Raw genomic sequence first — 121420 nt, 5'->3', positions numbered from 1 at the left:
ATCTAGAAAAGCTTTCTAATCCTGTTTAAGAAATGTCGCCTCGATACGTTAATTTTGTATATATTATAAGCATTTAATTTATATATACGTAATTTATAATAAGTATGATAGTATTAGAGTTGACGTCTATTTTGTATTTTCTTGAAAAAAGAGATATCGTTTCCGGCAACGTGAGGAGTTGTCAAGTCATCCGTTCCACAGTGGCAAGAAGCTTTTATTAAGAGGCAAGTTCAATTCCTCTTTGGGAGGCATGGGACCAGCTGCGCTGAACTTCCGCGACATTATATTATCACTTTTATAAGGCAGCATTAATAGTTTTATTTCATGAAAACAAAGAATTTACGTTTAATAAATTAGTTTAGGAGATAAGGTAATATATAAATTTTTTAGAGATTTATTCCTCTAGAAGTCATGGAATAAGAAATTAGATTAAGTCAAAGCCTCAAACTCTCAAAATCTCAAAGTTAGTAAAGTAGGGAAGAGGTTATCTTCTCTCAGGACCCGTAGAAATTTTGACTATTTCAACCTCTTCGCTTTTTCTTCGTAAAATAAATTTAATCATTCCATCGAGGGGGGAAAAAAAATCAGCTGCTTTGAAATCGGCCAAAAAACAAATCGATTGCTTTGAAATTCGCAAATTACATAGTGGTTGCTGCGAAATCTCCAAAGCAATGGTTGACGAACTCAATTATTTTTATATATTTTGGTATCTTTTATATGAGTTTTGTCAGCTTAATTGGTCCCTTTTTGCCTTAATTGATTTATTTTATTTTATTTTGAATTATTATTTTATAGGGGCAAAATTGTCATATTTTGATTTAATTGTGACTAATTGATTTTTGAGGACAATTAATGCTACCTTATCCTTGAATTTTGCTTGCAGGTTCTTGGAAGATTTAAAAATTAAAAAAAAAAAGGAAAAGAAAAGAAAAATAAAATAATAATAATAATAATAATAATAATAATAATAATAATAATAGGTGGGGCAAAACGTTGCGTTTTGCCCCACCCTAATAATTCAATATTCATCATCTTCTCCGGGAGGCGGGGGGACGCAAGGAATAGAGCACACACACGCCACCGAGCAAGCGGGCTGGAGGACACAGGAGCTGAGGTGCGGCGGACAGAACGAGCAGACGCACCATGCCGAGGAAGCACTATTCATCATCTTCATTGGCAGCGTGAAACAGAGGAGACGGCACAATCACAACCTCCAGCATTCTCTCCGTTCGCTGCTCACCTTCTTTGCGTCTTCTCATTGGTGGCAGAGAGAAGACGGCGTGGTGAAACAAAGGAGACGGCCGTGCGAACAGAGTGACAGCAGCGTGAACAGAGTCGACGGTTCTCTTCACTCCTCCTTCAATATCCTTCATGGCTGGATACGGTGGATTGCTGGTGGCAGCGAATTTGATGGCAAACCGTGGCTAATTCATAATTCTCTAATTCAACAATAATGGCAGGAGCTTGAATCATCAAAGGGGAGTTTTAGTTGCTTTAATTTCCTATTCAATAATTGTTTAACAATTTCTAGGTCTTAGGATAGTTTTTCTGATTATTGGGATAATTGTATTGCTTAATCTGACTATATTTGGGGATTATTGTGACTGGATTATTGTTTAGCATTTGACATTGGGCTGTTTATAGCTTTGATTTCAATTATAATGTTGTGGTTATGACATTTATATTGATTTTGGAGTTAATATATTGTGATTTTCTAAGGTGGCTTAGAATTTTGGATCATATAGTCTCTTACTAGCTTTAATTTTGTTATTTTGGATTTAAGAGTTCTAATTAAGCATTAGTTTTTAGCATCCTTAATCCCATTTTACTATTCTGGTTGCAGTTAGTAAGTTGGGATTTTAGGAAAATATTTTGTGGCAACTCGAGGTGGCTCGGTTGTTGGATCAAAAGCTTAATTATAATTCTTAATTCATTGTTTTTAACTCCCACATCTTTTAGAGTGATGATTGCCTGCGTTGTTGAATTGGAGGATTGATTATTATCATTGTTACTTGTGTGTCTCATTTTCATTTCTTTAATCTTCATTCATTTTAATCATTTTTACATAAAAACAAGTATTTTAATTTCAATTTAATTCAAGGCATTTAGTTAGCAATTTTTCAAAATCAAATAAAAAATCCTTTTTATAATTTAGGTTACTTGCATTTATTTATTAGGGTTTAATTTCGTTTTCGGCTCCTCAAAGTGAAACGACCTGGGTTGTGCACTATATTGCATTAATTCGGTTAATTTTTGGAGTAACCCCAAAGCGACAATTAAGGGAAGTTCAACTTCAATGGTATTCATCCTTCATTTTGATTTAATTTTTTAGTATCCGGATTAAATTTTATTTCTTTCTAAACTGTAATATTTTTGTATAAAACTAAAATATATATTAAAATACAATCTTTATTTTAGAATATTTCTGTATAGAAAACTAAAATAAACGTTTTTATATCATTACTTAGCCACATCCATGTTTGAAGCTAGCATAGTAGATGTAAGGGATCTTTGGATAAAAACCAAACTACGGTTTTAAAAATAATTTTACAGAGTTCAAGATGAAAATATGAGAAGTTTTATCTCAACTTGCTTGAAAGTATTTTAAAATGCTTTTAAAAAGAACTGTTAGGACCAAACACACATAATCAAAGATGGAAGTCTTTCTTTGACTAAACACAGAGAAGACTTATGCACCTAAAAGATTTATGTTCCCAGCTTTTGAAAAAGAGAAGCAGCTTCAGACTTCAGGAACCCAAACTATCTTCTTATTTTTTGTTATTTTCTTGCCACTTCGATAGCACTTTGTGAGATGGCTAACTCAAATTACCATTTCTTTGGCGATCAGTGCGTTCCCATGACATTGTTTGTAGTTTTGTTGTTAATAGGTCGGATTGGAGCTGGTGATGAAGCAGGTTCACTAATCCTGGAAGGGAAGAAATTGATAGTTGGTGTTCCTAAGAGATGTGACTTAACAAATATTTCGTGGATTTAAAACTGGATTCTACAAATAAGAGTCAGGTGGAGAAGGCTCAGGGCTATTCCATTGAGATTTTCAATGCTGCCATAGCCTCCCTTCAGAATATTTCCGTCGAGTATATGGCCTTCCCAGACGAAGATGGAAGTTGCGTTGAGGATTACGACGCACTCCTCGACCAGCTCTCTAAACGAAAGGTTAGAGACTATTCAGCCTTGTATAAATCTTTATTTTAATGTTGATTTGACCAAGATCTCTTCTGAAGTTTAATGAAATGAAAATGGAGAAGGAAAAAGGTAGACCCTAGTCCTGCCGATTTGGATTGAATTTACAGAGGTTTTAAACAGCAGTAAGTTCATGCACAAGGTTTGCGGAGACAACGTGTCCATGTTGTTCAGATTTTACTAATCATTCTATTTGGTGCCATAACAAGAGCTTGATACGCAGTGATGATAGCTTGAATATCTGACCTTTTCCTTTTGTAATAATCAGTACGGTGCTGTGGTGGGAGATGTGACAATTATGGCAAATCGTTCCAACTATGTGGATTTTACCTTGCCGTATACCCAATCTGATGTGAAAATGCTTGTGAAGCTTCGACATGATCCACGCTTGAATATGTGGATCTTTATTCGACCTTTTAGTTGGGATCTGTGGCTGTCCATCGCCATCGTCTGTGTTTTCGTCGGAGGTATCATACTATTCATGGAAAGGAATGTTAAGGAAGATTCAGGACTTGAAAATTCGCCATTTAAGAAGCAACTAAGTGGGGTTTCTATTCTATGGTTTCCTGTAGTACAAGCAGTTCTTCCTGAAAGTGAGTTTTCGTTTCATCGCCATCATATTTAACATAATTTGTTCCTAAAAAATTTGTTTACTCCATATTTTTACTGTATTGTTTTGGATTTAAATTTCTATATGCAGAAGAATCATTGGCCAAGAACTGCTCTAGGTTTGTGCTTGTGTTGTGGTTGATATTAGCATTTGTGCTAATGCAAAGCTACACAGCATGCTTGTCATCAATCTTGACAGTACATCAGCTGCAACCTCGTTACCTAAGTGAGTATGATGTTATTAATGAGCCCAACATTAACATTGGATATTATGGGGGCTCTGCCGTCAAAGGCTTGTTGCTGGAGAGATTAAAAGTTCACAAGTCAAGGGTGAAGAAATATTCCACCATGGAACAATATAAGGAGTTCTTAGATAAAGGAAGCCGTAAAGGTGGTGTTGATGCTATTTTTTATGAAGTTCCCTACATCAAAGTGTTCCTCAAAGAATACGGTTCTAATTATGCCATGATTGAAACTAGGCACCGCACTGATGGATTTGGTTTCGTGAGTTTCCATCTCTTATTCATTAGATTTTGTTTTTGTTATCAAGAGTGTTGTAACATATCTATCGATTTTTTCAGGCATTCCCCAAAGGCTCCACATTAACTTCACACTTTTCCAGAGCCATATTGAATGTGCGCGAGAGTCCAGAAATGGATGAAATTGAGCATAAATATTTTGGAAGCAGTAACAACGATGAAGGCCAAAGCCCATCTAATTCATCGTTAGATGATGCAAGTTCAAGCAGCCTCACTACTTATAGCTTTGCAGGTTTGTTCATGTTAATTGGAGTTTTTTCACTGTCAGCTTTGATAGTCTCTGAAAGTCGTATTTGGCAAAAACCTATTATAGCAGCAAAAATGTATATCCAAAGATTCTTGAGTCGGAGGTTCACAAGAACCAATCCATTAGAGGAAGGTTCTACGACAAGAAGAAATAATGTTGATAGAGAAGAAAATATATCAGAAGACAGAGCAGATGACCAAGGAAAACTGTCTATAGCATCTCTTACATGTGGGGATACCCAAACATTGCCTGTGTAACTGTAAAGTATACAGTGATGGTAGATTATCTCAGCAGTCAAGATTTTACAGTGAAGTAGTCAATTAAGTGGGAATGTTCAAATTATGTTTTTGGAGCTTATTGTGCCTATGAAATCCATATGTATAATTTTCTCTCGGAGTAATATAATTTTGGGTTCCTCAAATTTTAAATCATAAATTTTGATCCATCAAGTTTCTTTTCATTTAACTATTGATCTTTATAATTCAATAAAAACTTGGTCTATTTTGTCTTTTAAAGGATGAAAATGTATGATTTGGAACTTGATAGGCCAAAACTAAAATGAGAGCAAACTTTAAGGGTAAAAATTTTATTAACCCTTTTTCCCCCTTTTTTGGAGTTTTTCTCAAGGCTTGAGTTTGAGTTATTTCCCTTACTTTTTTTTATATTAGAAGTAATATACATACGGTGGATAAAAAATTCTAAGTTTGGGGGCAATATTATATATACTTAATTCTTATTATTTTTTTATGTTAACATTTTTTGATGGTGAAACATTCAGGTTGGAAGATTGAAAATATATTTTATAAAATTAAAAAATAAAATAAAATAATTGAGTAGAAGTTTTTCGCGGAAAATTTTATTGATAAGAAGGGGTTTAAATCAGAATATGTTAGCACTCTATATATTCAAAATTTGTAGAGCCTCGGTACTCTTTTTGTATGAAAATTAATTGGGTAATTCTCATCAATAAAATTTTTAATTAAAAACTCTTTTCCAGTTCTTCCAAGATAAATTCTTATACAAAATTAAAGGAGTAAATATGCATTTTCATCCATGTCATACGCCTATGTATGCGTGTGACAGACTTTTTAGAAAATATAACCGTTAACTGCACCCTTTGACGGGTATTGAATGACCCGCTCTCTGTGACTTGTACAATTTTGACTATTTTCTTCTGCTTTCACATCTACGAAATTATTCTAACATTCGACATGATTAAATTAAATTATTTGGATCGAAATCTCTCAAAGTAGAATATTAATGCATTTCAATATTTTATTTTTAAGTAGAACTTTTTATTGCTTTATAACATGTACATTTTAATATTATATAATAGGCAAGTTGCTCTTTGGAAAGCTTGGGACCAGCTGCAGCACTTCCTTGAAATTATTAATTTTTGACGGACTTTGGTGACCTTGACGAATCAAGGGCCCTGACTAACAACCATTATTCATAACTCAAAAGGGAAGCTTTATTTCATGGAAACAAAGGCGGATTCATGTTTAATAAGGGCCTTTGTGTAATTTAAAGATACAAGAGAAATCATACACCACTCTTGCCTTAAGTGTCTTACAGATAATTAAATTAATGATTTTTTTTTTAAATTTTATCCCCATTAAATATAACAAAAAATAGGTGACAAAATATACGATCACCTGTAAGCCGCGTGTATGACTTTGATATATCTTCCTATCTAGTATTCCTAAAGTAAAAGTCAAATCTGAAAGTTTCTTTACTATTTAATATGCAGAACTAATTGGCTACTAACAATTGCTCTAGGATATCAACAACAACCAAAAAGCTCTAGGTTCGTATTGCTTAATTATGTGAATGATACTAGCTTTTGTGCTAATGCAAATTTACAAAGCATCCTTGTCATCCGGCGTATTTGATAATATACGAGTTGCAACTAATTACCCTAGTGAGAATGACATTACAAGAGATTCTAACATCAATATATTTTGGAAGTAGCGATGAAGATGAAGTCCTAGAACAAAATAAGGGGTCTGGGTCTAAGAATACGAGTACTCGTCTCACCGCGATGCATAATTTTGGAGGTCTGTTCATTATTTGGAGAAAACCGATGATGTTGGCAAAAACTCGCAGCAAAACATTGGTGGTTCGATATTCTGAGAAAGCAAGTCAATTAAGGGAGGGTACGTTAACTCATCAATGAAGAAAGATAAAACAAACAACCAACAAACAGATGAAGTGCATGACGTGGAAGATGTACGCTAGATCTCTCTATCTCACCAAAATAGCTTAACCCATTTATTTAGACTCATATGAAGCTTATATGTTTCTAAGTTAAACCACTTTCTAATCATTCAGTATGTAACTTCATTGTCTATTCTAATATATTCTTTCGGGTTTGTGGAGATGCGTAATGATTGAGTCGCTGCTTTTATTTACAACTTCAATCAAAAGAGTATATTGTTGATGTTATATATTCTGGACCCTATCGAATGTGGAGACAGAGAAGGAGATCCAGTTTCTTCAAATAAACACACTCTCTCAAATTCGAATATTAATAAATTTCAATATTTTAGATTTAACCATAAATTTTAATTTTATTGTATTATAATACTTACATTTTAATATTGTATAATTTTATATCCATTTAATTTAAAATATTGAAATTTTATTAAAATTTGTACCTTAGATCTTTGTTTTTCAAAAGTAAATTTTACTTTTGAAAAACAAAGATCTAAGGTACAAATTTACTCGGAAGATTTCGCCCAGGTTTAAAGCTAAGTCTAAAGTCATGGATTCAAATGTTTTGACTCTTTTTAATTCTCTTCCCTATAGGCTATATATAGACCAAGGAACAAAAAACCGGACCGGAGACTAAACCGGTCGAGACAGTGGGTCAAGGGTCACTAGTCGGACCGGGATCGAACCGGGATTGGACCGGTCATATTAAAATAATATAATTTAATTCATAACATTAAAATAGAATAAAATTCATAAATAATAATTAGTTGAAAAAAGATAAAAAATTACAAAAGTAGTTTAAATATTTCATTGTACCAAGCAAACATTAATAAACTACATATCTTCATCGCTATGGAAAATCAAAATCATCATTAAAGTCATTGGCAATGGCATGGACCAAGACATCAACAGTTGGACAAGGAACACTAGGAGTGACAACATCATCATGCAAAGGTGGAGGATCAGCAATATCCATATCTTCATCACCTATGTAAGACAATAAGCAATATTAATGATTATGCAAATAATTATATTCATCTAAGAATAGAGTGTTAATTATATATATAAATCTTCATTATCCCTCTCAAGAGTTGTTGAATTTGCAATGCTTTCATTGTTAATGACACTTTCAAGTGTAGCCACATCTCTATCATCAAACTCTGGAGTGGGATCTTCTTCAGTCACCCAAAAGTCCACCATGTCAATATTTTCATAGTCAATTGGATCATAACTTTTCTTCTTCTTCAATGTACTCCTTTAATGACAAATAAAACTTCAGTTAAACATAAATCAATTAAAATAAAAGACTAAAAGTATTCATTATTTTCAAGATTACTTATGCTTCAACCGCAGATTGTAGTTTGTGAACACCAAATCATTCAACCTCTTATGTTCCAATCTGTTTCTTCTTTTTGTATGAATTCTTTCAAACAAACTCCAATTCCTCTCACAACCAGAAGAAGCAGAAGTTTGACTAAGAATACGCATTGCAACACGCTGCAATTCTGGAACTGAACAACCATAATATGTCCACCATTCATCTACATAATAAAATACATTTCGTATACAATAGTATAAGAATTAGTAAATAACTATGAATATACTATAAAGTATTAACACTTACAAGGGTCTAATTTTTGTGCAGCTTTTTGACATGAGGGTCTACTAAAAGATTCCTTGCCTTCACGATAAGTAGTTGCTTGTTTCATTACCAGAAAACCATCAACATCTTCATCTGAGTAAGACTCCACATCAATCAACGCCATCATTAACTTTGACTTACTAGGACAGTCTGGATCATATATGATTGTAGAATTCAACAAATATGATGTTGCATGAAGATTAGTCTTCAAATGCCTGTCCCATCGAGCTTGAATGATGCTTGTGTAGGGCTTATACAACTCCTTGTTCCTTTTAAACATCTCTTTAATCGCCACTTTTGCCCTTCGCATGCCTTCATAAACATAAGGCAATGAAGGCTTCTCATCTGAATCCACAATTCTCAACAACTTTATGAGAGGCGACACAATCTTCACAACTTGATAACAATCATTCCAAAACCGATTATCTAATATGAGGGCACTAAAATTTTTTCCTGCCTCAGTCCTGGATAATTTGTGATCCACAAAATGCTTATCAACAACTAGAGCTTGCAAGTTATTTTTGTGCATATATATACTATGCAACGTAATAAATGTAGTAGCAAATCTTGTGGCACCAGGACGTACAATTTCTTTCCAACTCGATCTTTTCCTCAACCATGATAGGAAAACCATATGGTTGTATGCAAAAATTGTTATCTTTGAGGCTTTTGAAGCAAGGTCTGACACATGAGGCATGCTGGAAAAGTCTTTCAATACAAGATTCAAACAATGAGCAGCACAAGGCGACCAATAAATATTTTTATACTTTTCCTTAATCAGCCTACCACATGCTACATAATTGGCTGCATTGTCAGTCACTACATGGACAATGTTCTTAGGACCAACCCACTCAATGACTTCACAGAATAGAGTAAATAGAGTTTTGGCATCTTTGACTAAATCTGATGTATCAACAGACTTCACAAACACCATACCATGTGTAGAATACACCAAAAAGTTTATCAAAGTCCGTTATCTAATGTCAGTCCATCCATCAGCCATGAGTGTGCAACCATTGTTTTTCCATTTAGCTCGATGGCTCTCAATGAGTAACTGACATTCTTTTCTCCAATCACTCAATAAATTAGTTTTGAAATCATAAGCACTAGGAGCTTTAAACCCAGGCCCAATTGAAGCAATACCATCCACAGCTTTTTGAAATAAAGGGCAATCAAATGCCTTGAATGGAATACAGTTTACAATGGCCCATTCAGCAATCAACATTTTCACATTGTGTTTTGCTTCTTTAGTTGCTAATGCACTTTTAATGCCTGGTTGGGAATCAGAAGCTGTCCTAGGAGCAAAGTAATTGTCCAAACTCCCAGGAGCTCTCCTCTTCGTCCCACTACTCATAGTAATTGGAGAATCAACATGGGTTTCTTCTAGGTCCTCTTCTATGTTTTCAACAGCCTTTTTCTTTGAACATTCTTTCAAAGACTCTATCATTCTATGACGCACATCATGTGAAACTTTTTTGCATGAAGCTATTTGACCAGTAACACCAGCAAGATGTTGTTTCATTCTGTTTATCCCACCTCCTCTATAATTATTACCACAAAAAAGATATGTATATGTAGTTTGTGTCCCCTCTTTTTTGTAGGCAACATGTGCCCATGCAGGATCAGATTTACCACGCAATGAAGAAGTCGGGGTGGGAGAAGAGGTTTCAGTATTAGGAGTGGAAGATTGAGTGACATTTTCATTTCCAGAACTTTGATTGTTTGGAATATCCATAACTGCTATTAAATAACAAATCAAAAATTAATAAAAATGATCAAACACAAACAATAGAGCCACAAGCTTCAGCCTTTCAGGAACCACTTCAAAACACAAATTTGGAATATGCAATGAAAGGCAGAACTAGAATTAGGAACACAAGTACACAACATCAATATTCAGTGAAAGGCAGAACCAGAATATCAGCCAACACAACATCAATATTCGGTGAAAGGCACAACCAGAATTAGGAACATTCAGTGAAAGGTAGAACTAGAATTGTCAAATACAAACTACTGGTCGTCTGGTCCACAACCACAACATCAATATCAGCCAACATGCCAAAATATTTCCAATCATCATAAAGAATCATATTAATCCATAGAATGGTAGAAGCAAAACTACTGGTCGGTCCACAACATTAAGATCAGCCAACATGCCAAAATACTTCTAACATTGTTTATTTGTTCTAATTTCACTTCTGTTCAGCATAGCAATTAGTGAATAAAATCAATTAATGAATAGTTAAGTACCGGTATTCAATAAATTAGCGGCAAATCAGCGGCGCAGAGCAACCTGTGACCACCAAACTCAACGAGCAGAGGCGCAGAGCAACCCACCAGCACCGCTTCTCCACTCTCCACGGCAAATCAGCGGCGCAGGGACACCGGTCGACCACTCAATGAGCAAAAAATGCCGAATACGGACATCGATTGACCACCAAACTCAACGAGCAGAGCAAACCCACCGGCACTGCTTCTCCACTCTCCAGGACAAATTAGCGACGCAGGGACACCAGTCGACCACTGAACCAAACTCAACGAAGAAGGAAATGCCGAATACGGACACCAGACCACCGCGCCTCCACCTCCACCACAAGTCGACGGCGCTGTCTCCACTCTCCACGGCACCGCTGTCTCCACTCTCCACGGCAAGTCGACGGCGCTGCAAGGGAGAACGGCCGGACGCTCAAACTCAGTTACTTAGCGAAATGAAGGACGATGGGAATGGGGGAAGGGATCTGCGATGTGCGATCTGCTCATCTGCCAAGCCAGGACGAAGGAGGGAATGGGGGAACCGGGCATTCGACCGATCGGTCGAGTGTAGGATCGAACGACAGCGTCCCAAAATTTTTTTTTAATATGATATGACGTTCGTTTTGGGCAGTTTGAGGAGAAAAATATATAACTGGTCAACCCCCCAAACCGGGCGGTTGACCGGTTTATTACTAGTTCACTTGGTGACCAGTTTTCTTGTTAAACCAGACCGGACTTTGGACCGGTTTTCCGGTTGAACCGGCCGGTCCGGTCCGGTTTTTTTTTCATTGATATAGACATATAGTAAAAGATGTCAATTTTTTTTAAATAATTTTTACTACACAATTAAAACTCAAACTAATCAGTCATCATGCATGCGCGTGCATTAATTAGATGAAACAAGCCATTATATTAGATTAAGCTCTTCATGTTAAAAGTACTCCTTCTAGTCTTCATTATAAACTTCAAGTAACTAATTTACAGATAACTTTGACAAAAAAAAAACTAATTTACGGATAAAAATAATTAGTTTAAAACAGTAAACGGGTTAGAAATAGATTTTTGTTTTCAAATATATTCTTATAATAAATGAGAAAAAGAATAAAAAAAACATGTGGGAAAATGCGATAAAAGAGAAATAAGTAAGGATAATACTGAAAAAATATATTAAATGTTAAGACAAAAACAAATTAAAACTCATAAAATAAACCACATGTCTTTTCAAATTTAAAACTTATAAATAAATACAGGGAAAGTAATTAACTAAACGGGGGCTAGAAATAGAATCATTTGGTGGCGTCTTTGTCCTTTGGTCAAAATAGGAATTCAGTCCTTTCCAACGATCGGTGTATGTTGAACTGGTCAAAGGTCGTTCGGTAGGATTCAGATTCGAGGATCTGTTCAAAGATCCCCCCATCCACGTACTACTGCATCATATTCTTGGTTTGAGAGTCCAAGAGAGCCCCCCCGCTTCACTCAGGACAAATTCACTCGAAGACTACAACGAAGTTGCTGAGAAATCTCCTAAAATGAATGGTCTAGATGAATTTGCAAACATGCAACTCCACGTCTAGTTTAGACTATTCCGATTAAAATTAAATTAATTAAATTAAATTATGTGCATTTATTTTTGAAATACTGCCTTTTAATTATTATTTTTAAAATAGAAATAAATTCAAAACTTAAGGATTTTATTTTGCCAACGAAAACTTAATAAGAATTTTAAATAATATAAATTCGTTGTCAAAAAAATATAAATTCAATTTACTATTCAAATTAACTTTTTATTTACAAAATAATTATTTCATGCCGTATTTTAAAACGATGGCGAAAACTATTCAAAGAGGAAATATCTGGTCTTTCTGAAAATTTCCCAGTTACATCCTTCCGTGTATGCTAGCGAAACGAGACAGGTGGACTGGAACATTCGAGGCTTGAATCAATCAAAGCAAGCTTAGGCTTTCTTTCAGACCAAGTCTCTCTAGTGAATAATCACCGACATACCGTTAAGTTCATACGCACATTCATTAGGGACAAAAGCATATAAATAAAACGAAGGTGGCACCCATTAAGAACTCAGAACTGACTAGCACTAGCTTCTTCATTTTTCTTCAGTATCCTGCCGCACATATACAGCACTTTTATGAGATGGCGAACCCAAATTACAATCGCTATGGCTTCCTCATGATGATTTCTTGTGTTGTGTTGCTAATAGCTCCGACTGGTGCTGGAGATGATGATGGAGGGAAGAAGTTGATAATTGGACTTCCTTATTATAAATCAGGTTTCGCCCAGTTTGTGGATGTACAAATCGATCCTACTAATAACAATAATCAGGTCGTCCAGGCTAGCGGCTATTCTATTGCCGTCTTCAATGCTACAATAGCCTACCTTACGCGTTTACATCACGGTATTTCTTTCGAGTTTAGAGCTTTCGTAAACAACAATGGAAGCAGTGCTGGGTATTATGACGCACTTGTCTCCCAAATTTCTGCAGAAAAGGTGAGATGTTATTCAAACTTGCAGAATGTCAATGTTCTTCACTATTTGCTGGTGTTCTCAATTTATATCCTTCATTCTATTTAGTGTCATAACCATGAATGCACACACAGACATTAACGGCTATCTTTTTTCCAATGAATAGTATGACGCTGTGGTGGGAGACGTGACGATTTTGGAAAATCGGTTTAACCATGCAGATTTCACGTTGCCATATACACAATCTAATGTGAAGATGCTTGTGAAAATCCGGCATGATCCACGGTTGAACATGTGGATTTTGTACGACCGTTTAATTGGAGTCTTTGGTTGTCTATTGCTATCTTCTCTGTTTTTATAGGAGGTATCATAATATTCATGGAACGTAATGTCAGAAGAGATTCGACACTTGAAAATTCATCATGCAGGAAAAAATTCAGTGGGGTTTCTATCCTGTGGCTTCCTGTTGTGCAAGCAGTTTTTCCCGAAAGTGAGTATTAAACCTTGTTCTCTCTCTCTCTCTATATATATATATATATGCGCATATATAGGTTTGTGTCCTCGATGTTATTCGTTTAATTACTATTTAGTCTTCAAAATTTTCATTTGTTTACTATTTGCAGGAGAATCACTGGCCAAAAATTGCTCTAGGTTTGTGCTGGTGATGTGGTTGATATTGGTATTTGTGCTCATGCAAAGCTACACAGCATGCTTATCATCTATCTTAACGGTACATCAATTACAACCTCGATACCTTAGTGAGAATGATGTTGCAGAAGATTCCAACATTAATGTTGGATACCACAGTGGCTCATTTGTGAGGGACTTATTGGTTGATAACTTGATGATCAATAGTTCAAGGGTGAAGAACTACTCCTCCATTAAAGACTATAAGGAAGCCTTAGACAAAGGAAGCCATAATGGTGGTGTCGATGCCATTTTTGATGAAGCTCCCTACTTTAAGGCCTTCCTCAAACAGTATGGCTCCAATTATGCCGTGGTTTCAACTAAGCACCATGCTGCTGGATTTGGTTTTGTGAGTTTCCATCTCCATTTTCTTGCTTCTCTTGTTGTCTCATTTATATTTAAGGTTACTGTCTCTGACATGTCTCTGTTGAATCATTTGAATGATTTTTCAGGCATTTCGTAAGGGCTCCAACTTAACCTCGCACTTTTCGAAAGCCATATTAAATATTAGGGAGAGTAATGAAATGGACGGCATTGAGGAGAGATATTTTGGAAGCAGCGATGACGATGGAAACAAAGATCAATCAAATTCATCATCAAATGCGAGTCCCAGTCTTACTGCTTATAGTTTTGCAGGTTTGTTTATGGTAATTGGAACATTTTCATTGTTGGCTTTAGCAGTCTCTGAAAATCATATATGGCGAAAACCTGTTATGCTCGCAAAGACTTATAGCCAACAATTTTTGAGTCCGAATTCAACAAGAATTAATCCATTAGAGGAAACTTCTACCAGAAATGTTGACAACGAATGTTCTGCAGACACAAAAAATATTGGATCTGCAGAAAATGAAGCAGATAATAAAACATTGCCTGTGTAAGTGTGTTTGTATAGAGTGATGGCAGGCCATTTTTGCGGTGCCCGTTCGTTAGTTAGGTTGTAGTATTCATGTTTGTTGTTAAGAGTTAACAAGGCCTATCATACCATGTGTAGATTCTTTTTTTCTCTCCTTTTCTTGTGACTAATTTGCATTACTTTATTGTGGAGAAAAATATTACATCTGTACACAGCAAAGTATATAATGGATTTAATAATAGAAAAGAACATATCTACTCTTCTGATTCTAAATGTAAGTTACACTATAAAATGGGTCCTAAAGAGTTAAAAAAGAGTTTAGACTGTTTCTGCAAACTTGAAAATTAACCGTATCTACTCATGACACAAATCGATCAGCAGCACATAAAGAGAGTCAATGAATTATTACTTTGCTCAAGATAAAGTGCGGAGCGAGTTTTTGAAATTAGATGGAATCTCCCATTTGTGCTAACTAGCTGCCATCAAGTGAAAACCTATATCAATATGAGAAAACCTAAAATCATTATTGTTAAGGAAAATTGAAAATCTTGAACAGATCAGTTGAACATATTTTTATTATTTTGCTTTTCTTTTACTGATAATAAACTAATTTTCAAAGGGACGCAAACGTTTTCCCTTCACTTTCCCTGTATTATTTTCCAACCAAATATGCCTTGGCCTTTACGTCTTCAATCTGGTAACTTCAGCTCAGGCCAAGATAAAAAAAGTCTCGTTACTGCCACAACAAGTTAATGTTCGCCGCAAAAAGTCAAGCTTAATTTTGTCTTTTGTCCGCGGAAACAGATGACCACGTTAACAAGACAAGCTATAAATATCACTTGCGTCATTTGTTGTTATATTTATCATGCTATGTACTAAATCCCCACAAAAGTCTCATAAATTAAAGCCATAAAGGGCCCTCCGAGGAAATTGTATGCCAACATCACCATCGATCGAAATTTCAAGGAAATTAACCACCCATCTCAAACTTCCTCTCTTTTCATACTCCCCTCCAGAAAAAAAAAAAATAAAAAAATCTGCAGCTGAATGATACCAAGTGAAGATATGAGTAATCCGGGTGAATGGACCAAGTGACTTGATTTAATTCCTGAACCATGTTCTGTATTTATAGGCTAAAAGTGACAAAGTGTTAACAATACTACAGCTATGATTAAGTTCCAGGGCAAATCGTTATGAGGTCCCGAGAAATAACTGCAATTACTAAAATGTCTCAATGATAAGTAAGCATTATAGATATTGTTATCATTTCTTATACTAAAATTTATCATTTAATTTATTTATTGTAAGTATGCTGATTTTTCCTAACGTGAGACCATACATAACTATAACTGACTTGTGGCGTATCCTAACAGGGCATTTCAAGCCCACAACTGGTTTCTATTTAGTTTGTTGTTTCTGTATTGGGCTTCGGCCCGTCTAAACCAAAACCAAAAAGGGGAAAAAAGGAAAAAGAGAGCATAGTTTGATTACCGAACTATATAAGCCTCATCTTATATGGCGTTTTGTTAATTTGTTTTGGACTAAGCAAAATGTGACTGTTCATAAAGGTTGTATAAACAATCCAGAACAAGTCATTTAAAATTTCCAAGACTATTTTCAATACCTAATAAAAATTTATAATTAGAAATATCTTTCAAGTAATTCTGAAGCTCCTCCTTCAACTCCTATCTCTTTTCTACCTAAACTCCGACTGCATTCAGAACATTCGCAGATTTGCATAGCACTGGACAATATTCATGTGCAAGGTTAAGATTCAAAGACATGCCTCTTGTATTACCACAATTTTTCTTGGTTGTAAAGAAATATAGACTTTCAGATAGGTGAAACTTCAATCTTTATATCCTTTTCTGTTTTGCCTTTCTTGTTTGAAACTAATGTTGCATTGGGTTACTCAAGTTGAGCCAACTTTTTCAACATTCTTGAATCATATCAATGTCATCACATGCCAGAAGAATTTGCCCAATGATCCTTTTGTCCATTCAAATTTCAATATTGGCACGTTACAAAAAGATGTTTTCACTGCTTTACTCTTTTTCTAGCTGCTACTCTTTTAAAACTGATATTGTGTTAACTTTTCATTCCCTTGTTTCTGTTATTCCAACTTTAGTTGTATAATTTTCTACTTTTTATAAAATTCATCTTTTTTATCAGAATTTTTTTCCCGGATATCCACAGATCTCAGGCCACGTAGGTATGCTTGGCTGAAAACATTTTGATAGAGATAAAAAAAAAATCAGTATAACATATATATGATACAATCATTTTAGCCGAGCCAACTCACACATCCAAACTATTCCTCTCTTCTTTAATTGTTCACAACAACGGCGACAGCTTATACTAGAGAACTTCTGGCTCACGTATGGGGAGTGCTGCAAGATTATTTGATGACAATGATAGACTTGAGTTTCAAGTTTCAAAATTTCCACCACGCTCATTGTTTCATATATACTTTCATCATCCCTTCTCTCTCTCTTCATTTCCTCTTTTTACTTTCTTGAGGCATGTCCGCTGTTTCTTTATTTCTCTTGTTTCTGTCTGCCTCGTTGAGCGGGTCGCTGCCAATGGTAGCTCCACTTTTGCCAAAATAAAAAGAAGCCTAATTACAGGTTTAAGGAAGAAATTTTCTGGGATGCCTTTATGACCTTGGGTGAGATTGCTAAAAATATGTCTTAAAAGCGCTCAACATAACAATGACCTAGTATTAATTGCTTGATTTGAACGGAAAAATTCAAGGAATAAGAAGAGGATGAGACGAGAGGTTTCAAAGGTGGGGTTTTTGTTCATTCTTCCTCATTTTTCAAGGTCTGCTCGCTGCTCACTCTCTTTCATCCCCACCTTCATGTTGTTTTCCATTTTTATTTTTCGCTGTTTTTCTCACCGTCTTCTTCTTCATTACAAAGTTTTTGGAGAAGTTACCCGTTCGGAACCCAACGAGGCAACGACTTTAGGTGAGTCCAGCTTCTTATGGCATTAATGATTATAGGCAGGCTTTTAATAGATTAGGTTCGTATTTATCTTTTCCCTCGCAGTCTATTCCTATCTATAAGTGGCTTGTATTCTAAGCCCACAGATCAATAAATGTATTAATTTTTTTTTTCATATTTGTCCTTATTCAAGAAAGGGTACTAAAGATATATTTTATAGTTTTTCTCACTTATTTACTTTATCTCTCTTTGTATTTATTAAATCAGTAAGAGTAAAATTGGAGAAAGCTCATTAATTATGCTCTACAAGCAACTTATATTTAAAAACAAATTTTTTTCTATACAAGTGACATGTAAATAGAAATTGAGTAGTATTTAGTTGCTTATAGAATCCAATCACCATGATTACAATAAAGATAATTTTTAACCTTTATCTAAAGAAAAGGTTATTCTCCCTTTGTCAACATGTCTATGCTAGGTTGACAGATACATTTATGTTCTATTAACAAACCGTCTATTTACTCAGTTAAATTTCTTGACTAGCACATTTTTATCAATAGTTCACAGATTAATTTAACTATCTCAAGTTTAAACTAATCAAACAATCAATCCTAATGATGGCCAGTCACAAGGAAGCATTAAGCACAAGGTAAAAACAACTGAATATTATCATTAATACTCAAGAGATAGTAAATCCAAGTCTCAATCCATATAATAGATCAAAATAACCTTAGAAAAACTGATTTAGCTATACATGTTTAGTAAGAAGTCACAACTATAAGAATAGCTATTAGCCATTACAGAAACAAGAAGGGAAGAAGAAGGAAACCCAGAAAAATCGAGTAAAAATCTTCAAATCTCTTCTAGCTTCGAGCCCAAAGATTTCAAGCCTCTAAAGCTTTAAACCCTAGCATAGCAAGCCTCTAAAATTGCCCCAGAGCCGAAGTGTGTATGGCAAAACCGAGTCTCCCCCTGTATATGCCCTAATTTTTAATTTACATCATAAAACGCACAGCTGCGAGGGGTCAGGCGCCGCGACGTATGTTGTCATCCACCGTGGCGGATTACATAGAATGGCTTTCCTGGAAGTAGCTTTGGCACTGAGGCGTGTGTGATCATAGGCCACGGCGGATTACACCGAACAGGGGCTCCTTTGGGATAGCTTGGGCACCGCGGTGAATATGGTTAGGAGCCGTGGTGTCTCACACAGAAGTGCACTCCTTCCTCTCTATTAAAGCTATTGTGGCATTTGTTCCCATGCGCCGCGGTGATTGGTCTCTTTTTAGCCTCTCCACTTCTGGTCTCCATTCCTTACTCGCTTCAGGCTTTTTCCTACAAAATTGACTTCCAAACCAAACAAAAGAGCACTAAAACAAGTTGAATGAATAGGAATTTTGAGAGGTTATTAGAGGTTTCCAAGAACTAATTGATTCATCAGAGGAAGGTTCTAGAGGAAGAAGAAGAAATTGGATCAGATGGCAGAGCAGATAACCAAGGAAAACTCTCTCTATGACATCTCTTTCTTTCTGGTTTTTAGGGTCAAGTCTCTAAGACAGCTCTTACATGTGCAGATACTCAAACATTGCCTTAAATGAGGGTCAAAAAATCATATAAAAGTCTTTTCAAAAAAATGTCTAAAAATCTCTTCTTTTATGCATTTATCTAATTATCACTCTTCCGATTCTAAATATAAAACCCATTTTATAATGTAATTTATGCTACAAAATGGGTTTTATATATTGGACAGTTGCTCGAAATATTTTCATGCATGTTATGGCGTTTTGCTTCCCGTCTCTTTGGACGTTAGTAGGAGGACGGGTCAAAGGTAGTTAATGAACACTTTGAACTGGGTCGACTTTAAGATGGCCTCTCGGCCACTCGGGTCAAATTATCTCGCGGATGGCTATAACGAAGTTGCTGAGAAATTAATTTTCCTAATTAAAATAATCAATGGTAAGCATCGTTCATCTAGAACTTGCAAACATGCGAGTCCACATCTAGTTTAGACTATTTTTTATTAAGTTTAAATTATTTAAATTTTATATCACACTTTAAAAAAGCATAATGAAATGCTGTCATTTAATTACTATTCCTTAAATTTTTATTTAACATAGAAATAAAAGCTCAACTATTAAATACTAAAAACTTGAATAACATAAATTAAGTTGTTATTTACGAAATAATTATATTATGCCGCATGTTTTCATCATTAAAACGATTGCGAGAAGTATTCAAAGACGAAGTATTTGGTCTTTCTCAAAATTTCTAGGTTCAACCTTCAATGGATTCTTCAGCGAACGCGCGAGACAGCTGGCTGGACCGGAACATTTCATCAGGCTTGAATCAATCAAAGCATGCTTATGCTTTCTTTCTGCAGGCTGACATCATTTAGTTAGTTCATAGGCACGTTCATTAGCTAAAATAACTGTATAAATAAAGCTAAGGTGGCAGCAATCAAGAACCAGCTCGAAACTAACTAGCTAGTTTCTTAATTATTTCTTCACTTTTCCTACCGCATGTATATCAGATGGCGAACCCAAATTACTATTGCTACGGCTTCCTCATTATGATTTCTCCGGTTGTGTTGTTAATTGCTCCGATTGGTGCTGGAGATGATGATGGAGGGTCACTCCTGGGAGGGAAGAAGTTGATCATTGGACTTCCTTATGAACCAGGCCACACCCAGTTTGTGAATGTTGTGCAAATCGATCCTACTAATAACAATCAGGTCATCCATGTAAGGGGCTATTCTATTGACGTCTTCAATGATGCAATAGCGTACCTGCGTCTACATCACAATGTTTCTTTCGAGTTTAGAGCTTTCGCAGACCCCAGTGGAGGAAGCAGTGCTGGGTATTATGACGCCTTCGTCTCCCAACTTTCTGAAAAGGTTAGATGCTTTGTACACACACACACATCATCATCATCATCATTATCGAGATCTCAGTGTGTTGTTGCTGAAATAGAGAGAAAAGTACGTCCGACGTCTCTATGAACATGGGTTTCATAGGGATCGGGTTCATCCTCTCTCTCCATGTCAGCACCACTACAATTTAAGAGTTCTACTTCCATGGTTCATGTTGGTTTCACCTTACGTATATTGAGCTGACTAAAAAAAAAAAAAATCCAGAGGCGTGTCCGTTCCTCTAAGCACCAAATTAAACATAATTTTAAAGCACGATTAAAATTAAACTTGACACCAAGCTTATTAATCCAACCTAACTTTGTGTACATCCAAACAGCTCAAATATTTATGATGGTGTTGGTTAATATTTTTGCTCGACACCAACTTAATTGCTTTGCAAGTTTTATCTTACCCTTGTTTGGCTTGGAATCGCGTTTTTCTCCAATCAGGAAGTCATGGTCGGTTATATGAATGCGTTCTTCACTGTTTGCATGGCATTCTGAATTTATTCTTCATTCTATTTGGTGCCATATAACCATCAAAACGCACAACGACATTAACTTCAACATCTTCATTTCCCTTTTCCGTTAATTAATAGTATGACGCTGTGGTGGGAGACGTGACGATTTTGGCAAGTCGGTCGAACTATGCAGATTTTACGTTACCATATAAACTAGCTAATGTGCAGATGCTTGTGAAAATCCATGATCCACGGTTGAATATGTGGAGTTTTGTACGACCGTTTAGTTGGAATCTTTGGTTGTCTATCGCTATGTTCTCTGCTTTTATAGGAGCTATCATACTATTCATGGAACGTAATGTCAGAAAAGATTCAACACTTGAAAATTCATCATGGAGGAAACGATGCATTACAGGGGGTTCTGTCCTGTGGCTTCCTGCTGTGCAAGCAGTTTTTCCAAAAAGTGAGTATTAAACCCTGCTCTCTGTCCCTCTCAATATATATACATATGGTCTCAATATATATACATATGGTTGTGTCCTCGATGTAATTTGTTTAATTGTATTATTAGCTTTCTTTTCTCCCTGAAGTAACGCTTTGATCATTTCCTCTTTCAGAGACATACATAAACATTTTAGTTTTCAGAGAAAGGATATATATATATATATATATATATAATAAAATCTATAATATGGGTTATTGGCCAGAAAAGCCTGGTAAATTTTTATATACAGGAAGTAGTAATACTCTACAAATTCTATACATTAGGTTATTCTCATCAATAAAATTTTTAATGGGAAACTTTACATATCTCCAATTTTTCTTATTACTTACAGCCATAAAAATGCATGAGAAAATGTAATTAGTTATAAGAATGAAAAGAGAAATCTATATAATTTCAACAAAATTAAGAAACGTCTATATGATTTATCTAAAAGAGTTATTTATTACTTATATTTTTATGTTCAATTATCAAATTTGCATTTGTTTACTACTTGCAGGAGAATCATTGACCAAAACTTCTTCTAGGTTTGTGCTGATGATGTGGTTGATACTGGTATTTGTGCTCATGCAAAGCTACACAGCATGCTTATCATCGATCTTAATAGTGCATGAGTTACAACCTCAGTACCTTAGTGAGAACGATGTTATAAAGGATAGCAACATTAATGTTGGATACAAAAGTGGCTCATTTGTGGGAGACTTGTTGGTCAATAAATTGACAATGGGTGATGAGTCAAGGGTGAAGAATTACTATGGCATTGAAGAATATAAGGAGGCTTTAGACAAAGGAAGCCATAATGATGGAGTCGATGCTATTTTTGATGAGTCTCCCTACTTTAAGACCTTCCTCCACCGGTATGGCTCCAAGAATTATGCCGTGGTTGGAACTAGTCTCCATTATGGTGGATTTGGTTTTGTGAGTTTCTATCTCTATTTTTTGGTTTGTTTATACACTTAATTTTTTTATATTTGTATTTTTTAAAACTTAGAGTTGAAAGTTTGTTTTGAAGGTTTCTATATTTTACCTTTAAAAAAAAAGAAATTATTTTTTAAAATATAACATTTAAAACAAATCCAAATCATTTATGCTTTCTAAATTCAGATATATTGACAATATAATACATAGCTAGCGTTGTTGTTGTAACAGCAGCAGGGTAAGTGTGCTTCTCTTGTCGTCTCATTTATATTTAAGGCTGCCATTTGTGACATGTCTCCGTTGAATCATTTGAATGATTTTTCAGGCATTTCGTAAGGGCTCCAACTTAACCGCATACTTTTCTGAAGCCATATTAAATATCACCGAGAGTAATGTAATAATGAAAAGGATTGAGGAGACATATTTTGGAGACAGCGATGATGATGATGGAAAAGAAGACCTATATAATTCACCCTCACATGACGTTAGTCCCAGTCTTACTGCTTACAGCTTTGCAGGTTTGTTCGTGGTGATTGGGATTCTTTCACTGTTGGCTTTGCTAGTCTCTGAAATGCTCGCAAAGGTTGATAGCCAACGATTACTGAGTCCGAGTTCTGCAAGATTAAGTCCATTAGAGGAAGGTTCTGAAACAAGAAATAATGTTGACGAAGAATGTTCTGCAGACACACAAAATATCGGATCAGAAAATGGAGGAGATAATAAAACATTGCCTGTGTAAATGTGTGCGCGTGCGCGCGCAGTGATGGCAGATATTAGTTTTAGGCTGTAAAAAGTAACGTTCGAGTTTTTTATTAGAGTTGAGGTCTATGATACCATGTCTGGATTCTTTTTTTTTCTTGTGAGTTATTTGCATTATTTTCTTGGCGAAAACAGTTACAATGGCTTTAATAATTATTCAAGTAGGAAAGGAAAATATGTTATACCTTCAGTCCTTAACATAAGAATTAGTTTGATTTTCAATTTAGTCCTAAATATAATACATTAATCCACTTTCTCTCTCATATTTATTTAATATCTATGTATTACAAATAACTAACTCAACAAACTTTTTTAATTTACTCAAATTAATCAATTAACTCTTACATTCCTCTAGTCCTAAATATAAGACCCTTGTATACACTATACAAGGGTCTTATATTTAGACTTGGAGGAGTATTAAGTATAAGGGTAATATTATCAAAGGAATCTTCCACTTGCGCTGACTAGCTACCATCAAGTGAACACCTAAATGGACGTGCATTTGCTGTAAATATGATAAGTCACAGGAAAAATCCCGCTTACTGTATTTATAGGCTAAAAGTTACACATTGTTCCCGACACTACAGTGATTAAGTCATGGGAAAAACCCCCGAACTCCTATGAAAATAATACTCTATAATTACCAAAAAGTTTGATCACAAGTGAGTGAAACCGATGTTGCTGTTATTTCATGCACTGGAAATTAATTTTACGACGCATTTTAAAAGTACATTCTTTTCGGGGGATGTGTTGTGATTTTTTTAAGTTATAGGACATGTTTGGATCAACGTTTTCAACGGAAAACGTGCATTGGAATGGGGCAAACTAACATTACTAGCAGATAAATGTTCAAACTAATATTTGGATGAGCATTTTTGCAAATGAACTTTTGGGTAAAAGGATGCCTAACGCTGAAGCTAATTTTTTGAGCTTTTGCCGTCACAAACGTGGAGAGAGAAAAGATGGTAATGGAAAAAGACAAAATTACCCCTAACAAACCCAATAATTTGATACTTCATATTTTTAATATAAGAATTAGATAACTAATTTGAATATATTAATAAAATTAAATAAGTTACTTATTTATAATAAATTGATGTTATCTTGTCTAAAATATTTTTATTAATCATGTGTATTAAAACTACCCATTAATAAAAATTTCTTAATATGTATAATCATTACAGAGATTACTTGAGAACAAAATAAATCAATATTTTATAATTTCACAAATAAACTATTTTTATTTTATCATAATAGTTTTAGGTATTTTTTTTAACAATTATCATATTAAAAACATAAAATATCAAACATTACTATTCAATAAAGTCCATGCCCTTTTTAGTCATTTTACAACTAAACTCACTTTTCTATTAATCATCCAAACAACTTTTAACCTTTTCAACTGACTTTTTAAAAGCATCTATCCAAACATACCTTAACTGACTTTTACTTTAACTTCAGTTACAAAAATCAGTTGGGTTAGAAGTTAGTTTTACTCAACGATAATCCAAACATACCCATAACCATCACGTGAGCCCAACTGATACAAAGTTGTAACTGACACGTGGCTTATCCTAACAGGACGTTACAAGCCGACGCGTACGTGTTTATGTTTAGCTTGTTGTTTTTGCATTGGGCTTCGGCCCCATCTAAACCAAAACAAAAAATTTGATTATTGCTGTCAAACTCATCATGAGTTGACTTTTCAAGTGTAGTGGCGTCATGCTTTCACTTTATAAAATTGTCTTAAATTGCTCTTAAATTTGCATTAACAGCAAATTCAGTTAAATTCATGAGCCCACTCACTGAGATTATGATTTTTATGTTTTTAGTTTACAAAATTGTGACAACTTGCTCTTAAACTCATATTAAATTTTTGAATTTAGTTATGTTTAATAACTTTATATATAAATTTAAAAAAAATTTGTTGAATATGATAAGTTATGAACATTGATAAATTAATTTTAATTATTTAGATTCAAAATATATTTAAATCTTATTTTCTTATTTTTTTATATTTTAGTTATTTAATTATATACTTTTAATACCTATTTATTAATAAAAGTAAAAAATAAACTCTTAATTATTTGACAACTTGGCGTCATTACAGATGGCTGGCGTTTTGTTTTGGATATTCTCAGATCTCTGGCCACGCACGCATGCTTCGCTGAGAACATTTTGATGAAGATTTAAAAAAGAAAATCAATAGAACATGTCTATAACAGAATCATTTTAGCCGAGCCAACTTCGCAGATCGAAACTGTTCCTCTCTCTCTCTGTTTTCTTTTTCCCCCATTCACATGCACCCTCGTTCTTCATGACAATGTTTTTGGAATAGTTACCCGTTTGGAACCCAACGGCTTAATTTGGATTAATCATGATTCTAGAAATTGGAATATTGGATGATGTGCTTTCGCTGCCCCAAAAAAAAAAAAAACAAAAACAAAGTCGCCGTACGACTTGCCCACCGTGCACTGAATGGTGACATTTGCTGTTTCCGTTTCGGTTGCGGTCCAAGGTTAGGTATGAGGGAATCTTCTTTGTGGGACCTTGGAAATTTTGACTACTAATTTCTCCCTTATCGTTTTTGTCTCCTAAAATCAATTTAATCGGTTACTACGTCAAGTAATTAATGTAAGAATAAATTTAATTTTTAATTAGATCCTAAATATAATATTCTAATTTATTTTGTCTCTCATATTTATCTAATTTTTTTAAAATAGTTATTATAGAGTAGCACATGTTAAAGATTCTATCAATGATAGTTTTAGCTAATATACATGATTAGTAAATGTATTATAGAAAAATAACACCTATTTATTACAAATAACTAACTTAATAAATTTTTTTAATCTACTCAAATTAGTTAACTAACTAGTTTTTATATCAAGGATGAAAGATAGTACTTTGAAATTATGAAAATAAGCACATTTTCTGTTAAAGAATAGTAGCTAAGTACATAAAATCTCTTTCTTTGTTTTCTTTTTCCCCCCTTAAAAAAAAGGTCAAAGTTTTTCTCGAAATATTCGAGTTTCGTGGCTAATTTTGCCCTGTGTATGGTTCAGGGAAAGCAGTTGGATTGGAAAATTAAGACTTAATATCAATTACATGCATCTAGCTCAGGCTTGAGGCCAAGTCTCAAGCCATGGACTCAAATTAAAGCTCACGTAATTCATAAATTGACATCATCTTATGAAGCTTACATCGCAAATGCAATGATCCTGATATGATTACAAATGACTTTTCTAGACATATGTAATCCCCTCATCTGAATTTCTTCGAAATTATTAATTTACGTGCACAGCCTACTCACACTAATCTGTACTATAAATAGAGGCAGCTTCCCGCTTCAGGCTTCAGGAACCCAAACTACCTTGCTTCTCATTTTCTTTATTTTCTTGCCACTTCAACGGCACTTTGTGAGATGGCAAACCCAAACTACCATTTCTTTGGCGACCAGTGCGTTACCATGACATTTTTTGCAGTTTTGCTTTTAATAGCTCAGACTGGAGCTGGTGATGAAGCTGGTTCACTAATCCTGGAAGGGAAGAAGCAGTTGATAGTTGGTGTTCCTAAGAAATGCGGCTTAATAGATTTCGTGGACTTAAAACTGGATTCCAGAAATAAGAATCTGGTGGAGAAGGCTCAGGGCTATTCCATTGAGGTTTTCAATGCTACAATAGCCCTCCTTCAGAATATTTCCGTCAAGTATATGGCCTTCGCAAACGAAGATGGAAGTTGTGTTGAGGATTACAACGCACTCCTCGATCAGATCTCCAAAGGAAAGGTTAGAGACTATTCAATCTTGTATATGCGTCTTCCTTGTAAGGTTGATTTGATCGAGATCTCCTCAAGCATACTGTTATTCAAGTGAAAATAGAGAAGATAAAAGATAGATATATACTAATTCAAACGGAATAGTTCATTTTTATCTCCAATAATTCAAAAGCGGGACATGCACACTTGATGTTCGTTAAACCTGCAGAAAGAGCATATTCGTGTTCTTCTTTATTTCCATGTTGTTGAGATTTTATTCATATATAGTTCTATTTGGTGCCATAACCAAAACTCGAAACACACAGTGATGATAACTCGAATTAATGTCTAACTTTTCCCTTTTTCTTCAACAATGATCAGTACGGTGCTGTGGTGGGAGATGTGACAATTGTGGCAAATCGTTCCAATTATGTCGATTTTACTTTACCCTATACACAATCTGATGTGAAGATCCTTGTTAAGGTTCGACATGATCCACGGTTAGATATGTGGATTTTTGTACGACCTTTTAGTTGGGATCTGTGGTTGTCGATCGCCGTCGTCTGTGTTTTCATAGGAGGTATCATACTATTCATGGAACGGAATGTTAAGCAGGATTCAGGACATGAAAATTCGCCGTTGAAAAAGCAACTTAGTGGCGTTTCTATTCTATGGTTTCCCATAGTCCAAGCAATTCTTCCGGAAAGTGAGTTTGGAACCTTGCTATATATCCTAATTTTACCGTCGTTTCATCGCCATCCTATTTGGTATAATTTTTCTTTAAAAAGTTGTTTATCACATATTTTTACCGCATCGTACAGTTTTGAATGTAAATTTCTATATTATATGCAGAGGAATCATTGGCCAAGAATTGCTCTAGGTTTGTACTCGTGCTATGGTTAATATTAGCATTTGTGCTAATGCAAAGTTACACGGCATGCTTATCATCAATCTTGACAGTACATCAGCTGCAACCTCGTTACCCTAATGAGTACGACGTTCTTAATGACCCCAACATTAACATTGGGTACCAGGGTGGCTCATTCATTAAAGGCTTGTTGCTTGAGAGATTAAAAGTTCCCAAGTCAAGGGTGAAGAACTGTTCAACTATTGAACAATACAAGGAGGCCTTAGATAAAGGAAGCCGTGAAGATGGTGTAGATGCTATTTTTGACGAAGTTCCCTACATTAAGGTGTTCCTCAAAAAATATGGTTCTAACTATGCCATGATTGAAACTAGGCACCGCACTGATGGATTTGCTTTTGTGAGTTTCCATCTCTTAATTATTTATTCTTTATATTTTTGTTTTTGTTATCAAGAGTGGTGTTGTAACATGCATTTGGGTCGATTTTTTAGGCATTCCCCCTAGGCTCCACCTTAACTTCACACTTTTCCAGAGCCATATTGAATATGCGCGAGAGTCCAAAAATGGATGAGATTGAGCATAAATATTTTGGAAGCAGTAACGACGATGAAGGCCAAAGCCGATCCAATCCGTCGTTAGATGATGATGCAAGTCCAAGCAGCCTCACTACTTATAGCTTTGCAGGTTTGTTCATGCTAATCGGAGTTTTTTCGCTGTTAGCTTTGATAGTCTCTGAAAATCGCATTTGGCGAAAACCTATCATGGGAGCAAAAATGTACATCCAACCACTCTTGAGTCGGAGGTTTACAAGAACTAATCCATTAGAGGAAGGTTCTACAAGAAGAAGAAATAATATTATTGATGGGGTGGAAGAAAATATTGGATCAGACGACAGAGCAAATAACCAGGAAAGCTCTCTATGACATCTATACATGTGTGGATGCTTAACAAAATAATGGCCTATGTAAAGTATATAATGATGGCACATCATCTCCATTTATAGTTTAGAGTTTATGGGCAAGTAGTCAATTAATTAAGTTGTAATCATGCCCATGAAAACCATGTATAGTTTTTTTCTCCCTTTTGTTTGAGTTTTTCTCCAGACTTAGGTTTGAGTTATTCATCAACTTACTTTTTTTAAATTAAAATTAATCATATATGGTGTATCCAAAACTTCCAAGTTGTAGGGGCAATATTATATTTTATATACACACACACTTATAATTGTTCTTTAGGAAGATGACAAAAAAAATCCATTGAATTTCAAAAAGATAAATAGGTCATCATGACTATTCTTCTAATGATTTTGACATGTCAAAATTTATTGAAATTACCTATTTATCATTTTAAAATTAAATATTTTTTTGTCATTTTCTCTTGTTTTCTACTATTTTGATTTTTGAAAACCAAATAATTTTACTATCCTTAAATCAGGATCATAGATCTAAAAGTATTTTTGAAACAATGTCCAAAAATCTTTTCTTTCATGCATGTATCTTATGATTATATTCGATAGTTGCTCCATTTTTGTTTCAAAATTCAAATTAAGATATAGGATAGGCATTTACCCACTACAAATCACTTATTTTTAAAATTTAAGAAAACCTAATCTAAATGAAGTATTAATTTGAATTACTGTACTTTTTCTCTTGTCTCTCTATTCTTATCTTTCTTTTCTCACTCCCCTGTATGTCCTGTGCCAGTAGCATAAGGACTTTAATTCATTATTGATATAGAAGAAAATATGTATAGAAAGGATTTGGCTTGTTATATTATATTGTTTCTGTTCAAACTTAAGTTTAAAGCAATTATTGATTTTAGTCAAAGATGAACGCACACCGACTTTTGGAAATTAAATTCCCCTCTAGAATGTATTTTTGGCCCGATATTAACTTAGCCATAGACCACGGAAACTTGCCCCACACACGGTCAGAGGAATCTCTAGCTAACTAACTCCCAAAGACATCTATAATCAAAGAGAAAATATAATTTCTGATCGCTGTAGAGATTTATTCATCTATGCAAAACACGCGTGGGTTAAGAAATACTCCTTCGATTCTTAATATAAGATCTAATTATTAAGTTAATTTTAATCCTAAATATAAAACATGTATCTCATATTTATCAATTTTTTCTAAATTGTCCTCATAGATACTCCTTCGATCATAATTAAACAAGTGAGGAAGCGAAGATATTAAGAAAGATGATTATTGTATTTTAGGAAAAACATGTCATTTTTTATAATTAACTAACTTACCTAAATTTTTTAATATAATCAAATTAGTGAAATAGGTTCTATATTAAAGACTGGAGGAGTATAATTCATTTATTAGAATTATTTTGAGTTAACGTATTTTCTCTATAATCATTTCACTAATTAAAAATAATAAATATGAAGATATATATATATAAATAGTACGTGATGTTGCTTTGAACTTTTAAAAAGATAGATAAATAAGAACCAGTTTTTTTAAAAAAACTAAATATATATAGGAGAAAAAAAGAAGGGAGCAATTGATTGCATCAGCAATTAACCATTTAATTAAAGAAACCATTCGTGAACTAATTGATCTTTGTCATTTCAATTTCCCGAAATTAAAGTAGTAATTGCAAGACGACCTACGTAAAATTTAACAGAACAGATTATATTTATAAGAAATTAAGCCAATTAATGAATGATAACTGGCTTGTTACAGCATCAGCTCATGTTTTTAATAATACTGAACCATTCCTCCTTTAGGGTTTTCGGGTTTTGATGAATCTGGAGTGCCTTGATCTAGCAAGTGCAAATTCTTGTTCCCTCCAGAAAGTCAATGACGGAGAATATATCTCATCGTCTTTTGTTTGCGGGGATACAGGGCCCACGTTATCAAGTGAAGACATCTTCGTAAGTTGTAAGTTGTAAAACATCATATGTATGTGAATAAAGGTTAACTTAACTTTTAATTTAGTTTTAAATATAAGAATCTAATCTATTTTATTTTTTATATGCATCTATTTTTTCCAAGATAATTCTTATAGTAGTTGTGTACTTATATATGTTAAAGGTTCAATCAAATGGTAATTCTAACTAATACATATGATTAGCAATGATAGTTTAGAGAAAATAACTCCTAATTATTACAAATAATTAACTCAAAAAATTTTTAATCTATTCGAATTAGTCAACTAGTTCTTATATTAAAGATAGGTGATAATATATACTACTATTTCATGGAAATTAGCATATCAAGACAAATCTATAAAGGACACGTCACTTTATTAGCATCTATACACCGAGGAAACTGAAGGCCACTCTCCTGTTCATGTCCGTTTGACTTGGAGAATTCAATGTCAACACCATCTGAATTTCGAGGAAAGCGCTTATGATAATTAACTAAGGGTGTGTTTGGATGAAACCAAACCGTGGTTTGGAAAAGTGATTCTGGAGAATAGATTTTGGAAAGAATAAAATTTTATGAAAAAGTGATTTTGAAAAGTGAGAGTGTTTGGATAGTTGTTATCAGAAGCACTTTTTATATATACAAATTACTAAAAAAAAGACATAAGTTAATATGATAATTATAGAAAAATAGATTTTATGATATATTTTAATTTGAAGGAATAAAATTGTTAATAATATATTTTTTATTAACATAATTAATAATACATAAGATAATATAATTAATAAATAATTAATATGTATATATATTTATAAAATATAAGATTAAATATGTTTATAAAAAAATAACAAGATACATATCCTACAGGCTCTCACACTCTCCCTTTTTTCCTCCAAAAGCAAAAAAATTTTGTTTTTTCCAAAACCATGGTTTTGGCCCAAAACCATGGTTTGTACAAATTGGGTGGGTGTTTGGGTGACTTATCACCCAAACCATGGTTTGGGTCCCTAAACCATGGTTTGGGGTGTCACCCAAACGGTGCCTAATACTACGTGATTGATATAAGAACTATTTAATTAATTTAAAAAAATTAGAAAAAGTTAATTATAGTATATGTTACATGATTTTTTAAAAAAATTTATTTATATCATTAGATTATATATTAATTTACAAGCGAAGCAAATTAGCTTAGAAAATAACGATAAATATAAATACTTTAAAATAATTTAATAATTTTTTTAATTTTTTCTAATTAGTCAAATGGATATATTAAGGACGAAAGATAGTAATTAGTAGATGTTATGTACTTGAATCGATATAATTCTGAGGTTCATCTACATGCACTAAGGAGTAAGAACTCTTTTCGATTACCTTTCCTTCTACTATATGTGATTTGGGATTTTTCATTGGCTTTGATGTGTTCTTTTCCCCCCATCCATACGAGTAGCTAAATCTCCCCGTTATTATTCGAAGTTGCCATATAATCTATCTGGAATTGATTATATATTAAACTCTTCAATTAATGACATAATTAGTATATATGGCACACACGTCCCAACAAACAGAACCAGTTCCAATACTCATCACTTTGATAAGCACTTTAAGTTTATCACGTCTGAACTGTCTATATTTGATTTAACCAGGTCATATTTAAAATATTTAATTAATTATTTTTAGATAAAAAACTATCTTTTGAAAGAATGACTGTTATCACTATTTTAAATTCTATATATATTAAAATAACTATTTTGAATAAATAAATATAAAAAAAATTAAATCTGAATTATCTAAATAAGATATAAATGATCTAAATTTAATAAGTTTAAATTGTTTATTAAAATAATGAGTAATGAAACTGGTTCCCCAACTATAACACTTAGCAGGCCAGCACTAAATGGCGTTATTGTGCCCTTTAAAATTTGAGGATGATTAGTTGTGTCAAGGCCTGTGCTGGACTAAATAATTTTTATAAATTTATCTTGGGCCAGGCCTACTTGTCGGAGGATGTTTTTTTTTAAAACAAGCGAAAGAGTCAAGTCAGAGTGTCAGACCAAGCTGCGATGATATCAAGCGAGTTTACATCTCAATCTGACTTGCTTTATATTTTTAAAATTTTGATGAACATTAATCTATTTCATAGAACTATTTTTCTTATTATATCTCAAGCAATATGTCGATTTTATTGTTATAATTAATTTTGAATTTATTTACTAACTGATATTATATAGAAATAATTATGACAGAAATTTTTTTTAATTAGATAATATGTATTCATAATTTTGTACGTTACTTTCAGATATAAATTTCAAAGCAGTGTATTTCATATAAACATATGATATTAATCTCGTGAATTTTTTTCTTCTTAAACTTCTACAATTTCTTTTCCTTTACCAAGCCTAGGTTTGAAATTTCGACCCATAGAGTGTTTCAATTCCAACCAGACATAGATGATGCCTGCCTCGGTTTCTTCTTTGAATACCTATTTTCTAGGAACGTAAGGTCCCCCCCCCCCCAAAAAAAAGGGTATTGGAGTTTTTTTAACTAGGAAAATTACATGGTCGCATTTAAATTTTTAAATAAAATTCAGACTTGGGGGGGGGGGTTGACAGGAATAGTTGATTAAATTTTTTCAGACCAAGTCAAGGAGCGGCTATGAGTACTTCCCATAATTGCAATGAAGCTTCCATTGATAGCAATATGATATGCTTCCCACAGTTGGAGGGCGGCCTTAATTCATTCCCAAATCAAGAACTAGCTTGACGTATTTAATCAAATTTTAATATGATTCTTGCTTATTTTCACCCTTATTGATGAGAAGGAACAGTGCAACTCCGATCCTTTTTATGTGGACTAAAATATGCTCATCAATTTTTTATATTCTCAAAGTCTCCTTATTCATACTTTGAAAAAACTCTCGCTCAAAAAATTGGACCTCATAGACCTCTTGTTATTATGCTTTGTGTGTGTATTATTTTGATATCGATATGTTCTTCTTTATATATAAATGTTTATGATTCCAATAATATATTTTAGCCACAGAGGTTGATTATGAAACATATCGATAAAAATAATTAAGAATATACTACCTCCAGACATATAAAAAAATCAGAAGAGATGTGAGAATTCTAGAACCACACAGAGAAAGAGAGAGAGAGGATCTGCATTCATATATATAATTATATGATATATATTTATATTTATATCTATATATGTTGTGGACTATATAAGTAACGGCAACCACACAAACTCAAACCAGGCATCATCTAGTAATTTCTTCATTATATATCCTGCCACATAGATAGAGATGACAAATTTCTATAATGGCTTCCTTCTAATAATTGCTTGTGTTGCTTTGTTAACAGCTCAGATTGGAGCAGACGATGATGTTGCAGGTTCACTACTGGGAGGCAAGAAATTAATAATTGGAGTTCCTAAGAAAACAGGCTTCACCCAGTTTGTGAATTTACAACTCAATTCAACTAGTAAGAATCAGACCGTCAAGGCTACGGGCTATTCCATTGACGTCTTCCGTGCCGTAATAGCTTACCTTAAGCGTTTAGATTACAATATTTCTTTTGAGTTTAGAGCTTTTGTAGACGAAGATGGAAACAGTGCTGGGGATTACAACGCACTCGTCTATCAGATATTTGAAGGCAAGGTTAGAAACTAGATACATACAATCTTATCTTCACACACACACGTGTGTTTGTGTGTGCCTATATATATTATATGATTTGATAATTTGGATCCTCTCAAACAACCGCTGAAATCAAGAGAGAACCAGCATAGACAAAGCAAAGATCGATCTCCCACCTGGATCTATTCTATTCATGTGAGGTTCACAAAAGGTGGATGGAGCTCACTATTCATTATTTCATCAACCAAGCAATATTTTGCAAGAAATGTTTACTCTTTCAAACGTTCTGCTTCCACATAAACTTGGTCATCAGGCCTAATATCAAAATTGTGTGGGTCTACACTCACATATCGGTGAGAGGATTGTCTCTGCTGCGTCTTGCAAAATCCTCTGCTGAAATATCTTATAGTGAAAAACGAAAGAAAAGGAAAGAATTAGACGTGATTTAATATTTTATTGTTTTCTAAAATATTATTCTATTCTTTTGATGATCAGTCAATAAGACATTCTGATGTGCGATTAATGATGATGTAATGGATAATTTTGGTCGACTACAAAACTTTCTCCGTTTGTTTGACCTTATTGCCCCTGTCTGTTTTTCAGAATTACCTTTTCCTCCCCAGCATGATGTAGATAGAATGAAGAGGACATGAAAAAGTCTTGGCCCTCGCTCCATGTCGATCGAAAAGATTTTTACAGAAACAGCGTTTTAATGTTCTGAATCTACTCTTAATTAGATTTGTAGCCATAGAAAATGCTTTATACGCACCAAGACATTGTTTAACAAGAACATCTGATGAAACAGTATGATGCTGTGGTGGGAGATGTGGCCATTGTGGCAAATCGGTCAAATTATGTAGATTTTACTTTACCATATGCGCCGTCTGATGTGAAGATGCTCGTGAAGGTTCGTCATGATCCACGGTTGAACATGTGGATTTTTGTACAACCTTTTACTTGGGATCTGTGGTTGTCCATAGTCATCTTCAGTATTTTAATAGGAGGGATCCTACTATTTATGGAACGTACTATTGAGGAAGATTCAACACCAGAAAATTCACCATGTAGGAAACAACTCAGCAAATTTTCTATCCTGTGGCTTCCTGTGATGCAAGCATTTCTTCCTGAAAGTGAGTATTTAAACCTTGCTATATACTGTTCATGTTATTTTTTTCACCAATGTATTTGTTTACAAGATAACTCCATAATTATCTTTTCTTCTTAATTGGATTGAATGATTATATTATGAAAAAAAAAGGTTAATTGCTTAAGCAGTTGCTAAGATAAGCTTCTTTTTTCTTTCCTGTTTGAGTATTTGAGTCAAACTTCAAGATGTTGACTTTAGAAATAAGAGAGAGGCAGAAATTTAAATGATTGATAATGGGTTGTAAGAATATTATATATGTTGAATTTTCTCGGAATCACACCAAATTCTTATGTATTTTTAAGATTTTAATTTTTTTTTAATTTTCAAGACCTATATAGATATGTTTTATTGGGGAAGAAAAAAAGAGAGGGGGGCAAGAATTGTCGTAAATCTGAATTTGAATTTATATGCTACTTGCAGGAGAATCATTGGTCAAGAATTGTTCTAGGTTTGTGCTGGTGATGTGGTTAATTCTAGTATTTGTACTAATGCAAAGTTACACGGCATGCTTATCATCAATATTGACTGTACATCAGCTGCAACCTCGATACATAAGTGAGCACGATGTTATAAATGACCCCAACATCAATATTGGATACCACTGTGACTCATTCATTGGGGGTTTGTTGGTTGATCACTTAAAGATTAATCGGTCAAGGGTGAAGAAGTACCCTGACATTAAAGAATATAAGGAAGCTTTAGACAAACGAAGTAATCAAGGTGGTGTCGATGCTATTTTTGATCAAGTTTCTCACATTAAGGTCTTCCTCAATCGATATGGTTCCAATTATGCAATGGTTGAAACTTGGCATCGTACTGATGGATTTGCCTTCGTGAGTTTCCATCTCTATTATTCCTTTAACTTGTAGACATAGATTCCTTTGTCCTAATTAACTTGTCGATTTAAATGTTTCCGCAGGCATTTCCCATGGGCTCCAACCTAACCTTGTACTTTTCTAGAGCCATATTAAATGTGAGTGAGAGTAAGGAAATGGATGACATTGAGAAGAAGTATTTTGGAAGCAGGGACAATAATGAAGGTCAAGGCCTATTGAATTCATCATCAGATATTGATGCAAGTTCAAGCCTCACCACTTATAGCTTTGCGGGTTTGTTTATACTAATTGGAATTCTATCACTGTTAGCTTTAGCAGTCTCAGAAAGCCATATATGGCGAAGACCTGTTATGCTAGCAAAAACATATAGCCGACAATTCTTGAGTCGTAGTTTCAGAAGAACTAATCCATTAGAGGAAGGTTCTACAACAAGAGGAAATGTTGATGAAGAAGGTTTTACAACCAGGGAATTGTAATCATAACATTGGATTAAAAGATGGAGCAAGCAACCACGAAGAAATCTTAAAGACATCTCTTTCATGTGTTGATACTGAAAAATTACCTGCGTAGGTAAGCACATGGTGATGGAAAATTATCCCCACATGCAGTTTAGAGCTAATCATTATTTAATGTATAAAAGGATGAACTTTCAGTTATGACTAGTATATTTATCTCAGATTTCATGCACGGACCATTGGCCCACAATTCGAGTTTTTTCCCTTTTGGAGCATATTTGGTTAAAAAAAAACTCGCATGACTCTTTCCTTTTCTGAGTCATTTACTTTGTTTTATTGAAAACAATAACACACGAAGAGCAAGCAAGAGCACAATAGCTCTAATGATTCAAGTTGAAGAAAAGATTTATAACAAATGATAATAATGAGATAGGGTATGGATAGTATCAAGGCTATCTGCAACTTGAAAATTGCTTATATTGAAATTAAACACTTAGCATTACGTAAAGACAGTTTTAGAAATTAAATGTCACTTTAGGAACAGACTTTATTTGCCCGGTATCACATTGAAACATTACAAAGAGCAAATGAAGAAAAACATAGAAGGATGGAACTGCAGCTGTCTGGCAATTTATTGATCGACCAAACTATTCATTCGTTGACCCAGCAACCAGCTATACTAGCTACCTTCTCGTACTGAACTGTGTTTTCTTTTTCTTTTTGTTTTTTTTTAATACCCGGCAACTAGTTATACTAGGCTAATATAGTATTTAATGTGTTTTGTTGGGAGGTTACAAAAATACCCTTAATCTATATTCTGTTTTTTTTTTTTAAAAAAAAAAACCCACATCAGGTCGCTCGCACCAGTAATTGGGCATCGGTGGTGAGCTTGATGCTGTCAACCGGAGCACCCCCGATCAAATAAATGCTTTGTTAAGAGGAGATAGTACTAAGTCATTGATGGTTCTTGGGTATATAATGCAAAATGTTATATATAATAGTCTGAGTTTTCAAGCCAAATTTGAGTTAACTTGTCATTTCAATAGCACTTGCTTATTAATATTTCAACGAAAACTTGTTAAAAAGGCCTTCTAGATGTTCAGTCATGTTGATTCTCTTACAACATGAAGTGGAGTTATTAACACCTCAATTGATTGAACTTGTCAATTTAAAATGGCCTGGCCACTTATCAGCATGTCTAATATACGCAGAAGGAGACTTGTTAGAAGATTATTTTTGGAACTTTTGCTTGTTAGTTACTACCTCTTGTCCTTAATATAAAACATCATTTGACTTTTATTTTGGTCCTAATTATAAGATCCCAATCCACTTTGTCTCTTATATTTATTTTTTTCTCAAGGTAGTCCTTCGAATAATAATAGTTCTAGCCAATATACTTGATTAGCAAAGATATTTTTAAAAAGAAAAGACATGTTCATTACAAATAACTAACTTAATTTATTTTTTAATCTCTTTAAATTAGTCAACTAGCTGTTATAATTAGGACCGCAGGTAATAGTATGTAAGGGTTAGTTGCAAGTTGGGATGTATGAAAATTCATTGGAGAATTAAACGAAATTGCTATTTTGATAATTTTTATTTGACAATTTACTAAATTGAAAACTCACTCACAAGGCTCACATTTTGCATATTTTTCTCAATTTTTTTGATAAATTTTTTTTTTGTAATTTACAAGGGTTAAATGTGTATTATCAATCACTTAAAAAAATGATAGCCATAATAATGAAAACTTATTTTTATTCATTTAAAAACAGATCGAAAGTAGTTGGAATTCAGACATCAATTTAAGGTCGCGTTCAATTTGGGATAAAAAAAGTCAAATTATTAGAGAGAGAGAGTGTGAGAGAGAGAGAGAGAGAGAGAGAGGAGAGAAAAGTCAATTAAATTTGTTTAAAGGTGAAGTCAAGCTATGGATTACGCTTTCCATAATTTACATGAAGCTTCCAATGATATGTGTGTGTGTGTGTGTGGCATGGTCAAACTATAGGACGGGAGGAGTATATGTTACCGAATCCGGTTCCCTAATCATGACCTAGTCAAACTGCCTCTCATCATATAGCATATCCTATTCTTTTCCGGTTTTCCCTTTGTTCTGTCCGGCTTTATTGCTAAGTTTACTTAATTTCACTGGAAAAACAATATATACTACTTCCGGTCCTAATTATAAGATTTTGTTTGTAAGTTGTAAATAAGATATTATAATTAGGACTGGAGAGAGTATTTATTAAATTAAGAGTTAAATTACTATTTTATTTTCAACAACTAAAGCATATTCCTTCCGTGATGGACAATAATTAGCTTCATACAATTTCTCTTCAATTCATAAGAACAACATATATTCTACTTCTAATTATAATAAATGAAAATATCAACGTGCTGATGATATTCGTGTGTGTATATATGGCTTGACTCTACATATGTGTGTGTGTGTGTGTGAAAGTCGCTGCACATTCTCAAACTAGCCAGCTTTTAATTTCTTCATATATATTCTTGCCACATATATGGCACTATAATGAGATGGCAAGCCCAAATTACCGTTGCTATGGCAGCCTTATAACGATTTCTTGTGTTTTGTTGTTAATAGCTGAGACTGGAGCAGGCGACGGTAAAGCTGGTTCACTCCTAGGAGGGAAGAAGCTAATAATTGGACTTCCTAAGAAAACTGGCTTCACCCAATTTGTGGATGTTCAACTCAATTCAAGCAATAAGAATCAGATCGTCAAGGTTACGGGCTATTCCATTGACGTCTTCCATGCTGCCATAACTTACCTTAAGAGTCTACATTACAATTTTTCTTTCGAGTTTAGAGCTTTTGCAGACGAAGATGGAAACAGTGCTGGGACTTATGATGCACTCGTCTATCAGATTTTCGAAGGAAAGGTCAGACTTACGATCTTCTTTTGAATATATTTACTGTTCATATATATGATCAGGCTCCGCTCAACTGTTCCACTGCTGAAAACGAGACCAGCAAGACAAAGAAAAGATCCGTCCCTCACCTGTTTTCTATTCATATGTGGAGCTAACCATTTCTTTCAGCAGTGACATAATTTCCAGATATGTTTCACTTGTTCAAACGATCTGCTCAATAAACTTATTGGTTAGGCCTAATCATATTTTTTTTTTGTGTGTGTAAATCAACCTTGCAAAGTTCCCTCTTCATTCCACCCCCGGTTTCTCTGCAAAATCTTACTGCGAAATATAAGACGCTTATGCAACAAGCCCACGTTAAGTCAACGCTTATCGGACTTAGAAGAAAAGGTAATTCAAGAAAACGCGCATTGTCAGCTATTGCACGCGCTAGCAAAATCGGCTGCTCAAATATTTTTTAATGATAAAAAAAAAATTAAAAGGGGAAAGATTCATGGATGCGATATAATATTTTATTCTTTTGATGAATTACACTTTGATCTACGGTTGATGATTATTGATGCAATCAATATTTTTGCTGAATTTCTCTAACTTGCTCTGTTTGTTTTACCTTGGATTGCCCTCGTATATGTTTCTAGAATTGCCTTTTCTTCACCAAAACGATACACCGACCAAATCAAAAGGACACCGCGACGGAGTCTGAGCCCTCTTCCATGTCGGTTTAGGAAGAGAGTTTACCGAAAGTTTTCAGGACTTACAGAAGCAGCATATATATCCGTGTTCTGAATTTCATTCTATTTTGGAGCCATAACAAATACCTTGCGCACATAAACATAATCATTAGATAACTTGAACATCTGACCCTTTTTTTTTCTTTCCTTTTTTAATGAATAGTACGATGCTGTGGTGGGAGATGTGTCGATTTTGGCATATCGATCAAACTATGTTGATTTTACATTACCATATGCGCCGTCTGATGTGAAGATGCTCGTGAAGGTTCGCCATGATCCACGGTTGAATATGTGGATTTTTGTGCGACCTTTTAGTTGGGATCTATGGTTGTCTATTGCCATCTTCAGTATTTTTATAGGGAGTATCATATTGTTAATGGAACGTACTGACAAGAAAGATTCAGCATTTGAAAATCCACCATACAGGAAACAACTCAGTGGGGTTTCTATCCTGTGGCTTCCAGTAGAACAAGCAGTTCTTCCTGAAAGTAAACGCCCTATTAACTTTGCTATATAGGCCCATATTATTAGATTGTGTAATCTATCTATCTATATATTATTTGAATTTTATAGGAAGATACACTATTAGTAAGTTATGAACTCTTGCAAAGTTGGGTTCCTCTCAATTTTAGTTTATGTGCTATCTGCAGGAGAAGCATTGGTCAAGAATTGCTCTAAGTTTGTGTTGGTGATGTGGTTGATACTCGCATTTGTGCTGATGCAAAGTTACACAGCAAACTTGTCATCAATATTGACAGTACATCAGCTACAACCTCGTTATCTTACTGAGCATGATGTTATAACAGATCCAAACATTAATGTTGGATACCACCGTGACTCATTCATCAGGGGTTTATTGATCGATGGCTTGAAGATTGATAGGTCAAGGGTGAAGAACTACCCTGACATTAAAGAATATAAGGATGCTTTGGACAAAGGAAGCCATAAAGGTGGCGTCGATGCTATTTTTGATCATATTTCCCACGTTAAGATCTTCCTCAAGCAGTATGGATCCAATTATGCCATGGTCGATACTAAACATCGCATTGCTGGATTTGCTTTTGTGAGTTTCCATCTCTTTTACATTCCTTTATAGGACTTAGATTCCTTTTGTCCATTTTAAATCTAGTTTGTTAAATGGTAAAAAAACCGGCTGTATAGGGTTACTTACCATAGAGCGTTCGTCTTTCTCTAGCTGTACATATTGTAGTTTAGAATAATTTTAAGCAAACTGTTTTTAATTTGTCTGTCTAATTGTTGCTTTACATTACTTCTCAGGCATTCCCCAAAGGCTCCAACTTAACCTCGTACTTTTCTAGAGCCATATTAAATGTGAGAGAGAGTGAAGAGATGGACAAGATTGAGGAAAAATATTTTGGAAGCAATCACAAGGACAATAATGAAGGCCAAGGCTTAGCTACTTCATCATCATCAGACGATGCAAGGTCTAACCTTACCACCTATAGCTTTGCAGGTCTGTTCATGGTAATTGGAATTCTTTCACTTTTAGCTTTGGCAGTTTCTGAAAGTCATGTTTGGCAAAAACCTGTTATGCTCGCAAGAACCTATAGCCGACAATTGCTGATAAGTTGGAGTTTTGCAAGAACAAGAAGAAATGCTGATGGGGAAGGTTTTGCAACGAGAAAATAATCAAAATGTTGGATTGCGAGTGGAGCATCTATAGCCATGGAGAAATCTCAAAAGACATCTCTGTCCTACATAAATATTGAAGCATTTATTGGTGATGTGGCAAATTATCCCCACATTTTAAAACCAATCATGTGATGTTTCATATTAAATTCTATATCAAAATTAAGCATAGTCCGCTATTCAATTAGACTATAAAATGTAAAATTCAAGTTTTTTTTTTAGCTCATTAGGGAAAATAGGGGAGCCCACATCGTAGTTGATATGCACGTGGAGCATATTATGATGAGATTATTTTTACGGGCTTTTTTTTTTTTTAAAAAAAATAACCACCTGTGTAGCTTTCCATGAATGCAAATACTCTAATGGTAATTTTTGGGGTCTAAGAAACTCTCTCTGACCGAACGGCAGAAAAAGAGCCAAGGACATATAGGACCACAGCGCAAACAATGAATTGGGCCGTTTTGTCTAATTCAGCCCAATTCAAGGGCCTACGAATAGAAATTTCTTTTTTTTTCTTTCTCCAATGCCAAATAGGAAAAAGAATACTTCTTCCGTTCATCACATATTCACATGTACAATTTAACGCCCATGGAGGGTATTAACGAGAAGAGGTAATAATATAAAAGCATATTAGCTTAAAAAATAAGTAAAATATGTCCCCAATTGTTAATTGTTAATATAAGATTTAATTAACTAATTTTAGTAAATTAAAAATATTAGTTAAATTAGTTAATATGATATGTTTTTCTAAAACACTTTAAACATCTATTTTAATTCCTTTCCTCCCCTCTTATTTGATTATTATTATGAGGATATCAATAGGGTTAATTTAAGAAAAAATTGATAAATATATGCAACAGATCTTCTTTATATAACCAATATTAACTTTCTAATTAGGTTCTACATTAATGACCGGAAGAGTATTTTCCTAGATATATTATTCTAGTTAATTTTAAAAAAATGAAAAGACCATATTATCCCACCCTCTGCCACAGTTCTACACCATTCCTCCCCTGTTCTCCCATTGCTCATCAGCGACCCATGACCAACCCAAATTTTACTGCAGGCGATATCATCAGAAAAATGAAACAATCTCAGTCCAGAAATCCATAAATCGAACAGATACATCAACAGGGGGAAAAAGGAAATAAAGGCAGAATGGAACAACCAATCTAGATCTAGAAGATAGAAAAAATACCAAATTCTTATCGAAAAATAATCACTAATCAGAAAAAAAATCTTTTTTCTCAACATTCACAGGCCGATCGAAGAACAATCCTGGCATCTTCTTCTTCCAGTCAACATCATATATCGTCGAACAAACCCGAACTTAAGCTATCACTTTAGTATATATTTACTTGTTAATGAGTGGACCTGAATATGCAGAAGACGGATTTGTTAAAACTAGAACTGAACTGATCATCTTTGTAACTTTTGCTTGTTAATTTCCAAGGGTTTGAGGCGAATTGGGACCTTTCAAATTCAATAGAAAACCTAAGTGAACTTGCTATTCCGATCATGTTTACCTGTCAATGTATTAAATTGAACTTGTTCTTCACAAAGCTCACACTTTTGCATGTTGAACTACAGATTCTCGTTTATAAATTGACAAGTTGCTTTCCTAGAAGAGTAAATCTATATATTATCAATCATTTTCAAAATGATATCAATATTAATGAAAAATTATTTTTATTGATTTTTTTTTGTAAAAAGATAATTTATTAAAAACTAAATAAAACGATATACTGTCATCTGGATCCCATTACATAATAAGATCAAATGAAAACACAAAATCATATTGATTTAAAAATAATACGAAATAGAACGTTGGAACTTGGAATTCAGTCATCAAGTTGCGTTCAATTTGGGAAAATCGGATTACTTTAGAGAGAGAGAGATAGTGAGGAGAGGAAAGTCAATTAAGTTTGTTTGAATGTGAAGTCAAGCTAAGGATTACGATTTCCATAATTTACACGAAGCTTCCATTGAATAAATAGCAATCATATAAATATATATTTATATGTTTTACCGAACTTGATGGGCGGGCCTTCCCAAATCAAGAACTTGACTTATTCTAATTGTCTCTCGACATTTAGTATATCCTGTTATTCCTTTGTTTTGTTCGGCTTTATAGCATGTGTTCAATTAATTTCATTGCAACTCCCTCCTATTTCTCATAATATACAAATAACTGAATAATGTGGTCTAAAAATAAATTTTTTTTAATATTAATTAAAATAATAAATATATAAATTTTTTTTTCCGTATATACTCTTATTCATGGGAAGCAAGTGAGAGAGAAATAGTGAGAACAAAATGAAAGAAAACGTATGAAAAAAAAAGATAATATAATTAATTAGAAATAAAATTGATAAAAATGTATTTAATGTTCATGCAAATCAAAATGGATCTTATAAAAATGACAGGATTAATTCAAAATTTTGGATCTTATGAAAACACAAGCAGTATATACTTAGCTTATTAAATTAAGAGATAAATTACTATTACTATTTTTTTTGGTTATCAATTACTATTACTATTAAAAGAACTGTGTAGAATAATGTTGAACCAACTTGCATAGCTTAGTAGACTTGGTCCTAGCCATCCCATCAAATCTCAGACCCAAGCTTAGATGTGGGTGTCTCTATATTATTTTATATTATTTAAATTTTTAATTAACAATAATTTTATTTTATTTTTGATATATTATACGTAATAAATTGAATTGATTATTATCGTAAAGATTATTAAGAATTTAATATTTCTCTTCAATTCATAAGAACAACTTATATATATATATATATATATATATCTATATACTACTTCCAATTAAAATAAATGAAAATGTCAACGAGCTGATAATATTCATACACAGGTGCACTGTACTATATAAATGAAGGCAGCTGCATGCACATTCTCAAACGAGTTAGCTTTTAATTTCTTCATTTGCTTGCCACATATATAGCACTGTTGTTAGATGGCAAGGCCAAATTACTATCACTATGGCAACCTTATAACGATTTCTTGTGTTGTGTTGTTAATAGCTGAGATTGTAGCAGGCGACGGTGAAGCTGGCTCACTCCTAGGAGGGAAGAAGTTAATAATTGGACTTCCTAAGAAAACTGGCTTCACCCAGTTTGTGGATGTACAACTCAATTCAAGTAATAATAATCAGATCGTCAAGATTACGGGCTATTCCATTGACGTCTTCCATGCGGCCATAACTTACCTTAAGAGTTTGCATTACAATATTTCTTTCGAGTTTAGGGCTTTCGTAGACGAAGATGGAAACAGTGCAGGGGATTACAACGCACTCGTCTATCAGATTTTTGAAGGAAAGGTTAGACACTATACGATGTTCTTTTGAATATATACTATTGCTCACATATACTAAGGGTCCTCTCAATTATATTGTACTACTGCTGAAAAGATCTGGCTCTCACATCTTTTCTGTTCATGAGGTTCACAATATGTTCCAGGATCTGTTTCACTTGTTCAAACGATGTGCTCCCAGCTAAATTAATTAAACTTACTTGGTTAGGCCTAATCATATGCGTGCGTGTGTAAATCAACGTACAAAATTTTTTATAGGAGTTTCACCTCCATTCTACCCCGTTTTCTCCGCAAAATCTTACTGCGCAATATAAGATCCTTTTGCAACTAGCTAGCCCAAGTCAAGTCAACGCTTATCCGACCTCATAAGAAAAGTTAATCCTGGAAAACATGCATTGTCAGCTGGTGTTGGAAAAATCAGTTGGTAGCTTGCCAAAAAAAACAAAAGAATAATAGGTTGGTCAAATATTTATTTTAATTGAAAAAAATCTAAAGGAGAAAAGAATGATGATTACACTATGATGTACGACTAATGATTGAAGATTGATGATATTAATATTTTTGCATGGCCACTCCACCTTGGTCAGTCCCTTTTACCTCAAATTGCCCTTGTATATGTTTCTAGAATTACCTTTTGTTCACCAAAACCAAAATGATGCACTGATCAAATTAAAAGGACATGCATGAAAAAGTCTGGGCGGCCCTCTCTCTTCCATGTCAGTTTAGTAAGAGAATCTACCGAAAGTTTTTTAGACTTGCGGAAACAGGATAAATATATATATTCTGAATTTATTCTTCATTGTATTTGCTGCTATAACAAATACCTTACGCATCTGATAAACACAATCATTAATTAATTTGAACATCCCACTTTTTTCCTTTTTTATAAACAGTACGATGCTGTGGTGGGAGATGTGTCGATTTTGGCACATCGATCAAACTATGTTGATTTCACAGTACCGTATGAACCGTCTGATATCAAGATGCTTGTGAAGGTTCGCCACGATCCACGGTTGAATATGTGGATTTTTGTGCGACCTTTTAGGTGGGATCTATGGTTGTCTATTGCTATCTTCAGTACTTTTATAGGAGGTATCATATTGTTAATGGAACGTACTGTCAAGGAAGATTCAGCATTTGAAGATTCACCATATCGGAAACAACTCAGCGGGGTTTCTGTTTTATGGCTTCCAGTAGAACAAGCAGTTCTGCCTGAAAGTGAGTGCCCCATTAACCTAATTTAATGACCAGAGGGAGTTTAATTTGAATTTTACAGAAGATTAGCAATATTTTGTTTGTGTAATCGATATATTTATATATATATTATTTGAACTCTAGAGGAAGATACACTAGTAATAAGCTATGTAGCCTATTATCTAATTATCTAGTTTACCTAAAAGTGGGATTCCTCTCACTTTCAGTTTGTATACTATCTGCAGAAGTATTGGTTAAGAATTGCTCTAAGTTTGTGCTGGTGATGTGGTTGATACTCGCATTTGTGTTGATGCAAAGTTACACTGCAAGCTTGTCATCAATGTTGACAGTACATCAGTTACAACCTCGTTACCTTAGTGAGTATGACGTTATAACAGACCCAAACATTAATGTTGGACACCACTGTAACTCATTCATCGGAGGTTTATTGATCGATGGCTTGAAGATTGATAGGTCGAGGGTGAAGAACTACCCTGACATTAAAGAATATAAGGAGGCTTTGGACAAAGGAAGCCTTAAAGGTGGCGTTGATGCAATTTTGGATCATATTTCCCACGTTAAGGTCTTCCTCAAGCAGTATGGTTCCGATTATGCCATGGTCGATACCAGACATCGCATTGGTGGATTTGCTTTTGTGAGTTTCCATCTCTATTCCTTTATTGTACATAGATTCCTTTTGTCCATTTTAGATCTAGTTAGATGGTCCAAAAACTTACTATTTCTTCCATGCTAAATATAGTAGTTGTCGTTTAAATGTAAAATTTTAATCCATTTTATATCTTATATTTACCATTTTTTCCCTAAAACTAATTTATCAAACTTATAATTTGATATATACTCTAATGCTACGTAGGGTATTTTAGGAAGATCATATCATATTTGTCAGAATTAAGTAATTTATTTAGTTTCTTTAATCCACCTAAATTAATTAACTCTTATATTAAAAATCAAAAGATCATATGATATCAACAATATAATATATCAGTGTTGCCATTGCAAATGAGGTGTTCATGCATCTTCCTCTTGTACACATTAGGATAATTTTGAGTAAACTGTTTTTAATGTGTCTGCCTAGATGTTTTAATTTACATTACATTTCAGGCATTTCCCAAGGGCTCCAACTTAACCTCGTACTTTTCTAGAGCTATATTAAATGTGAGAGAGAGTGGAGAAGTGGACAAGATTGAGGAAAAATATTTTGGAAGCAATCATGAGAACTATGAAGGCCAAGGCTTATCTACTTCATCATCGGACAATGCAAGTTCCAACCTTACCACTTATAGCTTTGCAGGTTTGTTCATGGTAATTGGAATTCTTTCGCTTTTAGCTTTGGCAGTCTCTGAAAGTCATATTTGGCAAAAACCTGTTATCCTAGCAAGGACATATAGCCGACAATTGCTGATGAGTTGGAGCTTTACAAGAACTAGTTCATTAAAGGGAGGTTCTACATCAAGAAGAACTATTGATGGAGAAGGTTTTACAATGAGAGAAAACAATCAAAATATTGGATTGCAAGCTGATCATATAAAACCTTGCCAACTTTTTGATGTTTAGAAAGGCCAAATATTTATAGGTCTTAAGTTGTAATATGATTTATTTCAAATCTTCATCCGAATTAAGGATGGCCCGCAACTGATCAATGAAATTCTAAAATGTAATAGGCCATAAATATGAACAGACAGCTCATGAATTTATATAAATTATATTTATATTTTTATTATATTATATTACTTGATTATAAATATATTACATGTATAATTTACATGTATAATATTAATGTATTTTTTTAAATAGTGTATATTATTGTTTGATAGGCTTCCTAACAGGATTGACTTAACTTAATCCTGGTGGGTCAAACCAAGTTGTAGACCTGACATCATATTTCAATCCCCATCAATTGTATTAATTTCACGTGATTAACAACTGGAATATAATTAACAAACAATGGGAAATGTGGTTTTTGACGGAAAACGAAGATATATTTATTATAAATAATTAACTTAACTAATTTTTTAATTTTCATAAATTAGTTATATAATTCTTATATTAAGCACTAGAGGTAGTATCTCCTTAAATCTGTATTATTCAGTAGATTAACCAATTATAACTTTTAATGATATTCAAATGATAGTCTGACAAACTCAATTATTTTTATATATTTTGATATCTTTTATATGGGTTTTGTCAACTTAATTGGTCCCTTTTTGCCGTAATTGATTTAATTTATTTTATTTTGAATTATTATTTTATAGGGGCAAAATTGTCATATTTTGGTTTAATTATGACTAATTGATTTTTGAGGACAATTAATGCTACCTTATCCTTGAATTTTGCTTGCAGGTTCTTGGAAGATTCAAAAATATAAAAAGAAAAAAAATAAAGAAAAGAAAAAGAAAAAGGAAAGAAAAATAAAAAATAAAAAAATAATAATAATTAGGGGGGGCAAAACGTTGCATTTTGCCCCAACCTAATAATCATCAGCTGGCCGAACACACACACGCGCGACGCCGAACGAAGAGGAAGCTGGAGCTGCGGGAAGAAAAGAGAACAGAGGAGGAGCTGGACGGCGCACACGGACCTGGAACGAACAGAGAGGTCCTTCCATCGGTCCAGTCCATCATCACCGGCGGCTTCATCTTCTTCTCCTCCTGGGCACGGCCGGAGAAAGGACCAGAGAACACGCCGCAGAGCAAGACGCGAAACGGAAGAGCAGAGCACGCCGAACAGGAGATAGAACGAAAACAGAGCAGAGCAAGTTTTGGGCCGAACGAAGACACAAGCACGAACACGGAACAAAACCGGAGAGCAAGCTGGACGCGGGGAAGCTGAACACCAGAACACCAGCGAGCACGAGTCGACGGCGCCTGCGTTCTTCCATGGCTGACCGCAAAAGAGGATTGATTATGACAATTTTTATGGCAAACCGTGGCTAATTCCTAATTCTCTAATTCAACAATAATGGCAGGAGCTTGGATCATCAAGGGGGAGTTTTAGTTGCTTTAATTTCCTACCCAATAATTGTTTAACAATTCCTAGGTCTTAGGATAGTTTTTCTAATTATTGAGATAATTGTATTGCTTAATCTGATTATATTTGAGGATTATTGTGACTGGATTATTGTTTAGCATTTGACATTGGGCTGTTTATAGCTTTGATTTCAATTATGATGTTGTGGTTATGACATTTGTATTGATTTTGGAGTTAATATATTGTGATTTTCTAAGGTGGCTTAGAATCTTGGATCATATTGTCTTTTGCTAGCTTTAAGTCTATTGTTGTGAATTTAAGAATTTAATTGAGCATTGGTCTTTAGTATCCTTAATTTCATTTTACTATTCTGGTTGCAGTTAGTAATTTGAATTTTAGGAAAATATTTTGTGGCAACTCGAGGTGGCTCGGTTGTTGGATTAAAAGCTTAATTATAATTCTTAATTCATTGTTTTTAACTCCCACATCTTTTAGAGTGATGATTGCCTACATTGTTGAATTAGAGGATTGATTATCATCAGTGTTATTTGTTTGTCTCATTTTCATTTCTTTTATCTTCAGTTATTTCAATCATCTTTTATATAAAAGAAAATAAAAAAAGTATTTTAATTTCAATTTGATTCGTAGCATTTAATTAGTAGTTTTTTCAAAAATCAAAAATCTCTTTTTATAGTTTAGGTTACTTGCATTTATTTACTAGGGTTTAATTTCGTTTTCGGCTCCTCAAAGTGAAACGACCCGAGTTTTGCACTATACTGCATTAATTCGGTTAATTTTTGGAGTAACCCCAAAGCGACAATTAAGGGAAGTTCAACTTCAAGTGGCGCCGTTGCCGGGGAGCCAAGAAATTGGTTCCCTAGTAATTAAGTGTCAAGTAGCCTTGATTGGGGTTCATTTGTTGAGCCTTTTTAGTTTTCATTTTTGTTAGTTTTTTTTTAGTAGTTTGCATTTGTTTTTTTGTTTTTTGTTTTTCATGGCTTGGTTTAATAGCAATCATAATCTACTCTCACATTCTCAATTTTTTGCAGGAAATAATACGTGGAATGAAGCACCTTCTAATTCAACATATTCTCAAGAGATTGACGAGTTGTTACAACAGTTGGACTCCTTCCAAGCTCAACTAGAGTCTCAAACGCCTAATCACATCTATGCTCATGACACCTCTTGGATGAACCATCCTCTACATCAATCACCTAACCCATCACTCCCACCTCACCAACCATACTCTAATTATATATCTCCACCGTATACATACCACCAAGAACCATCTCCTTTTCCATATGAATACTACCACCAACCCTTGTCCCAATCCATATACCAATCCCTTCCCCAATCTTATGAACATGAATTCAATGAACTTGACCCATTTCTTACTATTCCTAAGAAGGAACAGATACAATTTTTAAGAGAAGCTTACGACCGCTTAAATTCATACTACCATAGATTACTTGAAGAGGAAGAGATATCTGGGATCTCTAAGGAATTAGAGGAAGAGCTAGAAGAATGTCAAAGTGCATTAGGAAAGTTCTTGAGTGATACAGCGCGAATTGAGTATGAGGTTGGGAAAGATGAATCAAAGTGTCTAGATTCACTCATGCAAGAAGCTGAGAGGAAGCAAGAACATCTACAAACTCACAAGGACTCGTGCCCTACATCAGGTAATATTGCTCCTGTTCTTGAGGAGATTGACCCTTGTACTAGAACTACTATTCCTGTTGAAGTTATTGATAATGTGAGTGATGATGAGGTGGATGAGGAAATCATAGTTGAATCCCCTCAAATGCTTAACAATAAAAATTCTCACTTGAACACTTCTAATAGTAGTTGTTTAGTTGATGATATTGCTTACACTGTCACTGCTTCTTTGTATGAAGAACATGCTTCTCTTTCTAGTGCTAGATTAGATGGTGCAATTGATTCTGATTTGAACGAACCTCTATCTTGTTCTTGTAATGCCCACACTATATGCATGGAGTGCATTGATAACAAGTATGATATACTTGTTGGGTTGCAAAAGCATAACTTTAGTAAACTGTGTGCATCGCCTTCTAGTACTAAAAGTGCTGACAATATAAAGCATGATATTGATGTGAGTTGCTTAGATGTTAATCCTGTGGAGAAATGCGAATTTGAACATAGCCTTGGAATTATCTTTCTGAAAATTCCTTTGAGTTCGTAGCTTCTAGTGTTGTTGAGAAAGACTATGAAATTTTGACTGACAAAATTATGCATGTAGATGAGTCTTTTCAACAAATTTTGTCTTGTGACTTACCTCCTGACTTAGCTAGCTGTGTCAATAGTAGTATTCTGTATGAATCTTCTTCTGCGTCCACCCTTTTACCTCCCACCTCTTGTGAATGTGATAGTGATGTGCTGTACTCCAATAACTGTCAGTTGGATTCTTCAGTTTCCACGTCACATGAACTTAAGTGTTTTGAAACTTTAAATGATTGTTTGACTCCTACTGATGGGAGTATCATTGACTTTCTTGGATGCTGTAGCTACTTGAAGAGCCTGGATCATAAAATGTCTTTACTTTATTTGAAATCTCTTGAAGTCTCTATTGCTAGATTTGGTACTGCTGCTGGCTTGTTTTCTGTGCAGGCACATAATTGGAAGGGATCTCCTCAACACCAAACCCCACCATATGCTCTTGGACCTCTTTCAATTGACCCTGAGCCACCACCAAGAAAATGCAATCATCAAGAGCAATCCTTTTTGCTAAACTTTATGTTTCTCATTATTGATGAGAATTTCTCTTTTAAGAGTCTAAGGCGCTTTAAACACAAGGTTGTCTCTTTCCTCACTTATTCTCTCTTAACTTTGCATCGATTAACTGTGCTTAACTGAATTATTGAAGAGGATAAGTGTGGGGGAGTTAGTCTAGTAGAAAAATAACTTTGTTTTTGTTTACTCCCTTATTGATCCTCTTTTTCTCTTGTCATTACCTTGTCCTTGGATTTTGCATTGAGGACAATGCAAAATTTAAGGGTGGGGGAGGGATTGTTGTTGAGCTTTCTCTTGAAAAAAAAAAAAAAATTTGCCTTTGGATTTGCACCTGTTTCCTAAGTATTGCTGCTATAATTGCTCTCTTCTCTGTCTTATTGGTTGATTTCTGAATTGCATCGCATGATTTGAGAGTGATTCTTGCTTGGGAATTTTGCTCCTAGTTTCTATGTCCTCTTGCTTTCATTCGCCTCAGTGTTTTGCACTGCTGTATGGGCGAGTTGCTGTTCTCTCTGTTGCTGACTTGACTTTTGTAATCCTTGGGCATCTCTTTTAAAATTCTTTTGCACAATGCTTGTGAATATTGCACGGCTGAGTTTGATTGCATTTGATTTGAGTGATTTTGTTCTTAGTTGATTAGCATAGTAGAATACTTTTGGTGCAGTGTTATTAACCTTGTTTCATAGCTTGATCCTTAAGGAGGAAACATCTTGGAGAAAGCCTTGATGGAAGGATTATTGAGCCATATATTTTCTCATCTTGTGTGACTTTTACCTAGTTTTGGTTAACCTCTAGAACTTGTCTAGATTCTTTTTCAAAGCTGCATTAATACCTAGGTTTGTGAAGATGATAGGGGCATTCATTTCTAAACCTTTACCCAAACACAAACCACTTCATTTAACCTTTGTTCACCTCTTTGAGCCTTCACTTTCATTCCATTTTTTTTTTTAAGCAAGTGTCTTGCATGAGTTACATTTGGTTTTTCATTTTGAAAAGTACATCATTAAAGTCTATATCTTTGCCTTCTTGGGTTTGGATGCCAAACAAAAAAAAAGAAAAAAAAAAGGAAATAGAAAAAGGCAAGAAAGAGAAGAAAATGTTTAGAAAAAGCCAAAGAAAGAAAGTTATAAAAAAAAAAAAAGGAGAGAAAATAAGTTGCAACAAAAGAATACATTTGAAATAAGGCATTCCATGGTGGTTTGAAGAGCAATGATTTCTGTCTCAAAAGTTTAAAATTTGCACTTTGGTGTTCTTTTATGATTGTACTTAAGCTCACTTTGAGTTGATACTTTATTACTCATGCATTTTATTTGCTAGTTCATTTCATTCATTTGACCTTGCTTTCCAACATTACAACCCTTTAAGTCCCCTTGATCATGAGTCTAAGGTATGTTAGTAGTGGAGATATTAGAATCTCTACAAGCTTATGGTAGGTGCTAATCTAGGTGGATTGAGTGAAATTTTTCCCATTTGAGAGATGAGTGAAACACTTGTACCATATGTGAGCTCTATTATGTTTCTCTTCTTTTATCCTGCTATGTTTCTTGTGTTAATTTCTTTGCACTGAAGTATTCTATGATTGTTGATTAATTAAGAATAAAGATTGCTTGAGTTAATTGCACATCCATACTTAGTCTATCTTATGGTTGCTTGCATTGAGTCTCTCTATTAGATTCTTCTTTAATGATATTTTGCCCAGGAGTGCAAAAGGCTAAGTGTGGGGGAGTTGACAAACTCAATTATTTTTATATATTTTGATATCTTTTATATGGGTTTTGTCAACTTAATTGGTCCCTTTTTGCCGTAATTGATTTAATTTATTTTATTTTGAATTATTATTTTATAGGGGCAAAATTGTCATTTTGGTTTAATTATGACTAATTGATTTTTGAGGACAATTAATGCTACCTTATCCTTGAATTTTGCTTGCAGGTTCTTGGAAGATTCAAAAATATAAAAAGAAAAAAAATAAAGAAAAGAAAAGAAAAAGGAAAGAAAAATAAAAAATAAAAAAATAATAATAATTAGGGGGGGCAAAACGTTGCGTTTTGCCCCAACCTAATAATCATCAGCTGGCCGAACACACACACGCGCGACGCCGAACGAAGAGGAAGCTGGAGCTGCGGGAAAAAGAGAACAGAGGAGGAGCTGGACGGCGCACACGGACCTGGAACGAACAGAGAGGTCCTTCCATCGGTCAGTCCATCATCACCGACGGCTTCATCTTCTTCTCCTCCTGGGCACGGCCGAGAAAAGGACCAGAGAACACGCCGCAGAGCAAGACGCGAAACGGAAGAGCAGAGCACGCCGAACAGGAGATAGAACGAAAACAGAGCAGAGCAAGTTTTGGGCCGAACGAAGACACAAGCACGAACACGGAACAAAACCGGAGAGCAAGCTGGACGCGGGGAAGCTGAACACCAGAACACCAGCGAGCACGAGTCGACGGCGCCTGCGTTCTTCCATGGCTGACCGCAAAAGAGGATTGATTATGACAATTTTTATGGCAAACCGTGGCTAATTCCTAATTCTCTAATTCAACAATAATGGCAGGAGCTTGGATCATCAAGGGGGAGTTTTAGTTGCTTTAATTTCCTACCCAATAATTGTTTAACAATTCCTAGGTCTTAGGATAGTTTTTCTAATTATTGAGATAATTGTATTGCTTAATCTGATTATATTTGAGGATTATTGTGACTGGATTATTGTTTAGCATTTGACATTGGGCTGTTTATAGCTTTGATTTCAATTATGATGTTGTGGTTATGACATTTGTATTGATTTTGGAGTTAATATATTGTGATTTTCTAAGGTGGCTTAGAATCTTGGATCATATTGTCTTTTGCTAGCTTTAAGTCTATTGTTGTGAATTTAAGAATTTAATTGAGCATTGGTCTTTAGTATCCTTAATTTCATTTTACTATTCTGGTTGCAGTTAGTAATTTGAATTTTAGGAAAATATTTTGTGGCAACTCGAGGTGGCTCGGTGTTGGATTAAAAGCTTAATTATAATTCTTAATTCATTGTTTTTAACTCCCACATCTTTTAGAGTGATGATTGCCTACATTGTTGAATTAGGAGGATTTTCATCATTTCAATTTGTGTCAGTATTTTCATATCTTTTGTCTCTCTCTTTTACAGTAAAAAAGAAAAAAAAAAGTATTTTAATTTCAATTGATTCGTAGCATTTAATTAGTAGTTTTTCAAAAATCAAAAATCTCTTTTATAGTTTAGGTTACTTGCATTATTTACTAGGGTTTAATTTCGTTTTCGGCTCCTCAAAGTGAAACGACCCGAGTTTTGCACTATACTGCATTAATTCGGTTAATTTTTGGAGTAACCCCAAAGCGACAATTAAGGGAAGTTCAACTTCATAGTCTTATAGTAATGGGTAGATGACACCTCTTATTTCATTCTTATTACTAATATTTTGGCCAAAAGGGGAAAAATGAATTAGCGTGCTAATAAATTGTAAAGTATTCAAAAATTTCATGAGGGTCAATTATCAAGTTTTAAATTCCAAAAAAAAAAGTATTCACGCAACTTAAAATTGAGGAAGATTGCGCGCAATTCCGCCAATCTATTTTTCTCCCTTCAAAATATCATAGTTGTATGTGCTGACCAAGTCTCAGCTAAAATTTGGGCATTTTGACTCTGTAGTTAGTCTTCACATTAGTTTGTATAAAGAATGATTCAAGTCGATGTTCAACCATAGAAATTAAATTATAAAGAAAAGATAGATGACCGACATCAATAATAATATTGATTGAAAAAGAAAAATTAAAGGTCCTTCATGACAGCTAGTGCAAAATACATGATTTAAAAAGGTTGATAATAACAAACTAACTAACATTAATTAGTTCTAGTAGAGGAAATTTAACCACTTAAATATGAGGTTTTGAGTTCGTGTATGTCTCTATGTGAATGCAAAGTTTAATAAAGTATGGAAAGAGATAAACATAATCATATATAAAAATGAGGTAGCTCTACTAAAATGGATTTCATCATTTAATTAATTAATTTTTACAAATATCATGTATTAATAAATAGGTATTGTTGCAGAATTCATATTTAAATATGATTATTGATTAAGTCCTTGCATAAATCTTGTTATTTATGAGATTCAAACTTCTAATTAACCTTTTATGTCATGTATCTATCTATTAGAGGTCTTTGGAAAGTTACGTTTTTGTTGAATCATTTCAGAAATTGACATGTAAATATAGTAGCACTACAAAAACGATTATTTTTATTGATTTTTCTTGGGGAAAAATATATGTGTGTGTGTGTGTGTATATATATCAACAATATCTTTGCATATATGCAACTAGACCAGTCCAAGGCGGGAGATAATTAATCATTAATCTGCACCTTCGAGGGTTTCTGGGTGGCCTACTCTCTAGACAATTAGATTTTCTTTTCTTCTTTTTTTGTATATAATAATTTTCTTAACTTAGATTTTCTTCTCCGTATATAATAATTTTCGCAGACCTTTTGATTTGAGGGTTAGCTTCAAGCCTAAGCTACCTGTGGAAATTGAATCAAGTCTTCAATGTTCCAACACTCTGACTGAAAAACACAGGAAGGCACGGCATTAAATTTTTTTCTACAAAAACTTAATCTTATATAATTTTCTGTTTAGTGTCAAAGAAATTTGCTTAGGTCAAGGATCAAGGGAAGGTTTTTTTCCTTGTATGAAGCTTCCTTGAAAAGAAACTGATACTGACATGATTCATATAAATAGCAAACACGTCATTCTCACTAGGACCAAATATATCTGCGACTTGAGTATTAACAACTCAGAGAAATAAGTCTTCTTTTAAGCTACGTCAAAAAAGTATCGATATTCATCATAGATTATAAATATTTTTCTATTTTCAAATTAAAGTCTTGAGTCTTAATTAGCTCATTCTATCTCTCGGATTTTCTTTACTCTTTTGACCAATTCTCTTAAAATCTTTTACAAAGAAGTAAGACAAATAACAATATACTCATGATATCACTAACATATAATGAGTCAATACAATTATTTTTTTAAATCCAATAGTGTATTCTTAAAAATTAATTAAATATATATTAATTTAATCACATATTCTTCATTTATTTAATTAGTCATATAAATCTAATTTACATAGTTGAAATTTCTATTTTTATTTAAAAATGTAACACAATAAATATAACTTTCAATTAATAATTTTGAAGATCGATTTTAATTAAAAAATAATTAATCACTAATTAATTCAACTCTATTTACCCAGAAAGAATTTATTTTTATTGATTTAAAAACAAAGCGAACTTGGACGTACGGTTATGAAACATTCAGTGAAAGAATGGTTACGCATGCTTCCTAGCTAATTTCCGTAACTGCGTTGGCCAAAAAAAAAAATCCCGGTAATTGCAATGAAGCTTCCACTGAAATAGGAATAAATATTAAATGATAATAATATATATTCACTTCACAGTCTTTATAATCTAATTTTCAATTAACTACTTCATGTAAATTAAGAAAATTGAAATGAGTTATATTCTTGTAAATTTTTTTGCCATTCTCAATACTTTTTTCAGTTGGACACTGAAAATACGAAACATGAGTATTGAAAAAATTAGCTGAAAAATTTTAATTCCATATTTTTAGTATTTATGGTTGCTGCAACAATTAACCATAGAAATGGGGGGGGGATTAGGAAAAAAGAATCCTATTTTATGGGCGAGGAGGACTTAATAATTGGTAGCTTCTAGGTTCTCCTCACCGATAAATTTTTCAATGAGGAATTTTCCTAAAAATTGACTTGAAAAATACGAGTGAGAATAAGGATATAAATAATATGATTTGGACCGCCTAAATCCATCATAGAAAAGAATGAATGCAGTTTCTGTTCATTCAGGTGATGTGTGTGTGTGTGTGCGTGTGCGCACTATATAAATGAAGTTAATTACCCGCATGAACTCAAACTAGCCAGCTTTTAATTTCATCTTATATTGCCACTTTATAGATATATGGCAGCCCCAAATAACTATTATTACGGCTACCTTCTAATAATTACCTGTGTTGTGTTGTTAACAGCTCAGGTTAGAGCAGGCGATGATGATAAGGCCGCGGGTTCACTCCTAGGAGGAAAGAAGTTGATAATAGGTGTTCCCAAGAAACCAGCCAGCGGCTTCGTCCAATTTGTGGATTTACAACTCAATTCAAGTAATAAGAATCAGGTCGTCAAGGCTACGGGCTTTTCCATTGACGTCTTCGAAGCTGTAATAGCTTACCTTAAGAGTTTGCATTACAATATTTCTTTCGAGTTTAGAGCTTTTGTAGGCGCACATGGAAACAGTGCTGGAAATTACGACGCACTCGTCTATCAGATTTTTGAAGGAAAGGTTAGAAACCATTGCAGTTAGAATCCCACGATTCACGATTTGAATCTTGTAATTCGAGACAAAATAGACAATAAAAGATACAAATATCCTATTGTATCTTTTTGTGGCCTAAATCATGCGATTCACATTAGAATCGTGTGATTCACACCAAAATCATGTGATTCAAGCAGTGTTGGTCGCGCTGGATCTGACTCAACACGTTAAAAAAACTTTTTTCATGTTTATTTTTTCTGATTTTTTTGTTATTTATAAGAGGCAATCTGTTGTATAAATACTCCCTAATGCACTCATACTTTCAGCTTATCAAAGTATCAATCAAGACCCTTATTTTTTTATTCCCCAATTGATTTTGGAGACTATTTGTTATTGAAATTTGATATGTATTGGCTTTTTTAAGTTTTTGTGAGGTGTATAGAACCTAATATCTATAAACTTTTAATGTTCTCTTCTATAAAATTACCTATATGTCATCTTTAATAATTGTTCATGAATTTTACGATTCTTGATAAGTTTTAATTCAAGATTCAAAAAATAGACTTTCGGATTCACAATTCGTATCCCCATTTGATAACCTTGTTAGAAACTATATAGGATCTTCTCTTCATATATATTACTGCTCATGTGAAGACGAGAGACCAGCAAGGCAAAGAAATGACTGGTCTCTCACTTCCATTCTATAAAACATTAGTTGACTTGAATATCTGATGAACAGTATGATGCTGTGGTGGGAGATGTGGCGATTGTGGCAAATCGATCAAAGTACGTAGATTTTACATTACCATATAGACCGGCTGATATGAGGATGCTCGTGAAGATTCGTCGTGATCCACGGTTCAGTATGTGGATTTTTGTGCAACCTTTTACTTGGGATCTGTGGTTGTCCGTAGCCATCTTTAGTATTTTTATAGGAGGTGTCATAGTCTTCATGGAACGTCCAGTCGATGAAGATTCACCCTGCTGGAAACAACTCTGCAAGTTTGCTGTCCTGTGGCTTCCTGTAATGCAGGCAGTTCTTCCTGAAAGTGAGCATCTTTAAGTTAATCCTTGCAATAAAGTGCCTTTTGCCCAAAAAGCACAAGAAACTGTGCCTAATTATTCTCAATTTTATATTTCTTAACTATTTGCAGGAAAATCAGTGGCCAAAGCAGGCTCTAGGTTTGTGTTGGTGTTATGGCTGATACTAGCATTTGTGCTGATGCAAAGTTACACAGCATGCCTATCATCGATTTTGACAGTACATCAGTTACAACCTAGTTATCCTGGCGAGAATGACGTTATAAATGATCCCAACATTAACATTGGATATCCTGGTGTCTCATTCTTGAGGGGCTTATTCGTCCATCACTTGAAGATTGATAGTTCGAGGTTGAAGAAGTACTCCAGTATTAACGAGTACAAGGAGGCTTTGGACAAAGGAAGCCGTAAAGGGGGTGTGGATGCTATTTTTAATGAAATTTCCTACCTTAAGATCTTCCTCAGCCAATATGGTTATTCTAATTATGCCTTGGTCCAAACCAGGCACCGCAATGATGGATATGGTTTTGTAAGTACTTCCCTCTCTATTTTCTAATCGGATTTAGAGACTTCCTATTGTTGAAGGATAACATATATAAGAATGTACCCCAGTAAATTAGTAGTTGATATGTTTTAATCTCACATCTTATAGAGTATTTAAATAATTTGAATCCTGCCAGTTAAATCTAACCAATCTAAATTTACTGATGCAACAACATTATGTTGTTGTTGATTCGTGTGCTTCCTTTTGTCTTATTGATTAATAGGTTGCAATTTTGTTTTTAACATGTGTTCACACATTGGCATATATGATTTTTCAGGCATTCCCAAAAGGCTCCAACTTAACCTCGTGCTTTTCTAGAGCCATACTAAATGTGAGAGAGAGTGAAGAAATGGACAGGATTGAGCAGGAATATTTTGGAAGCAATGATATCCGCAAGGAAGGCAAAGAAGACATAACCAATAATGCATCAGCAAACAATGCAAGTCCTAGCCTTACCGCTTATAGTTTTGCAGGTCTATTCATGGTAATTGGAGTGCTTTCGGTCTTAGCTTTACTAGTTTCTGAAAGTCATGTTTGGCAAAAACCAATTATACTAGCAAAAACATACAGCGAACAATTCTTGATGATGAGTCAGAATTTTAGTTAAAAACTAAAGAAGCTTGTTTAATATAGAATGTAATAAAATAACCTATAGGAAGATAGAGCAAATAAAAATGGAAAAATAAAATATCTTTTATGAGATCACTTTCTTGCATGAATACTTGGTCATTATATCGCCTAGGGAAGTGTATTGTTGTGATGGAATTTACAGACTCTTGTTGTAGTTGTAAATCTGTTTTTTTTTCCTCATCCAAGGTTCTTTTTTTTTTCCTTTTTTAACTTTGCAGTTCATCCTATCATTTTGATATTACCCTTTCTAGAAGATGGTTTTAAAAATCCTTTTAGATGATGTGCATATTTATTTCTGAAATTTACATTTTATTAACCCCGGGCCATACACATACGCACAAGCTAACACATAAAGGCCTAATAGCGCATCAATAGACTGGCCAGCCCCATGACAAAAAAACTGGCCAGCCCAATACTATTCTCCAACGCAAAATCGGCCAAGTTTCTAGATTTATGGGGAATGTCCCTCGATTTTTCCGCGTTTAATTTGGTGTCAAACTTTTCCCTTTGTCAGGCCAATAAAAAGAGTCAAACTTTTCCCTTTGATGACGCTTTAGAAAAGATACCATCTATAATTACTTTCCTTTGCATGATTCGTGAAGAAATTGCGAAATTAATTTGTAAGGATACGTAGAGAAACTTAGTCAAAGGGGAAAATGTCCATGTTGTCATATTTTTGTTCGGGAGTTTAATGATTACAAACGTTTAAAAAAATTACCGGCAAAAAAAAATTTGAAAAAATTAACGGTAATGTCTCCCCCCCCCCCCCCCACCCAAAAAAATTTTTGGAAATCAAATCTGAAGTTGGACCCTTTGTGAAAATTCTGCCAGAGGATAACTAATTCGACTATAAATTAATATATCTCATTAAAACATTTCATGTGTTTTAGAAAATAAAATAAGAGGCTTAATTAAGTTTTGATGGGGTTTTGATAGGTTCAAATATGCTGCTTTGGTCTGTTTTAAATGTCCAGTGGGTCAGTCAAGATACTATTGTCGAATGATCAGATTGTGTCCACGTCTATAAATTGCTGAAATTTATTCAGTTAAATTACACAAAATTTCTTCCACAAAAAAAAAATCACCCTAAATTATTTTGACTTGTGTGCAAATGGCTCACGTAATCTTTAAAATCTGAGGATAATTTTTTTTCAAAATTTAGTGATTTTTAACTCTTAAATTGTAATGTTATCTCAACAAAATCTCCTTTATCAATAAAATAAATTCATAAAGTCATTATATAGTGTTTCTTTTAGAGTGTTTTTTTGCAGTATGTTTTTTACACTTTTATATTACATAATTGACCTTTCTACATAATACTCCCTCCGACCCTTATTATAAGCTTCAAATAACTAATTTGTAAATAACAAATAATTAGTTAAAAGTAATAAATATGTTAAGAATATACCTTTGTTTTCAAATTTATTCTTATAATAAATGAGAAAACAAATGAAAGAGAATGTATGAAAAAATATGATACTACTTCTTGTCTTAATTATAAAAACTAGTCGATTAATTTGAAGAGATTAAGGAAATAAGTTAAGTTAGTTATTTGTAATAAATAAGTGTTGTCTTTCCTAAAATATCCTTACTAATCAAATGTATTGGTTAAAACTACCATTATTAGAAGAATCATCTTAGAAAAAAATGTATAAATATGAGAGATAAAGTGGATTGTGATCTTATACTTAGGACTAAAATAAAAGTCAAATGAGATTTTATATTAAGGATCAGAGGTAGTAAGAGAGAGTATGTCAAAGGAGAAAGAATAAATAATTAAGGACAAAAGTGAAAAAATACATTAAATATTAAGACAAATTCAAATTAAAACTTATAAAATACCACACAATTCTTCAAATTTAAAACTTATAAATAAGACTAGATGAAATATTTTTTTAAGAATATTTTGATCTTTAAAAGCCCAACAAAAGGTAAATATTATAACATAAAAAAATTCATACTCAAAATTATACTCGTCCAATCCTAAATATAAGACCCGTTTTATAGTGTAATTTATGCTATAAAGTAGATCTTATATTTAGAACCAGAAGAGCATTAAAAAAAGAAAAAAGAAAAAAGATGTCCCCCGACCATGACGGTCTCCGAACCGGACGGGGCGGACGTAAACAATATATCTCAAACTTTTGTTATTGTAGGGATAACCACTTTTGACTTTTGCTTATACTCCTCCGATCCTAATTATAAGACCCAATTGACTTATTTGAGGAGATTAGGTAAGTTAAGTTGATTATTTATAATAAATAAGTGTTGTTATTCCTAAAATATCCTTGCTAATTAAGTATATTGGCTAAAACTATCATTATTAGAAGAATTATCTTTGAAAAAAATGCATAAATATAAAAGATAAAATGGATTGGGTCTTATAATTAGGACCAAATAAAAAGTCAAATTGGGTCTTATAATAAGGACCGGAGGAGTACCTTCAACTAAGCCCCGTACATTTTAGGTATAGATAACATCCTATAATGTTTACTAACATATATTCTATAAAAGAAAAACTAATAAAAAGTAAGAAAATTATTTGCACAAATCCAAACTTGTATAAAGATTGGGGGTCGTTCATTATCAAGTTTTAAATGACAATTAAATTATTTACATAATTCAAAATCTGGGAAGATTACGTGTAACTCCACGAATCTATTTAATTTTAATCAAAATAATATCATAGTTGAACTTAATGAAATTTAAATGTGCAGAGAAAGTCTCAACCAAAACTTGAGCGCGGGGTCGACTCTATAGACGCTAATCTTCACATTAGTCTACAAAGAATGATTCAAGTCTATATTCAACCATAGAATGAATATTGAATATAGTTAACAGTCATCGGTAACGAACATATATTGATTTTTCTTTTTTCTTTTTAATCCTTTCATGCGATAATCAACACATCACATAGCTAGAAGTCTAGAACTCCATTTTTTTAATTTAAGAGTTGAGTTTATATTATTGAAATCATTTCCAAAACTGATTTTTATGTACTAACTAAAGATTACTTTTATAATGGGCTAATATAATTTTTTATCACTCAAATTTGTTCTCATTTTAGTTTTGGTCCTTCAAGTTTCCTTTCATTTAAAACATTTATCCCTATAAGTTAATAAAAACATGGATCATTTTACTCCTCAAAGGACTAAAACCAAAACAATGACAAATTTGAGGGATTAAATGTTATATTAACCCTCAATCATCCATGGAGAGGAAAAAATGTATAAAAGAATTTCACTCTTTTTTGGTTTTGAAACTTGAAAATTGTAGTAAAACTTATCAATTAACAGCACGAAAAGAGATTGACCATAGTTTAAATGGAAAAAAAAAATACTGGAAGAAAAAACTCTAACGAAATAGTAAAAGTTTTTACTATTTTAACTAAGTTTAAATTAACCGATGTTTAAGTCAAAAAACGCTACAAGTTATAGAAATTAAATAAAATAAATTCCACTTGTTAATAGCCCTCTTTATTGGTTTGCCCAGTATGACGTTAAAAAAAATGTTGAAATTAATGAAGGAATTAAGAAAAATGTAAAGATAGTTAAATCCAACAAGACCCAACGATAAGAAGTTCAGCTCTCTTGCAGAATAGAAGTCGCTTTCGTGTTACCAAAGCGACGTGGTTCACATGGTCAGAGGAATCTCCAGCTATTATTCTACGAAAGTGATATTAATGATCAATGGCAAAACAGAAGGAAATTCCATCTAACTAAATAGATATTTATTGATCGAGGCAAACCGTTAATTAATTCATTGACCCAACAAATTAATTGTTTCATTCATGAATTATGAGTTGGTTAAATGGCAATATTTTTTATTTAAAAAATTCTTTTCCAACATAGGTATACTACTCTCTCTGATCCTCTTTTAAGCTAAATTTTTTGTTAATTTATTTAGTCTTTTTTTATCAGCTCTACCTTGAAAATGCCTAAACATTTGGTATAGATATTTTTTATTTTTCCTAATTAATTATATGTTTCTCTCCTCATTTTTTAACTCATTATTTCTCATCTCCTTTTTTACTCACTCTCTTTCCCACCCATTTTTTTTTCATAAATAAGGGAATTTTTTTTAAAAAAAATACATTTTTGACATATTTATTATTATTAACCAACTTTTTAATTTGTTCATCTTATAAAAAACAATTCGTGGGGGGCATTTGTTACGGTATAAAAATGCGAATCATACTCCCTCTGCTACTGCTACTATAAGGCATCTTGTGTTGTGTGTGAGAAATTGATGCCAATTCAAATTCGTGGTCGGGGAGGAGAGACCCAAAAAAAAAAAACTTTTATTACCTTTTTTGGCCCCAGAAAACAGAACACTTTTACCAATATAATATCCATCAAGCCACAAGCTGGATGAGCATTATAAGACAGAATTTTATAAAGGCAGTTAAGCTTTTATTCTGAAAAATCCTTGACAAAAAAAAAATTTACCTGGCTCATTAATTCGGTCTGTTCTTCGCTCATAAAAGAGCTGACTGTATTTAATTTGGTTTATGGGGCTGCCAAAGATATGTTATACTTCCTTGGCTCCATGATATAAGTTGATTCTAGAAGAATGACTCAATCCAATTAAAACATAAGTTATTTGAAGAGTAATTGATTCTTATTTATCAATTTCACTTCTGCAATTAATGTTTAAACGTAACTCTTTGTATTTTTCTCTCTTCTTCACAACCTCATTTGATATGGGCCAAGTTGAAAAAAAATTTCAAATTAAAATACGTTTAATAAATAAACTATCATTTTTTTATATTGATAAATTGATTAAATAACTTATATTTTGAATCAAAGGGGCAGTGGGTAACCCAAGTAGAAGAGAGTAATATTTGTTAACTATTAATTACACCCTACGCATACGCTCCTTCGAGTCGAGTTTCTTCAAGTAAATAAGCTTAATTTTTGTCCTTTTTTTTTGGGGGCGGGGGGGAGAGACAAACAGTTCACGTCAAAAGTTGCATCTATATGCTGCGTCCTTTCTCCCATATATATAAGCTGGAAAATTAAACAATCTATATAGAAACGAACTTTCAAAGAAAGATCAGAATATTCTATCTGGAACATGTCATTTCATTTGGATTTACCATTATTTTGCTATGCCCCAACAAAGTGTGATCACAAATTCACAATGGGTCCTCTCATCGAAGACTGAAGGAATTCATTGGTATGAGTTGGAAAATTAAGTCATATATGTAAAACCATCGAAACTTCAGGGAAGCTAGAGACAGCACCTATGAATATGAACATGTGACTTTCCTCGTCTCTGATATGTCCGGTTCCTCTAAAGAGATTAGCCCGGCCCTTCATGGACTTCTCTCTCTCTCTCTCTATATATATATATATAAAAGATAAGAGATGAGAGTAGCCACGTTATAAAATCAGAATGAACATGTCGAGCCAGAAGAAAAAGAAGAGCTTTAACCTTTGCCTCTGCTGGTTTCGTTGTTTTTGTTCTTTTCTATGTTTCTTTGTAGAATCTTCGAAGGCCAAGGAAACACATATACCAGTAGGGGTAGTTGTTGATCTCAACTCCTCAATTGGAAGAATGGCCATTCGCTGCATGAAAATGGCTCATGATGACTTCTATAAACACTATTCTCATTACCAAACAAGGCTTGATCTTCGAACCAGGGATTCTGAGAATGATGTTGTCAAAGCAGCATCTGCAGGTAATATATTTTTATCAGTTGCAGTCCTAAAATGTTATTTTCAGTCAACTGATTTATATTTTAACACTTTGAAATCCTTTTTTAAGAATTTTAATCTTCTGTTTCTAATGGCTCCTGATATTAATTATACCCATGCAGCTTTCCATTTGATGACGAATGAAAACGTGCATGCAATTATTGGACCTTTATTTTCGGAACAAGCGAGGTTCGTAATACAACTTGGGCACAGATATCAGGTGCCCATCGTCTCGTTTTCAGCCACAAGTCCATCTCTCACTCCAAACAGAAGCAAATTTTTCATTAGGACAGCACAAGATGATTGCTCACAGGTGCGGGCTATAGCTGCCATTGTTGAAGCTTACGGATGGCACGAAATCATCCCAATCTACGAAGACACCGAGTATGGCAAGGGTCTGATCCCATATATCACAGATGCCTTGGAGAAAGTTAACACGCGAGTGCCGTACAGAATTCCCATCGATCCAAATTCTGAGGAATATGACATTTTAGATGAGTTGAAGAAGCTCAATCAGAGTCGAAAAAGAATATTTCTTGTTCACATGACTAGTCTTATTGGTCCGAAATTCTTCTCAGCAGTGAACAAGGCTGGAATGATGACGGAAGGGTATGGGTGGATAGTCACCGGTGGATTATCCAATGTGTTAGACCCTTTGGCTCCGAAAGTGATGGATTCCATGCAAGGTGTCTTAGGGGTAAGGCCGAGATTGGAAAAGTCTAAAGGGCTTACAATTTTCAGAAATAGATGGAAAGCTTCGTCAATTAAATCTGGTAATGTGTCTTTTCCCCTAACCTTGTTTGGACTTTGGGCTTATGACACAGTTTGGGCGATAGCCATGGCAGTAGAGTCCAAGTTTGCAAGTTCTAAGGGTAATGATACACTTATAGATAGAATCCTAGATACTAAATTCGAAGGCCTCTCCGGGAATTTCCATTTAAGTGAAGGACAACTCGAAACCTTAGAGCTTGAAGTATTCAATGTGGTAGGACGCAAGGAGAGGGTTATTGGATATTGGAGCCCACAGCGAGGACTATTCCACAACAATCATTTGAGTTCAAGATTGAAACTAATGCCACCAATATGGCCGGGGGACGTAATAAATCAACCAACCAAGTTGAGAATTGGGGTCCCAGTAAGAAAGGGCTTTAATGAATTTTTGAAGGTGGAAACACGCCCTTCAAATAGTACTCCAGATGTTTCTGGCTTTACCATTGATGTGTTTAACGAAGTGCTCAATGCTTTACCTTTTCCTTTTCCATATGAGTTCCTCGCATTCCAGAAGAAGAATGGAGAAAGTACTGAGTCTTATGATGAGCTTGTTCTTCAAATTGAGAAAAAGGCGAGTTTTCGTTAAAGGATAAAAATCATAGTATACTGTCTAATATATTTGTCCAAGCATATTAATTCAAGCTTTTTGAAAGATAATGTAACAAGTAAATGTAACCGTTTTTTTTTTAATACTTGTAGGAGTATGATGCTGTGGTTGGGGACATAACTATTGTAGCTAATCGTGCAGACCATGTTGATTTCACGCTGCCATATTCAGAATCTGGCGTGTTAATGGTTGTTTCGATGAAGCACGATGAGAGAGAAAATATGTGGATCTTCTTAAAGCCTTTGAGTCCAGGTCTTTGGCTGACCACAGGTGCAGCCTTTGTCCTCACAGGTATCATTATATGGCTTCACGAACGTCGAACAAACACAGAATTTCAAGGGTCCCCACAGCACCAACTTGGCATCATGTTCTGGTTTTCTTTCTCCACCATAGTCTTTGCTCACAGTAAATCTCCTCTTAAACTCTTCCATTACATATTTCATGATCTCTAGGTCAACAGTTTTATATTTATCATTAAATTTTACGCACTATGTTTAATGGTCACACAGAGGAAAGATTAGTGAACAATTGGTCGCGTTTTGTTCTGATCTTATGGGTATTTGTGGTGCTCATCATAACACAAAGTTACACCGCAAGTTTGGCTTCCATGTTAACCGTACAAAGATTGCAGCCTAAGTTCATTGATGTGAATGAGATAAGAAAGAATAATTACTGTGTGGGGTATATGAAGGGGTCCTTCGTCAAAATGCTTCTGAAAAATCAATTGGGGTTCAAGGATGAGACGAAGTTGAAGCCGTACGAGACCCCTGAAGAATTTGATCGAGCTCTCGCTAGTGGTGAGGTTGCTGCTATCTTTGGTGAAATCCCTTACGTGAAGTTTTTCCTCTCAAAATATGGCTCCAAGTATGGTAGTGTGGGACCAACCTACAAAACTGGGGGATTCGGCTTTGTGAGTTCTCTTTCTCTTGTTCAATCTTGCCTTGAATAGAAGTCTTTTAACAAATACAAATGCCGAGCAATACAATGCAAGTGTTTAATTAAACTCGTTCACACATGTATATTATTTCAAAGGTTTAAGTTGATACTCCCTCTGGTGTCATATATACCATAAGAGCCTTTTTAAAAAGTCTGATTTGGTCAAATATAAGAAACAAAGAAAGAATGCCTATATATTAATTAGAAAAAATTACAATAAGGTCCCACCTAAAGGAATGAAATACAAAAAAGTCTCTTAAAATTATCAAATTATTCTAAAGTCTCAAGAGATCTCATTACAAAAATTTTTATTTGTTTAATTACCAAATTGTCCTTTTTTTTTAAAAAAAGTTCGTATTGACAACTAAAAGAGCAGTCGTTGATAACTTAAGGTATAAAGATTAACAACTATCATGGCAAGTATTGATAACACATTTTCTCAGGACATCACAAAATTTAATGCATGAATTGTCAATACCTGCCGCGATAGTTATTAATCCTTACACCTTAAGTTGTCCATAACTGCTCTTTCAGTTGGCAATGCAAACTTAAAAAAAAAGACAATTTGATAATTAAACAAATAAATTCTCTTGCAATAAGGTCTATTTGGACTTCAGAATAATTTGATGATTTTAAGAGGCGTTTTTATATTTAATTCCCTAGGGTGTGACTTTGTTACAATTTTTCGTATTAATTAATAACATTCTAATTATGCCCGCAACTAATATAGCAGTATTTTGTTTATATGCGGCGCCCATTTATTTGTTGATGACTAAAACTTCAAATAAGTTGAGTTTCATGATGAGTTTATTAAAGTTCGGACATGCTTTTGAATTCAAAGAATTTTTATTTTTTTTATAAACGAATTCAAAGAATGTTTATAAAAGATTGATAGAGCGCTTGTCGAAACACCCATTATTTTTCATATGTTTGTTGAGTGTGAATAAAATAGGGAAATTTCTTTTAAAAAATAATCCCATTTTATTCATTAATCTATGGTAGTTATTTTTTTTCCCCTTACATATGAGACCAGAGGGGCTATGACTTGTGAGTTTAGTATGTGCCGTATTTTTTATATTTCGTTATCAATTTTTAATACAAATTTTACATGTTTAAAGAAATTGCGGTATAAATGAAATTAATCATTCAGGCCAAAAAAGAAATTGAAATTAGTCAAGTCTTCCCTTCACAATCAGTCAATTAATAAGACTAGTAAAGTCTTCCATGCATCGCTGATTAGAAATTTCAAATTTTTAGTTGCCTCTTGGAAGTCAGTTTCTTAATTGTACTAACGCTGTGTTGAAGGATGAAAATGGCTATTGAATTGAATGAGATAAAAATAAAGGTTTCTAATAACAAAGAGGCACAAATATATGCTTAAGCCTTCAATTGTCATAGAATGCTAACGTTGAGATATGTTGTACATATGCGGTCAGGCGTTTCCACTAAAATCTCCGCTGGTCTCTTATTTTTCGAGGGCAATCCTAAATGTGACTCAAGATGAAGAAAAGTTTGAAAGGATTAAGGGAAAGTACTTCTCCAGCGGAATCACATCTGAAGATGAAAATGGATCATCAATCCCAAACAATCCCATGAGTCTTACTGTGTCCAGCTTTGGAGGGCTTTTCGTCATCGTAGGGGTCGCTTCTGGGATTTCACTTCTGTTCTACCTGTTTAAGTTTGGGTACTCTCGTTCAGAAGAAAGACTTCTTTGGTTGTTGCAGTTAAACGCTCGAATAGCGAAGTGCTTGGATCGAAAGAATAGCTCTTTATCTGTGAACAGAAGTGATTCCAGTGTACATCCTGCAAGTAATAATACTGAAGAGGGAGATAGAGCCACAATTACTACGTACCCTCGCTGCTGATATGGTTTTGCCTTGTGAATGGACAAGATCAGGTACTAGATGGATTTGGATCTTTGACGCTTACAAGTTTATATGAAATATATGTGCTTCTGACTATAACTAGATATAGGGTGAAACGAAACAGAATAAGTTTGAAGAATTGAGTTTCATACCAACTCGATCTCCCTTGTATGTATCACTCTTTTTCAGTGTCTAGGAAATGCTTGTACGAATAAAATGTCATGCAAACTGATGTTCATGTTATACATACGATAACATCTCATAAATAAGATTATGAATTCGAACCTTGTACGTAAATGGAGAAAAATTAAAGATCATATTAAAAAGGTCACCTCTATTTATTCACCCCATTATTTTGATATTGCGTTGTCATATACCAGCCAAAAAAGGAATTGTATGACTATGATTCAGGTATAAATTCACACACTGAAATTACCAGCTGAGAGGCGTATAACTATAAATTGGACGAGAGGAGCACTTGTTACACTATAAAGATGTGAATCTTACTCCCTCTGCTAACCTATTATTACAATTTAGAAGGCATCTTGTGTGCAGGCATCTGCCAATTCAAACTCATGGCCTGTGAGGAGAAAACAGAACACTTTCACCATCAAGCCACAAGTTGGATAAACATTATATTATAAAATTTGGGTCAAGTTGCCAGTTATATTCATTAAAATGCTTATTTGCCGTTACTTATATAAACATTTATAAGCATGGTTTCATATAAGTCAATACAAAATTCTTCTCACATATATATCTCGTATTCCGTAAATCATGATTAAAAAGTTTCTCATAAATTAAATTTATAAGTAAATTTATGTGCATACACACATTTTAACAATTGATAATAAAAAAATAATAAGTATCAATGTTTCACAAATAAACTAATAAATATACATACAGATTTTAATAATTAACAATAGCAAAATAATAAGCACACATTAAAATTTATAAATTTTAATTTATATCATCCTATATTCTTTTAGATTCATTCAGTTATTTTTTTTGTCCATATAACAGTAATATTAGAGTATTACTATAAACTATTAATTTCTTTATTCAATTAATAAATAAATAAATTATTAAATATTAATTAATTGATTGTTCATTTAATTTATTAGTTAATCATATACGTGTTGATTTGTTTTTATTTTTTCATGTAAAAACTTTTGACGAGGGCGCCCCCCGGGGGTTTTGTGGCATCACAAAAAGGAGGCAGGAGAGAGAGTGCCGTAGGCCTGTCCGCACCAATGCTTTCTTTCAACGTGACGCGCCCCAAATCAATTAAAAAAAGTAGCTATGAGATAGTTTCTTGAATATCTTTCTCATCTATTTTTTTTCTTACATTCTCTCTTATCTTTTTTTCCTGCTCTCTCCCTCCCACCCACATTTTTCACAAATGAGTGCATTTTTGAAAAATAAAATTTCATTTTAACATATTTATTAAATCTAATTAATTTTAATTAATTTTTTAAAATAACGCAATTTAATTAATTGTATCTTATATAAACGGAGGGAGGGAGTATCATGTTAATGATTTTTGGGCCACAAGCACTTAATGCCAAGAGCTCTCCCAAACATGAGTAAATGACCCGACTAGCCTTTGAAACCAAAAGGCCATTTTTAAGCGAGCCAGCCACAGTTCCAAACATACCCCATGTGTAGTAAGAATTAGATAATCAATATGCACCATCCAATCTTAATTGCGGAAATCATCTCTTAAATATAACGTGTTTTAATTTCTCTAATTGATATTATTCTTTATTATTTGTGTTTCAACTGTAAGATATTTTAATTATATATTTTATATTATATTATATTATTTTGTTTTAATTAAAATATCCAGAGTATGGCTCGTTAATCAGTTAGGCCCAGTCCAGATAGGGTTCTAGACTCAGTGCTTTTTAGTTATTCTTGACCTTGATAGTGGGTTAAGTTTTGACAGTTTACTGAGTGAGCATCTGTAAAACCTAATATATGCTTTTAAGGTTCCCTGACTGGTAGCGGCTCTTTCTTATTCCATCACTGTACCCACCTCCCAGTAAGAAGAAATCCTGATATCTTTTCTACTAACAACATCTGAATAATTTCAGTTATTCTAATTTAGATCAAGGCCAGTAGCATTGTGGATTGCTTCTTCAGACTATCTAGCATAGCCAGAGGTATTTATAAGTCTTCCGCTGCTACTCTGATGATTGTAGAATTCTATATGACTATTTGGATAAATATATGTGTTCATATGAATTGTTCTAACATGTGGCATTAGAGCCTGGTTTTTAGATCTCCCTTTGCATACTATTTTGTAAATGATACATTATGAATGTATGTTAATTTTCTATTTGGAAATTATTTTGAGAAAAACTTCTATGAGCATCATAGGTGCTTGTTTCAACCGTCTTTGTTTTTCTTGGATCTCTATATACGGTCGAGTTTTTGGGTGAATGGATGAAAGAAAATTATATATATTGTTTCCTTGATGAACGCCTTCAATTTGGTTTGCTTTTTCATTGAAATTTAAAGGATCCGAAATGTTGGCTTGGTTTTGCATCAAAATCTATATATTGATATATGCGATTTGAGATTTCATATACTTTTCGCTGTTGAGATTATTGTCACAAGAATCTCTTGCGCCTTTTGTTCTGGGCATAAAATCAAGTCTTTGATTTCATTCCTTTGCATCATTGGTGAAATTGTAATTTGAATATTGTTTGCGTTTTGGCCCTGTCCATGCTAAAGTCAGCCTCGAAAATTTTAATAATCACTGGTTCAGTTTGTGTTTGAAACTCAAATTTTCAGATTTGTTTTCCACATATTTGGTATGATTGTTGTTCGAATAAGCTTCACTAAGTGATTTTGTTCATAACGCTGTTAAACTCCATCAAAAAGGGAGCTCGGAATTGCAGAGAACCGCTGCATAAGGAAGCAAGCGGTGGCTGAAACTTATGTGTTGGGCCTCCTTTTTTGGACTATGTAAATTGATTTGGGCAGTGAAACCCTTTCTGGTTTTTATATTATTTTTTGAATGGGCCTCTGTTGTTTTTGGTCCACTTCGGTTAACAAAGGGGGGTTTTTCTGCAGTGTTATTCGAGTTGCTGTTTTAGGCCATTGGGTTTGTTTTCAAAAAAATAAAATTATTGGGCCACTATGACGCAGAAACCTATTATGGGCTTGTTTTTAAACCTCGGCCCTGTTTTAATTGCTGTGCATTTTTCTTAATTTCCGAATGTTAGATATTTGATTGAATTCTTGGGTTTAAATCATTAGTTGGTAATTCTGGAAATTGTTCTTTGGGCCCTGTATTGGGTTATACTGATCTGGGCTGTTTCGTTTAATTTTTTAGAAATTGTTTTGTGCTAAATAAACATATTTGAGTTCCTTGGTTTATTATTTGAGACTCCTTTTGGTCCTTAAAAAAAATCTTGTTTCTGGTATTTTTTAAATTAGGCCCTATTTTGCAGTTTTGTTACATGGGCCTATGTTGTTTTATTTTCAGAAACAGTTTTGGTGTGAATAAAGTATTATTTAAACTGTTTTTTACTTTATTTAGCCATTTGGTTTGTGTGTAATCAATTTTATGTACTATTTTAATTGTTTAAGCTAATGGGAAATTAATTTCAGCTATTTTGAAATTTAGGAAAATTTTCAAAATTTAATTCTGATATGTGATTTAATTGTCTAAATATTTGGGAAAATAGTTTTAGACAATTATTGTATTTGTTTGAATTTTGCAGAACTATATTTGAGTTGAAATATGCTGAATTTGATTTATTAAACAATTTTTGGGTGCATAAAATAGTGGGAGAATTTAATTTTAGTTATTTAGTCACTTAAGTTGATTAAATTAATTGGTTAAGTTCTCCATTATGTTGTGCATATATGAGATTTAAATGCACATAGTTGATAATTGTGATTAGATGCAGAGTTGATGAGGAGTAGCCACAGCATCCTCTTATATAGTGCACAGATAAATAATCACATATGGATTTTTAAATATCAACTATAATCAATGAGTAATTATAATTTGATCACATAAATGGTTTAGTTGATTAAATTATTTAGTTGGAATGCTCATTGATATTGTGTGTGTATATGGAATTTAATTGTACATATACGACATTAGTGATTAGCACATATATTTGTTCAAGGAGTAGCCATAGCATCCTTATTTACATGTTGTATGCATATTTAATCACATGTGGATTTAAAATATCAATTTTGGTTAAATGCACAATCAATACACACAATGATTTGATGTCTTTGTGATGCAAATGTAGAGTTGAGGAGTAGTCACAGCATCCTTACATGTACATGTATTTGTCTTAATAGACAAATCATCACATAAAGATTTAAAGACATCACTTGTAATTAAATATGTAGTTATGGTTAATCTTTGCCCACAAGTAGATAATTATAATTACGTATTTAATTAGGGTGGGATAGAAACGGCCTTATGATTCCTAAGTAGTACACAGGTATTAGAAATCTAAATGCGTTCTAGTTTCACCAATTAGAAAACATAAATTTGTGCTATGCTGAAGTCTTTACCCACAGGTAGACTTCAGTGATACGAAATTTATGATTGTATGATTTACGTTGGTAAATGTACGCTTAAACATGATGGTTAAATGCCTCATAAAGTGTTGTTGTAAGCATGATTAAAAGTTAATTCTTTATTTTGCAGCATTATTGTTATCTTTTGAGTTAGGGACAGTTATTGAGCTTAGAAAAAGATAAATGTGACTTCTTCAACTAAATTGAACTTGACATCAAGAAAGTTCTAGTGCCTATTAATACTAGCATGCAAAATGAGATAGTATTATGAGACTAAATTGTCTTAATACAATGATCTCAATTAAGAACTGGTTATGGGTACATAATGAATGGAACAAAAGTCAAGAAATGGGCTGAAGGATGAATTTAAGAAATTCTCATGAAAAGTCATTGCATTGTATACGGACTATAAAGTGATTCTCCATAAAGTGTATCAGCACAAACGATCTCCATCATTGTTGGTGAAAGAGATTCTCAATTTATTATCTCATTAGTATGAGCTATTATACATTTTCATAAATACATGCAAGATTAAGTATTTATTGAAAAAGTATATATTAAATGTTTGGCTTAAATTTCGATAAGAATGAGATTTTGAATGAGGGTTAGTAGGTCACCAACTTTAAGACCATAAAGTAATATACATATATAAGAATTATATGCTGACAAAGAAAGGTCTTATTGGAGATAATGATGGATAGATTATTGCCATTGGTGTATTTAAAATCTCATTTTGTTTGTACTAATCATGAGAAGGATTTCTTCAAGTTGTGTGGTGCATGATAGTTTCAAAGATCTTCATGAAAGGGTCAAAAGGTTTATCAAGAATGAGATTTAACGATCTCTTAACCTTATTGATTCTAATCTATGTATAGTTTACATTAACAAATACTTAAACCATCACACCACTTTAAGAAAGCTTGAAAGATTATGATTAGTAAGAGATTACATGTACCATTACTTATCTTAAGTTTATGTTCTAGTAAATGGAATTACATATTTCAGTTATAAGTGACCTCTCACAATATCTGATCACTATTTGCCTTATAATTGTCTAATATCATTTAATATGTACAAGGCAAAATTGGGTGGTTAATATGACAAATAGATTAATGCAGTGAGATCAACAAGGGAGATAGATGATGAATACATCATTAATGGACAATAACCTAGTCTATATGTTAAGTTTCTTCATATAAGAAATCACTAGGTGATGTTATTGAGAGAAGAAATATAGCATTATTAGACATAAGGAGCAGTAAGGTTTACATTTGATTTTCTTCTTGCTTTACACACTCAAAACAATTATGTATATATTAAATAAGATTCTAGCTTAATTTGTATTTAAATTCTTTTGAAAATCTAAAGGGTTGGAAGCTCAACTTATTATATATACTTGTATAAGAATTGTCTTATGAAGGAAAGAGTGTAGAAGGAAAATATTTTTTGAGACTTGTATTGCATATTTTGATGAAAATGTATAAAAGTCTCAAGCATTCAAGTGTTTTGTCCATTATATTTTAGTGTAGTATTTTGAAGAATGCCAAATTTATTATGAATGCCATGATTAGTGGGAATGATCAAACTAATTAAGAGTGATCACATATAAAGAACAACCTTTGATTATAGTAGAACACTGGTTTTGCATGGTACTCACCTTGTTAAGGTGAATGTAAAACTATCATGAAGTTCTTAGATTCACAATTGATCATGCTTGACATTAGGAGTATCAATATTAAGAATTCCATCAATTATAAAAGGGGTATTTGAAAATAAATTAAGAGATATCTCAAAATTGATGGGTGATACTCTTTTTCTGCAACTTCAATCTCATTAACAGGTTGAGCTAAGATCAATAGTGATTGAAATTTGGCAATTCATAGTGACTACATGAAGTATTCAGCTAGAACATAAATATAAATATTGAGTATGACCTCAATCTTATATTTCAAGAAATGAAATAAATTCCAAATAAAAGCATTGCTTCATGAGAGATATGTGAGATTTCAAGGCAAACAATAACATTTGAATATTTGTATAGTTACTAGTGTGCAACATCAAGTAATACAAAAGAATATTGTTTGCCGAAGATTCTCTATGAAGAAAAGGAACTCATTATAGTGAAATATTACCTCCTATATTAATGAATAGTTCCCACCATATCTTTATGGTGCTAATGTCTATATTGATTTGGAATATTGTTAGAATCTTTCCAATTTTTGATACAATGAGAGATACATGAATTAGTAAAAGAGGTCAAATAGTTTATACAAGGAGAATTTAGTCCATGAGCAAGTCTCAAAATAGTGATGACTAATATATCATGGTATACTCACATGTATGATCAAGTTGAGAATATCATGGTTTTGTTTGTATCACTTGATTAGTGAGAGTTGGGTCATCTATAATTTGCATATAGATGATCCATATATTGTTCATATTTATGACTCAAAGTGTTACAAATGAGAGGATGGTCATTGTTCAAGAGTTGTGATATTATTGGTTAAGGTGCTGTATTCTTTTAGAATACATAAATGGATTATTCTCAAGGTACTTGAGATTATCATAAGTAACATGTAATCACAAGTACTTGAACATCCATGAATAGATGACATTTGTCATGTGTAACACACCTGATACGAGGATATGATCAGATTGTCCATATGTCTCTAATATGATCATCATGTAAAGGAGATGATGAGTATTTCTTCTAAGTCAATTGCTAGGATATTACCTTGTTTGAATGTACACAAAATGGGCAATGTCATTACAATGAATATTAGTAGGAGTTACAAGCAAACTAATACTTGAATGATAACTGAAAAGCTGCAATGGTGAAGTACATTACTAAATGTACATTAGGTATCATGCTTCACATATATGAGTCAATTTCCTTGAATGATTGAGATCGTTCAATTTAGCTGGATGAGTTAGCAACAAATTGTTAACATTGTGATACATATCCATGCTTAATGAACAAGTTGCATCATGAAGGAGTGCAAGATTGCTAAACAATCACTGATTGTTTCCTTTCATCATGAAGTGTCTCTTGTAATCATTCATAGAGGCAAGTTGTAAGATTGTTGATTAATGAATTTCATCATAGGATTTTAAATTATTGAATTAATTTCAAATTCATCAAAGGTGTTTATTATATGACCATGGATTTAATTGGTCATAAAACACATAAAGCGTAAATCCTTTGAGTAAAGAGCATGCTATTAAAAATGTCAAAGGATCAATATCTTATCAGAGATGGATCACATGTAGTGATCTAGATGAGGTGTTATCAAGTGATGAAATTCAAATTGTAGTTTGTTGTCTCAAGTTTGGTACCTGAATTATGTGAGATTAACAAACATTCAAGTTGGAACCGAATAAACATTTAAGGTTTATTCATAAAGTTATAACCCATTAAGTAAGGATGCTATTTGTAATACATGGAAGATAATACTTGATTAAGGGGACTTATCGCCATGATTCTAATAGTATTGCCTTGATTAACTTTAACATGTCAACTAACATATTATGAACGGGCCAAGTGGGAGAATGTAGGATATTTTAATTATATATTTTATATTATATTATATTATTTTGTTTTAATTAAAATATCCAGAGTATGGCCCGTTAGTCAGTTAGGCCCAGTCCAAGTAGGGTTCTAGACTCAGTGCTTTTTAGTCATTTATGACCTTGATGGTGGTTTAAGTTTTGATAGTTAACTGAGTGAGCATCTGTGAAAACCTAATACATGGCTCTTGAGATTCCCTGACTGGTAGCGGCTCTTTCTTATTCTATCACTGTGCCCACCTCCCAGTCAGAAGAGATCCTGATATCTTTTCTACTAACAACATCTGAATAATTTCAGTTATTCTAATCCAGATCAAGGTCAGAAGCATTGTGGATTGCTTCTTCAAACTATCTAGCATGGCCAGAGGTATTTATAAGTCTTCCGCTGCTACTCTGATGATTGTAGAATTCTATATGACTATTTGGATAAATATATGTGTTCATATGAATTGTTCTAACATCAACTACTACTTATAAGTAATGGAAAAGCTCTTTAATATGCGCATCTAATTGGAATAATTTTTTAAAAAATTATACATTTAGAAAACAAAGTAAATTAAAGCATGAAAATCTTTATGTTATGATCTGGCAAAAAAAAATCTTTATATGATGGACGCTGGGAGTAATCAATATCGTCGTTGAAGTTTGATTACGACTTGCTTGTGAAATTGTCGTTGATGCGAGCCGTCTTTGACTCGGAGATGCTGGTTTCTCACTGGTGATGGAGTATATGAACCGAACTTTCAAGAACACAATATTCAATCTTTATTTATTTATCATTATCTTCTTATGCCCATCAAAGACCTAAATAATTCGTTGAAATATATATATATATATATATGAACAGTATTCTCATTACCAAATACCAAACAAGACTTGATCTTCGAATCAGAGATTCTAAGAATGATGTCGTCACAGCAGCATCTGCAGGTAATATATTTTTATCGACAATTAAAAGAATTTTATTAAAATAAAGCGTCTATTGATTAGTTTAAATAGCTCATGGAATTATACCCATGCAGCTTTCGACATGATAAAGAATGAAAACGTGCATGCAATTATCGGACCTTTATTTTCAGAACAAGCGAGTTTCGCAATCCGACTTGGGCACAAATTTCATGTGCCCATCGTCTCGTTTTCAGCCACAAGTCCATCTCTTCCTCCGCTCCGGAGCAAATTCTTCATAAGGACAGCCCAAGATGATTGCTCACAGGTGCAGGCTATAGCTGCCATTGTTGAAGCTTACGGATGGCACGAAATCATCCCAATCTACAATGACACCGAGTATGGCAAGGGTCTAATCCCATATCTCACAGAGGCCTTGGAGAAAGTTAACACAGGGGTGCCTTACAGAATTGCCATCGATCCAAATTCTGAGGAATATGAAATTCTGGAGCAGCTGAAGAAGCTCAATCAGAGTCGAAAAAGAATACCTCTGGTTCACATGACTAGTCTTGTTGGGCCTAAATTCTTCTCAGCAGTGAACAAGGCCGGAATGATGACGGAAGGGGTATGGTTGGATAGTCACCGATGGGTTATCCAATGTGTTAACCCCTCTGGGTCCGAAAGCGATGAATTCTATGCAAGGCGTCTTGGGGTTAAGGTCAAGACTGGAAAAGTCAAGAAGGCTTGCAATTTTCAGAAATAGATGGAAAGCTTCATCGATTAAATCAGGCAGTTTGTCTTCTTCCTTAACCTTGTTTGGACTTTGGGCTTATGACACAGTTTGGGCCATTGCCACGTCAGCAGAGTCTACGTTTGCAAATTCTAAGGGCAATGGCACACTTATAGATAGAATCCTAAATATTAAATTCGAAGGCCTCTTTGGGAATTTCAGTTCGAGTGAAGGACAACTCGAACCCTTAGAGCTTGAAGTATTCAATGTGGTAGGACGCAAAGAGAGGGTCATTGGACGTTGGAGCCCACAGAGAGGACTATTCCTTGACAATCATTGTGGTTCAAAAGAGAAACTAATGCCACCAATATGGCCGGGGGACACAACAAATCAACCAACAGTTGAGGATTGGGGTCCCAGTAAGAAAGGGTTTTGTTGAATTTTTGAAGGGTGGAAAGGCGGTCATGAAATAGCACTCCAGATGTCTCTGGCTTTACTTTAATTTTGATGTGTTTCTGGAAGTGATAAAAGCTTTACCTTTTCCTCTTCCATTTGAGTTTGTCCCGTTGCGGATTGACAATGGAGAAAGCACTGCATCCTTTGGCGGGCTTTTCAAGGCAAGTTTTCGTTGCAGGATAAAAATCTAGGAAACTTTCTATTTGCCCAGGCATATCACTACAACCTTTTTGATGAAAAATCATACGACAAGTAAATATGTACTTTTTTTTTCATACTAGTAGGAGTATCATGCTGTGGTTGGAGACATAACTATTGTAGCTAACCGTGCGGAACATGTTGACTTTACATTGCTGTTTTCAAAATCTGAGGTGTCAATGGTTGTTTCGATGAAGTACGATGAGAGACATAACATGTGGGTCTTCTTAAAGCCTTTGAGTCCAAGTCTTTAGCTGACCATTGGTGCAGCATTCGTCCTCACAGGTATCACTATATGGCTTAACGACCAGTGCACAAACCCAGAATTTCAAGGATCGTCGCGGCAACAACTTGGGATGGTGGTCTGGCATTCTTTCTCGACGTTAGTCTTTGCTCACAGTAAATCTCCTCTCTTTAAACTCATACATTACATATTTCATGATCTCTAGGTCGACAACCATATATTCACCATTAAATTTCACGTAGTAAGTTTAATGGTGACACAGAGGAAAGATTAGTGAACAATTGGTCGCGTTTTGTGGTGATCTTATGGGTATTTGTGGTGCTCATCACAACACAAAGTTACACTGTAAGTTTGGCTTCCATGTTAACTGTTCAGAGATTGCAGCCTAAGTTCATCAATGTAAAAGAAATAAGAAAGAATAATTACTGTGTGGGGTATATGAAGGGGTCTTTCGTCAAAATGCTTCTGAAGAATCAATTGGGATTCAAGGATGAGTCAAAGTCGAAACCAAACGAGACACCCGAAACATATGACCGAGCTCTCGCTAGTGGTGAGGTTGCTGCTATCTTTGATGAAATCCCCTACGTGAGGCTCTTGCTCTCAAAATTCGGCTCCAAGTATGCTATGGTGGGGCCAACCTACCAAACTGCTTGTCTCGGCTTCGTAAGTTCTCCCTCTTAGCTTGTTCAATCTTGCCTTAAATATGAGTTTCTTCCATTGAAAACAAAAGGTTTAAGGAGCACTAATGTTGAACAATTCAAATGTGTAATTAAGCCTAGTCATATGTTGGCCAAAAATTAAACCCAGTCATATATATTATTTAAATGTTTAAGCTGATGCTCTTATGCACTAAAAGACTTCTTTGAAGGATTGATTTGCTCTCAAGTATAAGAAATAAACAAATATGCCTGGCATATTAATTATATCATTCCAATTATGCCATCCAATAATATTTTAGTGTTTTGTTTATAGGACACCCATTTATTCGTTTATTTTGACAACCAAAAGTTTAGATAAATGGGATCTTTGGAGTTGATAGGGATAATGCATGTTTTTGGGTTCAAAATAAAGAGACAAAAATATATTTAAGCCCTCAATTTTCATAGAATGATATTATGCTAACGTTGTTATATGTTTTATGGTCAGGCATTTCCACTAAAATCTCCGTTGGTGTCTTAATTTTCATAGAATGATATTATGCTAACGTTGTTATATGTTTTATGGTCAGGCATTTCCACTAAAATCTCCGCTGGTGTCTTACTTTTCGAGGGCAATCCTAAATGTGACTCAAGATGAAGAAAAATTTGAAAGGATTAAGGGCAAGTACTTCTCCAGAAGAATCACATCTGAAAATGAAAGGGGATCATCAATCCCAAACAGTCCCCTTAGTCTTACTTTGTCCAGCTTTGGAGGGCTTTTCGTCATCATAGGGGTCACTTCTGGGATTTAACTTCTGTTCCATTTGTTTGAGTTTGGGTACTCTCGGCCAAAAGAAAGACGTCTTTGGTTGTTGCAATTAAAGGCTCGAATAGTGAAGTGCTTGGACCAAAAGAATAGGTCTTTATCTTTGAACAGAAGCGATTCCAGAATATACCCTGCAAGTAATATCGTAGAGGGAGGTAGTGACACCATTCAACGGGAGCATCAGTAATCATAGCAAGAAACAGAGAAAAAAGAAAGAGAATAAGCATAAGGAATTGAATTTCACAGAAACTCTGACTTGTATTATTGTTCATTTGAAAGACTCTTTCAAGTGCTAGACAATGCCTGTGTCTTTATAGGATATCCTGCAACAACGTTATGCATATCTTATTCATTGACAATATCCCCTAGATAAGACTATAGATTCACGTTTGTTAATAAAAAAAATTATGTTGACAGAATTGATAATTTAAATAGCTCAAGTAAAATGAATAATATCTAGCAATTAATAACTATAGTCAAAATCTGACCATGTAAATGTACTCGCTTAAAATTTATGAAAACTATACATCTTTTCCGTCATCGAAAAAAGGAGAGGGTTTTATAGCCAGATTAAAAATTTGCGCAGCAGACCTTTCCAATGCCTATAATTCATTAATTACACGTAATTAATTTACATACATATATGATGACTTGTTGTTTGAAGCAATTAGTTACTCCCTACTAATCATATATGATTGGAAAGGCTCCCTCTTAATTTTCACGAAGGTAGAGAATTCACTTCTTAAAGGCTGCTTCCAGGGCTCTCCATCCATTTGCATATAAGCCTCTCTCCACTCCCCGCCTCTTATTTCTAATCGAATGGCTGCTGACTGAAACATATACACAAGTATCCAACTTTACATGCACTTGTAGTACCAACCAACTGAACATATCAGGCCAATATGATCCTGATTTTAGCTCATTGTTGACATGAGATAATACCTGAGCTATGTGCTTTGCAGAGATTAGTTCAACCATTACAAATGATGCATGCCACCCTTGCTTTAGACCAAATATTTCTAGAAGTCCATCGTCAACATTGGCCTTGACAAAGCCTCTCTTTTAACTACATCATCCCAAACCCTCTCAAGTTTGTTATATCACATTGCAACAGAGAAGCAGAGTCAAACATAAAAGCACCAAGAAAACGAAAGGCAAGAGTAAACATAGTCCAAAACAATAGGCTTAGAGTATGTGCATAGAAGATATATGAACTGGCAACAGCATATCTGTTGTCTGCAGGCGATCTTCAAGAAAATTTTCTAAAGAATTTTTCCCTTCATTTTTGTTAGAGGTATGGCAAGACATAGCAAAGTGTAAACTGGTACGCTTGTGATATTGTTTATATTTGCATCTGTGAGAAAAGCTTCTCAAATAGTTTCCAGCAACCCCGAGGGAGCCGGGAGAGATAGTGAGTGCTTTCACATCATCATAGCCATATAGGAGTGCTTTCACAATGCAAACACCATGAGAACTATGAAGGCCAAGACGTATCTACTTCATCATCAGACAATGCAAGTTCCAACCCTACCACTTATAGCTTTGCAGGGTTGTTCATAGTAATTGGAATTCTTTCACTTTTAGCTTTGGCAGTCTCTGAATGTCATATTTGGCAAAAACCTGTTATCCTAGCAAGAACAGATGGCCCACAATTGCTGACGGGTTGGAGTTTTACAAAAACTAGTCCATTAGAGGGAGGTTCCACAACAAGAAGAACTATTGATGGAGAAGGTTTTAGAGCCAGAGAAAACAATCAAAATATTGGATTGCAAGCGGATCATATATAACCATGCTAACTATTTGATGTTTAGAAAGGCTCAATATTGTTCATAACTCTTAAATAATATGATTTATTTCAAACTCTTCATCCAAATTAAGCATGGGCCAGCAATTGATCAATTAAGTTGTAAAATGTAATATTATAGGCCATAAATATGAACAGACAGCTTAGGAATTTATATAAATTATATTTATATTTGTATTATATTATATTATATTATATTATTTAATTATAAATATATTACATGTATAATTTTCGTGTATAATATTAATGTATTTTTTTAAATAGTGTGTGTTGTCAATATTAATCAGGCTGGTTTGATAGGCTACCTAATAGGATTGACTTGACTTAAACCTGGTATGTCAGACCAAGGGTGTGTTTGGATGAAACCAAACCGTGATTTGGAAAAGTGATTCTGGAGAATAGATTCTGGGGAGAATAGATTCTGTGAAGAATAGATTTTGTAAAAAAGTGATTCTGAGAAGTGAGAGTGTTTGGATAGTTGTTATCAAAGCACTTTTTATATATACAAATTACTAAAAAAAAGACATAAGTTAATATGGTAATTACAGAAAAAATAGATTTTATGATATATTTTAATTTGAAGGAATAAAATTGTTAATAATATATTTTTTACCAACATAATTAATAATACATAAGATAATATAATTAATAAATAATTAATGTGTATATATATTTATAAAATATAAGATTAAATATGTTTATCAAAAAATATGTTTATAAAAAAAATAACAAGATACATATCATATAGGCTCTCACACTCTCCCTTTTTTCTCCAAAAGCAAAAAAATTTTGCTTTTTCCAAAACCATGGTTTTGACCCAAAACCATGGTTTTGGTTTTTAGAGGGGGTGTTTGGGTGATTGACACCCCAAACCATGGTTTGGGTCCCCAAACCATGGTTTGGAGTGTCACCCAAACACACTCCAAGTTGTAGACCTGACATCATATTTCAATCCCCATTAATAATTGTATTAATTTCACGTAATTAACAACTGGAACATAATTAACAAACAATAGGAAATGTGGTTTTTGATGGAAAACTAAGATACATGTATCACAAATAATTAACTTAACTAATTTTTTTAATTTTTACAAATTAATTATCTAATTCTTTTATTAAGAACCGGAGGAGATACCTTCTTAAATTTGTATTATTCAGTAGATTAACCAATTGTAACTTTTAATGATATTGAAATGATTGTCTTATAGTAATGTGCAGATAACACTCTCATTTCATTCTTATAGTGAAGTAGCATACTAATATTTTGGCCAAAAGTGGGGGAAGAAATGAATAGCGCGCTAATAAGTTGTAAAGTATTCAAAAATTTTATGAGGGTTAATTATCAAGTTTTAAGTTCCCAAAAAAAAAAAAGTATTTACACAACTTAAAATTTAGGAAGATTGTGTGCAATTCCGCCAATCTATTTTCCCCCCTTCAAAATAATATCATAGTTGCACTTGAATGTGATGCCAAAGTCTCAGCTAAAATTTGGGCATTTTGACTCTATAGTGAGTCTTCACATTAGTTTGTATAAAGAATGACTCAAGTCTACGTTCAGCATAGAAACTAAATTATAAAGAAAAGATAGATGACCGTCATGAATAATAATATTGATTGAAAAAGAAAAATTAAAGGTCCTTCATGATTAGCTAGTGCAAAATACATGATTTAAAATGTTTGATAATAAAAAACTAACATTAGTTCTAGTGGAGGAAATTTTAACTACTTAGATATGAGGTCTTGAGTCCGTGTACGTCTATGTGAATGCAAATTTTAATGAAGTATGAAAAGAGATAAACATAATCATAAAAATAAGGTAGCACTGCTAAAATGGATTTCATCATTTAATTCATTAATTTTTACAAATATCATGTATTAGTAAATAGGTATTATTGAAGAATTCATATTTAAATATGATTACTGATTACACCCTTACATAAATCTTGTTATTCATGAGATTCAAACTTCTAGCTTTATTAATCTTTTATGTCCTTTAAAAATACAAAGTTTGAGATTTATCCATCTATTAGAGGTCTTTGGAAAGTTACACATTTGTTGAATCATTTTAAAAATTGACATGTATATATAGTAGCACTACATAAACGATTATTTTTATTGATTTTCGTATCAACAATATCTTTGCATATATGCAACTAGACCAGTCCAAGGTCCGAGATAATTAATCATTAATCGGTATCTTCGAGGGTTTCTGGCGGCTTACTCTCTGGACTATTTGTTTTTCTTCTGTTTTTTTTTTTTGCATATAATAATTTTCTCATCCTTTTGACTTGAGAGGTAGCTTCAAGCCTAAGCTATCTTTGGTAATTGAATGGAGTCTTCAATGTTCCAACACTCTGACTGAAAAACACAGGAAGGCGCGGCATTAAAATTTTTTCTGAAAAACTTAATCTGATTTAATTTTCCTTTTAGTATACAAAGAAATTCGCTTAGGTCAAGGATCAAGGGAACGGTTTTTTGGTGCGAAGCTTCCATGAAAAGACACTGATACTGACATGATTAATATAAATAGCAAACATGTCACTCTCACTAGGACCAAATATATCTGCGACTTGAGTATTAACAACTCAGAAATATTCTTCTTTTAGGCTACGTCAAAAGTATCGATATTCATCATAGATTATAAATATCGTTCTATTTTCAATTAAAGTCTTGATTAACTCATTCTATCTCTCGGATTTTCTTTCCTCTTTTGACCAATTCTCTTGAAATCTTTTACAAAGAAGGCAAGACAAATGAGAATATGCTCATGATATCACTAATATATAATGAGTAAATGAAAAATTATTTTTGTAAATCCAATAGTATATCCTTAAAAATTAATTAAATATATCCTTAATTTAATTACATATTCTTAATTTATTTAATTTAAGGATGCGTTATAATTGTATATTTAATTAAGTCATATAAATCTAATTTACATAGTTCAAATTTTTACTTTTATATAAAAATGTAACGCAATAAATATAACTTTCAATTAATAATTTTGAAGATTGATTTTAATTAAAAGATAATTAATCAATAATTAATTCAACTCTATTTACCGCTTAATAATATCACATGAGGAATGAAAAACAATGCATCGTGTTATGGATATTATCAAATGTGGATGTCCATCTTCCCTTCCTCCTCAACTTCCTCAACTCTCACTACTTCCACTAGGTATTAATCTTCTACTACCCTATTACTTCTCCACTATGCCTTAATCTTGTAACTCACCCCCACTCACATTCATGTGGTTTATTGTCCTTTATCCATCATTTAAGTATAAGTATAACTTATGTGTAAGACTATACCTATAAATAGGACATGTCATTGTATTGTGATGAAAGTGAAGCAAATGAAGGAATACCATATCATTCTCATATTTTCTTGTGTACATCTCTTTTTTAATCTACTTTCTTTGTTAATTAATTTCATAACATGTTATCAGCACGAGACTCTACCATCTGGGTTCATGGCTTCTAGTTAATACACATAAATGTTTTGTTCGTTGAATGAAGATAGTTGGATCCAAGTAGTTTGGTAAGATTTCTCCAATTTATTTAGAGGAAATGGTGGTTTCACATATTAACCTAATCGTAATAAGATATGAAAATTTTTATTTCTATTTCTTACTTGTCGTATATTTTTATAATTCTAATATCCATATACTTCTTAATTTGCTATGAGGTTTATTTTCATCTATAACATTATTATTGATGATTATCATCTTTGATATTAGTTAATTATTGTTGTAACATTCCATTTTTTTCTTTATCTTATTATAGGATTTAGGTTATATGGGTGAGATTAATTCATAATATTTAATATTAAAGCTTATTGAATAAATTGTAAATCATAATTTCTGTGATATACATATAAATTATATAAAATAAATAAATAAATAAAAATTATATTAAAAAAATTATTATTATTTTTATAAAAAATTTAAAAATATATATAAAATAAAAAGACAAGTGGGTGGCACGTGGGCCACCCACTGCCAGCGAGAAGGAGGGGGGGTAAGACCACGTTGGGCCGTGGCTCTCTTTTAATATAAAAAAAGAATTGCATTTCAAGTGGGGGTCGCGTATACCCCCACTTTCAAATGCTTCTCCCCCTACCCTTTCCGCTTCGTTCGCTTTCCCCTGTCCGTGCCTCTCTGTCATTGCCGAACAGTGAGTGAGTGTGAGAGGTTGTTTGAGTGTGTGAGAAAGGAAAGACTCTACTTGGGTACATATAAGATATCTATGTAAGTCATCTTCATCTTATTTTTTATTTAGCTTTTTCTTTTTATTTCTGTAAGCTTATGGCAGAAAATAAAGTTTATTAGGGCTTGTTAGATTTTTTAATTTTTAAGGTTTCTAATTTAGTATTAGGATATTAATAGAGCTTATGTGGTTAGAATAAGAGTCTTATGACTTAGATTTTAGTTGGATGGTTCATTTGAGACAATATAAGTTAGGGTTTGGTTGGGAAATTGTGATTTGTGTTAATGATGATATTAATTTCGAAATTTATCTCTTAGTTGAGTTCATTTGAGGTTATATTGAGGATTCAATGCTTAAACTTTGAGGTTTGTTGTTGAAATAGTAATGTTGATGATTCTTGGAGAGACTTTAACTAGTGAAAGTTGGGTGTTTGGAGGAAATTGAGGAAAATATTATATAAGTTATTGATTCTAATAAATGGGAAATGATTAATGGAAGAAGGGAATAGGATTTTAATAATGATTGAAGGCATAGTTGATATATGGTTATTTTTCTAAGAGTTAAAGTAAGCACTTTTTGGAGATTTTTAGATGATTTAAAGGGATTATTCTTATTAATAATGTGAATGAGAGAAATAGAGTTGGGAAGTACTAGAAATTGTCACTTGGAAGAATAGATGAATTATTATTTTTCCTAAAGATAATTTTTTTAAGGTAAGCCAATTATGGGGATTTAATTAATAAACTATTCTAATACTATATTAATTAGTCTTTTTATATTAATATATGTTTATCAATTTATTATCGTAGAGTGAGCTTGGGTTGGGCTCTTGGGTTTGAATCCTCCTACTTTTAGTTCTTGTGTCAAGAACTTGAGGTGACCACTTTCTAATTTACCTTGTATGCTTGTTGATGTGATTATAAGCATGTGTTGATATTATAAATGTTATCAATATGTGTTATGGTGATTTTTGTATGAAAAGTAATTTATATATCTATATCAAGATTTATGTTTCGTTAAATTTATTAGTTAAGTGGGCATGAATTATTTCATCTTATGAATATATTGTTGATGTTGAACAAATTTGATTATTGAATCTGAGAATACTTTATGGATATGAAATTGTGTGAAATTGGATTGTTGGATTATGCTGTGTTGGTTGTGCTGAAATGTAGTTGTGAGAGGTCTGATTATTTATACCACGTGGTATAGCCGCCACTTAGCGCCCAGTGGTTGGCATTAACATTCTTAGGGCCCTCAGTATCACCCTTCCTTTAGCCGGGTCAAGGGTCAGCCCAAGGGACATGACACCTTTCCATATTCCAAGGAAAGGAAACCCATGGTCAGATATGAGCTCTGTATCTTTTGGCCAAGTTACACCTCATTATTGGAGAGCTTGGTGCAGTCTTGTAAAAGAGACGAATCCTGTTATGTGTGAATAGCCCATAGGTTCTGTCAGAGGTTACAAGGAGGTTATAAGGATGGTTGATGAAGTTCTATGCATGCAAGTTACTTTTTAAATTATTATATCTTGTTTTCTGTAAAGATGTTTAACTTATATGTTATTTGAAATTGTACTTTGCCCGCTTAACTATCTTGTAATCACTCCCTGGATATTTGTTGAATTGGAATTGTGGTTACTGGGTCAATTTGACTCACCCCGTGGTTATTTAACATTTTTCAAGCGAGGGTTCAGGTGTTGGTCGCAAGGGGAAGGTGTTCGAGGCTTGAGTTTTCCATTTCCACTCTGTAAAGCCTCTATTTTGGTATACATGATTTGACTGATGTATATTGCCAAACTTTAGGGCCTTTTTGTTATACTTAACATAATCATAGCCTTTCCGCTGCATTCTAAACTTGTACTATTGGGCAGTAGTGGTAGTTATTTTGGTGGAGTTCAAATGCCCTAGCCCATTTACAATTGGTCTTAATTGTATTTGAGATTCCAGAGTATTGCTAATTGATTTGATATATACATGAAAAATCAAATGTTGGTCCTTTCTGATTTGATTAACTATCTTTACTATTCTAGAACAGTAGCTACTACTCTGTTAAAAATTTGGATTGTTATTGACTATGGTAGATTTCTATTTGATTAGGTTTGTCCTTCCTACTATGGTTAGCCTTTTAAAGCAATTATTGTTTTGAAAATGTTTATTTACCATGAATTACGGGGGTTGTTTCAATTGTCTTAAAAAGTAAAATGTTAAACATGCAAATGAATGGCTAATAGCCATTGTACCTTAGATTATGTAATTAGATGGCCATAAGCCAAATCACATTTTGATGATTCTTTGATAAAAGACCATCTTGTAGTTATAACAGATGGCATGGCAAGATTGTTACAATTTCATAATCTATATCAAAGTCCTAAAGATTGATGGTTTAAAAATCAAACGATACAAAAGAGATTCATAGTCCTAAAAAATTTCGCCATGGTTCGGAAGACTAATATTTGAGAAAATTAATGGTATGCTATTGACACTACAAAAAAACAGCTGATTAGCGACGGAATTTGCGACGAAAACAAATTTCGTCACTAATTTCTGACAGAATTGCGACAGAAATTCCGTCGCTAATCCGTATTTAGCGACGGAATTAGCGACAGAATCTTTTTTCATCAGACAATTCCATTGCTAATTTCATCGCTAATCCATCAAAAAATTAACGACAAAAATTCCGTCGTAATTTCGTCAGAAATTAGCGACGGAATTTGTTTCCGTCTCAAATTCCGTCACAAATTTTAAGAAAATAAATTATATAGGATATATATACAAGTAGGAAAATACTGTTTATCATAATCTATTTAAATCATTTAATTTTTTATGTAGAATAATTTATTAGATTTTATTATAGTAGTTATTTTTTGAATAACAAGATTTTTTTACTAATTGTAAATGATTTTCTTCAAATATATAAACCACATATACATAATATAATATAATGTAATATATATATATAATTAAATTGTATATCTTATCAATGTTAATTAAAAAATAAATTTAAAAATTATTTATGAAAAATTATTTATGATGTAAAATTCAAAATTAGTGTCGTTAGAAATTAAAATTATATTAAAAATATTTTTAAAAAATAAATCATTATAAAAATAGTAAAACAAATATTTAAAAATTATTTTTTCATTAAAATAGTTATGATTAAAATTATCATATAGTATATTTTTAGTTTTTAATAATATATATGTATATATAATTGTTTGTGTAAAATAATATAACATATATATATATATATAATTTTACATAATAAGTCAACAGGTTCATTGCAGCTCAACTGGTAAAGCCGCACGTGCGCATGGAGGAGGTCCTGGGTTCAAGCCATGGAGAAGTCACTTTGAGAAGGGAATTATGTGATGGTGACACGTGGCAGTCGGAGGTGAGGTGGCAGCACACGTGGTAGTAGACGTGAGGTGGCAGCGACACGTGGAGGTGGTCCCCGGTGATGACATGGCAATTGGTAGAGGTGTCATGTGGCATTTTATTTTATTTTTTAAAAAATCGAGTTAGCGACGAAATTTTTCCGTCGCTAATTTGCGATAGAAATTCCTTCGCTAATTAGCGATAGATTAGCGACGGAAATTCCGTCGCTAATTAGCTACGGATTAGCAACTGAAATTCCGTCGCTAATTAGCTATGGATTAGCAATGGAAATTCCGTCGCTAATTAGCTACGGATTAGCGACGGAAAAATTCCGTAGGTTATTAGCGACGGAAAATGCGTCGCTAATCAATTAGGGACAAAGGAATTAGCGATGGAACAAATTTCGTCGCTATTCCGTTTCCATTGCTAAATAAAAAATTCCGTCGCTAAAAGCATTTTTTTTTGTAGTGTGAAAGCAAGGAATGTATGCATGAGAGTGATAAAGAGTATGATCACATTGTATCAGTGAAACTGATAACTAAAAGGGCAATGATCGTTGGACTTGACTATTGAATCATAGCAGAAGAATTAGTAATAGCCTTATAATCAATATGATAAAATTATGAACAAATGTTATATATGCCTAGAAGGCTATATATAATGTTTAATTTTTATTAGTCTTTAAATTTATTGTGATTTATAAGAACAAATTGTTATAAGAATTTGATATTGTGATATTGAGAAGTGTATGATATAAAATTAAATAGATCAAATAGACACAAAAATTACTAATTATATTTTGTTTATTTATATCTTATTCATATGATTTGATTCAATATTAGTTTTAAATATTTTAAATGTCTATAATACCTTGATCAATATTGAGAAATTTTAAACGTTCATTTTGATTTGTACTTTATTTTCAAAAGTTCATTTTAAAAGTTCTTTTATATTTTTGTGTTTTCTCTATGTATATTGCAAGTTAAATCTATGATACTTATAATTATTGTTATTATATTAATGATATATTGAAATAAAGTTCTTTCATATTCCTCTTAAATTATATAGTTCCTCAAGAATTATATGTAATAGTATTAATATGATTCCAGAAGAACTAATACTGATTTTCCTTTATAAATAGACAAAGTATTGATTGTGAAAAATCTATAAATCTATATCATAACTTTGGTTCTCCAAAGAGTGTAAATGTTATAACATAATTGGATTAAAATCTGTAACTATATATAAATTAGGAAGTATTTAGGCTTCCAAGCAAAAGATAGGTTATTGGCCTTAGCCTATTATATGCTCGTTGTATATTTATGAAATATACAAATAAAGGAATCATGTTTGAATAACTCAATCTTGAGGGGGAGACTGTTGGAATACAAGTATGAGTTGATATTAGATATATTTTTCATATCAATTTCATAAATGGATATCATCAATCATATATTATATTGAAAAGTTTATTGTTGGTAATGAAACATGGTACAGTAAACCAAAAGTTTACTGATATAATTAGATTTATTATTGGCATGACTTGTTTGATCATTTTGAACTATATAATGCAACAAATTATTGAAGATTATGTATTGATATCCATTGAAGAACCAGAAGACTCTTCCAAATAGCCAACATTTTTAAGAATTCATATATGTTGTTTGTTCTAAAAAAAAAACTGATTATAAAATGTCACTAATTATGTTTTGTTTTGGAATAAGTCACTACATTTTTGGAAATATTAAACTCATATATATGGGTCCATTTAGAAGCACATAAGCCATATAAGTATTCAATATTTGATAGATGAATTTATATAAAATAGTAATATGTGTGATTGACATTAGTTTGCAACCTGAAGTTTGCAAGATTGTTTAGATAAATATTTCCAGACTATGTAATCCTAAAAACTTGATTTTAAAGATAGTAGTGAATTTCCATATTAGGCTTTTAATGTTGAAAAGCTTGCTTAACAAATTGATCTAGCAAAATCATTTGTTAATACCTCAGTGAATAATTGGAACAATATTTATGAGTACAAGTTTCTCCATTTTAGTGTTGACGTATTTAATTTAATATATTGCAGCATTTATACACATCAAGGTAACAAAATTCTCCCAATAAAATTGGCTTCTGGTCAGGAGCCAGATATTTTTCATCTAAAATTTGAAATGTGCAGCATTTGTTCCTGCTAATCCACCACATTGCACATAGATGGATATTTTTTTAAAAAAAAAAGAAGTTGGGACATATAATGGGTAAGAACCTCCTTCTTCTTGATTGTCTCTAAATGGAACAAAATTATGTTCCTAAAAGAAGCAAATAGATTTAGGAGACTTATACTGTATAATTAGTTAACTGTTATTGGAGAAAATTTTCCTAACATGAGAAGGAGAAATTGAGTAGCTGGAAAAGAGAATGTATTGAATGCATTATTACTATCAAATATAGATTCTTAAATATATGGGTATGGACCAGAAGTTCATCAAAATTGCATTCATGAAATGCTACAAAATATTTTACTGACCTGAAGGAAAATTTCTAAATCTCTTATTCTAGCTAAAAATGCTTCAATTAGTATAAATAAAAATGAGACATGCCAGAAGTATGAGAGATTAATCGGTTCCAATATAAATATATTAAATAAAGAGGAGCATACAACTTAGAATTTATATTGAGGAGGTATGTACTTTAGAAGAGTGTTAAGACATAACTAATTGTAAAACCCCAAAAGAGGTTCAGGTACCTGAAGAGGAAGAACGAGATCTCAATAAGTTATGTCACAAGAAAAAAATGAAACCGAAAAGATAAAGGTTATCAGTGGCGATTTTGATAAGAATATCACGTGACAAGAGGAGGATCTTCACATAGATCTATCATACAAATTAGACATAAATTTGGCCAAGAAGAAAAGTAAAGAAGAAAAGACATGATGAAAATATTATTTTGATATGTGAAAATAGGTGTGCAGTCCGAACACATAAAATATAAAGTTTCTATAGAATATAGATGCTTATATGAAAATAAAGATTTTCACAAATGATTATGATGAGACATATTACTTTGTGGCGAATATACATATCTGAATAGTTTGGTAGTTATAAAATGTGTTTGTTAGATATTATTATGATCCATGCATGAGGATCATTAAATAATGAAATTTACATAATAATACTTGAAGGATTCAAAATATGTCAGGAGTATATATAAGAAAATCTTTTAGTATATGAAATATTATGAAGATTAAAATAATTTCAATATGTATCATTTAGTTTATAGTTCCGGGTCAAAATATATGAAATTCTCTGAAGAATTTCACTTGCCAGAAGCATACAGTTCAAGTTCTTAAAAGCAATACTTAATTAAGTTAAATAAGTTTCTATAAGAATTGAAACAATTAGGGTATATGTGGTATAACTGACTAAATAAATATCGGTTGAATGAATAATATAAAAATAATACAATTTGCCCACATATATTTTTATGGAAAGTTCTTAAAACAAAGTTTTGTCTCGGATTGCAAATTGAATACTTAAGAAATGAAAACTCTTGTGTATCAAATAATTGATACAAAAAAAAGGTCTTAAAGTGTTTTTATATGGATAAATCATATCCATTATGTACTTTGGTGGTTGTGAGATTTGTGGAGGTAAATAAGATCCTTTTAGACTTCGAGAAGGTGATGAAGAGTTATTTGGTCCAGAAGTATCATATGTTAGTACAATTCATATACTTATATATCTTACTAGTCACATGCAACTTGATATATTATTTGTTGTTAACTTATTAGTAAAATATAGTTCTTCTCCAACACGAATACTGAAACGTCCTGCCTTTAACCTCTCAGAGCACACATTCGTAAGCATTATGGTTTAAGCAGATCATGACACAAGCCCTTGGCTTTAAAATTTCAACATAATTACTCGGGTTACTATTCACTGTTTAATTTCCAGATTACAAGTCCGATTTCAAAAATTTATAACTAATTCCATAAAAATCCTATTGGAGTGTTCTAAAATTATACATAAAGCTATTTTGATTCTCTTTAAGGAAAAAAAATATCCAATTGGACTTATCTTTGTTCAATTCATACAATTTAATCAATAAATATTACTGTTTATTTGGTGAGATATGGAACTTCCAGATTCTCTGCCTTAATTTTGAAAATTCGTATCTCCTTGTGTACACATCCAATTGAGGTTATCTACCTCTTATTTTGAAGCTTGGGATGTGTACTATAAGTTTACCAAATCTCATGACTTAAATGATTTGTTTGATAGGTCAAACTGGAGTTACAAACTCGCTGCTCCAGGACCTACGTTTTATTCCTTAACATCTCTTTACTTTAATTCGTTTTATTTCTTTGGCATACATAACATGACTTACTCTTTCCAATTCATGCTGATAAATTTCTATACATGCCATAAGTATTGTAATTAATTACATGGCATCATTGGCATCCACAACATAAATTACATAATATGAGAATTACACAATGAGTAATAATATCATTCATTGACATCAATAATTCTCCATTTTCTTCTCATTGCTTCTCATGCCATTATTGCCCATTGATGAATGACCTAAATGGTTGGTTAGGGAGGGGCGAGATTCGGGGGAATCTCAGTAGCAAACAGTACCATATTAATCATGCTAGATGGATACTAATGCACTACACGCAACTTGTTTATTCTCTTGTTAATTAGTGACATATTAGTATGTTCAAAGCTAACTTCTTGATGCATGGCCATGGAGACATAATCTACTCATCATGAATAGAAATTACAGTAGCTAAAACATGTCACAATAACATTTAATAACATGTACACGGCAACACACAAGCATACAACATTAAGCAATGACAATAAGTAAGTTCACTACCTTGCACCTCAAGCTTTCCTCTTACTTTTCCTTTGACTCCCTTGACTTTCCAACTATGTGGGCATTTGATTAACATCACCAAAAATCCTCTTTGATGTTCCAAAAGTCCTAAACATAACCATAATGATCATACAATCCATTAGGACTACTAGATTACATAAAGTTCAAGACTAGCTTTCTTGAACATCAACCCTTTCTCTTGCTTTTAGGGTTTTCCTTCTAGCTTTTCTAATATAAATCTCATTATTTTCCATCCTTAAGATCCATTTCTTGTCAATTAGGACCACTTTAGATGGCCTTAGATTCAAGAAGATCAAATCTGGAAATTTTGGTTCGCGGGTACTGTTCACGCAGAAAACCCAGAATTTTTGCTCAACTTTGAAAATTCATAATTAATTCTAGAAAAATCAAAATTGAGTGGTTCCAAGTCTTACTGAAAGCTCCTTAAGTTATATTTAAAGTAAAAATAGTTTCAGGAACCAATTCCACTCTGACCAGTAGCGGAATTGTATGGAACTTGACACTCTTCCAAAAGTTCAACACTGTTTCCAGATTTCAAATCCTAACTTTGAAAAATCACCATAAATCGTACATATATCCAAATAAAGTGTTCTGCCCATGGATTGAAAGCTTACAGAGTGTACTTTAATCATGTCAAATTTTAGAATCAGATACAAAGAGCAGCTAATTTGAAATAGGTATCAAATCAGATACTATAACTATCACATACCTTGATCTTGAAGCTTGAACTTAGGTGGACTTTCTCTCACTAGAAATAGCTCTCTCTCTCTCTCTAAATGCAAGAGCGGCAGAGTTTCCCCTATGATTCCTTACTTGGCTGAAAATGTGAGGGGAGGGAGTGCCTATTCATAGCAAAAAATTTGGCTTGAATGGACCAAAATGCCCTTGGTGGCTAATAGAAAGGGTAAGGGCAATTTTGGAAGTTTAAGTTGACTTTTACATCATCATTGCATCATCTTCTTGCATCATGCTTACCTCATCCTTCTAGAAGATGCCAAGTGTCACAAATGTGGTAGAGGAGAAGGGAGATTAGATCCTAACCGTTGGATCAAACTTGTTTCCTAAGTTTCCTCCGAATTTACTTGACCTACATTTCTTCAGCTTTCTTTATGGCCTTCCAGAGCTCAAAAAATTCTTCTGTCTACTCTGTAGATTTTCTTTAATTCTAAAGAATATTTATAAATTTTTTGAGGCCATAACACTTCCTTTAAGCCTTGCATAAAAATTTATTTACTAAAATATCCTTTTATCGGTATAATCAGCTTTTTAATTTATTAAAGTCATTCCACTGGCCTTTTGGCTGCGGGACTAATTTTATAAATTAGTATAACCTTCCAACCAATTAACCTCATTTTTGTATATATTTTTGAGGTCTCTTGCTATTTTAAATAATTACCTCAAACCATATACTTTTTACGGGCCATAACCTTATACATTCTATTTAAGCTGCCTCAGGAGTATTTTCGTCTTTTCTCTTCATAAAAGAGCCTTAAAACATTATTTTCTATTTTTCAGAATTTTTTTGGAATTCTCTGTATACTCTTTCATTTTTACCCCTGTTAGTTATAACTTTCTGAATTTTCGGTTTAGTCCCTGCTTAGACTTAACTTCATACAATCCTCTCTTTGAGGTTTCTAACTTAACCTTTGGCCTATATCTAGCCTCTTTTCTCTTTTTAGGCCTTCAAGACTTTACTGAAACCTCTAACTTTGATTACACTTTAGCCTCGTAAAATTTTACTTTGCAGTTTAGTCCCTGAAATTGCTTTGACTTCCTTTTTTATCTTTGGAACTTTTGCTCAAAAGAGGTCTAGTAGCCTATCCAATTCAGGCTATTTCTAGTACTTTTAGGCCCAAAAGTTTGGATGTTACAAAGACACTAAAATAAAGATTATAAATTCTTTTCTGATTCACATGCTGGTAATTCCAAATAGAGGATGTCTCATAATATTCAAAAGATGGTGAAATTTATATCTAGCAAATCCGTTCAAATAAAAATCTAGCAGATATGTTCATCAAGTCACTTCCTATTACAATATTTGAAAAGCTTGTTCATGATATCGAATGTCATAAACTCAGGATATCAATTGATGTTATCAAGAGGGAGAGTTAATACATGATGTATTCTTTTTTCCTTGTCTGTGGTTTTTTCCCACTAGGTGTTTCTAGCAAGGTTTTTAATGAGGCAACATCAAATAGTGTATCAATGAATGTGTACTCTTTTTCTTCTGTTAGGTTTTTGTCCCACAAGGTTTTTCTAGTTGAAGTTTTTTAATGAAGCACGTCCTTATATAGTAGACATCCAAGAGGGAGTGTTGTGAATATTATTAAATATGGTCCATATTCTCTTCCTCCTTAACTTCGTCAACTCTCACTACTTCCACTAGGCATTAATTTTTCACTACTCCATTACTTCTCCACTATGCCTTTAGTCCTGTAACTCACCCCCTACTCACATTCATGTGATTTATTACCCTTTATCCATTATTTAAGCATAAGTGTAACCTATGTGTAAGATTATGCCTATAAATAGAGCATGCCATTGTATTGTGATGAAAGTGAAGCAAATGAAGGAATACCATATCATTCTCTCATTTTCTTATCTACATCTCTTTTCTAATTTGCTTTCTTTGTTAATTAATTTCATAACACATCAGGGTATATTGACGAGTAAGAAAGAATTTATTTTTATTGATTTAAAAACAAAGCAAACTTGGACGTACGGTCATGAAGCATTCAGATCGTTAAGTGAAGGAATGGTTACGTATGCTTCCTAATTCTCTTACAAACTCAATTATTTTTATATATTTTGATATCTTTTATATGGGTTTTGTCAACTTAATTAGTCTTTTTAGCCTTAATTGATTTAATATATTTTATTTTGAATTATTATTTTATAAGGGCAAAATTGTCATATTTTGGTTTAATTTGACTAATTGATTTTTGAGGACAATTAATGCTACCTTATCTTTGAATTTTGTTTGCAGGTTTTTGGAAGATTTAAAAATGAAAATGAAAATTAAAAAAGAAAAAGAAAAAAATATAATAAAAAATAATTTAAAAAAAGGGGAGCAAAACGTTTTGCCCTACTATTCAAATCATCATCATTTGGGGAGGAGGAGGCAGGAGCTGGCGACGAAAGAGAAAAGAGAAAGCGAGCAGAGTGGGGACGAAGAACAGGAGGCTCGACGGCGAGAGGGAGAGTCTTCCATCACCATCATCACCTTCATCTTCTTATTCTTCTCGGCGTGGCAGAGTGATCATCGACAAAGTAGTGGTGCCGTGAAGCTGCAGTCAGATCCCAATAACTCATTGTCACTAATGTCTTTTCCTCTTCGGCGTTCCTCCATGGTAGCTTGTAGCAGAATGTTGATTGTGGCATTCACTATGACAAACCGTGGCTGACTTTCATGATTTTCTAGCACAATGTTTATGACTGGAACTTGGAGCTTCAAAGGGGAGTTTCAACTCTTTCAATCTTTTTTTTAATTGTAATTGTGATTTCTAGGTCTTAGAATGAATTTTATAATATTTGAATGTGCTGTGATGATTTATATTTGTATTGAGATTAGTTGTAGTTGTTGGAATTTTTTATTAGCATTTAACATTATGCTGTGATTAGCTTTAATTTCTTTACATTGTACTGGGTTAGGCTATATTTTGAAATTATTGTGAACATTCAGTGGTAATTTAAGGTGGCTTGGTTATTAGACTAAAAATATTAATTGCTTTTCTTTGATTCTCTTTGGCTAATTGTACTAAAACAGTTTAACTGTGAATAATTAATATGCAAGGTGACCTGGTGTTGATTATTCTAATTAAACCGAGTCTAAGAGGTGGCCCTTAGAGTCTTTTGAATTTAGCTAACTCCCAAATTAATTGAAGTAATGATAACCTTAATTATTGTGCTAGAAGATTGCTTTTCCATTTGTTATCACTTGTTAATTTTCTTTGTTTATTTCATACATATCTATTTTATAAACTAAAAATCTAAAAATTATTTACTTATTTTACATTATTTTAAATTTTGCCAATTCGTTAGTTAAAAAGAAAATCAATCCCTTTCCAAGTCAATTCTTTATTTTTGATACTTAGTTTGCTTAGGATTTTAAATAAAGGCTTCTCAAAGGGAAACGACCCGAGTTTTGCACTCTAGTACATTGATTGGATTTATTTTTGATTGGGAATCCCAAGGTGAATGACAAAGACTTTCATCATTCCCCTAACTGCGTTGGCGAAAAAGGATTCCCGTACTTGCAATGAAGCTTTCCCCTGAAATAGCAATAAATATTAAATGATACTAACATATATTGACTTCACAGTCTTTATAATCTAATTTTCAAATAAGTACTTCATGTAAATTAAGAAAATTGAAATTAGTTATATTTTTGTCATTTTTTTTAACATTCTCAATACTTTTTTAAGTTGAATATTGAGAATATGAAAGATAAGTGGTGAAAAAATTAGCTGAAAAATTATGATTCCATATTTTTAGTACTTATGGTAGCTACAACAATTTAACCATAGAAATGGGGTAGGAAATTAGAGAAAAAAATCCTATTTTATTGGTGAGGAGCTTGATTTAGATTCTCCTCACTGATAAAATTTTCAATGAGGAATTTTCCCTAAAACTTGACTGGAAAAATACGGGTGAGAATAAGGATATAAATAATATGACTTGGACCGTCTAAATCCGTCATATAAAAAAATTAGAATAGAGTTTCTGTTCAATTCATGAGAACATTTCTGCTAATGTATTCGCGCGCGCGCGACTATATAAATGAAGTTAATTAACTGCATGTACTCAAACTAGCCAGCTTTTAATTTCGTCTTATATTGCCACATTATAGATACACGGCAGCCCCAAATTACTATTATTACGGCTAGCTTCCAATAATTACTTATGTTGTGCTGTCAACAGCTTAGGTTAGAGCAGGCGATGATGATAAAGCCGCGGGTTCGCTCCTAGGAGGAAAGAAGTTGATAATAGGTGTTCCCAAGAAACCAGCCAGCGGCTTCGTCCAATTTGTGGATTTAGAACTCAATTCAAGCAATAAGAAGCAGGTCGTCAAGGCTACGGGCTTTTCCATTGATGTCTTCGAAGCTGTAATAGCTTACGTTAAGAGTTTACATTACAATTTCTTTCGAGTTTAGAGCTTTTGTAGACGAACATGGAAACAGTGCTGGAAATTGCGACGCACTCGTCTATCAGATTTTGAAGGAAACATTAGAAACTATATACGCTCTTCTCTTCATATATATTACTGCGCATATGAAGACGAGAGAACAGCAAGACAAAGAAAAGATTGGTCTATGACTTCCATATACACAAATTAAAGACATTAGTTAACCTGAATATCTGATGAACAGTATGATGCTGTGGTGGGAGATGTGGCGATTGTGGCAAATCGATCAAAGTACATAGATTTTACATTACCATATAAACCGGCTGATATGAGTATGCTCGTTAAGGTTCGTCATGATCCACGGTTGAATATGTGGATTTTTGCACAACCTTTTACTTGGGATCTGTGGTTGTTCGTAGCCATCTTTACTATTTTTATAGGAGGTGTCATAGTCTTCATGGAACGTCCAGTCGATGAAGATCCAACCTGCAGGAAACAACTCTGCAAGTTTGCTATCCTGTGGCTTCCTGTAATGCAGGCAGTTCTTCCTGAAAGTGAGCATCTTTAAGTTAATCCTTGCTATAAAGTGCCTTTTGTGCAAAAAGCACAAGAAGCTGTGCCTAATTATTCTCAATTTTATATTTCTTAACTATTTGTAGGAAAATCAGTGGCCAAAGCAGGCTCTAGATTTGTGTTGGTGTTATGGCTGATATTAGCATTTGTGCTGATGCAAAGTTACACAGCATGCTTATCATTGATTTTGACAGTACATCAGTTACAACCTAGTTATCCTAGTGAGAATGACGTTGTAAATGATCCCAACATTAACATTGGATATCCTGGTGTGTCATTCTTGAGAGGCTTATTCGTCCATCACTTGAAGATTGATAGTTCGAGGTTCAAGAATTACTCCAGTATTAACGAGTACAAGGAGGCTTTGGACAAAGGAAGCTGCAAAGGGGGTGTGGGTGCTATTTTTAATGAAATTTCCTACCTTAAGATCTTCCTCAACCAATATGGTTATTCTAATTATGCCTTGGTCCAAACCAGGCACCGCAATGATGGATATGTAAGTAGTTCCCTCCCTATTTTCTAATCGGATTTAGATTTAATTTCCTATTGTTCAAGGGTAGCATAAATAAAAATGTGCCCCCGTAAATCAAGTAGTTGATATGGATTGAATATGAGGAATTACTGTACTAAACTAGTTTTAATCTCACATCTTATAGAGTATTTAACTAATTCGAATCCTGCCAGTTAAATCTAACCAATCTAAATTTATTGATGCAACAACATTATATTGTTGTTAATTCCTGTGCTTCTTTTTGGCTTATTGATTAATAGGTTGGAATTTTGTTTTTAAAATGTGTTCACACATTGGCATATATGATTTTTCAGGCATTCCCAGAAGGCACCAACTTAACCTCCTACTTTTCTAGAGCCATACTAAATGTGAGAGAGAATGAAGAAATGGACAGGATTGAGCAGAAATATTTTGGAAGCAATGATATCCATAAGGAAGGCAAAGAAGACATACCCAATAATGCATCAGCAAACAATGCAAGTCCTAGCCTTACTGCTTATAGTTTTGCAGGTCTATTCATGGTAATTGGAATGCTTTCAGTCTGAGCCTTACTAGTTTCTGAAAGTCGTGTTTGGCAAAAACCAATTATATTGGCAAAAACATACAGCAAACAATTCTTGATGATGAGTTAGAGTTTAAATTAAGAACTAAAGAAGCTGGTTTTACAGCTACAGAATGCAATTAAAATAATAATGTATGGGAAGATGGAGCAAATAAGCATGAAAAAAATAAAATATATCTCTTATGAGATCACTTTCTTGCGTGAATATGTGATCATTATATTGCCTATGGAAGTATACTGTTGTGATGGAATGTATACACTCTTGTTTTAGCTGTAAATCTGGTTTTTTTTTTCCCTCCTCATCCAAGATTCTTTTTTTTTAAAATTTTTTTTTCATTTCATCCAATTATTTTTATATTATAGAAATATTACCCTTTCTAGAAGATGGTTATTTGAAAATCCTTTTAGATGATGTGCATATTTATTTTTGAAATTTACATTTTATTAACCCCGGCCCGTACACATACGCGCAAGCTAACACATAAACGCCCAATGCCGCATTAATAGACTGGCCAGCCCAATACTATTCTCCAAGGAAACAAGCCCAAGTTTCTGGATTTATGGGGAAGGCCCCTTGATTTTAACACGTTTAATTTGTTGCCAAACTTTTCCCTTTGATAACACTTTATAAAAGATAACATCTATAATTACTTTCCTTTGTATGATTCGTGAAGAAATTGAGAAATTAATTTGTAAGGATACCTAGAGAGACTTAGTAAAAGGGAAAAATGTACATGTTGTCATATTTTTGTTCGGGAGTTTAATAATTACAAACGTTTAAAAAAATTACCGGCAAAAAGAAAACTTTTAAAAAAATTAGTTAATGTTTTTTTCTCCCCTAAATTTTTGGAAATCAAATTTGAAGTTGGAACCTATGTGAAAATTCTGCCAGAGGATAATTAATTGGACTATAAATTAATGTATCTCATCAAATCATTTCATTTTTTAAGAAAATAAAATAAGAGGCTTAATTAGATTCAAATATACTGCTTGGGTCTGTTTTAAATGTTCAGTGGGTCAGTGAAGATACTATTGTTGAATGATCAGATTGTGTCCACGTCTGTAAATTGCTCAAATTTATTCAGTTAAATAACACAAAATTTATTCCACAAAAAAAAAAAAATCACCCTACATTATTTTGACTTGTGTGCAAATAGCTCATGTAATCCCTAAAATCTGGGGATAATTTTTTTCAAAATTTTTAGATTTGAACAAATAATTAATTCTCTCGTCATTAATTAGTTTTTTGAGTTACTAATATCATATGTCATAAACATATGAGTGTTCAACTTATCACATTCTAGCCCCAGTTAGTTTGGAATGAGACGAGTGGGCAAAAATTTTTTTGGAACAAGACGGTTACAGGATGAGATAAAATAGTAACCAGACCGGGATGTGAGATGGAGTTGTCCCATCTTGTCCCAGGGTATTTTTTAAAAAATTATTTATTAATAATTATTATTAGATTATTTAATTTACTTATTAATAATAATTATTTTTTATAATGATTTTTAACTCTTAAATTGTAGTGTTATCCCAACAAAATTTCCTTCATCAATAAAATAAATTCATAAAGCCATAATATAGTGTTTCTTTTACAATTTTTTTTCATATTATTTTTACACCTTTTTTATATTATATAATTGAGCTTTTTACATAATACTTCTTTTGGTTCTCATTATAAGCTTCAAATAACTAATTTGCTAATGACAAATAATTCATTAAAAGTAATAAATATGTTAAGAATATACTTTTGTTTCTAAATACACCCTTATAATAAATGAGAAAATAGGTGAAACAGAGTGTATAAAAAAAATATAATAAGAGAGAGTATGTCAAAGGAGAAAGAATAAATAATAAAGGATAAAAGTGAAAAAAATACATTAAATATTAAGACAAACCCAAATTAAAAGCTTATAAAATAAACCATACTCTTTTTCAAATTTGAAGCTTATAAATAGAACCAGATGGAATATTTTTTTAATAATATTTTTGTTTTTAAAAGCCCAATAAAGTGTAAACATTATAACATAAAAAAAATTTATACTCAATTATATTTTTACAAAATGGAAAATGGGATGTCCCGTAATCGGGACAGTCTCATAACGGGATGAAACACTGGATGAAAGTCTTGTCTTGTCCTGTTAACAGTCTACATAAACAATATATCTCCTCAAACTTTTGTTATTGTAGGGTTAACCACTTTAGACATTTGCCTATACGTTCAAATAAGCCCCGTACAGTTTAGGTATAGATAACGTCCTATAATGTTACTAACATATATTTTATAAAAGAAAAGCTAATAAAGAGTAAGAAAATTATTTGCACAAATCGAAACTTGTATAAAGATTGGGGTCGTTCATTATCAAGTTTTAAATCACAATTAAATTATTTACATAATTCAAAATCTAGGAAGATTACGTGTAACTCCACGAATCTAATTTTAATCAAAATAATATCATAGTTGACCTTAATAAAATTTAGATGTGCAGAGAAAGTCTCAACCAAAACTTGGGCACGGGGTGGACTCTATAGACGCTAGTCTTCACCCTAGTTTCTATCAAGAATGATTCAAGTCTATATTCAACCATAGAATGAATATTGAATATAGCTAACAGTCATCGATAACGAACATATATTGGTTTTTCTTTTTTCTTTTTAACCCTTTCATGCGATAATTAACATATCACATATCTAGAACTCCATTTTTTTAAATTTAAGAGTTGAGTTTATATTATTGAAATCATTTCCAAGACTGATTTTTATGTACTAACTAAATATTACTTTTATAACGAGCTAATAAATTTTTTATTATTCAAATTTATTCTCATTTTCGTTTTGATCTTTTAAGTTTATTTTCATTTAAAATATTTTTTTTTATAATTTAATAAAAACATGGACTATTTTACTCTTTAAAGGATCAAAACCAGAACAATGACAATTTTAAGGGATCAAATATTATATTAACCCTCAATCATCCATTTAGAGGAAAAAATGTATAAGAGAATTTCACTCTTTTTTGGTTTTGAAACTTGAAAATTGTAGTAAAACCTATCAATTAGCAGCACGAAAAGAGATTGACCTTAGTTTACATGGGGAAAAAATACTAGAAGGAAAAACTCTAAAGAAATAGTAAAAGTTTTTACTATTTTAACTAAGTTTAAATTAACCGATGTTTAGGTCAAAAAACGCTACAAGTTATAGAAATTAAATTAAATAAATTCCACTTGTTAATAGGCCTCTTTATTGGTTTGCCCAGTATCATGTTAAAAAAATGTTGAAATTAATGAAGGAATTAAGAAAAATGTAAAGATAGTTAAATCAAGCAAGACCCAACGATAAGAAATTCAGCTCTCTTGCAAAGTAGAAGTCGCCTTCGCATTAACTTAGCCAAAGCGACGTGGCTGACACGGTCAGAGGAATCTCTGGCTAGTATTCTACGAAAGTGATATTTTAATGATCAATGACAAAACAAAAGAAAGTTCCGTCTAACTAAATAGAGTTGATATTTATTGATCGACGCGAACCGTTCATTGATTCATTGACCCAACAAAGTAATTGCTTCATTTTTTTTTTGGCCGGCCAAATTAATTGTTTCATTCATGAATTATGGGTTGGTTAAATGGCAATATTTTCATTTAAAAAGCTATTTTCCAACATACATATACTATCTCCTATCCTCTTTTGAGCTAAATTTTTTGCTAATGTATTTAGTCTTTTTAATCAGCTGTACCTTCCCCCATTTTTTTCATAAATAAGGGAATTTTTTTGAAAAAATAAACTACAATTTTTTGACATATTTGTTATTATTAACCAACTTCTTAATCTGTTTATCTTATAAAAGACAATTCGTCAGAGTATTTGTTACGTTATAAAGATGCGAATCATCTTCCCTCTACTACTGCTACCCAGTAATAGGTATCTTGTGTTGTGTGTGAGAAACTGATGCCAATTCAAATTCGTGGCCTGGGAGGAGACCAGGAGAGGGGAAAAAACACTTTTATTGATAAGCATTAGAAGACAGAATTTATATTTTCTTTTATAAATCGTTTTGCAGAGTATAAAAGAAGTTAAGCTTTTCTTCCAAAAAATCCTTGACAAATAAAAAATTTACCTGGCTCATTAATTCGGTCCGTTCTTCACTCATAAAAGAGCTAACTGTATTTAATTTGGTTTATGTGAGAGGGCTGCCAAAGATATGTTATACTGCCTTCATTCCATAAAGTCGCTTCTAGAAAAATGATTTGATCTAAAAGATAAGTCATTTGAAGAGTAATTAATTTTTATTTGTCAATTTCATTCCTCAAATTAATATTTAAATGTAACTTTTTGTATTTTTCTCTCTTCTTCACAACCTCATGGGTTAAGTTGAAAAAAGTTTTCAAATTAAAACACATTTAATGAATAAACTATAATTTTTTTGATATTGATAAATTGGTTAAATGACTTATACTGTTAAATCAGAGGCAGCAGTGGGTAACCCAAATGGAAGAAAGTAATAACGGTTAATTATTAATTACACTCTACGCATATACTCCTTCGAGTCGAGTTTCTTCAAGTTAAAAAGCTTAGTTTTTCTCCTTTTATTCTGGGGAGACAAACAGTTGGAAAATTATATATAAGTTGGAAAATTAAAAAATCTATATAGAAACGAACTTCCAAAGAAAGTTCACGTCAAAAGTTGCATCTATGTGCTGCGTCCTTGCTCCCATATATGTGTGTTGGAAACTTAAAAAATCTATATAGAAACGAACTTCCAAAGAAAGATCAGAATATTCTATCTAGAACATGTCACTTCATTTGGATTCATCATTGTTTTGCTATGCCCCGACAAAGTCTGATCATAAATTCACAATGGGCCTTCTCTCATTAAAGACTGAAGGAATTCATTGGTATAAGTTGGAAATTAAGTCATATATAGGACCAACGAAACTTCAGGAAGCTAGCGACAGCACCTATGAAGTTGAACGTGTGACTGTCCTCGTCTCTGATATGTGTGGTTCCTCTCAAGAGATTAGCCCGGCCCTTCATGGACTGGACTTGGCTCTCTCTCTCTCTCTCTCTCTATATATATATATATATATATTAAGAGATAAGAGACGAGAGTAGCTAAATTATAAAACCAGAATGAACATGTCGAGCCAGAAGAAAAAGAAGAGCTTTAACCTTTGCCTCTGCTGGTTTCGTTGTTTTTGTTCTTTGCTATGTTTCTTTGTAGAATTTTCGAAGGCCAAGGAAGCACATATACCAGTAGGGGTAGTTGTTGATCTCAACTCCTCAATTGGAAGAATGGCCATTCGCTGCATCAAAATGGCTCATGAGGACTTCTATAAACACTATTCTCATTACCAAACAAGGCTTGATCTTCGAACCACGGATTCTGAGAATGATGTCGTCAAAGCAGCATCTGCAGGTAATATATTTTTATCAGTTGCAGCCCTAAAATGTTATTTTCAGTCAACTGATTTATATTTTAACATTTTCAATTCCTTTTCTAAGAATTTTAATCTTTGTTTCTAATGGCTCCTGATATTAATTATACCCACGCAGCTTTCCATTTGATAACGAATGAAAACGTGCATGCAATTATCGGACCTTTATTTTCGGAACAAGCGAGGTTCGTAATACAACTTGGGCACAAATATGAGGTGCCCATCGTCTCGTTTTCAGCCACAAGTCCATCTCTCACTCCAAACCGAAGCAAATTTTTCATAAGGACAGCACAAGATGATCGCTCACAGGTGCAGGCTATAGCTGCCATCGTTGAAGCTTACGGATGGCACGAAATCACCCCAATCTACGAAGACACCGAGTATGGCAAGGGTCTGATCCCATACCTCACAGAGGCCTTGGAGGAAGTTAACACACGAGTGCCTTACAGAGTTCCCATCGATCCAAATTCTAAGGAATATGAGATTTTAGAGGAGCTGAAGAAGCTCAATCAGAGTCGAAAAAGAATATTTCTTGTTCACATGACTAGTCTTGTTGGGCCCAAATTCTTCTCAGCAGTGAACAAGGCTGGAATGATGACGGAAGGGTATGGGTGGATAGTCACCGATGGGCTATCTAACGTGTTAGCCCCTCTGGGTCCGAAAGTGATGGATTCTATGCAAGGTGTCGTGGGGGTAAGGCCAAGACTGGAAAAGTCAAGAAAGCTTACAAGTTTCAGAAACAGATGGAAAGCTTCGTCAATTAAATCAGGCAGTGTGTCTTCTTCCTTAACCTTGTTTGGACTTTGGGCTTATGACACAGTTTGGGCCACCGCCATGGCAGTAGAGTCTACGTTTGCCAATTCTAAGGGTAACGACACACTTATAGATAGAATCCTAAGTACTAAATTCGAAGGCCTCTCCGGGAATTTCAATTTGAGTGAAGGACAACTCAAACCCTTAGAGCTTGAAGTATTTAATGTGGTAGGACGCAAAGAGAGGATCATTGGATGTTGGAGCCCACAGAGAGGACTATTCCACGACAAACACTGGAGTTCAAGAGAGAAACTAATGTCACCACTATGGCCGGGGGACACAACAAATCAACCACCCAAATTGAGAATTGGGGTCCCAGTAAGAAAGCGTTTTGTTGAATTTTTGAAGGTGGAATGGCGGTCTTCATCAGATAGAACTCCAGATGTTTCTGGCTTTACTATTGATGTGTTTCTCGAAGTGGTCAAAGCTTTACCTTTTCCTCTTGAATATGAGTTTCTCCCATTCCAGAAGAAGAATGGAGAAGCTACGTCCTATGAAGAGCTTGTCCGCCAAATTGAGAAAAAGGCAAGTTTTCGTTAAAAGGATAAGAATCCTAGTATATATACTGTCTTCCGTCTTTAATATAAAAATTAGTTTGACTTTTAATTTAATTTTAAATATAAAACTTTAATTTACCTTGTCTCTCATTTTTCTTTTTTCAAAATAATCATTGTAATAATTGCATATATTAAAGGTTTTATCAAATGATAGTTCTAGCTAATATATATAATTAGTAAAAGTATTTTGGAGAAGACAACACCTATTTATTATAAATAGCTAACTTGATAAATTTTTTTAATCTACTTAAATTAATCAACTGACTCTGATATTTAAAACAGGAGGTAGTACTGCCTATTTATCCAATTGTATTACTACAAGCTTTTTGAGGGATGTTATAATGACAAGAATTTTCATTTATACTGGTAGACGTTTGATGCTGTGGTCGGAGACATAACTATTACAGCCAGCCGTGCCGAACATGTTGACTTTACGTTGCCGTATTCAGAAGCCGGAGTGTCAATGGTAGTTTCGATGAAACACGATGAGAAACAAAACATGTGGATCTTCTTGAAGCCTTTGAGTCCAGGTCTTTGGCTGACCACAGGTGCAGCCTTCGTCCTCACTGGGATCATTATATGGCTTCACGAACATCGTACAAACACAGAATTTCAAGGATCCCTACAGCAACAACTTGGCATGATGTTCTGGTTTTCTTTCTCCACCTTAGTCTTTGCTCACAGTAAATCTCCTCTTAAACTCATATACTACATACGCTCCTTAATATAAGATTTATTTTATAATGTAATTTGAACTACAAACTAAATCTTATATTATGAACGGGCGATAATATATTTCATGGTTATAAGTGGGCAATCATGTATTTATCACTAATGTCTACTATGTTTAATGGTGATACAGAGGAAAGATTAGTGAACAATTGGTCGCGTTTTGTGCTGATCTTATGGGTATTTGCGTTGCTAATCATAACACAAAGTTACACTGCAAGTTTAGGTTCCATGTTAACTGTACAAAGTTTGCAGCCTAAGTTCATCGATGTAAAAGACATAAAAAATAATAATTACTGTGTGGGACATCAGTATGGGTCCTTCGTCAAAAGGCTTCTGAAAAATCAACTGGGATTCACAGAGTCAAAGTTGAAGCCATACCAAACACCTGAAGAATATGATCGAGCTCTCTCTAGTGGTGAGATTGCTGCTTTCTTTGATGAAATCCCCTACGCGAAGCTCTTCCTCTCAAGATACGGCTCCAAGTATGCTATGGTGGGGCCAACTTACAAGACTGCTGGATTTGGCTTCGTGAGTTCTCTCTTGTTCAATCTTGTCTTGGATACAAGTTTCTTCTACTGAAAATGAAAGGTTTAAGGAACACAAATGTTGAACAATTCAAATGTGTAGTTAAACCCTTTCACATATACATACATATACACACACATATGTATTATTCAAGGGTTTAAGTTGATACTTCCTCGGTTCTCATATATAAGAATTTTTTAAGGATTGGAGAATATAAATGGGAAAAACAAATAACGTATGGTATAATGTTAAGTATAAGATTCCAATTATGCTCCAATAGTATAGTAATATTTTGTTCATGAGGCACCCATTTATTTATTTGTTTGGTTTTGATAACAAAAAATTCAGATGAGTTGATCCCAATATAACTCATTAGGATTAAGATATACTTCTAAATTTAAAAATTATACTTACAAAAGTATTTACAGAGCTTGTAGAGGCACCTATTTTTATATTATAAAATATTTAGGTTAAGTTTTTTATATTCATTATATGAAATTCTTCAATTACACATAGCCATGTGCCCTAATTTTTTTTTATGTGGGTTTATAATTAAATACGATTAAATAAATTCCAATATTTTAAAAATAGTATATATGGTCATGTATGATTGTAAAACTTAACAAATTTTATATGTTATGAAGAGTGAATCATTATATGTTGAGTTAACCAAAAAAAAAAAACTAGTAACGTCGTCCATCCAAATTCAATGAAACAAGTCAAGTCTTCCATGCATCTTTGACTTTAGAAATTTCAAATTTTTGTTGCCTCTTGAAAGACAGTTCCTTGATTGTACAACCGCTAATGTTAAAGGATAAAAATAACTATTGAATTGAGTGAGATCAAGATAAAGATTTGTAATAATAAAGAGACAATATTTAAGCATTCAACATCTTTTTTTCCCCTGCCAACAAGCCTTTAGTTATCATCGAGTGCTATTATGCTAACGTTGATATATGTTATGGTCAGGCATTTCCACTAAGATCTCCGTTGGTATCTTATTTTTCAAGGGCAATCCTAAATGTGACTCAAGATGAAGAAAAATTTGAGAGGATTAGGGGCAAGTACTTCTCCAGCAAAATCCTATCCGAAGATGAAAGTGGATCATCAATCCCAAACAGTCAGACTAGTCTTACAGTGTCCAGCTTTGGAGGGCTTTTCATCATCACAGGGGTCGCTTCTGGGATTTCACTTCTGTTCTATTTGTTTAAGTTTGGGTACTCTCGTTCAGAGGAAAAACTTCTTTGGTTGTTGCGGTTAAAGGCCCGAATAGTGAAGTGCATGGATCGAAAGAATAGCTCTTTATCTGTGAACAGAAGTGATGCCAGGGTACATCCTGCAGAGGGACATAGAGCCATTACTTCCCAGAACGAACAAGATCAGCTACCTTCTCCAGAGCATAGTGACACCATTGAGCGTGCTCATCAGTCAGCACAAGAAATAGAGAGAAAAGAGTAGGATTTTAGTTTCTTACAGACTCTGATCACTTGTTATATTCTTCATTTGAAAGACACTTTTAAGTGTCTAGGCAATGCCTGTATATGAATAAGATATCCTGCAACAAACTTATGTGTATCTCATGGATTGACAATATCCCTTAAATAAGATTATAGATTCGCATTTGTTAATAAAAAATTATATTGAAAGAATTATCCTTCTTTAATATTGATGACACTTAAATTTGACCAAGTGATACCATGACCAAATAGTTATTTTAAAGAATAAATAAAATAATTAAAAGAAATAAGTAAAATGAATAATTTCTAGCAGTTAACATACAACTGTAGTAAATTCAGACCATGTAAATATGCCTGCTCAAAGTTTATGTAAACTAGACATGCCTCCAGTCATTCAAACTTATGTACATGCTATAAATACGATAATAACTCATAAATAAAATTATGAATTCCAACCTTGTACGTAAATGAAGGGAAAAGATCACATTAAAAAGTTCACCTCTATTTATTCACCCCATTCTTTTGATCTTGCGTTGTCCCGAAAGTAGTGGGTACATACCAACCAGAAAAAAGAAATGTGTAACTATGATACAGGTATACGTTCACAAATTGAGATTACAAGCTGAGAGGCGTATAACTATAAATTGGGCTAGAGGAGTATTTGTTACATTATAAAGATGGGAATCTTATTTCCTCTGCTAACCTATATTACTATAATTTATAAGGCATCTTGTGTGCGGGAATCTGCCAATTCAAACCCATGGCCTGTAAAGGAGAAAAGAGAACACTTTCACCATCAAGCCACAAGTTGGGTAAACATTATATTATAAAATTTGGGTCAAGTTGCTAGTTATATTTATTAAAGTTCTTGTTTGTCATCACTTCTATTAACACTTATAAGCACATTTCATGTAAACAAGGATAAAACTTTTCTCACATATGTACCTCGTATTTCGTAAATCTTAATTGAAAATCTACTTATAAATCAAGTTTATAAGTAAATTTATAAGTACGTATATACATTTTAACAACTAATAATAATAAAATAATAAGTACCAATATTTCACAAATGAACTCATAAATATACTTCCACATTTTAATAATTGGCAATAGCAAAGTAATAGTTGACAAAAAAAAAACAATAGCAAAATGATAAGCACACATATTAAAATTTATAAAATTTAATTTACATCATCGTATATCCCTTTTGATTCACTCAGTTATTCTTTTGTCCATATAAAATACGTCTTCATTTTAGAGTTTTTTTAAACATTTAATACTTTTTTTTCTCAATTAATTAAACGTCATTCTCATCTCTTTTTTTCTCTCATTCTCTCTCTTTCTTTTTCCACTCACTCTCCCTTCCACCCACATTTTTCATGGATGAGGGCATTTTTAAAAAACAAAATTTAATGTTGATATATTTATTGTACTTAACTAATTTTAACTAATTTTTTACATAAAACATGGTTAATTGTATCTTATAAAAAAGCAGGACATGTTACTGATTTTTTTGCCAGAAGCACTTAATGTTAAAAGCTGTCCCAAACATGACCCACCCAGCTTTTGAAACCAAAAAGCCACTTTTAAGCGAGCCTATCACAATTCCAAACATTCCCATGTGTAGTGAGAATTAGATGATCAGCATACACCATCGGATCTTAATTGGGGGGAATCATCTCTTAAACATAACGTGCTTTAATTTCTCTAAATTATTCTTTATTATTTGTATTTCAACTACTACTCATGATGAAAAAGCTCTTTGATATGCGCATCTAATTGGAATAATTTTTTTTAAAAAAATATACATGTAGAAAACAAAGTAAATTAAAGCATAAAAATCTTTATATTATGGTCTGGCGAAAAGAAAAAATCTGTATATAATGGACGGTGGGAGTAATTAAGATTGTCGTTGAAGTTTGATTACGACTTGCTTGTGGAATTGTCGTTGATGCAAGCCCTCTTTTGACTTGAAGACGCTGGTTTCTCACTGGTGATGGAGTACATGAACCGAACTTTTAAGAATACAATATTCAATCTTAAGACCGAAATAATTCGCTGATATATATACGTGTCACCTTCTTCCTAGTATCTGACATGCATGGTTTTTCTTAAGATATTAGCCCGCCCCTTCATGGCCCTGAAACCAGCATCGAGGTCAAGCCAGAAGAAAAAGAGGAGCTTTAACCTTTGCCTCTGGTTTTGCCGCTTTTGTACTTTGCTTTGGTTCTCTGCGGAAACTTCGAAGGCGAAGCAGGCACAAATAACAGTAGGCGTAGTTGTTGATCTCAACTCCTCAGTTGGAAGCACGGCCATGCGCTGCATCCAAATGGCTCATGACGACTTCTATAAACACTATTCTCATTATCAAACAAGACTTGATCTTCGAATCAGAGATTCTGAGAATGATGTCGTCACAGCAGCATCTGCAGGTAATATATTTTTATCGACAATTAAAATATTAGTTCACAAATTTTATTAAAATAAAGCGTCCGTCGCTTGGTTTAATAGCTCATGGAATTATACCCATGCAGCTTCCGACCTGATGAAGAATGAAAACGTGCATGCAATTATCGGACCTTTATTTTCAGAACAGGCTATAGCTGCCATTGTTGAAGCTTACGGATGGCACGAAATCACCCCAATCTACGAAGACACCAAGTTTGGCAAGGGTCTGATCCCATATCTCACAGAGGCCTTGGAGAAAGTTAACACACGGGTGCCTTACAGAATTGCAATCGATCCGAATTCTGAGGAATATGAAATTCTAGAGCAGCTGAAGAAGCTCAATCAGAGTCAAAAAAGAATAATTCTGGTTCACATGACTAGTCTTTTTGGGCCCAAATTCTTCTCAGCAGTGAACAAGGCTGGAATGATGACGGAAGGGTATGGGTGGATAGTCACCGATGGGTTATCCAATGTGTTAGCCCCTCTGGGTCCGAAAGTGATGGATTCTATGCAAGGTATCGTGGGGGTAAGGCCAAGACTGGAAAAGTCAAGAAGGCTTACAAGTTTCAGAAAAAGATGGAAAGCTTCGTCAATTAAATCAGGCAGTGTGTCTTCTTCCTTGACCTTGTTTGGACTTTGGGCTTATGACACAGTTTGGGCCATCGCCATGGCAGTAGAGTCTACGTTTGCAAATTATAAGGGCAATGACACACTTATAGATAGAATCCTAAGTACTAAATTCGAAGGCCTCTCTGGGAATTTCAATTTGAGTGAAGGACAACTCGAACCCTTAGAGCTTGAAGTATTCAATGTGGTAGGACGCCAAGAGAGGATCATTGGACGTTGAAGCCCACAGAGAGGACTATTCCTCGACAATCATTGGAGTTCAAGAGGGAAACTGATGCCACCAATGTGGCCGGGGTACACAAAAAATCAACCAACCAAGTCGAGAATTGGGGTCCCAGTAAGAAAGCGATTTGTTAAATTTTTGAAGGTGGAAAGGCGGTCGTCAAATAGCACTCCGGATGTCTCTGGCTTTAGTATTGATGTGTTTCTGGAAGTGATAAAAGCTTTACCTTTTCCTCTTCCATATGAGTTTGCCCCGTTGCGGAATGGAAGCACTAGGTCCTCTTGAGGGCTTTTTAAGGCAAGTTTTCGTTGAAGGATGAAAATCTAGTACACTGTCTATTTGCCCAAGCATATTACTACAACCTTTTTGATGAAAGATCACATGACAAGTAAATATGCATTTTTTTATATTGGAAGGAGCATGATGCTGTGGTTGGAGACATGACTATCGTAGCTAACCGTGCGGAACATGTTGACTTTACGTTGCCGTTTTCAGAATCTGGGGTGTCAATGGTTGTTTCGATGAAGTACGATGAGAGACAAAACATGTGGATCTTCTTAAAGCCTTTGAGTCCAAGTCTTTCGCTGACCACTGGTGCAGCATTCGTCCTCACAGGTATCACTATATGGCTTCACGAGCGGCGAACAAACCCAGAATTTCAAGGATCGCCGCAGCAACAACTTGGGATGGTGTTCTGGTTTTCTTTCTCCACCTTAGTCTTTGCTCACAGTAAATCTCCTCTCTTTAAACTCATACATTACATATTTCATGATCTCTATGTCGACAACCATATATTCATCATTAAATTTCACGTACTATGTTTAATGGTGACACAGAGGAAAGACTAGAGAACAATTGGTCGAGTTTTGTGTTGATCCTATGGGTATTTATGGTGCCCATCATAACACAAAGTTACACCACAAATTTGACTTCCATGTTAACTGTTCAAAGATTGCAGCCTAAGTTCATCGATGTAAAAGAAATAAAAAATAATAATTACTGTGTGGGGTATCAGAAGGGGTCTTTCGTCAAAATGTTTCTGAAGAATCAGTTGGGATTCAAGGATGAGTCAAGGTTGAAACCATACGAGACGCCTGAAGAATATGATCGAGCTCTCGCTAGTGGTGAGGTTGCTGCTATCTTTGATGAAATCCCCTAGTTGAGGCTCTTCCTCTCAAAATTCGGCTCCAAGTATGCTATGGTAGGGCCAACCTACCAAACTGCTGGTCTCGGCTTCGTAAGTTCTCTCTCGTTCAATTTTGCCTTAAATACAAGTTTTTTTCATTGAAAACAAAAGGTTCAAGGAGCACAAGAGTTGAAAAATTCAAATAAACCCAGTCATATGTTGACCCAAAAAAAAAAAAAAACCTAGTCGTATATATTATTTAAATGTTTAGGTTGATACTCTCATGCACATTATTTAAATGTTTAGGTTGATACTCTCATGCACTAAAAGACTTCTTTTAATGATTGATTTGCTCTCAAGTATAAGAAATAAATAAATAATGTCTGACATATTAATTATATCATTCCAATTATGCCATCCAATAATATTGTAGTATTTTGTTTATAGGACGCCAATTTATTCGTTTATTTTGACAACCAAAAGTTTAGATAAATTGGATATTAGGAATTGATAGGGATAATGCATGTTTTCGGGTTCAAAATAAAGATTTGTAATAATCAAGAGGCAAAAATAAATTTAAGCCTTCAATTTTCATAGACTGCTATTATGCTAACGTTGTTATGTGTTTTATGGTCAGGCATTTCCACCAAAATCTCCGTTGTTTCTTATTTTTCGAGGGCAATCCTAAATGTGACCCAAGATGAAGAAAAATTTGAAAGGATTAAGGGCAAGTACTTCTCCGCCGGAATCATATCTGAAAGCGAAAGGGGATCATCAATCCCAAACAGTCCCGTTAGTCTAACTGTGTCCAGCTTTGGAGGGCTTTTCATCATCACAGGGGTCACTTCTGGGATTTTACTTCTATTCTATTTGTTTAAGTTTGGGTACTCTCGGCTAGAAGGAAGATTTCTTTGGTTGTTGCAGTCACTACAAAAAAATTGACTTTCAGTGGCGACAAGTTGCCGCTGAAAAGTCGTTGTCACAGCAACCGTGGTTGAAAACTTTTAGTGGAGACTAAAAAGGTCGCTGCTAAAAGACTTTTCAGCAGCGACAAATGTCACTGCTGAAAGTGTTTTCTGCGGCGACTTTTTTGTCGCCGCTGAAAGTAATGCCTAAGAAGAATTGGCTTTACTAATGCCACGTCATCACTGTCGGTGCCACGTCATCGTCTCCAGCCACCACGTCATCACCGTCGACCTCCACGTCATCGCCATCGGCGGCCACATCATCACTAGCCACCTCCACGTCATTGCCACATCACTCCTCCTCGCCACGTCATCGTCCAAATATTGTCACCTTAAATGTGTCTTCTTCCAGGTTCAAACTCGTAACCGCCTCCTTTCGTGTCCAATCTTCTTGCCGCTGAGCCAGATTGAATTTGTTTATTAACATTGTAAAATAAAATATATATTATTATATTATACTTTCAGCGGGGACAAAAAAAGTCGTCGCTGAAGGTCCACTTTTAGCGGCGACACTTTTGTCGCCGCTGAAGGTCCACTTTTAGCGGCGACACTTTTGTCGCCGCTGAAAGTCTTGGTTTCAATGGCGAACTTTCAGCGGCGACATTTTCGTCGCCGCCAAAAGTCATCACCTAAAGTCTATTTTTTTGTAGTGAGTTAAACGCTCGATTAGTGAAGTGCTTGGATCAAAAGAATAGGTCTTTATCTTTGAACAGAAGCGATCCCAGATTATACCCTGCAAGTAATATTGTAGAGGGAGGTAGTGACGCCTTTCAACGTGAGCATCAGTCATCATAGCAAGAAACCGAGAGAAAAGAAAGAGAATGAGCATAAGGAATTGAGTTTCATAGAAACTCTGACTTGCATCATTCTTCATCTGAAAGACTCTGTTTCAAGGTCCAGGCAATGCCTGTGTATGTATGGAATACCCAGCAACAACATTATCCATATATTATTCATTGACAATATCCCCTAGATAAGATTATAGATTCACTTTTGTTAATAAAAAAATTTATGTTGAAAGAATTGATAATTTAAATAGCTCAAGTAAAATGAATGATATCTAACAATTAATGACTATAGTCAAAATTTGACCATGTAAATATACTGGCTCTATCCTGTCATCAAAAAAAGGGAGAGGATCTAACAATTCGTACAGCAGACCTTTCCAATGCCTATAATTAATTAATTACACGTAATTAATTTACATGCATATATGATGACTTATTGTTTGAAGCAATTAGTTACTCTCCACTAATCATATATGATTGGAAAGGATTAAGGGCAAGTACTTCTCCAGAGGAATCACATCTGAAAATGAAAGGGGATCATCAATCCCAAACAGTCCTGTTGGTTTTACTTTGTCCAGCTTTAATTTGGAGGGCTTTTCGTCATCACAGGCGTTACTTCTGGGATTTAACTTCTGTTCTATTTGTTTAAGTTTGGGTACTCTCAGCCAGAACAAGACGTCTTTGGTTGTTGCAGTTAAAGGCTCGAATAGTGAAGTGCTTGGACCAAAAGAACAGGTCTTGATCTTTAAAGAGAAGCGATTCCAGAGTATACTCTGCAAGTAATATTGTAGAGGGAGGTAGTGACACCATTCAACGTGAGCATCAGTCATCATAGCAAGAAACAGAGAGAAAAGAAAGAGAATGATCATAAGGAATTGAGTTTCATAGAATATCCTGTGTATTTATAGAATATCCTGCAACATTATGCATATCTTAGTGAAGTGCCAGGCAATACCTGTGTATTTATATAATATCTTGCAACAACATTATGCATATCTTATTCATTGTCGCTTTGGGGTTACTCCAAAAATTAACCGAATTAATGCAATATAGTGCAAAACTCGGGTCGTTTCACTTTGAAGAGCCGAAAACGAAATTAAACCCTAGTAAATAAATGCAAGTAAGCTAAATTATAAAAAGGATTTTTAATTTGATTTTGAAAAATTGCTAACTAAATGCCTTGAATTAAATTGAAATTAAAATACTTTTTTTTTGTTTTTATATAAAAGCGATTAAAATAAATGGAGATTAAAGAAATGAAAATGAGATACACAAATAACACTGATGATAATCAATCCTCCAATTCAACAACTCAGGCAATCATCACTTTAAAAGATGTGGGAGTTAAAAATAATGAATTAAGAATTATAATTAAGCTTTTGATCCAACAACCGAGCCACCTCGAGTTGCCACAAAATATTTTCCTAAAATCCCAACTTACTAACTGCAACCAGAATAGTAAAATGGGATTAAGGATGCTAAAAACCAATGCTTAATTAGAACTCTTAAATCCAAAATAACAGAATTAAAGCTAGCAAGAGACTATATGATCCAAAATTCTAAGCCACCTTAGAAAATCACAATATATTAATTCCAAAATCAATACAAATGTCATAACCACAACATTATAATTGAGATCAAAACTATAAACAGCCCAATGTCAAATACTAAGCAATAATTCAGTCACAATAATCCCTAAATATAATCAGATTAAGCAATACAATTATCCCAACAATCAGAAAAACTATCCTAAGACCTAGGAATTGTTAAACAATTATTGAGTAAGAAATTAAAGT

At 33.4% G+C, this 121420-nt stretch overlaps 9 protein-coding genes across 10 annotated transcripts; 8 read left to right on the top strand and 1 right to left on the bottom strand.

The window, feature by feature from the left end:
* Positions 1-4126: 4126 nt before the first annotated feature.
* Positions 4127-4853, top strand: LOC114730732 (glutamate receptor 2.5-like). Its single transcript, XM_028917840.1, has 2 exons — positions 4127-4314; positions 4392-4853. Exons 1-2 carry the CDS (start codon positions 4159-4161, stop codon positions 4851-4853), a joined length of 618 nt encoding a protein of 205 aa, XP_028773673.1. The 5' UTR covers positions 4127-4158.
* A 3013-nt stretch (positions 4854-7866) lies between these two features.
* Positions 7867-9386, bottom strand: LOC114730731 (uncharacterized). Its single transcript, XM_028917839.1, has 3 exons — positions 8435-9386; positions 8147-8351; positions 7867-8065 (listed from the first exon to the last, which is right to left on the bottom strand). Exons 1-3 carry the CDS (start codon positions 9384-9386, stop codon positions 7867-7869), a joined length of 1356 nt encoding a protein of 451 aa, XP_028773672.1.
* A 1465-nt stretch (positions 9387-10851) lies between these two features.
* Positions 10852-13544, top strand: LOC114730730 (uncharacterized). Its single transcript, XM_028917838.1, has 3 exons — positions 10852-11250; positions 12821-13207; positions 13350-13544. The coding sequence occupies exons 1-3, from the start codon at positions 10852-10854 to the stop codon at positions 13542-13544; spliced, it is 981 nt and encodes a 326-aa protein (XP_028773671.1).
* On the top strand, positions 13489-14902 carry LOC114730755 (glutamate receptor 2.9-like). Its single transcript, XM_028917859.1, has 3 exons — positions 13489-13673; positions 13807-14219; positions 14323-14902. The coding sequence occupies exons 1-3, from the start codon at positions 13562-13564 to the stop codon at positions 14746-14748; spliced, it is 951 nt and encodes a 316-aa protein (XP_028773692.1). The 5' UTR covers positions 13489-13561; the 3' UTR covers positions 14749-14902.
* A 5293-nt stretch (positions 14903-20195) lies between these two features.
* Positions 20196-23192, top strand: LOC114730729 (glutamate receptor 2.9-like). Its single transcript, XM_028917837.1, has 4 exons — positions 20196-20558; positions 21262-21496; positions 22035-22453; positions 22779-23192. Exons 1-4 carry the CDS (start codon positions 20196-20198, stop codon positions 23190-23192), a joined length of 1431 nt encoding a protein of 476 aa, XP_028773670.1.
* A 3307-nt stretch (positions 23193-26499) lies between these two features.
* LOC114730756 (glutamate receptor 2.7-like) lies at positions 26500-44540 on the top strand. Of its 2 annotated transcripts, XM_028917860.1 has the most exons (6): positions 26551-26999; positions 27350-27674; positions 27821-28233; positions 28326-28768; positions 35127-35131; positions 44531-44540. In XM_028917860.1, the coding sequence occupies exons 1-4, from the start codon at positions 26637-26639 to the stop codon at positions 28755-28757; spliced, it is 1533 nt and encodes a 510-aa protein (XP_028773693.1). In that variant the 5' UTR covers positions 26551-26636; the 3' UTR covers positions 28758-28768; positions 35127-35131; positions 44531-44540. The 2 variants fall into 2 exon arrangements, with proteins under 2 accessions (XP_028773694.1, XP_028773693.1); XM_028917861.1 differs by lacking the exons at positions 28326-28768; positions 35127-35131; positions 44531-44540 and adding an exon at positions 41693-42183 and having other exon boundaries at positions 26500-26999.
* A 501-nt stretch (positions 44541-45041) lies between these two features.
* On the top strand, positions 45042-48166 carry LOC114730728 (glutamate receptor 2.9-like). The gene is made up of 4 exons (XM_028917836.1): positions 45042-45404; positions 46291-46615; positions 46837-47246; positions 47714-48166. Exons 1-4 carry the CDS (start codon positions 45042-45044, stop codon positions 48164-48166), a joined length of 1551 nt encoding a protein of 516 aa, XP_028773669.1.
* A 10158-nt stretch (positions 48167-58324) lies between these two features.
* LOC114730727 (glutamate receptor 2.9-like) lies at positions 58325-66411 on the top strand. The gene is made up of 6 exons (XM_028917835.1): positions 58325-58699; positions 59412-59535; positions 59608-59721; positions 59827-60242; positions 60535-60741; positions 66376-66411. The coding sequence occupies exons 1-6, from the start codon at positions 58325-58327 to the stop codon at positions 66409-66411; spliced, it is 1272 nt and encodes a 423-aa protein (XP_028773668.1).
* LOC114730726 (glutamate receptor 2.8) lies at positions 66357-113563 on the top strand. The gene is made up of 5 exons (XM_028917833.1): positions 66357-66570; positions 66709-67928; positions 68057-68369; positions 111596-111993; positions 112960-113563. The coding sequence occupies exons 1-5, from the start codon at positions 66447-66449 to the stop codon at positions 113446-113448; spliced, it is 2544 nt and encodes an 847-aa protein (XP_028773666.1). The 5' UTR covers positions 66357-66446; the 3' UTR covers positions 113449-113563.
* Positions 113564-121420: the final 7857 nt, after the last annotated feature.

Source organism: Neltuma alba, unplaced genomic scaffold (genome assembly GCF_004799145.2).
Source record: "Neltuma alba isolate B1F8T4 unplaced genomic scaffold, ASM479914v2 tig00012763_pilon, whole genome shotgun sequence".
Classification (NCBI taxonomy): Eukaryota; Viridiplantae; Streptophyta; class Magnoliopsida; order Fabales; family Fabaceae; genus Neltuma; species Neltuma alba.
This window is presented reverse-complemented; position numbering and strand designations above follow the sequence as displayed.

Coding starts and splice junctions, on each gene's coding strand:
- LOC114730730 (XM_028917838.1), top strand. CDS start 10,852: ATGAGCAAAAAATGCCGAATACGGACATCGATTGACCACCAAACTCAA. Junction 11,251..12,820: donor GGAGGGAATGGGGGAACCGG/GCATTCGACCGA, acceptor ATTTTTCTTCAG/TATCCTGCCGCACATATACA. Junction 13,208..13,349: donor CCCAAATTTCTGCAGAAAAG/GTGAGATGTTAT, acceptor TCCAATGAATAG/TATGACGCTGTGGTGGGAGA.
- LOC114730727 (XM_028917835.1), top strand. CDS start 58,325: ATGGCAGCCCCAAATAACTATTATTACGGCTACCTTCTAATAATTACC. Junction 59,536..59,607: donor TCGTCGTGATCCACGGTTCA/GTATGTGGATTT, acceptor GTATTTTTATAG/GAGGTGTCATAGTCTTCATG. Junction 60,742..66,375: donor GTTTTGCAGGTCTATTCATG/GTAATTGGAGTG, acceptor GTTTCTTTGTAG/AATCTTCGAAGGCCAAGGAA.
- LOC114730728 (XM_028917836.1), top strand. CDS start 45,042: ATGGCAAGGCCAAATTACTATCACTATGGCAACCTTATAACGATTTCT. Junction 45,405..46,290: donor ATCAGATTTTTGAAGGAAAG/GTTAGACACTAT, acceptor TTTTATAAACAG/TACGATGCTGTGGTGGGAGA. Junction 46,616..46,836: donor ACAAGCAGTTCTGCCTGAAA/GTGAGTGCCCCA, acceptor TACTATCTGCAG/AAGTATTGGTTAAGAATTGC.
- LOC114730755 (XM_028917859.1), top strand. CDS start 13,562: ATGGAACGTAATGTCAGAAGAGATTCGACACTTGAAAATTCATCATGC. Junction 13,674..13,806: donor GCAAGCAGTTTTTCCCGAAA/GTGAGTATTAAA, acceptor TACTATTTGCAG/GAGAATCACTGGCCAAAAAT. Junction 14,220..14,322: donor ATGCTGCTGGATTTGGTTTT/GTGAGTTTCCAT, acceptor ATGATTTTTCAG/GCATTTCGTAAGGGCTCCAA.
- LOC114730732 (XM_028917840.1), top strand. CDS start 4,159: ATGGAACAATATAAGGAGTTCTTAGATAAAGGAAGCCGTAAAGGTGGT. Junction 4,315..4,391: donor GCACTGATGGATTTGGTTTC/GTGAGTTTCCAT, acceptor CGATTTTTTCAG/GCATTCCCCAAAGGCTCCAC.
- LOC114730731 (XM_028917839.1), bottom strand. CDS start 9,386: ATGGTGTTTGTGAAGTCTGTTGATACATCAGATTTAGTCAAAGATGCC. Junction 8,352..8,434: donor TGCACAAAAATTAGACCCTT/GTAAGTGTTAAT, acceptor TTTATTATGTAG/ATGAATGGTGGACATATTAT. Junction 8,066..8,146: donor AATCTGCGGTTGAAGCATAA/GTAATCTTGAAA, acceptor TTGTCATTAAAG/GAGTACATTGAAGAAGAAGA.
- LOC114730729 (XM_028917837.1), top strand. CDS start 20,196: ATGGCGAACCCAAATTACTATTGCTACGGCTTCCTCATTATGATTTCT. Junction 21,497..22,034: donor GCAAGCAGTTTTTCCAAAAA/GTGAGTATTAAA, acceptor TACTACTTGCAG/GAGAATCATTGACCAAAACT. Junction 22,454..22,778: donor ATTATGGTGGATTTGGTTTT/GTGAGTTTCTAT, acceptor ATGATTTTTCAG/GCATTTCGTAAGGGCTCCAA.
- LOC114730756 (XM_028917860.1), top strand. CDS start 26,637: ATGGCAAACCCAAACTACCATTTCTTTGGCGACCAGTGCGTTACCATG. Junction 27,000..27,349: donor ATCAGATCTCCAAAGGAAAG/GTTAGAGACTAT, acceptor AACAATGATCAG/TACGGTGCTGTGGTGGGAGA. Junction 28,234..28,325: donor GCACTGATGGATTTGCTTTT/GTGAGTTTCCAT, acceptor TCGATTTTTTAG/GCATTCCCCCTAGGCTCCAC.
- LOC114730726 (XM_028917833.1), top strand. CDS start 66,447: ATGGCCATTCGCTGCATGAAAATGGCTCATGATGACTTCTATAAACAC. Junction 66,571..66,708: donor TGTCAAAGCAGCATCTGCAG/GTAATATATTTT, acceptor ATACCCATGCAG/CTTTCCATTTGATGACGAAT. Junction 111,994..112,959: donor AGACTGCTGGATTTGGCTTC/GTGAGTTCTCTC, acceptor TGTTATGGTCAG/GCATTTCCACTAAGATCTCC.